At 42.3% G+C, this 135,457-nt stretch overlaps 3 protein-coding genes, 1 long non-coding RNA gene and 1 other non-coding gene across 12 annotated transcripts; 2 read left to right on the top strand and 3 right to left on the bottom strand.

Moving 5' to 3' along the window:
- Positions 1-19,154: 19,154 nt before the first annotated feature.
- On the top strand, positions 19,155-32,153 carry KLRG2 (killer cell lectin like receptor G2). Its single transcript, XM_043589700.1, has 5 exons — positions 19,155-20,614; positions 26,477-26,578; positions 26,997-27,142; positions 31,104-31,207; positions 31,710-32,153. The coding sequence occupies exons 1-5, from the start codon at positions 19,918-19,920 to the stop codon at positions 31,828-31,830; spliced, it is 1,170 nt and encodes a 389-aa protein (XP_043445635.1). The 5' UTR covers positions 19,155-19,917; the 3' UTR covers positions 31,831-32,153.
- A 20,662-nt stretch (positions 32,154-52,815) lies between these two features.
- LOC122488385 (putative RNA-binding protein Luc7-like 2) lies at positions 52,816-110,743 on the bottom strand. 8 transcript variants are annotated; one of them, XM_043589696.1, is made up of 12 exons: positions 110,212-110,318; positions 107,177-107,260; positions 97,344-97,414; positions 95,675-95,769; positions 77,225-77,323; positions 76,141-76,251; positions 72,084-72,227; positions 66,398-66,574; positions 64,050-64,141; positions 61,345-61,374; positions 57,611-57,802; positions 52,816-53,946 (listed from the first exon to the last, which is right to left on the bottom strand). In XM_043589696.1, exons 2-12 carry the CDS (start codon positions 107,212-107,214, stop codon positions 53,769-53,771), a joined length of 1,227 nt encoding a protein of 408 aa, XP_043445631.1. In that variant the 5' UTR covers positions 107,215-107,260; positions 110,212-110,318; the 3' UTR covers positions 52,816-53,768. The 8 variants fall into 8 exon arrangements, with proteins under 8 accessions (XP_043445631.1, XP_043445628.1, XP_043445626.1 ...); XM_043589693.1 differs by lacking the exon at positions 110,212-110,318 and adding an exon at positions 100,161-100,237 and having other exon boundaries at positions 107,177-107,240; XM_043589691.1 differs by lacking the exons at positions 107,177-107,260; positions 110,212-110,318 and adding exons at positions 100,161-100,237; positions 106,984-107,112.
- A 102-nt stretch (positions 110,744-110,845) lies between these two features.
- On the top strand, positions 110,846-112,263 carry LOC122488388. Its single transcript, XR_006298604.1, has 2 exons — positions 110,846-110,955; positions 112,103-112,263. It is a non-coding gene; the product is annotated as an uncharacterized LOC122488388 (long non-coding RNA).
- A 5,940-nt stretch (positions 112,264-118,203) lies between these two features.
- FMC1 (formation of mitochondrial complex V assembly factor 1 homolog) lies at positions 118,204-121,948 on the bottom strand. The gene is made up of 2 exons (XM_043589699.1): positions 121,724-121,948; positions 118,204-118,690 (listed from the first exon to the last, which is right to left on the bottom strand). The coding sequence occupies exons 1-2, from the start codon at positions 121,865-121,867 to the stop codon at positions 118,487-118,489; spliced, it is 348 nt and encodes a 115-aa protein (XP_043445634.1). The 5' UTR covers positions 121,868-121,948; the 3' UTR covers positions 118,204-118,486.
- Positions 121,949-122,474: 526 nt separating this feature from the next.
- Positions 122,475-122,547, bottom strand: TRNAR-CCU. The gene has a single exon. It is a non-coding gene; the product is annotated as a tRNA-Arg (tRNA).
- Between the last annotated feature and the right edge of the window lie 12,910 nt (positions 122,548-135,457).

Here is a 135,457-nt window from a genome sequence, read left to right as displayed (position 1 = left end):
CTCTGACTCCCAGGCCGGGCCTTCCTCCATGGCCTTCACTCAGCCTGTACCCCCTACCTGGCTGCCCCAGGGTCACCTGAGCCTCTAGCTCTGAACCTCCCTCTCCAATCCCAGTCCCGCATCTGTTTCCTATCTCATTAATGGTCCCTCACTCTCATTTCCTCCTGTATTTCCATGGGGATGAGGGCTTACCCTACATATAAGTTTGTAGGTTTCTCGGCTTATTCTTTTGGATTGGACTTGAGAAATCAGATTGCCTTCCCACCACACTACACCCAGAAGTCAACCAAATCACCTAAGATCTGCAATCAGAATGCACGTTACCGTGAGACACCAGGGAGGTCTTCCCTCTCGGCAGAAAGAAGGCTAGGAACACATCACTTACAATCATTTCACTTTACACAAGTGAATAAAGTGAAAAATTGTAAAACCACCCAAAAAGAAGGAAAACTAAGTATTGGTAGCAGAACATATTTTATTTCGTGGTTGCATTTTGGCAGAATCCCCTTCACAGAGTCTATTCTTGGCTGTCAACAATCAAATTCTCATTGCCAAGTGCATGTGAGTGTTGCTGTATGATTCACAACTCCGATTGCAGCCAAGGGTCTGCAAGGTCCTTCTTCCTTGGGTTCAGGAAAGCGAGAGGGATGGGGGCGGGGCCAGGCATCTTTCTGTTAAAGAAATGCTTCTCTGCTGGGGCAGAGCCTCCCCTCCATCAGGTGTTTCTCTCTGGACCATGGCTCATCTTGCTGGAACAAGTCTTCCCAGGAGGAAAGGACCACTCCTTCGTCCTGCCCTTTTTTTTACCAACAGGTTCCCAGTGATGTGTGTGATTCATCTTCTTCTATTAGCCCCTTCTCAGGCCAGGTGACAACCCGGAATCTTTTCCATCCTCAGCCTAGCCCAAATATGCAGCCCATGTTTGCAAACCCAACTAGAGCACACAAATAGAACGTTCGGAGTGGAAATAGAGGGGATCATCAAACGTCTTTGGCCAAGAGATGTTCCAGCCCCAGAGCCAGGTGTGAGACACGCTGTCAATGATACTGTGGCCCAGGAAATGAGCATGAGCTTGGTTAGTTCCCCGGCACAGGCACTTCAAAAGATGATCGTGGCGAAGGAATCTTTGAAGGAACAAATAATTTTGCACAGCCAGGGGGTTCCCTGAGCTGCTCCAAAGATTGTCCTCAGGAAGGGAGAGAGTCCATAAGAGTTAAAGAATGTGACAGTGACGATAAGTGTGGGCATGGTGGTAGCTTGTAAATCCCCACATTACCATTTCTGCACCTGGGATCAAGGCACAGCCTGCTTGTCATTGGTGCGGCAGGGCTAGAGATGTCCGTGTGGGTTAACCAACACCAGCCTTCGTGAGTCACACCCCAGTGTCTCTGATAACACAATTCCCTTAGGATTTCAGGGGCTTGTAGGCTGTTTGCTTCCCAGTGCACAGGAAGGGTCACAAAGCCATCTACTGCCCAAGTCACAGTCCTTTCCCTGTCCCTTACTGACTTCTCTTTCCTTAACGGTTTGAATAAAGTCCTGGCCATGACTGGCATTGCCCCGATGTGACATGTGACAAGTGGTATTGCCAGAGTCACATGTCCATCGCTGAATCAATCCTTGCAGTAGGGTCCAGGACATATGTCCAAGCCCGAAGATGGGGTCAGGGTCATCCCCCCCTCCCCACCCCTCACCACCGCGCATCGCAGGATTGCCGTGAGGAAGAAATGATTCCCCAAAGCAAATGCAGGTTACTATTCCCGGAAGAAAGAGGAAAGGCTGCTGGCAAGAAAAGACAACAAATATATGACATATATTTGGAATAATATGCAGCTGTTTAAAAAGAACAAGGTAAATCAGCATATATTGATTTGGAACAATCTCCAAGATAAATCAAGCTAGAAGAAAGCAGGGGCACCTGGATGGCTCAGTCAAGAGTCCAGCTGTTGATTTCAGCTCAGGTCATAATCTCACGGTTTGTGGGACGGAGGCCCCAGTTGGGCTCTGAGCTGACAGTGCGGAGCCTGCTTGGGATTCTCTCTCTTCCTTTCTCTCTCTCTGCCCCTCCCCTGCTTGCAAACTCATGCTCTTTCTCTCTCTCTCTCAAAATAAATAAGCTTTTAAAAAAAGTTAGAAGAAAGCAATATGCAGAAGGGTGTGTATGGTGTGAACTCATGTGTGTCTACTAAGATGTGTGTGTGTGCTTCTATGAAGATTCTTGCAAGAATACCCAAGAAACCAGGTTCATGGGTGTTTATCTCCACATAGTGAAACTGGATATGGAGGGCAGAAGTAAGACTCTTTTTGTTTGTTTTCTATCCTTCTGAATGTTTAACTGAGTACCTGTGCATTTTCCTTAAACATCACCTTTAAGTTGTAGTCAGAGCATCTATGTTAGAATGTTTGCCTCATAGCTACTGGGGAAGATTACTGGGTGCACATAATTGGTGACGTGGCTGAGATTTTGGTTGCGAGGCAATTGGCCTGGGATAGCAATCCTCAAGGCCACAGACCAGGAACTGGGCGAAACAGAGCTGTCATGTGCCTTGGTCAGGAGCAGAGGCTGGGGAGACCTTCAGGAGAGGGGGGCAGAGGGCTTGGCTCTCTGGGGCCTTGAGCCTTGGCTCAAGGCTGGGGACTTAACTCCTTTTCAGAAACAGAGTGGGCCTGCATTTGGGGTTCAAAGGGTCTTTGGGGGGATCTGAGGCCTACTGGGGCCCTTTTTTGGTACCCTGCCCCCAACGATGCCCAGAAGTGCTTGATTTTGCTGTGGCCATTTACGCCACTCGCCATATTAGGGTGATGAACGTTTACATGTAGCTAATACTAGAAACATTCTGCAAATCACCAAGACATGTCAGATCAACTCCGTGGTATTGTTTCTGAGTCCAGGGACAGTGTCTGCTCCTGGGTTAAATCTTCTTCAGGTGCCACACGGGCGGTCAGGCCCCCCTGCTCACAACTGTGCCAAATGAGGGATCTAAGAGACAACACTGACTCACCAGCCCGGAACTGCCGGCCATTTCACAGACACTCCTTTTCCCATGATACATGAAAATCAAGTCGACAAGAATCAAAAAATCCCCCCTTTAACAAATTCATTCAACAATTATCGAGTACCAACTACGTGCTGGGTTCCATGTCAGGTGCTGGGAATACGGAAGTTGACGGTGTATCCGGTGGACAGCATACCCAGTCCTGCACCAGTGGGTGGAAGCCGAGCCTCTCCACGGTCTGCCTTTCTCTTTAGAAGTTTCTGAGTGAGAGACCACCCGGCCTCATGCACCACAAGGGGGAGTGCCCCGTGCCCCGGGTACTCGCCCTGACGGCATGGAGACAGCTATGTTTAGCACTTCCTGATGGAACCAAAATCTGCAGTCAAGAAAAGCTGGTCCTGGCCAAAACATTGACTTTTGGATGAGAACGATGTCTTCAATAATAATCCTGCCAAAACCACTGCCTCATGCATTAGCCCTCTCCCTAGAGGGTGACAGGAACCAGTAAGTGACAGAAAACTCAACTTGTACAGACTGGGGAAAAAAATCAACTCTGATTTTGTTTTTGTTTTTGTTTTCTGTAAGCACAAAAATAAATGCATATTTTACTACCAAAGTAAGACCTAGGCTGTTCTCATGCAAACATATGCATTTTTAAAATAACTTTTCTCCCAGGGGGCACCTGGGTGGCTCAGTCAGTTGAACATCCGACTCTCAATTTCAGCTCAGGTCGTGATCTCACCATTCCTGAGTTTGAGCCTTGAGTCAGGCTCTGCACTGACAGCATGGAGTCTGCTTGGGATTTTCTCTCTCCCTATCTCTCTGCCCCTCCCCCACATGCACACACGTATCCCCTCCCCCCCCCCACCTTTTTAAAATAAATAAATAAATAAATAAATAAAGGGCACTTAGTCGGTTAAGCGTCCAACTTTGGGCTCAGGTCATGATCTCACCATTGGTGAGTTCAAGCCCCACGCTGCTGACAGCCCAGAGCCTGGAACCTGCTTGGGATTCTGTGTCCCTCTCTCTGGCCCTCCCCCGCTCACACTCTGTCTCCCTCTCTCTCTCAAAAATAAATAAACATTAAAAATAAACAAACATTTGGGGTGCCTGGGTGGCTCAGTTGGTTAAGCGGCCGACCTCAGCTCAGGTCATGATCTCGCGGTCCGTGAGTTCGAGCCCCGCGTCGGGCTCTGTGCTGACAGCTCAGAGCCTGGAGCCCATTTCAGATTCTGTGTCTCCCTCTCTCTGACCCTCCCCCGTTCATGCTCTGTCTCTTTCTTTCTCAAAAATAAATAAACGTTAAAATAAATAAATAAATAAACAAACAAACATTTAAAAAAAGATATTAAAAAGGAAATGTTCCAGTTTCCTCATTAGGACAAGAAATGAGCAGGGCAGGGTTCCTGAGTCAGCGTCTCCCTGATGCCACTGACATGAAGGTGAGAAAAATTTCAGTGTCAGCATCAGGATTAGTCATGAACTGCACGCATCGGTAAATCCCACGTGAGGCTGGATCACACAGAGCGAGATAAACTAGCACCCCCAAAACAAGTTTGGGTATCAGCCCCTGTGTTCACACAACGGGGACCAATCCCCTGCCTGTTTAGGCAATAAGCTGGGGGTCAGTTCCTCACTTATTCTTAAACTCACCCAGTAAATATTTGCTGTCTAAACTTCTTAAATAAACGTAATACAATCTAACACAGTAAGACTCTGGGTAAGTCTTAGTGAGTCTGAGTAAGTCTTCGTGTTTGCATTTTGTGAATAACCAAAGGCCCACGGTAACCAGTCATGTGCGGTTTTTCAGACAATGACGTGGAAGAATATTCAATCTAGTGAGCAGGCCTGGCCAGCTAGCCAGCTATCACTGCATTTTGCTGTTGTCCCTACATCGCTGAATATTCAGCAAAGTTCCAGAAGTGATAGGAAAGGAAAGAACACAACTGTTTGAAAGGGAAGAGCAGACAAGGAGGGGCGCCTGGGTGGCTCAGTCGGTTGAGTGTCTGACTTCAGCTCAGGTCATGATCTCACAGTTCATGGGTTCGAGCCCCATGTTGGGCTCTGTGCTGACAGCTCAGAACCTGGAGCCTGCTTCAGATTCTCTGCCCATGCTCTGTCTCTCTCTCCTTCGAAAATAAATAAACATTAAAAAAAATTTTTAAAAACAGACAAGGAAAAGGTAGTTAACTTATAGAATGAGAATAAGCACAGGACCAACTCTGTGTTCCTGGACTAAGATTTTTTTTTTTAAGGGGCAACACAGAAGCTAAATAAACATTCCCATATTCCAGGGTTTCTCAACTTCTGCACTGTTGACCTTTTGGTCTGGATGATTCTTTGTCCCCGCGGGCTGTCCTGTGCATTGTAGGATGTTCAGCACCATCCCTGGTGTCTATCCACTAGATGTCACGAGCAACCCCACGTAGTTATGACCATCGTTAATGTCTCTTGAACTATTGCCATTTAAAAAAAAATTTTTTAACGTTTATTTATTTTTGATCTGCCCCACCCCCAGAGTGCGAGTGGGGGAGGGGTAGAGAGAGAGGGAGTCACAGAATCTGAATCAGGCTCCAGGCTCTGAGCTGTCAGCACAGGGCCCAACGCAGGGCTCGAACTCACAAACCGTGAGATCATGACCTGAGCCGAAGTCGGACACTTAACCGACTGAGCCACCCAGGCGCCCCGAACTATTGCCATTTTTGAACTTTGGGAGATTCAAGAAGCTCTTGGGAAGTATCTCTCCTGAAAACCAAGCAGCCGCCATGGGCTCTGACCCCAGTCACAGGAACCAATTAATTGGGACTTTGGGTGGTTATTATTTGTTGTTTTCTCTCATCCAGACCGGCAGCCTGAATTCAGCTACCATGGGGCCGAGTGAGTGGTTAATATGGAAGGGAAGCGGACCAGAGGTCCTCAGAGGACCAGAAGCCCCGCAAACAAGTAAACCTATAACTTGGTTTCTGGAGCAGAAGGTTGTGGTTTCAGGGAACACTTCCAGAAAACTGGTAACTCTGGGGCTGTCCTGCCAGGAGGGAGATTAAGGGAGAAACCCCAGGTGAGGGGGCTAGTTTGGAAAATTGCAGGCAACGTCATGCACTGCCCAAGTGCACCTGCTCCTGGAGTGCATGCTACAGCGGCTGGAGAGGGAGAGAAGACAATAAGCTATCAAGGTGGGGAGCCACTCTGGTTTTTCAGGGAAACTGTTCTTGCAGTTGACGCTCAACTCCCACCCTGGGTGGTCTTGAGTCCGGGGTCGACGCCTCAGGGGCCCCTGCTCGGCCGGGTGCGGCTCTCACCCCCTCTAGGGCTCACGTCCCAGCCCCAGAGACACTGCCTCACCAAAATCCCGCAGGGATCGCTAAACGGGAGGGGAGGGGCAGGGGCAGGGGGCGGAGCACATAGGGGGCGCTGCGGGGCAGGAGGCGGAGCAGCGCTCCAGAGCCCCGCCTCCGAGCACGGGGCATGGGGGGCCGGCCACGCCCGCGCACTCCCCTGCAGCCTCGCGCCGGCCTAGTCCCACCGCGGACCCCGCCTCCGGGAAGGCGCCCCGCGTTCCCCCTTCCGCCTCGGGCAGCGGGGCGGGGTACGCGAAGTAGCGACTTTCTGCGGTACCTTTACGCAGGGTCGCCATCTAGTGACTGCAGGATATACTGCTGCGTTCGGCTGCGAAGCCGGCCGACGCTACAAGTTGGGAACGTTTCTGGTTAGTGCGAGAACGCTTTAGGGTGGGGAGTAGACCCAATCCTAGGCCCCGTTGAGGGGCTGGGGTGCGCAGATCGGTGGCCCTTCGCTCACCTGCACCCCGCGGCCCCGGGCCCACCTCCTAGAGGAAGGTGGGCCTTGGCCACATATGAGTAAGGCCTCGTGTTAACAGTGCCCTGGTCTTTGAAAGGGCAGGCCCGTGGCCCCAGTGAGGTTGGCTCTGAGAGCATTCTGCAGAACACCTGTCTGCAAGGGTGTCTGGCTTAGGAAAGCCCATTCTTTGTCGGGGGGGGGGGGGGGGGGGGGGGGAGGGAGCGGGGAAAGGCGTTCGGGGAGACAGGGGTCCCGGAGAGAGCTCTACCAGTGACTAAGAGCTCAGAACAGGCCTGTCCTCCCTGAGTGCCACCTCCGGAAGAGAGGGCAGGGGAGGACAGAACTCTCGGGTTCCTGAAACAGCCTCTGGGAGAGCCACCTCAGCCCCACCCCCACCCCCACTCCTGGGGTCTGCAGGCACAGACCCAGGGAAGAAGAGCCTTCGGCAGCACACATTCAGGTGGGGACAGGACTCCAGTCTCGTATTTTTAGACACCCCCCCCCACACACACAGTAAACTTTACTAGGGGTTTTCTTGCATCCCCCAGCTTGGCTTCATGGGGGGAACGTGTTACTGGACAGAGAACCGGTTCCTAGTCGGGGTTGGGCTTCTCATTGCTGGAAAATTCACTCCTCCGACAAAAGATCAGTACTCAGAGACAAGTGATGCTGGGAAAGGAAAGGTTGCTTTTTTCAGCAAGCCCGCAACTGGGATGATGGTGGACTAATGTGTCAAAGACCATCTTCTCCATCCTGGCGAAGCCCGAGGGTTTTAGAGAGGAAAGGAGAGGAGGGGAGAGAAGGGGGCGCTGGGTGCAGGTGAAGCAGGTGCCCAGGTGGTTAGTCCTATGTTGTCAGCATGATCCTGAACAGACTTGCTGGCGTCTGAGGCCCCTGTTTTTAAATGTAGTCAGGCCTTCTCTCCTGGAAAAGTCTGGCCCTTCACTCCTCAAGGCCAGGGGTCTGCAAATCTCAAAGTTAGTTCTGCTACAGACGAAGGGACTTAGGTCAGCTAGCGAGGAGTGCATAAGCTTGAAGCAAGGTAACTCTTAAGACCGGTTACCAAAGCTGTCACAAAAGCACCCACCCCCCTCAAGGGAATAGTTTCTCTCTATAGGCACTATACTCCCCACGGTTGATGACCTCTTTCCCTCTGTGATCTTATATTGGAAGGGAAAGAAAGTTCTCAGGACACCACTCAATAACCCTGCAGATAGGCTTAGTCTGACTGCAAGGGTTCCTTGGATTTAGGATATAGGGTATTTAGTACCTCCTGTCTACAACTTTGGACCTTCGCTGCCATTCTTGGGCAACAGGACAAAAGCCTCACCCATATGGGATGCGGTCATTAATAGAAGCAGATGCAGACTGGGGACGGAGAGAGCCGTCAGAACTGCCATGTATGTTTGTGCAGGTAGCTCGCTGCACAAGGCCACCTGGTTGAGGGTGGGACCCTGGGATCTGGAATTCAGCCCTTGCTCGAGCACAAAGCCATGCAACCTGGCGAGGGCTGTGTCTGCCAAGAGGAAGGGGAACAGTCTTCAAATTTACCTGCTCTCCATGAGCCTGCCCACAGGGGCCCCCTTTTCCTTCTCAGGCACAGATAGGAGCAGGCTGTAGCCCTTAGGGATTTAGGCGACTGTCTTTGGAGAAAAGGCTCCTGCATGAAGCCCCAGCCCGGGATTCTTTGGTTTGTGTGGGCCACAACTCCACTCTATTCTCCCATAAGTAGAAACTCCCCTGGAGGCGCACAGTGTATTAGCCGGAGGGGCAAACCTCTTCTGGTGTTTGTGGTCTCCATGGGGGCACTGCTGGGGAATAACGTCCGTGCCTGGTGTTTGATAAGGTTTTTCAGGCAGAAGACATGTATTTGCCCTCTTCTGTTCATTCTGGTTTCTTAAGCCCCGGCTTCCTCTCTCTTGTTCCCAGAATACTTCATGTGCAAAGACACATCTCCAGACTGAAAGGTCATTACAGTCCCAGTAGACAAAGATTAAGGTGAGTCCAAAGACAGATTTATGTTTCATCCATCTGGTCTATAAAATCTGAGCAGTTAAGCACTTTTTGATGTTTGAAATGGGTGAGCTGTTTCCTCATAGCCTACCGGAGAAGCAGGTAAATGTATTCATTTGCTGTAAGAAAGTACTACAAAATATGGGGGGTAGACAACGGAGTTCAGAGTTGAAAAATCCAAGAACAGTGAGTCAGCAGGATTGACCCCTTCCGAGGCCATCGGGGAGAACCTGCTCGCATCTCACAGCTTCTAGGGGTTCGCCGGTGATCTTTGGTGGGTTTTGGCTTGTGGACACATCACCGCAGTCTTTGTGTTCACACGGTATTCTCCCTGGATGCATGTCTGTGTCCAGATCTCCTCTTGTGAAATTACACAGTTATACTATATCAGGGCCACCCTAATGACCTTATCTTAACTAACTACATCTGCGGTGACCCTGTCTCCAAATAAGGTCACGTTCTGAGGTGCTGGGGGTTGGGGTTTCAACATAGGAACTTGGGAGGACACTATTCAACTGATAACATTAAGAACCTCAAACAAGATGGCACTAAAACCCTCATCTGCTACCCACTGCCACGGTGACAGGAAACGAGGTGTTGGAGGGAAGAGGAGACTCACCTCAGAAAAGCTACAAGAAAGGGGCGCCTGGGTGGCTCAGTCAGTTCAGCGTCTGACTTCAGCTTAAGTCATGATTCACGGCTCGTTGAGTTCAAGCCCCATGTTGGGCTCTGTGCTGACAGCTCAGAGCCTGGAGCCTGCTTCGGATTCTGTGTCTCCCTTTCTCTCTGCCCCTTCCCTGCTTGCTCTCTCTCTCTCTCTCTCTCAAAAATAAATATTTTTTAAAAATTTTTTAAAAAGCCACAAGAAAGTTTTTCTTTCTGCATCAGGTTTGTATCAGGATTGTATCTTATCCCCAGGTAACCAATGAAATCTCTAAGACAGACAGACGAGCCAGAGGGTCTCTTATGTGTTCCCAGACCACAAAGGAGAGGGAGGTTTCAGTAGCCGGAACAGACCATGAGCTGCCTCAGTAGCCAGAGAAACGTGGGCCTGTACAAGGCCTGGCAGACCTGGTCTGTGTGAGTGTCACAGACCTTGCAGGACTTGCCCCCCTCCTTTTTAAATGTTTTTATTTACTTTGGAGAGAGAGAAAGAGGGAGGCAGAGGATCCAAAGGGGGCTTTAGGCTGACAGTAGAGAGCCTGACCTGGGGCTCAAGCTCATGAACCTCGAGATCATGACCTGAGCCGAAGTTGAATGCTTAACCCACTGACCCACCAGGCGACCCTCATAACTTCTCTTAATCATCGTTGTGAAGGTCTCCTTCAGGTTCATAGTAACTGAAATGCCTGTTTTAGTTGATGCGTTTTGCTTGCAGAGATGTCATAATTCTGGTTGAAAATCAGTGTTTAATTCTCAAGCCGTGTGGCCACAGTGGCTCCCATGTTATCTGAGTCATGGTACTTGAGTTATTTAAATCTGTTGGCATCTGAAGTCATCCATAATCCCAGTTTGGGGCTCTGATGAGGCGGGTGGAGAACAGCACCCCCAGTGGCCTGTGAAAACTTCATGGGCAAAGATGTGGTGGAATCAATAAGCCACTGGTTAGAGCTTCATCCTGTAGAGCATTGCTGCTCATGGGTGGCCTTCAGGGAATCTGTGACCCTCCTAAAACTGAAAACTGCAAAATGTGTGTATTTTACTACATAGGGGAGAAGGTTCCCAGCTTTCGTTAGACTCTCAAAGGAATCTGCATACAAACCAAGTAAACCTCGCACATCTTTATGGTAAAATAGTAAATTCAATTTTCTTCTAAAGTGTAGAAGTTCTTCATGAAATTTAGAATTGTTAGCAAAGGGAGCAAGACCTTTAAACTTGATGATGGTCGATCTCCCAGTTTGGGCCTTGAGCGTCCTGTTAGGATTATATATATGAATTTATAATTTGGAATGTGCAGGGTCGGTTCCTGTGGCCATGAATTGGCATATAATGTGGCCCCCTGTGGCCTGGGGTCTCTGATGGGTCCCCACTAAGGAGGGGACCTTGATGGGGCCCGTGGACTTGGCTTCAAGATCGTTAGGGATGTAAGGCCCTTCCCCCAGAAGTTTGCTTCCGTGGAGGGTTTTTGTTCATATCAGCTGGAGTTGAGTGGCAGACAACTTCTACTTGGCCAAAGGATTCACATGTTTAGAATTAGGACAGAAACTGGTCCAATACTCTCTCTCTTTCTCAATCATACTCCCATTTGTCTGACCCTCCTCCACCACTCTACCCTATTACATATATAGAGATTTGATATGTATTATATATATGTAATGGATGATTTTCACGGTACACGGTAGGGAAAGTTCTGCCTGCATTATAAAAAGGATGACCAGATATCCAGTTTTACAGAAATAAAATAGGAAATTTTAGCAAACCGTTTTTTTTCTTTAATAGAGTTCCTTCACAGCCGGAGATCTTCAGTAACCTCCCCGTCAGACGTCACTTCTTCATAACTGATGAATTTGGCCTTTAGTTTGGGGAGAGAAGCTTCGTTTCCTCTACCTGCTTGCATTGTCACTGCAGTGTCACCTAGAAAGCTTGGGTCACTTTGACACACATGTCCGGCACCCCGGGAAGACCTCTACCTTGCTGTGTGCCATTACTATCTCTCTCTGGCCTTCCCTCTCCTTGTATTTGACAGGCTGGCAATCATCTTATGCTCATAACCGGGCAGGACCGAACAGCGTCTGCCCACATAGTCTTGCTTTTCGGAAAGCATTTGCGCCGTCCGCCAAGAGTATGGCCTAGTGACATCCCCTTCCCCAGCCAAACCTTAGGCAGCAGTGTTAGCATCGATGTGTCATATTGGTCGAGTGCTCCTGGTCTCCATTAAAGGACATGGGAATTACCTGCGTTGTTAACCTGGGCCATGGAAGGTCCCTAAAACTCCCACTTTGGGGGAAGGAAGGGGATTTTGGGCTCTTTCTGAGCCAGACTTGGTCAGACGTGGAGAGTCTCTACCTTGAGGGTGGTCCCAACAGGTGCAGGAGAGGTTGGCACAAATGTCTGTGGTCAAGCAACGTCCAGGGTCTGGGGCCTCCCCTGCCACTCAAGTGTTGGGTCACTGGGGACGCTGAGGTATGGCTGGATCTGTGGGTGAGAGTGGGGGATCAGACCCCTGAGCCTCTAGAGAGAAGGGACGCGGGGTTTGGTTTCAGGAAGCAGGCCCACCTACCTTGAGGTAAGCAGAGGGGACCAAGGGGACAGTTGGAGGCAGGTGAGAGGGAGCCATCACAGAAGCAGGACAGGATTGAGAAGGGCCGGGGCCTAGGAGGGCAGGGAACTCCAAGCTTCAGATAGGCAACCCACGCCTCAGACTGGTGACCCCATGCCTCGGACAGGCAAGCGCATACCTTGGACAGGCGACCTCGTGTCTTGCACAGGCAGGGGCAGCCGGGTCAGTTCCCAAAAGACCCAATTTCAGAGCCCAAGGCAGTCAGGGGAGACTGACCCCCAAGCTGGCTATGGGGTTGCCGAGGCCTGGTGTCTGATCTTTTTTTTTTTTTTTTTTTTTTTAATTTTTTTTCAACGTTTATTTATTTTTGGGACAGAGAGAGACAGAGCATGAACGGGCAAGGGGCAGAGAGAGAGGGAGACACAGAATTGGAAACAGGCTCCAGGCTCTGAGCCATCAGCCCAGAGCCCGACGCGGGGCTCGAACTCATGGACCGCGAGATCGTGACCTGGCTGAAGTCGGACGCTTAACCGACTGCGCCACCCAGGCGCCCCGGTGTCTGATCTTTTATCCTGAGCAGCCCAGAGCTGCCTGTTGGCTCCCACCCGCTGTCTAGTCTGGCATCCAGCCACGCTGGAGTAGCCCGACTTCCCTGAGACCCTTCGTTCAGATTCAGCTGGAAACAGAATCATGTAGGATTGAAATGAACTCTGGTTCTCTGTCCTCACTGAGCTCTGCACAGTCCAGACTGGAGTGGGAAGTGGGATCTTGCAGGAAGACCCCCCCCCCCCATCTTCTCTGTAGTGAGTCATCCCCTGGGGCCCCGGGCACAGGGTCCAGAAGAGGGACTCTTGAGCAGGCTGTACACCAGCAGCACAGGCTGTGAACCGCTTTAGCCCAGGGTTGCCGCTCACCTAGACTCTAACTCGAGTGAGGACCGAGCCCCCCGGAGCGGAGCATCTCGTCCCGTCTGCTCCTGACGGCAGAAAGGAAACAAAGCCGATGGGTAGGAAGAGCCTGATTCAGAGTTAGCCATCATCTTATTTTCCTACTGACTCGTTACCAAAAAACAGAGGGATTTTCTGCTTCTTCCTCTTCACAGGGCAATTGGACTTTTTGTCCTGAAAATGGACGTGTTCCTAGCCCCAGGGGAGAGCTGAGTGTTTTATTTTTAAAAGCTTAGACTTATAAAATAATCATAACACGGGAGATTTGGGATAGAGGACTCTGGATTGAGTCCAAAGAACAGCCCAGGGCTGGAGGATACGGGGTGGAGACAGGGGTTCCCACAGTGCCAGAGACCTGCTCCCAAAGGGCAGGGAGGGGATGGTTGTGTGTGGAGGCCAGCTCTGGGCGGTGTGGTTCTGTAAGGACAGCCAGGAAGAGGAGTCTGTGACACTCACACAAGGGCCGTGTTAGTCAGGGTTCTTTAGAGAAACAGAACCAGCAGGGCCTCTCCTGGGATTTCTCAGCCTCTATAATCGGGTGAGCCAGTTCCTTCCATATATGATAAGGAAATACATATGTTATGCAATATTATAAGGAGGTAACTCACCCAATTATAGAGGCTAAGAAATCCCAAGATCCATAGTTGGAAGGCCGGAGACCCACTAGGCCAAATTTGGGGCCTCCTCACCAAGGTGCTCGAGGGCATTTGCTGCTCTCTCCCAGCCTGGTGGAGTCTTTTACACACATGTGAGGTGAGGTGTCTCATGTCCCCTTGCCTTGTCCATTCTGTCTCCTGGGGCTCACACCTGCTCCATCCAGATTGTTTCAAGTGCTGAGCCCCAGACACAGATCAGCTAAGGTGGGGGCCGTTATCCACAAGAGAGCTAGGTCTGCCCCAGATGTGACGAACGTCAGGGCTGTTTCCACACACGCGTGCGTGTGCACACACACACACACACACACACACACTAGCTGCTCACCATCCAGCATGCATGGGCTGCTGTCTACAGGAACAGATTCCAGGGGTGGAGCTCCCAGCAAGAGAGGGCCTCTGTTTGGACTTGCAGAGAGCAAGCAGCTGATGACTCAGGGAGATGTTTTCCTGCTCTCCTGTGAGTCTCCTTCGACGAGCTTGCATGCACCCAGGTGGAATGTTTTCTCATCCCTGTTGCAGCTGTACCCACACGCCTGACTGGAAGCCACCTTATGTCCCCCGCCCCTCCCCCCAGAGCCGGGTTTGTCTCTCCTCGGCCCAGGTTAGCTGCAGGTGGATCCTCCACTAAATGAGGCAGAAACAGGACTGCCTGTCACTCCCAGCTGACGGCTAAGGTCTCAGGAACAGAGACAAAGCCAGGGGTGCAGCAGAGTGAGCGTGTGGCTGGAGGAGCCTGCCTGCTTCAGATTCTGTGTCTCCCTCTCTGTCCGCCCCTCCCTCGCTCATGCTCTGTCTCTCTCTCTCTCTCTCAAAAATAAAACATTCAAACAAATTTATAATATACCCTAAGCCAGTGGGGGTGACATCAGCCAAGAACCAGAGATGAACATGCCAGATACTCTTCTGGGGATATGGCAATGATTTCTAGAAGGCCAGAGACAAACATCGAACGACAAAACAAATACGTGAACTTGTTAACCAGAGATAACCCCGAAGTGCTGGGAAGACAGTTCCCAAGTGAGGGACAGGAGTGCCACTCACTGGCTTGGGCGCCCCTGAGCCTCTGAGCAGGTGGAATGTGGGCTGAAGGGGGACCGTGCCAGGGAGCCGGCCGTGCAGAAACCACACCTCCTGCTCTCATCTGGGTGTCCACACGCCCTGGAAGGGCTCAGGAAGCCAGAGGAGAGGACATCAGCCAAGAACCTGGCGTGGCCATGTTTGCTTCCTCCCCAGGAGAAGCCAGCCGTGCTTTGGTTTATGCTTTTATAACTCTTGGGCCTGTTCATGTGGGTCAGATACCATCACTCTTCCCGGGCCAGTGAACGCCATGGTGTGGGGGCAGGAAGGAGTGACAAGGGTGCCTGCTGAGCCACTCCCTGGAACCAGCCCCTGACCTGGAACTGGACTTAGAGGCCCTGTGCCCAGCCCCTGAGACTGGTAAAGACACTGCTCAGTAACGCAGTTAACAAATGAAGAGATGGTCAAGTTCACCCATAACTAAAGAAATGCAAGTTGAAGTTTCACATTTTTGCCCATCAGATTGATAAAGACTAAGAAAATTGATCATATCAAGTGCTGGGGAGGCTGTGGGGAACGACCCCTCATCCACTGTTTGTTCAGCTTCCTATGAAGAATTTGGGGACTTTCGACACTGTCCATCAAATACAAAACTGTGACCACCCTTTGGCTCAGCAGTTTCATTTTAACGAAGCTATCTGAAGATAACATCGGTTTGATGTTTAAAAACAGTGCACGAGGATGTCACTGAATTATAACTGTAGCTTTTGCATTGATTTCGCTCAAACAGGACTGCCTGTCCACATGGAAACAACTCGAATGTCCACCAGCAGGAGACTCCTTAAATAAATTATGTATGGGTATGTATTTAATAGCAATGTCTTGGAAATAAAATATATGCACATATAATAACAACGTAGGTAAGACAGGCATGGAAAAAAATCCAGAAAAGATATTGAAATGTTAATAACCGAGATGTCTTCTGGGGGGCATGACATTTCTTTCTATAGCATGTATTTCTGTAATATTTAAATTTCTGTAAAATTTAAATTTACATCACAAGCATGTATTGCTGTTATAAGCAGAAAAAGATTTTATTTATTTTTTAATGTTTATTTATTTTGAGAGAGAGAGAGAGCGTGAGGAGAGGCCAAGAGAGAGGGAGAGAGAGAATCCCAAGCAGGCTCCTCTCTGTCAGCGCAGAACCTGACACAGGGCTCAGTCTCGTGAACTGTGAGATCGTGACCTGAGCTGAAATCAAGAGTTGGACGACGCTTAACCCATGGGTCACCCAGGCGGCCCGTAAATGGCCTCCTGATGACAAAGCCCCCATGGCTCTACACTGAAGGCACAACGGAGACTGCTCCAAAGCCTGGGCCTCACCCTAAGGGAGCCCACAGGGCCTAACACAGCTGGTGGCTGAATTGGGGTTTTCTGCTACTTACAGTTAGAGTGGTGAATGCTACATGCTAACTCGCGATTTAAAAAAGGGAGGTAAGGGAAAGATACCCCAGGGTCATACGACATCCACAGATACGGACAAGCAAGCTTTAGGAAGGGCCGGGACCAGAGAAATTCCAGGGACCTGAAGAGGAGTTTGTGGGTCTTCCCTCCAGGGAGCTGCCCTCCTGGAGCTCTGATACCTCCCAGCCCTGGCTCTCTCAGATCCGTGCCAAATTCCTGCGAGGGAGAATCCGATTGGCCCAACTGTTAGCTGTGACGAAGGGGGGGGGGGGCACAGAGACCACCTGCATCCTGGAGAGCCATTGCCACGGAGCGGGCAGCCGCCTGGACAGTGACTTGTTTGCGGTGGCTGCCTGCGGTAAGAAAGTAATAAACTGAGAAGCTCGAAGGACAGAAACGTATTCTCTCACAGAAGGACAGAAATGTATTCTCTCATAGTCGTGGAGGCAAGAAGTTCAAGGTCGAGGCTTTGGCAGGGCTGGTTCCTTCTGAGGTCTGTGGGAAGAGAATCTGTTCTAGGCCAATCTTCTAGCTTTGGTGGTTTGCCAACAATCTTTGGCCTTCCCTGGCTGGTAGACACCCTGATCCCTGCTTCATGTTCACACGCTGTTCTCCCTGTGTGTGTGTTTGTGTCCAAATCTCCCTTTTTTATAGAAGGATACCAGTCATATGGGATTAGGGAACCAGCCTAATCCAGAATGACCTCATCACAGTAACCACCCTAATCCCAAATGAGGTCACGTTATGGGGCTCTGGGGACTAAGACTTTAACAAATGAATTTGGGGCGGGACATGCTGGAGAGACCAAATTCAACCCATAGCTTACCTGTGTGGTCAAGGTCCGGAGAAAGATCTGGGCTGGAGGGAGAGCTGCAGAGTCAGTGACCTAATGGAGTGTGAGGAGTCTCTGGAAGCAGATGGAAAACCAGCAGAGTGCAGTGTTAGGAAAGCCACAGATGTGCGGCTTCTGAGAGATAAAGCGAGCACTGACGAAACCTGCAGGAGTTGGTGATGTATGGTGCCCTTGGCAAGGAAAAATTTGGCAGACTCGTGGGAGAAGAAACACTGCAGTGGCTTAGGGAGGGCTTGGGATGTGATGGAATGAGAAAGTGAGTGATAAGGAAAGTTGGTCGTGCAAGGAGGAAATAGAGTGTTAGCTGGAGGAAGAGACAGGGTCCTAGGAGGCATTTACAACCTGCTCACGTTTACTGATGAGGGAAAGAACCAGTAGAAAGGAAGAGATTAAAGGGGAAGAGATCATCTCAGCACCAGCTCCCCTGAATGTGCCAAAGCCGTATACCCACAGGCTAGGGACCCTGCTCGGCGAGTGTTTGTGAAATGAAAGTGTGACTGCAGACAGCATCCAGAAAACAGGTGGGAGGGACTGGCCACGGCCACATCTTCAGTCCCTGCAGCTTCTGCTCATACTTCCTGCGGCCGGTGGTGGCTCCACCTGTGGCACTGTTGATGCCAGTGCCAACCCCGGTTCAAATCCAAGATGGAATTTAGATGCCCCTGGGTGCCTCTGAGTCAGGAGCCTAGCCCAGTTTAGTGGGCTGTGGCCAGAGGAGCCAGGCCTTGGGGTATCCCCGACAAGGTCACGGGAGCATGGCTAAATGGTAAGCACATTGTGTTTTCCTCACTGACATTGACTCTGAGCCCAAACACCTGGGACATTAGAGATGCTTGATGTTATAAACTATTTGATAATCATCATCCCAGGAAAAGATATGTAAATAGGAAAGCAAAGTCAGGTTGCTCCTCTCTTACCCCAGGTCACTCCAAAAATGGATAAGCAACTAATGTCAGCAGGGACAGTGGCTACCTCTGAGAGGGGAAAAAGAGGGGAGAGACCTTTCCTTTATATTTTATATACTTCTGGGGTGCCTGGGTGGCTCAGTCAGTTGAACACTGACTTCGGCTCAGGTCATGATCTCGAAGTTCACGAGTTCGAGCCCCGCATCGGGCTCCAAGCTCTGTGCTGACAGCTCAGAGCCTGGAGCCTTCTTCAGATTCTGTGTCTCCTTCTCTCTCCGTCTGTCCCCTGCTAGTACTCTGTCTGTCTGTCTCTCTCAAAAATAAATAAAAAACATTTACAAAAATAAAATAATATTTTACATACATCTGCATTATTTTAATTTTTATAGTAATCTCCATCGGCTCTAAAAGAACCTTACAATATGCCATCTTTGTAAAAATGGATTTTTATTTAAGAATGTGCATACATTCTCTTTCTAGAAAGTAGAAACATTACAGATAAGATTAAAGTCTCTTAGACTGTCTCCCCAAACTATCTATAGCAGCATCTACTATTATCACTTCCGTGCGTATCATTTCACATCTTTTAAAATGTATTTTCATGCATGGATATGTCCCCACATTACATATATGGTCTGGATTTTTGAAGGGATTAAACATAACATGTATTCTTTTTTTTTTTTTTTTTTTTAAGTTAATTTATTTTGAGAGATGGAGGTCGTGAGTGGGGGAGAGGCAGAGAGAGAGAGAGAAAGAGAGAGAGAAACCCAAGCAGGCTCTGTGCTGGGCCAAATCTCATGAACCATGGAATCATGACCTGAGCTAACATCAAGAGTTAGACACTTAACCTTCTGAGCCACCCAGGAGCCCCTAAACATAACTTTTTCATCTAGCACTTTCTTTCCACTGGACTTTTTCTCTCCATTACTTGTCTTCTGGGGTGGGTGGGTGGGGGGGACATCTCTTCCTAGAATCCCTCTTCCACATTCTCCTTCCTTCCCTCTCCCCTAGGAGTAACAAGTGTCTGGTCTTTCCAAATGTTGCTGCTAAAACCAATCCAGTAGAAGCCCTTGGGGTAAGGTTGCCGGATTTAACAAATAAAAATATAGGAGGCAGATTACATTTTAATTTCAGATAATGAATAATTTTTAAATAGAAGGACACACAGTGCTTGGGGTGCACTTATACTAAAAACCTAACTCTTATTTTTCTGAAATTCAGATTTAACAGAGTGGCTTCTATTTTACCTGTCATTGCTACCTTGGGGCACTTGTTAAAAGTGGCCTCATCACCTTAGGAGATTCAGTAAGTGTGGGTGGAGCCCAGCCCGGAATATGTGTATTTTTAAATGGTATTCAGATCACTAGCCAGGTTTGGGCACCCCATATTGCACCACACCAGGCTGACTGGGGACCAGGATTCTCTCCCCGTGGAAAATACACATTCATGCTTATACACCCCTCAGTTTTCAACGAGTTAAGCTAGTAGGAGTCAGGCCTTCAGAGTAGCTGTCCCGGGGACTTTTGCTGTGGCGGAGTCCTCTCAGGTGTGGTGCCCCTTCCCCCACTACACTGTCAGGACAACCAGCTCTGCTCCTTTTCCTCAAGCCGCCCAATTTCCTTTGCACCTGCTGACCTGAGTCCCAGGCTCTCTCACGGGTTTGGCCAACCGCTCTCAGCCCAAAGCTGTAACCCTCAAAATCAGCGCAATGGCAGAGGGCCGTGGGACTGGGTGCAAAGAAGAGGGAGGAGTCAGGCGTGGCTCTGGGTTTTTCCTTATGTCTCTGTTCCCAGCTCTGCCTTCTGGGTTACCCCTCCGCTAGGTCCACTGCCCCTCTCCATTCCTGGCGCCAGGTGAAGGAGGGTCTGGTAGTCTAAGGGGGCGTGGCCAATAGAATCCTAGCCACAGCCAATCCCAGCGGCGCCCTTGGGGTGGGCGGGGGCACGGGTGAGGGGCGTGGCCTGAAAACAATTGTCCAGGCTGGACCAATCCATACCGGGGAGGTGCCTACCTGGGCCCAGGTGCGCTCCGCTCTTCGTCTGTCGGTGATGAAGCGGGCCCAGGCGGCATCGGAAGGAGGCCAGGCCGAGTTCCCAATGGAGCCCCTGGGGAGCCAGGTCGCGGAGCCGGAGCAGCTGCAGGTCCCCGCCGACGAACTACGGCTTGAGGGTCTCGAGAGCAGCCCGAATCCGGTCCGAGCCGTAAAGAAGGCGGCGGGCGCGGGCCAGGACCTCGCCGGCGGGAAGCAGCAGCCCCCGGCCCGCCCGGCGCTCACGCGGCTGCCGCCATCCAGCCTGGGCTACGGCGCCTTCCGCCGCCAGACGTCCGCGGACTCCGAGCCGCCGTCGCCCGGCCCTTCCGTGGCCGAGCGGCCCCAGGCCGGCGAGGCGCCGGGGGCCGAGCTGGTGTCGGGGGAGCAGCTGCCTGGCGCCTGGGCCCCGGTGGAACTGCAGGTGGACGTGCGCGTGAAGTCCGTGGGCGCGGCCGGGAGCAGCCGCGCGCCCTCGCCGGCGCCCTCCACGCGCTTCCTCACCGTGCCGGTGCCCGAGTCCCCGGCCTCCTCCCGCCACGCCTTCCCCACCCACCCGCTCCTGCCGCGGACCCCAGCGCGGCCGGAGCGCGGCCTCGACGCCACCACGTGCGGCGGCCGCTGCAGGGAGCTGGGGCTGGAGAAGGAGGACGCGCTGCTGCCCCGCGCCGAGACGGACAGCGACGAGAAGCTGCCCCGGGCCATAGAGATCATGGGTAAGCGCGCGCCCGCCCCGGGGGCCCGCGCGGCCGGGGAGTGGGCGACGCAGCCGGAGCGCTCCCCTTTCCCGGCGCCCCGCCGACCACCCCGCTGCCCCGGCCCCGCCTGGCCTGTCCCTCCGAGCTGGGATCGGTAACGTTCGGGGCTAGTGGTTGTACTTGAGCTGTCTGCGATGAAAGAGTAAAACCACTATTTCCACTACCCCTCCGCCGTCCCACCGCAAGAACTTTCTCACTCCCTCTTAGTGTGGAAAAGTAGAGGAGGGAGGAATTCCGGGACAGGGGAGGTCTTCCAGGATCACGTGACGGTGGTGGCAACCCGGATGGGAACACAGGTCCCCGGACTCCCGACTCCTGGCTCCTCTCTCAGGCCCAGCCTCCCTTCTCTTGTCAGGGAACCAGAAGGAGCCTGGAAAAGATATAAACAACCCTGGACTGGGAACTGGGAGGGAGTGGTTGGTGAACCCTGGGGGCATGGGAAAGCTTCCTGGAACTAAGCGTTGAAAGATGAGTAGGGTTTGGGGGTGGCAGAGGCAACCTTCTAGCTGGAAAGCTCAGGAACAGAGGCCAGGAGGGCTAGCCACCTGCCCGGCAGGCAAAATGCCAAAACCTTAGCCAGGTGAGAGGAAGACCAGGCCAGCTAGACAGGCCGCAAAGCCCGAAGGTCTCTGCCATGTCTCAGTCGTGGGTAGACTTCAGGGACGCACATCGTTCCTGGCTTTTGCAGTTTGGTGTGAGCACATTGCCTGATGATGTGTTTTCTATCGCTGCTGTAACAAATTGCCACAAACTTAGTGGTTTGAAACAACACAAATTTATTATCTTACAGTTCTGTAGGTCAGAAGTCTGATGTGGGCTCACTGGTCTAAAGCCAAGGTGTCAGCAGCACCGTGTTCCTTCCTGGAGACTCTAGGGGAGATTCCGTTGCCTTGCCTTTTTGTAGCTAGAAGACTCTGCATTCCTTAGTTCATACCCCTCAGAATATTCAAAGCCAGCAATTTGTGGCTGATTCCTTCTCCTGCCGCCCTCTCGGACTCTCCTGCCCTTCTGCCTCCCTCTTCTGTTTCTAAGGATCCTTGTGATTACATTGGGCCTACCAAGAAAATCCAGGAGAGTCTCCTCATCTTAAAGCCAAAGGATGATCAGCCTTAATTCCATCTAAAGCCTTAATTCCCCTTTGCCATGTATCCTAACATATTCACAGGTTCTAGGGATTAAGAAGTGGGCATCTTTGGGGGGGAATATTATTCTATCTACCACAATGAGTCTTTTATTATTTTTTTTTAATTTTTTTTTAACGTTTATTTATCTTTGAGACAGAGAGAGACAGAGCATGAACAGGGGAGGGGCAGAGAGAGAGGGAGACACAGAATCGGAAACAGGCTCCAGGCTCCGAGCCATCAGCCCAGAGCCCGACGCGGGGCTCGAACTCCCGGACCACGAGATCGTGACCTGGCTGAAGTCGGACGCTTAACCGACTGCGCCACCCAGGCGCCCCACAATGAGTCTTTTAAAGTCAATAGCTTTTGATCAGATTAATAAGCGTCTAGGACTAAAGTTTAAGTGCAGGTCAGCCTGGGACGGAGCCAGGAGGGGTCTGGGCAGGAGCCTTCTGGAACGGAGAACCGGAGCAGAGGCTGGGGTAGAAGGTGTCTTTTGGAGATGGTGGGGCAGCTTAGGAACTCCAGAGGTGGTTATAATTTTGGTGGGACGGGCAGGAAGAATGTACTCACCAGTGCTGGGGGCATGGAGGAAATGGGGCCCAGAGAGGATGATGCCCCAGCATGGTCCTGCCCAGCAGGAGGAGCAGGGCAATTGTGATAGATTTTACCTGAAGGCGATGACACAAAAGCAGAGCCTCACTGGCAGGAGCCCTCTGAGTCCTATGCCAAACTTTGTATTTGGAGGTTTTTATTATATTTTAAGACCCCTTCCCTCACCCACCAAATTGAATAAATTTTTTTAATGTTTATATTTGAGAGGGAGAGAGAGAGAGAGAGAGAGAGAGACAGTGTGGGAGCAGGGGAGGGGCAGAGAGAGACGGAGACAGAATCCGAAGCAGGCTCCAAGCTCTGAGCTGTCAGCACAGAGCCTGACATGGGGCTGGAACCCATGAACCGCAAGATCATGACCTGAGCTGAAGTCGACGCTAACCAACTGAAGCACCCAGGCGCCCCTCTAAAAAAAAAATTTTTTTTAATGTTTATTTATAGTTGAGAGAGAGAGAAACAGTGTGCAAGCAGGGGAGAGCAAACGGAATAAACTTGAAGCCCCGCAAAACCTGGTTCCACCCCCTGATACCCGGATTTGGCTAGGAGGGCGGAAGCAGACAGTGTTTCAGTTGCCGGTAGGAAATATGGCAAGTTAAGATGGAGTTCGAAGTGAGAGAGTAAACAGAGGGTGTAACATCAGAGATGGTCAGTCCGAGATTTGGAAACAGAATTGGGTGGAAGCTGGAGAATGGGGCCAGAGGGAAGGACTGTGTGTAATTGCCATGTGGGACTGGGTAGGTTTGCAGACCCTGAGCGAATTCCATTTAAGGAGGTCCAGCATTGGAAATAGGGAGAAGACGAGTTTAGAGGGGACTTTAGCAGGCTGCCTGGGTGGCTCAGTCTGTTAAGTGTCAGGCTCTCGATTTCAGCTTAGGTCATGAGCTCATGGTTCATGAGTTTGAGCCCCGCCTGGAGCTCTAGTTTGGCTGAGTGCTGACGGTGTGGAACCTGCTTGGGATTCTCTCTCACTGTTTCTCTGCCCCTTCCTCCCTCCATCTCTCTCTCTCTCTCTCAAAGTAAATAAATTAAAAAAAAATAATAATTGTTTTTGTTTTTAACATTTATTTATTTTTGAGACAGAGAGAGACAGAGCATGAATGGGGGGAGGGTCAGAGAGAGAGGGAGACACAGAATCAGAAGCAGGTTCCAGGTTCTGAGCTGTCAGCACAGAGCCTGACACGGGGCTCGAACACACGGACTGCGAGATTACGACCTGAGCCGCAGTCGGACGCTTACCTGACTGAGCCACCCAGGCACCCCAAAGAATTGTTTTTGAAAGGGGGTAGGTGGGACTCTTGCCTGGAAATTTGGGGAGGACCCTGGCTCTGTGGGAGGCCATCCCCAAGGTCAGCACTGCAGCCCAGAGTGGAAGGTGTGTGAGACTATGTAACCTGCTGTATTTCTTTTCTGAAAGGTCAGAGCTGAATTTAGTATTCAGTCACAAGAGTTACATTGACGGAGGTGATTGGTAGATTTGTTCTCCTTTTCTTCTGCAGGCTTTTCTGCTTTTAAGACTATCAATGTATATGTATTTTTTATTCCAAGCATTTTCAAATCACTTCTTTTTTTTGGTAACAGCTTCATTGAGTCATAATTCATATACCATAAAACCCATCCATGTAAAGTGTACAATCCAGTGGTCTTCAGTATATTCACAGAGGTGCACAACCATTACAGTTGGTTTTAGAATATTTTCGGGATGCCTGGGTGACTCCGTCAGGTAAGCGTCCGACTCTTGATTTTGGCTTAGGTCATATCTCGCTGTTTGTGAGTTCGAGCCCCACATCTGGCTCCACACTGGCAGTGCAGAGCCTGCTTGGGATTCTCTCTCTCTCTCTCTCTCTCTCTCTCTCTCTCTGCGCCCCTCCCCCGCTCACTTGTTCTCTCTGTCCCTCTCTCAAAATAAATAAATAACCTTAAAAAATGTATTTTTTCAATACCCTAAAAGGAAACGCTGTATCTTTGAGCCATCACCCCCAGCCTCTCCCCAGCAACCACTGATCTACTTTCTGTCCCTGTGGGTTTTGCCTGTTCTGGACATTTCATAAATGGACTCATCATACGTGCCCTTATGCGACAAGCTTCTTTCACTGAGCATAAACTTTTCAGTGCTCAGCCACGTTGCAGCCTGTATCAGCACTTCCTACCTTTTCATGGCTGAATATTGCGCTGTATGGATATACCGCATTTTGTTTATCCACTTATCAGTTGATGGAAATTTGGGTCAAATCCCTTTAAGAAGCGGATTATGTGTTTAAAAAAAAAAAAAAGAACAGAGTCCTAAAAGGTCATAGATGGAATGTGACTCTTCACAGATCACCATAACATACTTCCCTTTCCAGTCTTTGAAGCAAGCGTTTTTCCTAATGGAAAAGGGAAGTCAAAGATTTCAAAAGTGCCTTTGTTTTTAAAGTTGAATTATGATTGCAAACATGTTTTCTTAAAAACCTTGGAAGTGTGTCCCAACTTTCTTTGTGTATAAGTTGTGTGTGCCATACACACATGTGTGCACCATACACACATGTGTGCATTCATATGGGGGGGTGTATCCTGTGCATATGGTTTTAAAAATGGCATTAGTCTTTTGAAAATAGTAAAATATTTGCTGGAGAATTACCTCTGCTGTTTCAGGCTTTGACAAATACGATGACTTGCGTTCTTAGGACCCTTACACTGAATATGTAGCTTCCCCAACCCTCATCCCCGAGATGTGGCTGGGTCCCATGGCCCCTTGCGGCCAAGTGCCTGGGAGAGGAGAGGCCTCTTCTTACATTAATTGATTTCATGCTTCTGTGTCCTGGCAGAGGTCAAATTCAAATTCAGGAGTACTCAGTCACTCGTTTATTTATTTATTTTAAAGTTTATTTGTTTATTTTGGTGGGGGAGGGGCAGAGAGAGAGGGGGAGAGAGAGAATCCCAAGCAGGCCACACTTTCAGCACAGAACCCAACGCGGGGCTTGAACTCACGAACCTTGAGATCATGACCTGAGCTGAAGTCAGACACTTAACCAACTGAGCCACCCAGGTGCCCCAGGAGTGCTCAGTTACTTTAGACGTTTCTGGGTAGAAAGCCTCCGTGAGCTGTCTGAGGCCGCGATTAACCATTTACTGTGTTTTATTCCCCATGTTTCCCCCCTGGCCTCCCTGGTTACTCCATCACCGGGGCGGGATGATTCAAATATGTTCTCTCTCTTCTGCCTGCCTATCTCTGGAGTTCCTTTCCCCTCTGCAGCCTCGTTCTAGTTATCTGGTCCCCTGGGTCCAGCTCACAGGAGCTGCTGACAACTCATGTCTGTCTCCTGCTCTATGGCCTGCAAAGCACACTCTGCACAATGCCTCACCAGTGGCCTCCAGTGGCCTGGAGAGATAGGAGAGGCAGGTGGGAAAACACCAAAAACACTTGGGGGACCCACAGAGCCAAGACTGGAAGCCAGGTCTGCCAACGTTTAAACTGAACCCCCATCCCTCCCGTTTGGAGCTTTATCTCCTGGTACCTTGAGCCCCATGAGTGCAGGGGTCTTGCCCTGTCCCTGGTGGTATTTGTGCCCTGTGTCTAATGCACGGTTTGTGCTCAGCAGATGGTTGTCAGCCAATCGTTTGTTCTCCTTCAATGGATTCTTATGTCTTCTATTTTTTAATTTAATTTTATTTTTTATTTTATTTATTATTATTATTATTATTATTATTATTATTATTTTTAGCGTTTATTTATTTTCGAGACAGGGAGAGACAGAGCACGAACAGGGGAGGGTCAGAGAGAGGGAGACACAGAATCTGAAACAGGCTCCAGGCTCTGAGCTGTCAGCACAGAGCCCGACGCGGGGCTCGAACTCACGGACCGCGAGATCATGACCTGAGCCGAAGTCAGCCGCTTAACCGACTGAGCCACCCAGGCTCCCCTGTCTTCTATTTTTTAAAGAAGCAGAACATCTTCTAGTGATTTCTCCTCAATAATAATTTTCTAACCTAAATTGAGTGGATTTCTGTGGTGTCTTGGGCCAAGGTGAGGGGGGTGCTAAGGCAGGCGTGACGCTGGTATACGAGTCTTGGGTTCTAACCTGTCTCTCCTGGTTGTCCCCTCCCCCAGGGCTGCCTCTGTACATGAAGTCCCTGCGCTGGGCCCTAGTGGTCATGGCTGTGTTTCTGGCAGTGTCCGCGGTCACCATTGTGGCCCTGGCTTCTAGAGTAGGTATGGTGCCTCCTCCTGCTCCCCTCTCCTCCTCTGGCCACCACTAGGGTGTGTAGTCCTGACAGCAGCTTTGTGAGAATTAGAAACACACACACACACACACACACACACCCCTGCCCCGGGCAGGTGCAGCATGAAGACATGGGGCTTGTTGAGCACAGAGAGGGAAAGGAGCTTCTTCCTCCCACTGGACACAGCCTGTGCTCTGACGAGCAGTGGGTTGACGCCCCCGCCTCGGGCGGCTTTGGCCATTGCACAAACTCTACAGCCTGCCCGGGTCCTTGCCCATCCCGCTTGCCCTTCCCAAGGCTTACCACCTCCATGCTCCGGATCTGTCCCATCAGTCAAGGCCATGGCCAGACTTTCATTTTTTACCGCGCATCCGTTCAGCTCTTTACAGTGGTCTCTGTGCTTGCAGGGGCCACTTGCCACCCGTGCCCCCCGGGCTGGATGTGGTGTGAGGAGCATTGCTACTACCTCTCTGCCGAGGCTCGGGCCTGGGAGGCCAGCCAGGCCTTCTGCTCGTCTCACCATGCCACCCTCCCCCTGCTGGGCCACATCCAGGTGAGAAGGGGGCGGGCGGCGGAAAGATGGACGTATCGTTACGGATCATCCATTCCTAGCGCTAGAAGGAATCTCAAAGATCTAGTCCAACTCTGCATTGCAGAAGAAGTCACCTAGGCGTGGGGAAATAAAGTTACATGTGGGAGGCCCAGACATCAGGGCTCCCAAGGTCGTCAATCTACTCTTCATTCTAAGACGCAGAGGTGGAGCTGGGAACATGGGCGCAGGCAGGCTCCCGTCCAGCCTGTGCCCAGCCCTTCACAGTGAGGGTTCCTTCGGTCAACGATTTAATAAGTATCTATTGACCACCTACGCTGTGTTTGGCCCTGGGGAGTCAATGATGAGCCAGAACAGCCCATTCCTTAAATGTTAGCGTTTAAGGAAGTTCTTTTCTAGTCCCATTTTTTGAAGAGTTCTAAACATGAATGAGTTTCATTTCATGGGATGCTTCTTTGTGTGTGTTTCGAGATGATACCGTTGTTTCCTCTTTAATCTCTGTGGTGGATTACGTTGGTCTGTTTTTATTTATTTATTTTACTTTTTGTTTTTTATTTTTTATTTTATTATTTAGAGAGAATCCCAAGCAGGCTCTTCACTTCAGTACAGGCCTCTTGTGCTAGTTGACTTAGCCGTGATGTTTTCTTCCTCAAATACTTCTGGATTTGACTTGTTAATATTTTACTTAAGATTCCACATACATAACATTCTGTTTTCTTGGACTGTTCCTGCCCAGTCTTGACACAGAGCTGTTCTGTGCTGCACAACAGGGAAGGTGGTTCCTGCCTTCTTTCTCTCAGAGAGTTCCCTGGAGATGGACAGAAAACCATGCTGGAGAAAATGTTTTACAGTGAACATGAGTTATTTCATTACCAGGAATAGCACTGACGTTTCAGAAAACATGGAGAAATGAGAAAGATACAATGTAGATTGAAAACCATCAAATCTCAGTATGGTAAAAATAAATATACAAAGGAAAAACAGAAAGGGAATATGTATAGTAATATCCTAATTGTGGTTACTGCTGGGGGCAAGATTACGAGTGATTTTTTTTTTCTTCTTTAAAGTTTTAATTTTTTCTAATCTTCTAAATGTTCTGTGAATAATGTGTGCTACGTAATTAGGAGGAAATGCTAGAGGGACAGTAGCCCTGTAAGCAGGAGGTCAGTATTTAAGCGTTTTTGTCGGGGGCCTGCGTCAGACCTGAGTTCTTATATTTGTCAGATGAGAACATTCTCAGGTCCTTGGTTGCGTCTGCAAAATGGAGGCCAGTGGGAATGGAGGTGGGTCCCTAGAGAGTGGCTGGAGCTGGGGAGGGGACCCAGCTGGGCAGTGACCCACTGAGCACAGCAAGTGTCCTCGGAAAGTCTGTCCCTGCCCTCCAGCTTCTAAGCAGACAGGTTGAGTTCAGAATGACCTCAGCCCTCTGAGCAAAAACTTCCCTGTGGCTGGTGGGTCCTCCAAGGGGGAGATGAACTTCACCAAATTGCAAGCTTCAGATAAAGAATTCTTTTAACTTTTTTTTAACTTTTTTTTTTAATTTTTTTAATTATTTTTTTTAATGTTTATTTCTGAGACAGAGAGAGACAGAGCATGAGTGGGGGAGGGGCAGGGAGAGAGGGAGACACAGAATCCGAAGCAGGCTCCAGGCTCTGAGCTGCCAGCACAGAGCCCGACACGGGACTCAAACTCATGGACCACGAGATCATGACCTGAGATGAAGTTGGACACTCAACTGACTGCGCCACCCAGGCACCCCAAGAATTCTTTTAAAACTAAGCGTACAAGATCAATTATTTGAAACATAAGTATATAGGAAACATATCATGAAGTCTGGATAAGCTCCTTGCAAGAAGACAAGGGTGAAGATTTGGGTCCCGGGCTGTTCAAATCTGGAACGTGATGACTGTGGAGCTCTCCACGAGGACAGAAGCTTCAGGAGGCACCGGGTGAGGAGGAGCAGCTGAGGGTTGGCAGGCAGAGGGAGCTGGCAAAGGCCAGGCTCCAGGAGCTGGGACACACACACCCGGGGACATTCCAAGGTGCCAGTGACACACACAGCCCTGGATCAGCAGGTCTCAGCCTCCCCAAGAGCTGATTTTGCTCGCAGTTACAGAAAAGGAGAAAGTTTAAGTGTCATCGGTCAGCAGACTCACTCGCCATTGGTTTAAGAAACGGCTGTGTTTGTGGGGTGGAGGGAGGAAGAAGCCACAGTTGACTACAGAAAGGTGAAAAAAAAACCATGAAAAAATCTCCATCGTAAGATTACGAAGATTAACTAATTGGAGCATTTGAACATGAAAGCTGAAATGTATGAAGGCAGGAAGTAGAGTGGTGCTCGTCAAGCAGGTGGGGGGATAGGAGGGTGTTTAATGGGCCTGGAGTTTCCATGGAGGAAGATGAGAAAGTTCTGGGGATGGACGGTGGTTGCACAACAGTGTGAATGGACATAATGCCAGCAGCTTGTACACTTAAAAATAGTTAAAATGCTAAAGTTCTTGGTATGTATTTTATTCACAATTTTTAAAAAAAGATGTTTGAAGACTAATTTAGCAGATAATTTAGCTCACTTTTAAGATGGAAAATATGGGATTTCAAGGAAATTCTGCTGAGGGTCATATTCCCCCATGTTCCCAAATTGGTGGCAAAGTTGGAGAAGCACCAGCTGAAAGCCATGGAGGCCCTGGGATTTCGGCGGCCTCATACACAGCAATTCTTTGGACCATAAGTGACTCAGAAGTTTCTGGAACTTAATCTATGGATGATGCTTTCCCCAGGCCATATTTTTGCTCTTCTGCTCTTCTTTGCTTTGCGTGTTTTCATATTTACATTTTCTGGCATTACATTTTCTACGTACTTGTCACTGTTACCAGCATTGTAATTTTCCATCGTGTTGATGTCCCATAACGTGCCTAGTTATTTCCTTATTACTAAGCAATTGGGTGGTTTCCATTTTTTCTTTACAAATAACACTGTGTTATCTTTGGAGAAGTTCATTTCCTCCCCCTTTATGTTCTTGGATTTTTCCTCCAAAGTGGAATCACTCACTCAAGTGGTCAGAAGGATGTCACTGCTCCTGTTAAGGTGGCACCGAAGCATGTTCTGGAAGATGCACCAGCATCGCTGCCCCACACCAGGACTTACAGCACTGAAACATCTTTTTCCGAGTTAAAAAAATTTTAATGCAATGTTTTCGTTCACTCTGTTGCCAAAAACAACATGACCTCAAGGACAAATACTCAAAAGAAAAAGAAAAACGGTCTCTAATAGCTCTCCAACGCACTCCCGGCTTTTATCGTTCCTTGTGTGTCTGTGTTTGTGTGCGTACGTGTTTTGTCATGACGGTGATCATGGCACAGCTGATTGACGTTCTGATTCACTGTAACCCTGTCTGATGACTTTCCTCATACCGCTCCGTGGCCTTCGTACTTGTCTTCTTTTTGTAAATGGTCGTGACATCGCGCCCAACTGGTGCAGGGTACATTATGCTCTCGCTGACAGGTGCGCTCTTGCTGCCTATCTGCTCCCAGGCCCCCTCCGCGGCCGCCTCAGCCCTGTCATCGCCTCCTGCACAGTCAGGCTGTTTGCTCCCCGGATATACTCTGGAGTCTCCCAGCTTTCTCCCCGCCTCTCTGGCCGCTCAGTATCCATCTCGCGTTGCTGGGTGGGGACTGGCATTTGCATCCTCTCTCCCCGCGAAGCGGAGATGGGATCACCCCCATTTCTGGTCCCCAGTCCTGAGCACAGTGTCTGCCAACCCACGAGCATCCAATACAGCTTTCCACTTCCTGATGTTCTGGGAGAGCCAGGTTGAGCCGAGTCACTTCTCTGGTCACTTCTCTGGCTCAGTAAGTTGGGAATCTGCAGGAGGTGGGACAGGGGTGGGGCAGGGTGGGGCACAGAATTCCTGGGGAGGAGCCTTACTAGGGTCGGAGAAGGGTGACCAGCTGCTTTTCTCCTTCAGGACTTCCTGAGCAGATACCCAGTCACCAAGTACTCCTGGGTGGGGGCCCAGCGAGGCCCCCAGGGCTGGCACTGGATTGATGGGGCTCCACTACCATCCCATTTGTAAGTGACCGTGGGCCTGGGTGGGTGGCCTCTCTGTCCCCAGTGTGACCAGAATGACATCACGGCAGGCACCGAAGAGGGGTCGAGGCCTTCCTTTCCGCTGACACCTCCCCCACTGTTGATCTGGATCCTCCTTCCGTTCCCAGTTTCAGCCCCCTGCTCCACCACCAGCCTGGGGTAGCTCTTGGGAGACACCCCTCCCCCACTGCCCCACTCAGGGCCTGGTTTCATTTAGCCCCAGTCACCCCATCCCTTATTGGGCCCCCTAGCGTACCCACCCGAGCAGGAGCGTCACCCTGTTCGGTAGATAAGGGGCACTGCACGGAGGGGGCGGGTGGTTCTCTCAAGCTATGGGGCATCCTCGTTCCAACCCCAGAGCCCTTTGCAGACTCTCCTGGCTCTGTGCAGTGGTCACGCAGTCCCCACACCAGCCCTGGCATCGGGCGCACTGGCCGGCAGAGCCCGTCATCCTGAGCCCGGCCCCTCTTCTCACCCTCCCCAGACTCCCAGAGGAAGATGAGGACCAGCCGGATCTCAAGTGCGGGGGCCTGGAGGAAGGCAAGATTGTGGCTTGGGACTGTGCCTCTCCAAGATCCTGGGTCTGTGCCAAGGGGACCAAGTGATTTGGCTTCTGCCCATCCAGAGACATGAGGGTCTGTGGCCCGTCAGTGGAGGCCAGGGTGCCGGCTGGGGTAGCCGCTCCCCTGGACCCAGGCTTCCAGGTGTCCCTGCCCTGTGCTTGAGGGGCCGTCCCTGAGCGAACCCGGGACTGGACTTCTGGTGCAAGCAGATCACGTCCAAGGGAAAGGAGGTTTCCTGTGGCCCCGGGCAGAGTGTATTTTAGTCTCCGGCTCCCGAAGCGGATTTGTTCGGTGACCTTGGGATGGCTTCTTAGCATCTTGGAGCCTGGGTTTCTCCCTCATTAAAATGGCCATTTCCCATCCTACCCTGTACCTGTTTGGTCACACGTGCACACCCTTTCGGTCTTAAGGACCAGGAGGACTTCACGATCACAGGTGCTGCCCGTCGGTTCTCGCCCGGGCCTGCAGAGCCCGGGGACTTGGCAGCCGCCGGAAGCGCCATCCCCGGGCACTTGGGGGCACACCACCCCCCAGCAGTGTCTGCAGGACAGGACATGTGAACTGTCCCCCCCCCCCCCCCCGCCCCGGAGGCGGGAAGAGGGTTTCCTCCCGGGCTGGCGAGGGTGGGCGCAGGGCTGGCGGGGCTCCCGAGGCAGGGAGGGTGCAGATCTCCTGCCTGGGGCCAGAGATGCCACGGGAGCCGCAGAGCGTAGGGTCCCAGTGAGAAAGGAAATCAGAATTGTGGGGACACCGGCCTGCAGAGGTCTGTGTTGGGGTTCAGTGAGGGGCCTTTGGGCCGAGGGAGTGGCCACAGGGTGAGCCGGAAGGACTGGTTCAGTGTCTCCAGCCCTGCACAGCCCTCTCTCCAAGTGACAGGAGGCTGTACCTGCGTCGCATCTTGGCGCTGAACATCCGACGCGACTGTCCCGTGCGGACTGGCCTTCCTCTCTGGAGGTAGGCCATGCCTTCGGGTTCCTGTCGGACAGAAGCCTTGAGGGGTCCGTTCAGACCAGAGGTTTGCGCGGCACGGATGGGCCGACCGGTGGAAAGGTGGGGGGGGGTCCTTAGAAACACTGGGGTTTCTCTTGGCTTGCTTATTCCAACTCCAGTTGAACCCCGCAGCCTGGTAACAGGTTCCGCTTTCACACCGCGGAGCCCTTCTCCGCAGACGTCCTGAGTCCGGCGTGTCGGGCCGGCTTAAGGCGGAGGGCCCGGCTCGCAGCTACCGAGGGCCTGCGGCTGCGGGGACACAGGTGCCCAGGGCGTGGCGGTTTGGTGGCGGGGCCTGGAAATTGGCAAGTGTTGTAGCTTCCCTTGGTGAGGCAGGGCAAGAAGAGTGAACGTGGGATCTAGCGTCCTAAGAAGCTGCTAGTTCCTGCCCAAAGCAGGCAGACCCGGAAATAGCAGTGTTAGTATATCATTTAGAAATACGGAAACAAATGCTAGAAGAAAGGACAAAAACAATTTTTTTAAAGTTCGTTCACTTACAGAACCAGCGGGGAAGGTGGGCAGAGAGAGACGGGGACAGAGGATCCAAAGCAGGCTCAGTGCTGACAGCACAGAGCCAGATGTGGGGCTCAAACCCATGAACCGTGAGATGGTGACCTGAGCTGAAGCCTGACGCTTAACTGAGCCACGCAGGCGCCCCATGACAAAAATAATTTAGAGTGGTTGCCTTGAAACTTCCCAGTGGTGACAGGAGTCAGAATAGTGGTTGTCTGGGGAAATATGAACCGAGAAGGGGCACCTAGCAAACATTCTAGGGTGCTGGAAACGGTCTGGGTCTTCGTCTAGGCGGGCTCGGGGGGACACACATGTAAATATTCATCAAGCTGCACACTTAAGAGTGAAAAGCTTCTCAGTGTCTCCAAGGAGCAGAAATAAGGTCATAGAGGGACCAATCTCTTGATTTTTAGTGTTACTAAAGCCATATTCACATGTTTGTTTTTTTAAGACCCTGTATTTATGTACTACTATGATTAAAAGAGGAGTTGGACGGGGCACCTGGGTGGCTCAGTCGGTTAAGCGGGTCACGATCTCATGGTTCGTGGGTTCGGGCCCCACGCCTCTGGGCTGACCACATGGAGCCTTCTTGGGATTCTCTCTCTCCCCGTCTCTCTGCCCCTCCCCTGCACTCTCTTTCTCTCAATAAATTAAAAAAAAAAAAAAAAGAGGAATTAGACTTTTTTAAAAAGGTCCCCAAGATTCTGAGGCACAGCCTGGATGGAGAGCGGCGGGCTTCGGAAGGGAGCCCCGTGGCCCCCCTTTCTCGCAGCCCCTAATTCCTTCCTTCGCCAGGGGCCCTTCTCACAAGTTCCAGCCTGGCCTTCAGAGCCTGTCTTTCCCTTTGTACAGAACAGAAGCTGGCAGGTTGGTCGGCCTGGGATTCCTCTCGAGTCATTTCTCTAGTCTCTTTCCCCACCGGGCACCACCAGCTGCTATTGCGTGAAATCCAGACGTGGCTTGTGTCGCCGAGCTGTGACACCGGCCTCTGGCACGGGTGGCTCCGGCAGCCTCTGGGGTGCCGGTGACTCCTCCTGGCCCAGTCCTGAGATTCTGACTCAGTGGGTCAGATTTCCTGGTGAGGCTGATGCACAAAGCCCAGAAATCATATTTTGGGAAACCCTGTCTGAAAGAGCCCATCTCACCACCGGAGCAGGGAAAAAAAGATGTGTAAATGTGTTTTAAGTCAGCTTTATGGAGACAGAATTTGCCCGAAAGAAAATGCACCTGTCTCGAGAGTGCTTTCGGACAAACGCAGGTTCCCACGTGACCACTGCCAGACAAGATGCAGAATTTGTTCCACAGGCCCCAGAAAGTTCTCTCGTGTCCCTTTGCCGCCAATCCTTCCTGACCTCCAGTCCCAGGCACATCTGTTCCGTCTCTATAGGTAGGTCCAGCTGGTTCTAGGAATTCATATAAAAAGAGAAGCGTGCAGCGCGTCCTCTCGTGGTTGCTTTCAGACACTCGCGTTCCTGCACATGTCCACGTGGGGCTGCCTCAGGGTTTATCTGCACTCGGGTTGGTGACACCCTGCACGGCTGTCTCCAGGGTCTACCCGTTGTCCATACAGCTGCCGTGAACACTGGGATACGAGTCTTTGGACGTAGGTTTTCATTCCTCTGGGGACCTGAGAGGAAGGTTGTATGGGCAGGTTACGCTGAATTTATTTATTTTTTTAATATCTATTAATTTTGAGAGAGACAGAAAGAGAGAGCGTGCACGTGAGCGGGAGAGAGGCAGAGAGAGAATCCCAAGCAGGCTCTGTGCTGCCAGCGCACAGCCCCACGTGGGGCCCGAACCCATGAACCGTGAGCTCCTGACCTGAGCCGAAATTGAGTCAGATGTTTAACCAAGTATATGCTGAATTATAACAAACTGCCACATCATTCTCCCGAGTAGCTGTACCATTTTACAACCCCCCCGTACCACAAAATACAGGCGTTCCTGACACTCCATATCTTCACCGACACTGATGTTGTGGCCTTTCTCTGTTCAGCCATTCTGGTGGGCGTGTGGTGCTATCTCAGCTTGGTTTCCCTTCGCATTTTTTTCCCATTGACATATAGTCGACACACAATGTTACATTAGTTTCAGGCGTGTGGCACTATAATTGCATTTGCATTTTCTTGACGACTGATGCAGAGTTTCTTTTCATGTGCTCGTTGACCATTCCTATATTTTCTCTTGCGGTTCTCATACTGATGGTGAGAGACCATACTTGGAGAAACCCTACCTGAAAGACCTACGTGCCTGCCAGGACAGAGCATTTTGAAAGTGATGATTTTTTTTTCTAAGTGTATTTATTTATTTTGAGAGAGAGAGAGAGAGAGAGAGAGAGCACGCGCCGTCAGCACGGAGCCCGACGCGGGGCTCTATCTCACAAACTGTGAGATCATGACTGAGCCAAAAGCAAGAGGCAGACCCTTAACCCACTGAGCCACCCAAGCACCCCTAAATGGAAAATCTAGGATATCCCTCCACTTTGTGAAATATTTCAAAATGGAGAGTTGGGGAAAAAAGATATGATAAACACCCGTATGCCCTCTCCCTAGATCTGATAACTTAACATTTTGCCACATTTACTCTCTATTTGTGTGTATGTGTTTGTATATAAATTGGTTGAACCATCTAAAAATAAATTGTAGGGGCACCTGGGTGGCGCAGTCGGTTAAGCGGCCGACCTTGGCTCAGGTCATGATCTCGCGGTCTGTGAGTTCGAGCCCCACGTCGGGCTCTGTGCTGACAGCTCAGAGCCTGGAGCCTGTTTCAGATTCTGTGTCTCCCTCTCGCTGACCCTCCCCTGTTCATGCTCTCTCTCTGTCTCAAAAATAAATAAAACGTTAAAAAAAAATTAACGTTAAGTTCACATTCAATCCATGTTCCAATACTTCTGGTTCTTCCACTAATGTGTTTTATTTTATGTCATTATTATTACTTTTTTAATGTATTTTAAACAAAGATCCAATTCGGGCCTAAGCACCGTTATTGGTCCCTTTAATCTCTTTAAACCTACAACTTTTTTTTTTTCTTTTTTAGTAGGCTTCTTCCTTCCTTCCTTCCTTCCTTCCTTCCTTCCTTCCTTTCTTTCTTTCTTGTAGGCTTCACAGCCAGTGTGGAGTTTGAACTCACAACCCTGAGATCAAGACCTGAGCTGAGATCAAAAGTCAGATGTCTAACTGATTGAGCCACCCAGATGCCCCAACAGTGACTCTTTGAATAGACAAGGCCAGCTGTCTCATAAAGTGACAAATATTCTGGGTTTGACTTGTTTCCCGTTGACTGTGGGAGTTAGGCTGAGATTCGGTTATAAACATTTTTGACAGGAATACGTTGTGACACAGGGTACTTCATGATTTATCACTGGATATATATATATATATATATATATATATATATATATATCACTCGATAGATTTTTAACACTGATTTCAAGTAATTTGTACCAAAATCTTCTCAAAAACTTCAGGGGACTAAAACAATTCATATATCCCAGTTTGGATACATACAGGCTTTTCGCCTGTTATTCTCAGCTTTAGGGTCAGTGTCAAAGTAAAATGAGACTAAAAGGTTTCAGAAATAATACTGTCCTCTACATAGGTTTTATTCTACTTTCATTTGTTTGGGCCTTTTTTGTTCCCTCTTGGGATGTTACTTGGTCCCTTCTTGCTTTTCCCAGCCCAGGACATACCTGTCTTAATGTTAGGATGGGAAGTGCCTTGGGGTCACCGACAAAAAGGCGTCCACTTTGTTGTGACTTTGGTCACTTGGCATGGCTGAGTTTCCTACCCTGTAAAGTGAGTGTGGTGATATGATACAGTGACCTATGGATCCATTGAGATCATGTTGGTAATGAGACATTCCATTCATTCCACATTTATTTGAACACTGGCTGGGGCTCTGTACCAGGCTCACGAGAGGATGCAGAAAACAAGGTCCATTCTGGGCCCCGGCACTTGGTCTGACTGCCAACACCACGCTGTGTGTTCAAGCGAAGGAATCACCGGGAACGTTGGGGTTTTCTCTGCCTCTTCGGCTCCACCCTTCCACCCCCTCCACTGTGGAGCGCCCGTGTGGTCTGGCAGTGACCCCAGTTTGGGAGTGGGGAGGGGTGGGGATAGTTTGGGAGGCACTTGACACACCTGAGTCAATCCTGCCAACCTCGCAATCCCAGCCCCCCCGGCTAACGTTTGGCTCAAGAGCCCAGGCCTAAGCCGGCCGGAGATGTCATTGCTCTGCTCACTTTGGTTAGTTCCCAGAGGGGAACACAACCCAATCTGGGCCCCAGAGATAGGAGGAAGTTTTCCAAAGGCTTCTGGGAAAAGATGCCTTGGTCTTTGGGACACAAAACTGGAATGTTTTCTCGTCATGTGGATAGAAGGCTCAAGTGTTAAACCTACAGATGGAGCTGTTAACGTGGAACTCAATCACATGAGCCAATAAGACCCCTGTTTAAGCCCATTTGAGTTTAATCTTCTGTTACAGGCAGTCAATAGCGTCCAGATTTGGGGGTACACACATTTGGCACCTGGGGGCCACTCTTCCAAAGCAGCATTCGAGCAGATTCTGGTGCTGGTGCCAGCTTTTGTCTCCTCCTATGTGGCCTTGTCTTGCTGGGTCCTTGACTGCGAGCCCAGTTCTGTGAGGCTGAGGGCCTTGCTTTCAGCCTAAGCCCTGTTACACTGGTCATGAGTTTGTTCTGGTCTCCATAAGTACTTGCACGCCAAGAACATCTGACTTCCTGGGTTTTGTGGGTGCCAGTACCCCCCGCCCCCAAGCCCTGCTGCACCACCCTACTGGTAGGCCCCGTCTGGTTATTTCCCCCAGGGGGGCCTCTGCTGTGAAAACCCTGTTCCCTCGGCTCTCTCCCGCCTTTCCTAACTCCCCTGAAGCTGGGATTTTTTTATTGAAAAAAAATTTTTTTTTCCAAATTAGAAAAAGCAATGGAGAAGAAAACAGGCCTTACTTATACTCTGGGAAAATTTAAATCTCCACAGTCAAGGTGTAATAAAATCATGATGTAAGCAGCTTTGTGTTTTTTTCGTTTTTGTTTTTTTTCCAGATGGGAAGAACAGACAAGAATGTTTTTCAAAATACTTGAGTCAGGATATAGCATGTTGTAGTGGACCAGTATGCCAGACATCAACCTTGAGAGATGTGGCATGGACTTGGGTGGGGGTAGGCATCGGGGAGGAAGGAGTTCAAGGCCAGGGCAGCAGCTAATTACCGGTTGGAAGGGCACGTTTGAGTGGTTTAACAGTCCTTACCAGTAAATTCCAGCTGAGTATCCATCTTGGATATGTATACATTTGTTAAACTCTATAACATTTACTTGGATTTTTTTTAATGTTATTTTTGAGAGAGAGGCAGAGCGTGAAGTGGGGAGGGCAGAGAGAGAGGGAGACACAGAATCCGAAGCAGGCTCCAGGCTCTGAGCGGTCAGCACAGAGCCCGATGTGGGGCTCAAACCCACGAACTGGTAGATCATGACCTGAGCCGAAGTCGGGCACTTAACTGACTGAGGCTCCCAGGCACCCCTTACTTGCATTTTTAATGTGGAAAATCCTATAAAGGTTTTTGATTTTTTTTTTCAACGTTTATTTATTTTTGGGACAGAGAGAGACAGAGCATGAACGGGGGAGGGGCAGAGAGAGAGGGAGACACAGAATCGGAAACAGGCTCCAGGCTCTGAGCCATCAGCCCAGAGCCTGACGCGGGGCTCGAACTCCCGGACCGCGAGATTGTGACCTGGCTGAAGTCGGACGCTTAACCGACCGCGCCACCCAGGTGCCCCTAAAGGTTTTTGATTTTTAAAACTGTCACCAACATTTATAACAACTTATGAAAAAGTAACTTTTGAAAAGTAAGTAGCTTATGAAATGGGCCATTGCCTAAAACTATCATTTTACTGGGTACCACACGGAATGACAAACTATCACACTAATTGTCAGAAGTATTCACACTGCGTCGCAGGCTTGGCTGTGACTCGATGGGATAATGGGATCGTGCAGAAAGCTACTGTTAAATAGTTTCTATAAAAGCAGACTCTTAAAATCAGACTTGGTGGGGGAAAAAAACAGGAAGTTGGAAATGATCAAGAAAAGTCCACCTTAGCTTTAGGGTTATCGGAGGAGCGAGCAAGTCTTTCTTGAAAATAAAAACAAGTCTACTTAGAAATGGAGGGTTTTTTTCCCTTGAGTTTCAGCTTTGGGGGAAATGCCTGGTTACAGCAAAACCCAGGCCCCCACGAAGGAAACGCGAAGCGTGATGTCCCCGGAGGACCAAATAAATGTTTTAGCAGCTGTGACTAAACTTCTCTCTGCTCCGGTCCCCATATAACACAACAGGGCTGAGAACTGTGCAGGAGAAAGGTCGTGTAGGAGTGCGGACAGCCTGACTCCGCCTTGGGCCCTCCCACCTTGTTCTCTGCTCTGCCACACAGGTGGGACCACGTTAGAGCGAGCCTCTGGCGCACAGGTGACACCACTCGAGGTAACTACCCTGGGTCCTCGCCAGCTCGCTTCTCGTTCCGTAAAAGCTAGGGATTAAGGTCTGGGTGGCTTCGGGGGATATGGCTCAGAGAGCAGCAGTGGAGGATCCCTGCACGGCGCCCTGGACCACCGCCCGTGTCAGTAAGTGGCCGTGAGGAAGAAAGTGCAGTGGTCTGTTTCGGTTTTCGCTGTAAAAAGGCCGTCTAAGGCTGGAGGATAGTGACCCTCCTCTACCTTTTAACAGTCGGTGTAGTCAACAGGATGCCCAAGACAAAACGAGCTTGGGTAAGGGGTCCATGCCGGGAGGGGGGAGAATGGGTTGTCTGGAGGAGGGGGGGGAAACACAGGGGGGTGGGGGGAGGAGCCAGACGCCGGGGTTCAAGCCCAAGCTGACCAGCCCTGGCCGCAGGGGGAGACTTGGCTCTTTGGAGCGTTTCAGACCAGTGCATGAGTATGGGGACGCCTCAAAGCGGCCCCAAGAGTTGTTAGGTATTCTGCCTGACGTGGCGGGGAAGCAAAAGGCCTGAGAAGGGGTGGCAGCTTGGGTGTTACAACTGTGGGATACTGGGGGAGATGGTGGTGGGTTAAATGGGTTAAGTGCGATATAAAAAATAGCCTCAGTCACTGCAACAAAGGTTACGTGCCTCAAGCATGGGTGAGAAATGCAGGCACTTAGCTCGGTTGATTGACTGGATAACTTAGAGCATTAAGATAACCTGGCCTCTATGGAAGGACTACAAGAAATTATACGTGAACTGGGAACGAAACATGCCATTTACATGCAGCGTAAATGAGAGGCCCAGATGAAGAATTCTTTTGCTCTGGTATGAAGAACTGTGGCCTACAGTCAGCCCCAAGGGCGTGGTATAGGACTTCGGCATCTGTCCTGGACCCTGTGGTAAATCAGCCCCTTTCTCCAGTAGCTTCATGTTGACTGACATAAATGAAACTGAAAGGATCCCTCAGAAGGGAAGTAGGTTGAAAATCAAAGGACCCTGACTACGACAAAATGGCAGAGAGGGGGGCCCATCAAGGTTGCTTATGAACAACTGTGGCAAGATCTAATATTATCCGGGACCCCAAGAGAAAATACACACAGCCCAGTTCAGTCTTGCTGGACCTACTGAAGGCATCACCTAAGGGAAAGTAGCTTATTGCCTTGAAGCCACTGCCCTACTGTCACCGACTGCCCCTCTGAGAACTGGGGGGTTAGGCCAACGTTGTCCTCTAGTGCTTTGCTCTCTAGTTCCTGCAATAGGTGGCGACCAGAGGATCCAGGTTGAATTCACCATTTGTTGGTGTCCCACTAACAGACTGTACTAGCTCTAACAGACAATGGGGCTGAATGTACACTGATCTACGGAAACCCCTCAAAATTTGGGGGAGAAATAAAGGATACTGATGGCAATGAGGGACAAATTATCAAGGTTAGACCAACTAGTCTCTATCTACAGATCAGCAGGCTTCCTCCCTGATGTTTTCTAGTGCATAGTTCCCCCCCCCCCCCTTTTCTGGAGTATATTTTGGGTATGGAGATCTACAGGATCCGGATCTAACTACAACAGGTGAATTCAGGTTGTGTAGCTGAGTTGCGAAACCTATCCTCGTGGGTCATGCAAAATGGGAACCTATACCATACAGCTGCTGGTCCCTGGAGAGCAATAAATAGGACGATTGCCTGAGGCTATGGTGCTCTCTCATTATGGAGATGATGTTAACCTGTGATGATTTATCCTCCGACTCAAGCAGCTGTGTACTTAGTCCTGAAGATGGGAGGGAAATAGCTACAAGATGCAAGGGCCAGGTTAATTAGTCAAGCTCCTGGGCATCATCTGGTTGTGTAAGACAAAAGGTGGTTACTGATAAAAAAACAAACCTTCCCAATCTCTGAAACGGGAAAGGGATTACAGGCTTGTTGGTTTTTTACTGAGTTACTGGAGACCTTTTATTTCCCATCTAATCCAGATATCAAGACCTTTAAGGGATGCCTGGCTGGCTTAGTACAGCATGTGACTCTTGATCTTGGGGTAGTGGGTTTGAGCTTCACGTTGGGTGTTGAGATCTTAAAAATAAAAAATCTTGAACACCCTTTATATGCCTTGGCTAAGAAGGGAAGCGGACTGGATTGAGTTGCTAACCAATAAGAAGCTTTCTTAAAGGAAAAATGATAGTAAAACAAGTACAGGACCTAGGGGTCTTAATGCTGGATGTGTTGTGAATTTGAGGGAATTTCATATCCAGAAGGGTTTGGCTGGGGTTTGCAGCAATGACAAAATGGGAAATCAATTAAAGTTACCCGAGAAAATCCAGTAAGAATCTGTTCTCCTTGTAACAGGACCCCACTGGAAACACTGGTCATATTGTCAAGGCTTTGACTGCAATGTCCTATTTGAGAGAGGTCTGCATTGGCTCAGATACGACCAGACAGCATTAAGGCACTAAGGTTGATTTTATGGAGCCTGTGAAGCACCTTGGAAACAACTGGCCTGGTACCTTGCTTGTGAGTGTTCCCAGGAACCCTACCAGGTGAGTAAGGAGGGTCACTTCCTGGAAGGCTCAAGAAGTTCAGGATATCTTGAGGACCTCGTGAAAGAAGTAACCCAAACCTACAGGTATTGTAGGCAAGTCTGGTGGCAAGTATTTGGTTTGGCTCTTAGCCTTGAAAAGCTGTTGCAGGCTCAATCTGAAATTCCTTATGAGAAGCTCTAGCAAAGCAGATATAAAAGGACCTAATCAATCACTATTCTTGCTGCAATTGGGTAAATAATTTGGCCAAGTTTGTTTAAACTGGATTTGCTTTACAAACAACTGACTCTTAATTTGGCTACATTTGACAGTGATTTTTAGAGAGGAAAAATGGAAATTGTTTTCATATGTTTTCATATGGGAGTTACATTCTAGTTCTGATTATCCTTGAATGATTGTTTACCTATAAAACTAGGCTGGATCCTGAATTCTTCTGGTTTCCTTGCATATCTGGCTAATTTTCTACTTGACTGCATGTGTTAGGCTTGACTTTGAAAGCTCACTGTCAGGACAGCCTCCTGAAAAGACACCACTGTTTCAATGAACTAACTTAACTGACCTCATTACAAAATGCAGAATAAGAGCTTAGGTCTATTACACCAGAGTTCCAAAATAATGGCTCTATGAAGGATGGGGATTCAACTTAGTACTAGGGAATGTCTGCAGTTAGATGCAAGGCAGTTTCATTTGTCAAAGCTATCTACATCCCTTTTCAGCAGCAAGTAGCTAGACTGTTCATAGCCCCTATTCCTCAAAAATGAAAAATGTTGAAAAGCCAGAGCTGCTATTAGCTCATGAGGACCAAACAGCTACTGCGTTACTGCTCAAGAAAAATTTGCCATGTCTATGGTCTGTAAAACCATGAGTCTTATCGCCCCTAGTCTTGCACTAATGTACCTTCCTCTTGCATCAGGAAATGTCTTCCTGTCCTGGACCATTACGTAAGCTAAAGTTCACAATCCCTCCAACTGTTGGGTGAGGAAAGGACCTCTTGACCAGGTGGCTAGGAATCTCCTGTTGGCTGTTTATATAGTTGCTGTAGCTTGGGGCTGCAACGGATTTCCCAATATCTAGCTCCAGGGTCATAGAGGAAGAATGGCACACAAATGTTATATGGGCCATAAAGATGTCAGGAGTAAAGTGTAGGAGTGTTGGCAACACCAACTCCATCTTTGGCCTTCCATCTTGTTCTACCCTCTGGTGCACAGGTGGTGACACTTGAAGTTTTTATTTAAATTCCAGTTAACATACAGTATAATGGTTTCAGGTGTACAATATAGTGATTCAACACTTCCATATATCACCCAGTGCTCATCACAGGTGTCCTCCTTAATCCCCCTCACCTATGTCACCCATCCCCCCACCCACTTCTCCTCTGGTAACCATCAGTTTGTTCTCTATACCTTAAAAGTCTGTTTCTTGGTCTGCCCCTCTCTCTCTTCCCTTTGTTTTGTTTCTTAAATTCCACATGGGTGAAATAATATGGTATGTGTTCCTCTCAATTCTCTTAGCATAATCATTTTTAGCTCCATCCCTGTTGTTGGCAATGGCAAGATTTCATTCTTATGGCTAAGTCTTACATCTATATCTATATCTATATCTATATCTATATCTATATCTATCTCACATATTCTTTATCCATCCATCAATCAATGGGCAGTTGGGCTGTGTCCATAATTTGGCCATTGTAAACAATGTTCTTATAAACATCAGATGCATGTATTCATTCCACATGCACTGGAATTAGTGTGTTTGTATTCTTTGGTTAAATACCCAGCAGTGTGATTGCTGGATGGTAGGGTAAGGGACCTCCGTACCGTTTTCCACAGTGCACCAGTATGCATTCTCACCAGCCATGCAAGAGCGTTTGTTTTTGTCCACATTTTTGCCAACACCTGTTTTTTGGATTTCTGAGTTTACTCATTCTGACAGGTGTGAGGTGATAGCTTGTTGTAGTTTTGATTTGCATTTCCCTGATGATGAGTGATGCTAAGCATCTTTTCATGTGTTTGCTGTCCATCTGGATGTCTTCTTTGGAGAAATGTCTATTCATGTTTTCTGCCCAGTTTTAATTGGATTATTAACATTTTGGGTGTTGAGTTGAATACGTTCTTTATAGATTTTGGACACTAACCCCTTATGGGATATACCATTGGTAATACCTTTTCCCACTTAGTATGTTCCCTTTTAGTTTGGTTGATTGTTTTCTTTGCTGTGCAAAAGCTTTTAATTTTGATATAGCCCCAAAGGTTTATTTTGGCTTTGGTTGCCTTTGCCTCAGGAGACCTATCTAGAAAGAAGTTGGTACAACTGATGTCAGAGATATTACTGCTTGTGTTTTCTTCAAGGATTTCACATTTAGGTGTTTGATCCATTTTAAGTTTACTTTTGTGTGTGCTGTAAGAAAGAGGTCCAGTTTTTCCAACATTTGTTGAAGAGATGGTCTTTTTCTTGTTGCATATTCTTGCCTCCTTTATTGAAGATTAATTGACCATATAAGGGTGGGCTTATTTCTGGGCTTTCTGTTCTGATCCATTGATCTCTGTATCTATTTTTATGCCAACACCATACTGTTGTGATTACTACAGCTTTGTAATATAACTTGAAGTCTGGAATTGTGATGCCTCCAGCTTTGCTTTTAGTTTTCAAGATTGCTTTGGCTATTCAGGGTCTTGTATGGTTCCATACACATTTACGCATTGCTCGTTCTAATTCTGTGAAAACGACTTGACAGGAGTTGCATTAAATCTGTAAATTGCTTTGTGTAGTATAGACACTTTAATACTATTTGTTCTTGAAACCCACAAGCATGGAATGTCTTTCCATTTCCCTTGTGTCATTGTCAATTTCTTTCATCGGTGTTTTAGTTTTCAGATTACAGGTCTTTCACCTCCTTGGTTAGAATTATTCCTAGGTATCTTATTATTTTTGGTGCAACTGTAAACAGGACTAATTCCTTAGTTTCTCTTTCTGCTGCTTCGTCATTGGTATATAGAAATGCAACAGATTTCTCTATAGTGATTTTTGTATCCTGCGACTTCACTGAATTTATAAATCCTAGCAGTTTTGGGGTGGAGTCTTTCAGGTTTTCTACCTATAGTATCATGTTATCTGCAAACAGTGAGTTTGATTTCTCCCTTACGGATTTTGATGTTTTTCTTTTTGTTGTCTGTGGCTAGGACTTCCAGTAGTATGCTGAATAAAAGTGGTGAGCTGACATCCCTGTCTTGTTCCTGACAGCAGAGAAAAAGTTGTTGCTTTTTCCCTGTTTAGGATGATATTAGCTGTGGGTTTTTCATATATGGCCTTTATTACATTGAGTTATGTCCCCTCTAAACCTACTTTGTACCCATTATCCTGAATGGGTATTGTACTTTGTCAAATGCTGCTTCTGCATCTATCAAAATGACTGTATGGTCCTTAATCTTTTATTAATAGAGTGTATCACGTTGATGGATTTGTGAATACGGAACCACTCTTACAACCCAAGAATAAATCACACTTGATTGTGGTGAATGATTTTTTTAATACACTGTTGGCTCCGGCTTGCTAGTATTTTGTTGAGGATTTTTGCATCCTTGTTCATCAGGGATACCGGCCTGTAGTTCGTTTTTTTGGTTGTTTTGGTTTTTTTTGTTAGCCGTGTCTTTATCTGGTTTTGGGATCAGGATAATGCTGGCCTCATAGAATGAATGTGGAAGTTTTCCTTCCTTGTCTATTTGCTTTGCTGGAGTAGTTTGAAAATAGGTATTCTTTTATTCTTTTAGAATTAATAATTCCTTTAATTCTTTTAAATTAATTTGGTAGAATTTGCCTGTAAAGCTATCTGGCCCTGGATTTCTGTTTATTGGGAGATTTTTGATTATTGATTGAATTTCTTTACTGGTCATCAACCTGTTTAAATTTTCTATTCCTTCTTGAGTGTTGGTAATTTATAGGTTACCTATAGGTAATTTATAGGAATTGATCCATTTCTTACAGCTTGTCCAATTTGTTGGCATGTAATTTTTCATAATCTTTTTAAATTGTTTGTATTTCTGTGGTGTTGGTTGTTACTTCTCTCTCATTTGTGATATTTATTTGGGGTCCTTTCTCTTAAGTCTGGCTAGAGGTTGGCCAATTTTAGTAATTTTTTCAAAGAACCAGCTCCTGGTTTTATTAAGGTGTTTTTTTTTTTTTTTTCCAGTTTCTTTATCATTTATTTCTGCTCGAATCTTCTTTCCTTCCTTCTACTGGCTTTAAACTTTGATCTTTTTTTAGCTCCTTTATGTGTAAGGTTACATTGTGAGATTTTTCTTGCTTCTTGAGGCAGACCTGGATTTCTACATATTTCCCTCTCAGGACCACTTGTGCTGCATCCCAAAGGTTTTAGACCATTGTTTTCATTTTCATGTTACCATAGATTTTTTTTCTTCCATTTCCTGGCTGACCCATTCATTGTTTTTGCCACCCCCATTTCATTGTTTAGTAGCATGCTATTTATTTAACCTTCATGTGTTTGTGGTCTTACCAGATTTTTTCTTGTGGTTGACTTGTAGTTTCATAGTGTGGTGGTCAAAAAAGGTACATGGTAGGACTTTGATCTTAAATTTGTTGAGGCTTGTTTTGTGGACTAATAGGTTATCTGTTCTGGAGAATGTTCCATGTGCACTTGAATGTGTATTTTTTTTTTTTTAGGATGCAATGTTCTAAATATATCTGTTAGGTCCATCTGGTCCAGTGTGTCATTCAAATCCATTGTTTCCTTGTTGATTTTCTGCTTAGATGATCTGTCCATTGATTTAAGTGCAGTGTTAACTACTAACATGGTATTGTTATCAATTAGTTCTTTTATATTCTTGTTTTATGTATCTGGGTGTTCCCATTTGGGTGCAGAAAGATTTACAATTGTTTTTTTTTTTTTTTTTTCTTCTTTTTAAGTTTATTGAGGGAGGGAGGGAGGGAGAGACAGAGAGAATGAATCCCAAACAGGCATGTGCGGACAATGTGGAGCCTGACATAAGGCTCAATCTTATGAATTGTGAGATCATGGCCTGAGCCGATCAAGAGCTGAAATCAAGAGTTGGACACTCAACCATCTGAGTTAGGTGCCTCTACGGTCTTTCTTGTAAAGTCTAGTTTGTCTGATGTAAGTACTGCTACTTCAGCTTTCCTTTGGTATTCACTTGAATTATTAATGGTTCTCCACACCCTCACTTTGAAATGTGCAAGTGTCTTTAACTCTAGAATCTCTTGGGGCACCTGGCTGGCTCAGTGAAGCATGAAACTCAATCTTGCTTGGGTTGTTAGAATCAAATGCTGGGTAATGATTACTTAAAAAAAATTTTTTTTTAATTAAAAAATAACAAAAACGTTGGGCGCCTGGGTGGCTCAGTCAGTTTGTGAGTTTGAGCCCCACGTCAGTCTCTGTGCTGATGCTTGGAGCCTGGAGCCTGCTTCAGATTCTGTCTTCCTCTCTCTCTGCCCCTCCCCTGCTTGTGCTCTCTCTCAAAAGATGAACATTTAAAAATTTATTTTTTTAATATACATCCAAGTTAGTTAGCATATAGTGCAACAATGATTTCAGGAGTAGATTCCTTAATGCCCCTAACCCATTTAGCTCATCCTCCCTCCCACAACCCTTCAGTAACCCTGTTTGTTCTCCATATTTAAGAGTTTATGTTTTGTCCTCCCTGTTTTTATATTATTTTTGCTTACCTTCCCTTGTGTTCCTCTATCTGTGTGTTAAAGTCACATGAGTGAAGTCCTATGATACTTGTCGTTCTCTAATTTCACTTAGCATAATACTCTCTAGTTCCATCCACGTAGTTGTAAATGGCAAGATTTCATTCTTTTTGATTGCTGAGTAATACTCCATTGTGTGTGTGTGTGTGTGTGTGTGTGTGTATCACATCTTTATCCATTCATTCATTGACGGACATTTGGGCTCTTTCCATACTTTGGCTATTGTTGATACTGCTGGTATAAACAATGGGGTGCACGTGCCCCTTGGAAACAGCATACCTGTATCTCCTGGATATATACCTAACAGTGCAATTGTTGGGTCATAGGGTAGTTCTACTTTTAATTTTTTGAGGAACCTCCATACTGTTTTCCAGTGTGGCTGTACCAGTTTGCATTCCCACCAGCAGTGCAAAAGAGATCCTCTTTCTCTGCCTCCTTACCAACATCTGTTGCTGCCACGAGTTATTAATGTTAGCCGTTCCAACAGGTGTGAGGTGGTATCTCATTGTGGTTTTGGTTTGTATTTCCCTGATGATGAGTGATGTTGAGCATTTTTTCATGTCGGTTGGCCATCTGGATGTCTTCTTTGGAAAAGTGTCTATTCATGTCTTCTGCCCCTTTCTTCACTGGATTGTTTTTTGGGAACATTTAAAAAATTTTTTTAAATTGAGTCTCTTGTAGGCTCATATAGATGAGTCTTGGTTTTTTTTCAATCTACTCTGTCACCCTATGTCTTTTTTGATTATAGAGCATTTACTCCATTTACACTGAAAGTAATTATTGGTAAAAATTTATTGCTATTTCATAACTTGTTCTCAGGTTGTAGAGAATTTTTCTGATCCTTTGTCTTCATTTCATGGTCTCTGGTTTTCTTCAGTGACTATGATTTCTATCTCTTTATTCTTCCCATCTTTATTAGTTTTTGTGGTTACCATTAGGTTTGCATGTAACACCTTCTGCATATTGTAGTCTATATTAACTTGATAGCTGCTTAAGTTTGACCCATTCTTGACTCCTGTCCTCACACAGTTCAGGTGTATGCTGTCATATTATGCATCCTTTTATCCTGTTGTTTTGTGAATTCCTCGACTGATTTTTCTCAAAAGTTTTTTTAAATTTCTAATTATTAAAGTTTATTTATTTTGAGAGAGAGCAAGTGTGGGAGGGTCAAAGACAGAGCCTAGCAGACTCCACACCATTGGTGCAGTGGGCTCATGACTTGAGACAAAATCAAGAACTGGATGCTCAACTGACTGAGCCACCCTTATTTTTATTTATTTTGAGAGCAAGAGCACAAGTGGAGGGAAGGGCAGACAGAATCCCAAGCAGGCTCTGTGCTGTCAGTGTGGAGCCTGACACAGGGCTTGATCCCACAAACTGAAATCATGACCTGAGCTGAAATCAAGTCAGATGTTCAACCAATTGAGCCACCCAGGGTCCTGACTTTTTTTTTTTTTTTTAAACTGAAAATCATTTTTACTGCATTTGTATTTCCTACCTTCATACTGTCACTTTGTGTCTTTTCTATGCAGAGTCCCCTTTAGTATTTCTTGCAAGGGTGGTTTAGTGGTCATGAATGTTAGTTTTTGTCTGTGAAATTCTTTCTCTTACTTTCAACGTTAGCCTTGCTGGATAGAGCATTGTTGGCTGCAGATTTTTACCACTCAGTATTTGCAATATACCATGCCAGTCCCTTCTGGCTTGCAATTTCTGATGAAAAAATCTGACAGCCCTAAGGGTTTTCCCATATAAGTAAGAGTCTTTTGTCTTGCTGCTTTTAAGATATTTTATCACTATATGTTGAAAATTTAATTACAGTATGTCTTCGTGTTGGCTTGCTTTTGATTTTTTTTTTTTTTTTTTAAATGGGAGTTCTCTATGCCTCCTGGATCTAGATGTCTGTTTACTTCCTCAGATTAGGGAAGTTTTCAGCTACAACTTGAGAGAAATTTTTTGCCCCCTTTTCTCGCTCTCTCTCTGCCCCTTCTGGGACTTCTATAATACAAATGCTATTTTGTTTGGAGTCACTTAATTCCTTAAGTCTATTCTTGTTTGGCAGAATTTTTTCTCTTTTGTTCAGCTTGATTACTTTCCATTAGTCTAAGTCATTAACTTGTTGCTGATTGTTTCAGCCTGCTGTTGACTGCATCACGTTTGTAATCTCCTTTATTACACTCATGTTCTTTTTAAATTTTTATCTCTGTCATAAGGGTCTCACTGATCTTTCATGCTTTTCTCAAGCCCAGTATCCTAATGATCATTGCTTTCAATTCTTGAACACGTATATTACTTTTATCTATGTGGCTTAAATCTCTGGCCATAGCCTTAACTTGTTCATTTGGGATAAATTTGCTCATTTTGTGTAAGTCACTGCCTGCTTCTGTGGGTTAGCCAGTTAGGTCTCTGGCTGCTGAAAGTATTGGTGTTACGAAGACGTCATGTGGTGTCCAGGGACTGGTGTTTCAGGGTGTGTCTCCCATAGGTGCTTTAAGTGTTCTGCTCCTGTTCTGGCTGCTCTGTCCTTCAGGCCCGTCATCTGCAGCAGCTCTCCTTGCCTCCTGTGAGCAGTGTTTGGTCCCTGGCCTGAATGTTCTAGCTGGCCAGTTTCAATTGTGTATTTTGGTCTGCTTATGAGATGAAACCTGTTACCACCTCCAGTGAAACTGAGGCCCTACAAAACTGTAGTTGGGAGACATGCAGGGGCAGGGCTTTGTGCTGGTCTTCTGGATAAGGGGGCCCACCAGCCTAGGACTGAAGCAAGCCTGGGAGGAGTTCTATTGGAGCGTAAGGGGGTAGGGCTGTGAGCAAGTTAGGTAGCCAGCGACTATACTTCACTGGTTCCTGCAGGTGGCTCTTGTGTGTATGCTGAGGGGCATGGGAGGGTAACAGCACCAGCCAGTTCCTTCGTTATTGGAGAGGTGTCTCCGTGAACACTGCCTTTGGGCACACTCTGAGAAGAGCAAATAATCTCCCCACTGGGTTCCACTGGCGCTCTGCTGTTTCCAAGCTCTATGTCCCCAGATTGTTTGCCTACCTTCTCCAAGGGCAGCCCTGATGCCTATGGAGTGGTCTCTCCAGGAGCCCAACCTGCTAACACTCAAAAACTTCAGGCTTTAAACCCCAAAGCAGTGCAACAACTCAAGAAATTAATCCCTTCTCACTTTCCAAACCAATGGCTATGAGGAAATGTTCTCCTTCTGTGTTCCCTTGTGCTCCTCTCCACAGCAGCCAGGATCCATTTCTCCCCAAACTAGATCTCTGTGCCTCCTACCTTCGATTTGGTATCTTCCTTACCTTTAGCTGTGGCGTTTCTTTTGCCAGTCTCAAAGTCGATTTCTGGGGGTATTTAAGATGATTTGCTAGTTACCTACTTGTATTGTGGGATGAGGCAAGCCCAGGGTCCTAGTGTTCTGCTGCCATCTACCACCACCAGGTGGTGCCACTGAGGATAACACTGTGACCTTACCATCATGTTCCTTGCTTTAAAAAATGTGGGGATTAAGGTCTATGCAGCTGTGAATCATATGGCTTAGAAATAGGGGTGGAGGACATCTGCACAGTAACCTGGATCATCCATGCACCCACCCAATTGCCTCTTGTCAGTAAGCTGCCCTGAATAAAACTGTATAAACAGTAAAGACAGGTTTGCTTTATCCGTCTTAAGTCCTTTTCAGTATGGAGCAAACCGTTTTCTGAAAGATACAGAGATTTATGGTTATTCTAATTCAGAGTGGCCACCCTGGCTTAAGGGTGATGATTGGGATTTAAAAAAAAAAAAAAAAATCTGCATTTCTTAAAGTCCAAATGCTAGAAGTACCTAAGCAACAGAATTGTTCTAAAAAGGATTTTTTAAATGGGATTGATCATTTAGAGAATCCTGCAACTGAAGTGACCCACCAATGTAGCCCAGCCTGGGATGAGGATATTCTTGATGGACTACCACTGACCTGTTGATGGTTGTGTAGCCTATATTGCCTATAAATGACAACTGTATTAACTAATAATTATACAGCAGGTATACAATTAGACAGCAGGTAGTAAATTCTAGCTACACAAACAATGGTAAGTAAAACCTATTTTCCAATGTTTTGTTGGGAGTTTGGTCACAATCTTCTTGCACCTACCAGTTTAACCTGTTTATCTTATTACAGATCCGAAGGTATTAAATCCACAGTACTTGTAAGGATTGAGAATAGAGCAGACCACTAGGAACAAAGTAGATACAAAACAGTTTCTCAGAAATCAAGAATAAAAGAGAATGGGCCACTGACGGAAGATGGGTCTCAGATAAACTCTGAATAAACTGGAATACATGGAACCAAATATGGTAGAAAACTTTCAGGTAAAGATGCACAGCTTGGTAAACCTGGTGAGTGTCCCTTTTAGATGCAAATTTGCCACTTAAAATTAGGTTCCCTTCCCCTCTATGGCCCACACACTTAGGGGACCGAAGACAGTTATTGGAAGGTGATGTTTGTTAACTGTAACACAGACACTAACTTCACTGAAGTATTTTTGTTCCTTGATTTTCTAGAATCACAAGTGATACCTGCCCACTACTGTTTAAAATCACTGGTAGGTACCTAGCTCTTCAGTGCAGAAATTGTTATGCTCATTACATTGATTACACCATGTTTTTATTTTGGTTGGCTGAATGAAAACAAAACCAGAAAGACCCAATTTCTTTTGCAGGTCTAGTCCCTCTCTATAGCATTTGTTGCAGACAGCCCTAAAACAGCTGGAATACAGTCAGCAGGGGCCCGGGCTGGACCAGGCGGAGCAACAGTTCATCTTGGCAAGTATGTGTTTATTTCCTTTGGTGCCTTGCACAGTAAGGCACTGATGATGATAGAACAGAAGAAATGCCCACATCAAATAGTTCTAGTGACAATTTACTAGACAAGTTACAGTTTAATGATGGTGGTGGTGATTGTTTCATTTTATTATTTTTTACAATAAGGTTGTAGCCTTTATACTCCACACACACACACACACACAAAATAAAACAAGTGCTTATGAAAGAGTCCCTGCCCCACCCCCCTTTTCAAAACATCCTGAACATAGCAATTCAATAGAACAGAAAAATCAAGACATGTTGGATTTCAAAATTTCAATAAAAAAGCAAAGTATGTGATGCAACAGGCTGTTCAACTTCCAACTCTAAATAGGCACTGTAAAACAAAACAAAAACTCCGGATATTGAAATTTCTCCAGCACACTTTCCAGTATAAATGCTCTGTAATCAGCTCATAATAATGGGAACAGAACCTTAGAACAGAAGTCATATTGCTTCCCTGCTCCCCCTTTCTCCTATAATTAGAGGGTGGAGGTATTAGGGGATACAAAAGTCAGAGGAAGAAGAATTAAAAAGAAAAATTCTGAAAGCTGTTGTTTGTGGACTAGAAAGGAAGACAGCATTTTACAAATGTTCAAAAATTCCCAAGGCAAGCAACACAATTCGTTCACTATCACTCCTACTAGAAAGAATAAAGATATCGGCATCTTAATATATAAAACTGTACTTTCAGAATCGCATTACAGGTTCACCAGAAACTATGGATGTAGTTTTAGGCTTCATCAGGGAAAACAAGTTCAGTTCAGATCGAGTTAGATACTGTGCATCTAGCCTATTTGGATTGGAGTCTGGAACTGCTCACTGTAACCCCCAATAGCTGTAAACTAAACAATAGTATGTAACTCCATAGGAAGCTTAAGGATTGAGGATATGTACACAGCTAATTATATCTCCCCTGCTTCGCGCTCTTCAGAGCTCCTCCTGTCTTCTGATCTGCCATTAGCGCTCTCATAGGACCGCTTCTTATCTTTTCGGTCTCTGTCACGAGGTGATCTGTCTCTTGAATTCCTGTCTCTGTCACGTGATGCTAAGTCTTGGTCTCTGAATCTTTCTTTTGAGGATCTGAAAAATATTAATTTGAGGAGCAAAATGTGTTGGGAAACCCAATATCCAAATCAAAGAATCGGATAAATATTAAGGTACTGATAGCTGAAGATATACAGACTACATCCAAGAAAGACAGAGGAGCCAGTTTTCGGGCTGAAAAGAGCACTACCCAAGGTGACAAGGGAGATGGGTGAAAACAAGCAGGTAAGGGTCAAAAACCGTAAGCTAAAATAATGACTTCTAGGATATTCTCATTATTTCAGAGGCAATCATAAAATGTTTCTAATTCATGGCAAATGTATTTAATATGAAAATAGTACATAGACAGTATCTTTAAAAATCAAAGTGTTAAACCGATTTTAAAAAAATCTATAAACAGAATACAGGTTCCAAACTGGATGGAAATTTAAAACTTACAACTGAGGTCAGCAAATCTTACTTTCTTTGCTGTTGGGCCAGAGAGTAAATATTTTAGGTAGATATTCTTCTTCCTTTTCTTTTTATCAACCCTTCAACAATTTAAAAACCACCCATAGCTCACTGGCTATTCAAAAACCGGCTATGGGGCCAGATTTGGCCTGCAGGCAATAGTTTGCCAACACTCAACTTAGATAAGGAAGTACTCAATTAATGATATGGCTTCAGATAACCATTTATTATTTTTAAAATCTTTACTCCTCCTGAGTGAGCTCATTCAACCAACAGAAAAAAATAAGAATGGAAGACAGAAAGATGATCACACTACATCTTGATTAACCATAATGGCTTCTTTACACCATCTCTCCATTCCCATACCCAATTTCAATGAGAAAGGTAAGTGATAACAAACTCTTATCAGAGATTCAATCAGAAGGAAAACCAAAGGCTATGATGGGATCAGAATATGAAATCTATACTTTCAATCTCTAGAATGAATTAATAATATATATTACATATATTTGGTTCTTTACAGGTGACATGGTACTTTTACATAATCATCTCTCTTAACCAGGCTTCAGATTCTAAGTGTGAACATGGGTTAGCTAATACTTTGAGCTTCTAATGCAGGAAAAAAAAAAGGACTGAACCAAAAAAGGTTGAAAGATTAAAATGTCAACTTTGCGCATTCTACTTAACGTTAGAATAAGCTTAATTTTTAAAAGATGTAGGAAAAAAAAAAAAATCACAGTGCATGTCTGGTTACACTGCTCCTCTCCAGAATCTTTCTAAGAATGTAACATGGACAGAAGATGCCTAAGAATTAGATACAACGGCAGGTAAGTCTCAAAGGTCAGTAATAACTGGAAAATAACCACGAGATGAGCATCCACTAGGATCTTGTGAGAGATTACAATGTCCCTTCCATAAGCATTTTATTTACACTCAACATTTCATTCAAATTACCAATACTAATAACCCAAGTACTTAAAAGATGGGAGATGACAGGATAATTAGATTATTTGGCCACAGCCACCGAACCCAACTAATCTGACTGTGAAGTCTGCACCATGTGTTTGAAAAGACCAGGATGTAGAAAAATGCAAGCCAAGTCCTCATTTATTAAGGTAACTGTTGCCAGGGAAATGTCACTAACAGAATTCAGACCAGTATTTCACAGTTGGGGTGGAGAAACAGTAAATCATTAAGACTCTGAATTAGGACTTTTACCTTGAAATTTAAACTGAAATATATAGCAGTAACTTGACGTTTTATGTACTAACATGTAGGTTTGAATAGCAATTGGCTGCTAATTTTTGGTAAAAACACAATGCTGCTTTGAAAGAGAATAAGTTGTCGAGATTAGAAGTGCTCTTGAGAAAAGCAAAAACTTTTAATAGTTTTACAAAAATAAACCTGTTTATGAACATGCTGAAAACACCAGGGGTGGCATGTAGGATAGTGGAAAAATGTCCTATACAACTTCATAAATGCAGGAACCATTTAGGACTAGGATAACACAATCCCAGGGGAGGAGACGTGCCCCTCCCTTCCATCCCCACCACCAACAGACATCAGAGTTCACAGATACCAGAAACAATGACAGGTGGGCAGGTTCACAAGACAAACTCTCTAGACCTTCCAACAACCAGTAGGGTGATTCCTTTTTTTAAATGCATTTATTGGGCACTGCACTGTGGGTCTACAGTTTTAAGAGTATGAGATGAATGGCCAGCAAGCAAATCACTTTAGGAACTATGTCCCTTATAAAGTCCCTCCTCATTCTCTGCGTCTATGATAATCCATCTGGAATATCTTTCTCCTACCTGGTTTTACCTACTATCTGAACCCATTTTTTTACTTCTCTGGTATTTCCCTCATCTAAACTCCTGTATTATTTTGATGTATACTTTAGCACTTTATATGTTAAGTATGAGATCAGTCTGTTTATTGTCAAAGATGTTAGTCTTGTGTTCTAACTTGAAAAAATTGCTCAACTGTTACCTTCTTTTTTTAGTAGGCCTAGTATAGAAGCAAGTATACGACTCTTACTGATTAAAAGTTAACTGAAGAACTACTTAATGTCCTAATAAGAGAACTTAAATCTTTTCACTGGAGAAAAAAAAAAAAAAAGGAAAAACAGCTGAGTTGAAGGATAGGTTAATTAACCCATGGTGGGACCCCTTTTATAATGTGTGTATATATATATATGTATATATATATATCTAATCACCACAATGTTCACCTTAAATATCTTATAATTTTGTCAATTATAACTCAATGAAGCTGGGGGTGGGGGGAGAGACCTACTTGGAACAAGGTAAGAATATAAGAAAATATTTAGTGAAATCGTATTAACCTATTAACTCTGCTTGTGAGTGATTTCAAACAAAGGCTTCCCTCCCTCCCACCCCACACCCAAACAAAAAATTTTTACCACCTTTATGTGGATTCTTTCATGGGCTTTATGCAGAGTAATTGATAGAAAATTTAAGACTAGTAGGTGCTAGGCACTCAAAAAAGATTTATCACATACATAGTTAAGAGTTCTCAAGAAAAAAAGCAATTTTAAGCATGGGTTATGTGCCATAGAAATGACCTGGCTTTTAAAGACCATCTTGTGACCTGAGAAGTTTTGGGAGCTTGGTCGATGTAGCCTGTGTGTACTTAAGGCTCCACCACCGAATACTAATCCTTTATCCTGAATATAGTTTCAGGTCCTTAAACACACCACATCCTTGCAACCTTTAAATTTCCATGCCAAGAAAGTCTACCCTCCTTAAGAGTCTAAGTCTGCCCCACCAAGCTAACTGTATATAGCAACGCATACCTAGAGTGCAGATTAAACAATATACCAGAATGTGTCTGCTCTGAAAAAGTGCACCAGCTCAAAAGAAGTTTGGAAAACAGAAGTCAAACAAAGATAAACTCTTTAAATGAAAGGACTTCTTAAAGCCCCTAATGCGCCAATACATACTGAAAAAATTGGTACTGGTACCTAAAATTGTCCACAAAGTACTTTTTTTTCCCCAAGACACACTAAGCAGAGAAAAAGCAATAACCTCTGCCCATATCGGTTCCAATTTCTTTACTCTGGCTCCTAAGTGTATTATTTAACTACCCATATAATCAGGGGAAAAAATGTTACAAACTCACACACAAATGTGTACATGTTACCAGATGCAAGTCTCAAACCAATAGTATTCCAAGTGTAAACCTTTAATAAAGGTAGTTCCATATCCTCTTATGGACACCTCAGTACCTCCTCCTGGATCGCTCTCTGCTCCTGTCTCTAGAACTGTGCCCACTTCGCTGGTGGCTACGGCTGCGGCTTCGGCTGCTAGAGCGGGATCTGTGGCGATGGCGTTTCTCCCGAGATTTGGAGCGAGTTCTCCTCTTCCGTTCCCGTGACATGGAGCGAGACCGGTGTCTGCGATGCTCTCTGGACCTGGACCTACAAAACCCGTTTGCTTTAGTTTTTAGCTTTCTCAGCAATGCACTTCTCATTTGCTAAAGCCTCGTCTTTAAAGAGAAACAATCGCTCAGTAAGCTTGATGCTAGTTCTATTTCAAGTTAAATAGATTTCAGCTAAATCTACACCAAAGTAAAATGCTGGTATGTTAAATAACTACATACTGCAATTTCAAAATGAAACATTAGTTCTTAAAGGTCAATAAATATCGTATAAATTTACATCAAGAATATCATAAAAATGAAATCTATACCACTACTATATGCCAGGGATTGTACTATCTAGATGATTTATTAGAGATTTGTAGTTCATTTAAGTAATTTCTAAAATTTTTTTGGTATACTTTGTTTCTAAAGTATGCATCTGATGGACATGGATAAAAAAGGGAGGAGAGGCATAAGAGAGATCAGTGTTTAGGATAATGTAACTCTGAATTTAAAAGGTTGTATCTTATGACCATCAAAATAAGTTTTAATGTCCGCAATATGCCTAGTCACAGTGTAATCAACACAGTAAGGCTGTTCTCTTGTAAGCAGTACTTAGCTTGGGAAGGAAAAAAAACATGTATAAATCATTTTAGAGAACTTTAATCATAAAAAAAAAAGTGTGAGTACATAGGACTATCGTCAAGGAAAAACGGTTTGAAATAGCTAGAAGGAAAAACACTTCTGGAGCCTCCAATGGGTCACAAAACTCACAACATGTGTGTGTGGTAAGTGACGGAAACCAAGCAGGAAGAAAGATATGAAACTTTGTTCTAACTGTCCCTTTTTAGAGTGATAGCAATGATCTAAACTTGACACTGACATTGCATAACTAATGGACTTATACACTTAAAATGGCTGAACTTACAGCATGTAAATTATACCTTAATAAAGCAGTTAAAAAATTGTTAAAGTCACTTTAAAAATGTAATGTTTTCTCATAATAAATTCAAAAGCATATTATTCAGGTGATACAATTTACAAGCCAAGCTCATTTTCAAGTGATTATTTTATTAAATCAAGTTTAAAAGCATTCAGCTTATGTCAACATTTATATTCAAAAGAAGGCATATAGAGTGGACCCAGCATCAACTACGGTTGAACGAATATTTCCACAACTGAATAAAATCTCTCTAAAAAGCAGCATAGGGAAAAGAACATAAAATTCATTCAATGCAAGTTTAATTAAATGGGATTTAGTCACTCACTTTGAGCTATAATGAATTGATGTCTTTCAATGCATAATTTCATTCCTCTTTTACAAAACTCTAGATAATTAGTCGTTCATTTAAAAAGTATTTACTGGGTGCATCTTGCACTAAGTACTAGGAAGACTGAGCAGCAAATAAAGCAAAGTCCTTAACCTCATGGAGGTTCTATTCCACACAGAATTCCACACAGATATGTAAGCAGTAAATACTGTAAGTCGGCTAGTAAAAAAAGGTTATATTAAAAAGGTAAAGATGGACAGAGAAATAAGATTGTAATCTTTTTACAGAATAGGAAAGGCTTTTCTGGTAAAATAGCATTTAAGCAAAGACAAAATAAGGTAATCAGCCATCTCAAAGAAGATTGCTTCAGGTAGAGGGAACACAGGGGCAAAAGCTCGGAGGTAGAAGAAAGTTCAGCATATTGAAGGACTAAAAGATCTGGCTGGAATGAAGTCAAGCAAGGGGAATAATTCAGGGTTTTAAGGGCAAAATGACCAAGTACCATATCATTCAAACTAGGGTGCTTTCAATGGTTAATTATATAAAAAGCAAGGGCGAGCTATTAATAAATATGCTGACAGAAGACACAAACTGGTACCTACTTACCCCAATCTCAGATCGATTACTTAAAAGCTATGGCAAGGATTTCCACTTCTCATTAAGTGAAATGGAATACCTTTTGGCTGACGTAATTTATTTCACTTTTTAAAGGGCATATTCTGATTGATGTATGAAAAACAGACTGAGGTAGAGAAGGGGATTGGCCAAGTATAGAAAAGTGCCTTGGAGTACAATGGTAGAAATTAACGTACTGGCCTCAATATCTGAAGACTTTCTATGTACAAACAGTTTAAGTATCTTTTCAACAAAGGGACTAATTTGCATTAATCAACTGGTAAACAAGAACACTATCAACATTTAATGTTTCTATTCATCCTAGATTTCAGAAACAACAATATAAACTGGCTGACACAACTGGTCCCTTTTATTAGTTTTTTAGTGTTTGGAGCAGAAACACATCACTGAAAGATCCTAAAAAGTACTATGGGGCATCTAAAAGAAATGCAGGTTTTTCTTTCATAACAGCAAATGCTCTAGTATACAGGGAAAAGTTCTTGAGAAATAATTAACTTTAGAGTTAAGAGTACTCCAAAGGTTTCAGAAAGTAGTTATCTGAGCAAGAAAAATTGTAAGATTTGACAAAGAATGACAAAGGGCATTCTAAGTGGGGATGGACTCACAAGAACGACTCAAGGATAGGAATGAAAATTGCACACAAAAAATTTAAAAAATGACATACACCATGCTTCCCCACCTTTCTCAGAAAAAAATCAGCAACTACTAAAACTTTTAAAGAATGTCTTCAAAAAGGTGTCAAATATTAATGTCAAAGCTTTAAAAAGAAAGTGTTCTCTTGTCCTCTTTAAAGATATAAGTGCCCCTCTGAAGTTTTTTGTGATCTTGGTACAAAGTTGTAAGTAATAAACATATAAAGTGAAGACCAGGGTATAAACTAATAAACATTTCAGTTTCCCTTCAATATCTCACTATGGATCCCTCTTTCAAAAAGGTATTCACTATTCAACCTGCTTATATTTTCAACAGGTACACCCTACACCCTCCCTCCTTACTTTGATCTGTTTCTTACATGCACCATGAAAATTATTGTCGCATATTTAGCCTGCACTTCTAAAGATTTCAAAGAAATATTCTTTTTTTTTTTTTTTTAATTTTTTTTTTCAACGTTTATTTATTTTTGGGACAGAGAGAGACAGAGCATGAACGGGGAAGGGGCAGAGAGAGAGGGAGACACAGAATCGGAAACAGGCTCCAGGCTCCGAGCCATCAGCCCAGAGCCCGACGCGGGGCTCGAACTCACGGACCGTGAGATCGTGACCTGGCTGAAGTCGGACGCTTAACCGACTGCGCCACCCAGGCGCCCCTCAAAGAAATATTCTAAAATATTTTTAGCTTTCCCTTTTTTTGTTGTCCAATAGGCTTTATGCCCAACGTAGGTCTTGAACTTACAACCCTGAGATCAATAGTTGCATGTTCTACCAACTGAGTCAGCCAGGCGCCCCAATGTTTTTAGTTTTCCCTTTAACTCCAGGGCACTGTATATATTACTCCAATAAAATTAGGCTGTAGTTCATGAGTACCTTCTGACCAATTTCATCTTAAAACAAAGTGCCCATACTTGAACTACAAAAGAAATTAAGAGTACTACTCTATTAATTCTCATTCATTTTTAAAAAATATTTAATCTATGAAAACAACATCTGGAAAAAACCCAACTTCAATACTTATGTACATTTTGTGTAAAACTTACCTTTTGGGATTCTTGCTATGTGATCGAGACCTGAAAAAAGAGTATCTATTTTTAGGAAAAAAAGACTAAGAAAAAGTACAATGCACTGTTAAAATTACATTCTTCCTGATTTCTAATCTTTTAAAATGTGTATTTATTTTGAGGGAAAGAGAGTGCAGGAGGGGCAGAGAGAGATGAAGAGATGGGAGAATCCCAAGCAGGCTCCATAATGTCAGTGCAGAGTCTGATGCGGGGCTTGATCCCACAAATCGAGAGATCATGACCTGAGTCAAACAAAACCGAAAGTCAGATGCTCAACCGAAGGAGCCCCCAAGGCACCCCCTGATTTCTCATCTTTTCATTCTATAAATATGAAACACATATGAACGTGTGCAAATTTTTCCAAAATACACCACAAACCGTACAGACTTCCCCACCTTGGCATATGAGATCCCCTATCTAGGATACCTAGCTCTCTAAGAGAATACACTCCTAGGAGGGGCACCTCAGTGGCTTAGTCAGTGAAGCATCCAACTTCAGCTGAGGTCATGATCTCATGGTTTGTGATTCAAGCCCTATGTCAGGATCTGTGCTGACAGCTCAGAGCCTGCAGTCTGCTTCAGATTCTGTGTCTTCCTCTCTCTGCCCCTCCCCGACCCATGCTTTGTCTCTCTCAAAAATAGACATTAAAAAAAAAATTTTTTTTAATTACAAAAAAAGAGAGAAAAAAACATGATCCTGGGAGTAAAAACCACAATAAATAACCATTCACTAATTCCCCAGGAAATACTTCCCAACCTGGAAAAAATTCGTTACTTATATCTCTGTCATCTTTTCTTTCCCTGTGGGAACAGGGTAAAATTTCTATTATCTGAGATATATTCACTTTTGAACTATAACCTTATAGCGTAATCGCTACAACACCCAACTCAATCTTACAATATCTTTCTTAACATGACACATGATACCCTTATTAAAGCACTCTTCACATTTCTTGGCATATAATTAACACTCAATAAATAGTAATGGCTAGTACTGTGGTTACTAGGAAACCATGGGTGTCTTGTGGGGAAGATACAGCACAACTGAAGGATGAGCTTTGGACTCATCCTGATTTAAGTTTTAACTCAGCTGCATCACTACCTGTGACCCAGACAGATAATATATATCTTCCCTCAGCTTTGTTTGCCATTTGCAAAAGCAGCACAGCAATGTAAATTTCACAGGCAACTGTAAGGATTAAATGAACGACTATAGGCCAATTCGTAGCACAGGCCTGGTACATAACAGGCACTCAGTAAGTAATAATAGTTTTTATCATTATCCTTTTCAATACCATAGCTGGAATCCCATCTTGTATAACTCCGTACTTGCTTGTAATTTCTTCATCTTTCATTCTTAGTTCTGATACTTCCTCAAGTTCACAGGTTAAAAAAAAGAAAACTTCAAACACATTTCTGAAATAGCGTCACATTTTACCATCGATGTTAAAAGAAATTTGCCAGTTGGCAACAAAGGAGTAAGATGTGGTACACTTTCTTGTCAGCCACAGATGTGAAAATGTAGTCATGGCAAAGAATTTTTGTTCTCATGCAACTATCATTTCAGTTGAATTATATAAATTAGTGGCACTATATTCAGAATTTTAAAATCAGATTTCTAATGCCATTTATACAGTCTTATAAAGCTAAGCAATATTCCCACAGAAAATCAGTGTACACAAAAGAGAACAGTGATAGAGCTATGAGGTAAAATTTATGGTAAATGAAGAACATATCTATCAATGGATATACGACAGCACTCCCCTTGAAAAGGGAAGTGTAGTTTTGTTTCATTTCTTCACTGCAGTGCAAAAATATTACCTGCTACAAGTCATGTAACACAAAGTTAGTTTAAACATCTTGAAAGAGACTACGGTAAAACATGCTCAAAGCCTGGGGGAAGTTGCCATGACCAAGTCACATATCATAAAGGGTTTTAATTAGGCACAAAATCTGCTGGGAAGTATTTAACTTCCAGAGATGTGTAATACAATTAAGGAAACACTATAAATGAGAACTACACATAACTCTTTTGTGGCATATCTGTCCATCCTGAAGTTGTTAAAGAAGTTATGTACGTGAGTTCAAAGAAGGTTCCCACCACGATGCCACACAATTTGCTGCCAATGGGTAAAAGTGGCTCAGAACATTAATGTGTAAATGTTTACTAAATATGAAGAATATGACTTTATCAACTAATGAATACCAATATAAAAATTGCATACATTTAGCTATTATTAAATTAATACAATCTTAAAAGTTTATAGCTCCTAGAACTGAAGAAATATAGAATCAAAGCACAATGTAAGATAACCAATGAAACAAACAAAACCCAAACTAAGAATAAAGCAGATCACAAAAATAAAAATAGTTTTATACCAATCTGGTACAAATGCAGCCATTATGAAAACCAGAGGGCTAGAAAGAGCTTTGTAGTAAATCTTACAAAAAATAAGGATGTGACTCTTTACTCACTCTTCCATATATGTTGAAGGAAATCACCCTGATTTAAATGGCTGCAAGTTAACATTTTTATAAACACTGTTTCACATAGTAATACTTTTAAGAGTAAACAGAAATTTCCCACATGCAGATTTAGTAACACCAAAAATCCTGTATTAATCACATCTCTTTTTAGAGCCAGGGACATCAGATAGTTGGACTATTCAGTTCATCACTCCATACCTCCTCAGCTTCTCCCTTTCTTCTCTCTCTCTTTCTTCTCTTCGTTTCAGGCGTTCCTGATTTCTTTTCTCCTGTTTCTCAGCTACAACTCTCTTAAAAGACAATGAGAATTCAAACAATAAAAAATGAGAAGCATTAGTTACTGAGTCCATTCTTAATAAGAATTATCCTACACTCTACGACATGTGGTACCCAATACAGCACAGGTAACATCAAAATCTGTTTAATAACAGTTCAATTAAAAGTTTTACTGGGTAAAATCATTATGCAAGTCTAGTTTCCAAAATGTTTCTTCCCCCCTTCTGGGGAACATTTATAAAATTTCATGTTTCTTCATGACTTAATATTTCAAAATCATTTCTACAAGACTTTACTCCTTTGAATATTTTCAAGCATTACTTTGTATATTTCAAGTCTTTTTTTTTTTTTTCCAGTAATCTCTACACCCACGACCCTGAGATCAAGAGGAATATGCCATGCCAACTGAGCCAGCGAGGTACACCTATTTTGTATTTTTTTTTTAATTTTTTTTTTCTTCAACGTTTATTTATTTTTGGGACAGAGAGAGACAGAGCATGAACAGGGGAGGGGCAGAGAGAGAGGGAAACACAGAATCGGAAACAGGCTCCAGGCTCTGAGCCATCAGCCCAGAGCCTGACGCGGGGCTCGAACTCACGGACCACGAGATCGTGACCTGGCTGAAGTCGGACGCTTAACCGACTGTGCCACCCAGGCGCCCCTATTTTGTATTTTTTAAAGAACATTAAGCACTATAAATCACTATAAGCTCCCATTCTCTATGATTTCCAAAATAAAAATGTCTTCTGTCACTTCCAATTACCACCTCAATTCTGCTGCTTCAAAAAGTACCAGTAAAAAGCTAAATAGTCCTGTTGCTAGCTCTGTATCTGCAAAGATTCCCAAACAGTACTATTTTTGAGTTTTAACTTAGACCCCAGTAACCATGTGAAATAGTGAAACTTAGTCATTTAAAAAAACTTACCCCAAATCATCCCAGTTACTCAGAATACTTAGAAGAGCTCACTGTTAATTACAAATACAGAGACGTCCCTAAGTGTTTCTGACTCCACATTATTTTAAATGTGAAACTATAGATCTTGGGTTAATTTCAGTAATAAAAGTCACTATCCAGTGATTGCCACCTTTGAGCCAGTCTCCTACTCATAACAAAACGCTACAGTGCCAAAATTTTTAAAAAACTAGCTGCATCAGGGGCATCTGAGTGGCTCAGTCAGTTAACTGTCTGACTTTGGCTCAGGTCATGATCTCACAGTTTGTGAGTTCAAGCCCTGCATCGGATTCTGTGCTGACAGCTCAGAGCCTGCAGCCTGATTCAGATTCTGTGTCTCCCTCTCTCTCTTGCCCCTCCCCCACTCGCATGCTTGTCTCTCTCAAAACTGAATAAATGTAAAAAAAGAAAAAAACAACAAATAAAACTAGCCACACCAGATTCTTGAAAAGTAAATTGACTGTATCCATTTATTCTGATCTTTAACCTCTTTAGAAATACCCTGTTTGTTGTTTTCGTGTCTTCTCAAAAGAATTCAGCACGAGTAGGAACTGTACTGCCTTTCTCACAATAGTGGTATATATATGTTAAGTGATAATAACTGTCCTTTTTTTAAAGATAGGTTTCATTCTAATTCCTTTCTGAAACAGGAGTAGGAGCATAAAATAAAACTAGAGGTCCTACACTACAAGCTTGTTATGAAGAACTGCAAAATATTTCAAAAAAATACTAGACTCATTTTCTCAATCTTCCTTTAAAGTAAATATTATAACGGGGCGCCTGGATGACTCAGTTGGTTAAGCGTCCGACTTCGGCTCAGTCATGATCTCACAGTTCGTGGGTTCGAGCCCTGCGTTGGGCTCTGTGCTGATAGCTCAGAGCCTGAAGCCTGTTTCGGATTCTGTGTCTCCCTTTCTCGCTGCCCCTCCCCTGTTCACACTCGGTCTCTGTCTCAAAAATAAACATTAAAAAAAATTAAAGTAAATATTATACTGTTTATTTTATAGAAAATAGAATAAAAATTTGGGGGGAATTTGTATGAAACAATTAGTTCAGAACTCAGTTTGCAAGATTCCTAATTCAATGTCCTATCCAACACAAAACACTATCCCCCAAAATAAGGGGATAGTATTTAAAGTCTGTTTTTCAGACATCATCCATTAAACCAGCTGTTATCTCCATTTATAATCCTACTCTATTTGGTATGAATTGTTAGCAGAATTTCAGCCAAGATATTACACAAAAAGATAACTAATACATATCAAAACAACGAGTGATTAAATTAGATAAAGTGAAGGATATTAATTTACCAATGTACCTTTAATTCTTCAAGTTTCTCTCTTATTTCAATAAATCCCAGGTGCAGTTTACCCCCAAAATGATCAGCCAGTCGTCTATCATTATCATGAAGACCTAAATAGGCAGAGCAGACTTCACAGACTCGAAGTTTCTGTTGTTGGAAACTGGAAGCCGGCATAGAATTCCTATAAACTTCCTGAACAAAAGTGAGAAAAACAATATTCATATAAACCTCACTGAGTCATACCACTACACAAAATACACTATGTACATATAAAGAAAAGTTTTCTGATGAATACGCAAAAGTATGGCTATTTTGTTATGAAAATCATGGGTTTTCCATTACCCTCATCCTCTGTCCTTGGGACCTATCCAATGGAAGTAAACTGTATTTTGCCAAGAACTACTGTAAGAATTCTACCATGACATAGAACACGACTTTCGGAAAGGCCTTCTCAGTGTTCTGGGTTTTCTTTTCTGCAATTTTTGTTAAAAATGAAACGAAGCAACCCCAAAACTATATACATCAGTGAAGGATCAAGAAAAAAGTCACCCACACTGGCAGAGATGGAATGAATGTCTTTGGTATTATTACAGTTTCCTTCCACTGCCTTCTTACCCACAGGTCATTTCTTTTCCCTTTGAAAATGTGGACAGGGCATACAAATGATAACTTTCCACCAAAAGCAATAGTTCTATAAGCAATGAGAGGAAGTGCCTTAAGAGTAAGATGTCTTACACTCAATCATTTTTCCTTACTGAAAATATTCTGGTTATCATCTGACACAGCCACCTCTCTACCTAAAAAACATTACATTTCCTGGGGCACCTAGGTGGCTCAGTTGGTTAAGCGTCCAACTCTTGATTCGTGAGATAGAGCCCCACATCAGGCTCTGCAATGATGGTGTGGAGCCTACTTAGGATTCTCTCTCCCTCTCTCTGCCCTCCACCTCTGCTTGAACATGTGCATGCACTCTCTCTCTCAAATTAAATAAATAAAAAAAAAACTTAAAAACAAAAAAATTCTATTTCCAAGCCTTTATGCAGCTTTGGCTTTAGAGATATTTAAGTGGACATTGCTGGAGGGAATATATAGAAAAGTTCTTTCAAAGGGAGTCAGTAAGCTGAGAAAAAAAATCACTAATGGCTGTTATCACCTGTGGATCAGAAGTGATGGGAAATAATATTTACAGTTTCAAAAATGTCAATACCAAGGGACGCCTGGGTGGTTCAGTTGGTTAAGCATCCAACTTCAGCTCAGGTCATGATCTCACCATTTGAGTTTGAGCCCTGTATCAGGCTCTGAGCCTGGAGCTGGCTTCAGATTCTGTGTCTCCCTCTCTCTCTTCCCCTTCCCTGTTTGCATGCTGTCTCTCTCTCTCTCAAAAATAAACATTAAAAAAAATAAAAAAGTGTCAATACCAAGACACTTATTACAAAAAGGAAAGCACTGTAACTTCAGTCGAAAAAGAGGCAATATCACCAGAAATGGGACAAATTACTAGCATGTGCCTTCTGATGCATATAACATTACTTAAATGGTACTCCTGTCAAAATTCTAATCAAGAAGAAAATCAGACAAACCCAAACTGAAAAACATTTTACAAAATAATTAGCCTATACTTTTCAAAACTGTCAAGATCATGCCAAAGACTAAAGTTCCACATTAAAGAGGCCTAGAGGAACATGAACAAATAAATGCAGCATATGATCTTGAACTGGACCTTAAACAAAGAAAAAAAATTTTTATGTTTATTCACTGATTTTGAGAGAGAGAGAGAGAAAGAGAGAATCCAAGCAAGATCCACACCATCAGCACAGAGCCCAATGCAGGGCTGGAACCCACAAACCATGAGATCATGACCTGAGCCAGAATCAGGAGTCAGACACTTAACAGACTAAAACCCCTAGGGGTCCCAAAGAAAAAAATTTTAATAAAAGAGAACATTATTGGGACAATTCAGAAGAATCTGAATAAAGTCTTCCAATTAATAGTATTGTATTAATCTTAATTTCTGATTCAAATCACTATACTGCATTTATGTAATAAAATATCCTTGTTTTTAGTAAATACACATTGGAGTATTTGGGGATAAAGAGGCTTCACATCTATAACTTAATGTCAAACATTACACATACAATACACATACAATAGGAGAAAAAAAAGGAAATGTGGTAAAAATGTTAATATTTGGAGCCCACGTGAAAGATATAGGGGCATTCCTTACACTATTTCTTTTGTATCTCTGGAAATATTTCAAAATAAAAGTTTTTAAAAAAGATAAACACAAACACATGATACACAGAGGCAAGTCAACTCAATTTTTGTGCCTTACTATTCCTTTTTCTAGTTATGCAGAAGAAAGGCTTTAGGCATAGTGGCCATATTACCACCAAAAAATGATAAACATAAAGATGAATCCATATAATAAAGATGGCTGAACATAAAGGTGTAAGTAACTTGTATACTAGATGGAATCATGGAGCTGCCATATCAGCCCTAGACTCCCTAACCACGAGTATTTACTAAAGGAGAACAACAAAACCCTTTTTTGGTTAACCCATTGTAAGTTAAGTTTTCTTTTATGTGCAGTTGAACACAATCTAAAATGGGCAAGCACATTTTTTAAAGTACTGTCCTTAGTAAAATTCAAATGCAGACAAAATATAACAGATTAAAGACGTTAAGCCACTGTGTGATACTAGAAAATCTTCAAATACATATGCATGAAATTTCATGAAAACAAAACATGCAAGTAATAACATCACTATGTTCACTACCAGGGTCTTTGGGGGAAATGAGCTATAAAATACTCTGCATTTAAAAATTGGGGCAACTGGGTGGCCCAGTCAGTTAAGCACCTGACTCTTGATTTTGGCTCAGGTCATGATCTCATGGTTCGTGAAATTAAGCCTACATCTGGCTCTGTGCTAGCAATGAGAAGTCTGCTTGGGATTTTCTCTCTCCCTCTCTTTCTGCTCCTTTGCTCGCGCGTGCACTCCCTCTCAAAATAAACATTTAAAATATAAAAATTCAGTGTTTATTTTCTGGATTGGTATTAATTACATTTTAAGAAATGCTAATTTGAGAAACTTAACAGAAGACCATGGGGGAAGGGAAGGGGAAAAAACAGTTTCAAACAGAGAGGGAGGCAAACCATAAGAGACTCTTAAATACAGAGAACAGAGGGTTGGGGGGGGGGTGGAGGAGAGGGGAAAATAGGTAATGGGCATTGAGGAGGGCACTTGTTGGGGCTGAGCACTGGGTGTTGTATGTAAGTGATGAATCATGGGAATCTACTCCCAAAGCCAAGAGCACACTATATACACTGTATGTTAACTAACTTGACAATCAATTCTATTTAAAAAAAAATAGGTAATAAAAATATAAAATCTAAGTTAAAAAAAATAATAAAGAAATCCTCAATATTAAGACTTCAAAAATACTAAGAAGGTTACACAGCATATTCTTTTCCATCCTATTACCTTTAATATATATTTATATTTAAAGTAGATTCCAGGGGAGACTAGGTGGCTCAGTGGGTGAAGCGTCCGACTCTTGATTTTGGTGCATTTGGTGCAGGTCATGATCTCATGCTTCATGGGACCAAGCCCCACGCTAGGCTTTGTGCTGACAGCACAGACTCCGCTTGGGATTTTCTCTCTCCCTCTTTGCCCCACCCCTGCTCATATGCATTCTCTCTCTCAAAATAAACACTTTAGTTTTTTTTTTTTTTTTTAAAGTTTATTTATTTTTGAGAGAGTGCAAGCAGGGGAGGGGCAGAGAGAGAGGGAGACACAGAATCTAAAGCAGGCTCCGGGCTCTGAGCTGTCAGCAGAGAGCCCAAAGTGGGACTTGAACTCACAAGCCGTGAGATCATGACCTTGAGACGAACTCGGACGCATAACTAACTGAGCCACCTACTGCCCCTAAAGTAGATTTATTATAGCTAGCTCTTGCTTTTTTAAAAAAAAATCCAGTCTCACAATCTTTGCCTTTTAGTTGGAATATTTAGACCATTTACATTTAATGTAATTATTGGTACACTGGGTTACATTTAACATAGTTATCGGTACACCACTATGCTATTTATTTTCTCTACGTCCAATCTGTTGTTTGTTCCTTTTTTCCTGCCTTCTTTTGGATTAAGTATTATTTAGGACTCCATTTTATTTCTACTATTAGTTATACTTTTTTCCCCTCCAGTGGTTTCTCTGGAGTTTACAGTATACAACTTTAACATCTAAAAAAAAGCTAAAAAGACCTTATTAATATCAGATCAAGATTTGAAAGCAAAAGACATTACTAGGACAGTTCAAAATAATAAAGGGCCCAATTATTCAAAAAGACACAACAAACCTAAAGGTGTATTAGCCTAATAATAGTTTCAAAATACATGAAGCAAAAACTGACAAAACTGAAAAGCATAGATAAATCCACAATTAGAGGTAGAGACTTGAATATTCCTCTCAGTAAATAAACAGAAAATCAATAGGATGTGTAAAGATTTGAACAATTAATCAACCATCCTGACTCAACTGACATTTACAGAACACTCCATTTCACAAGGGAGAATATCATTCTTTTAAAATGCAGATGGATGGGGCGCCTGGGTGGCACAGTCGGTTAAGCGTCCGACTTCAGCCAGGTCACGATCTCACGGTCCGGGAGTTCGAGCCCCGCATCAGGCTCTGGGCTGATGGCTCAGAGCCTGGAGCCTGTTTCTGATTCTGTGTCTCCCTCTCTCTCTGCCCCTCCCCCGTCCATGCTCTGTCTCTCTCTGTCCCAAAAATAAATAAACGTTGAAAAAAAAAAATTTTTTAAATGCAGATGGAACATTTACCAAGACTAAATTCAGGGCACAAAACAAGTACTGACATATCTAAGAGACCTAAAATGACACCAATGTTCTCTGACTGCAAGAGAACTAAATTAAAATCAGAAAAGAAAAATATTTAGAAAAAACAAATATATAATAACACACTCCTGTATAACCCATAGATCAAGGAAGAAATCACAAGCAATATTAGCAAATATTTGCATTGAATAAAAATAAAAATACAACATATGAATCTGTGGGATACAGCTACAATCGTGTGTAGAAGAAAATTTACAGCAGTAAATGGGCTAAAATCAGTTATCTAAAAGAGGACAGAATAAGAAAAATTAAACCATGGTGTGATACAATTAAGAGCAATGGGCACTGTGGTAAAATGGGAGAATACAACCTCATCTGAAGGTATCCAGCTTTCTAAAAAACATCAAGTGGGCAAAACAAAATAGAACTTTGTCTTCAGACATTAGATTTTGACCTGTGCTGTGAAGAAAGCATAAGAGGAGGCTGCCAAAGTACTATATTTGTACTGAAGTAGGAAGAGAAGAAATGCAATGGTTGCCATGGTGTTAAGCTGGGGGAGGGGAAGGTATCACTATGACATTTACCCACTCTGTGTGTTATGTGTGTGTGACTGTTCTGTATGACTACCTAGTTTAGTTCATTTCATTTACTAGTTACAAATTTCAACAGGTCAATGGCTCTAAAGTAAAACAAACCCACAACTTTTGATACATAATCCATTAGTATGATACCAGCTAATTAAAATAATTTTTAATTGGCTTTAACTTTTCAGTAATTTCCAATTAAATATATGTTAAGAAGTACAGACAGTAAGGCTCTAGATAATACTATAAAGAATTTCATTACCTCTGCTTCTCTTTTCTTTGCCCGTGCTTTCTCTACTTCATCCATTACTTTTTGGGATTCTTCCACATTTCCCTCAGCTCCTAGTTGTTCCACCTTGGCCAACAACTTACCAATTTCTTCATTTAATTCATGCACACGTTCTGCCTAGAAAGCAACAGAAAAGAAAATCGTGAATAAAAAGCACAATTATCAAAGTTCAAAATATTTCACAAATGCTCAGAAAAGACAAGTTCTCTAGAGCAAGAGGAGTACAAATAATGCTTTCTGAGCATATAATACATGAACTGGTGGGATATGAGGATGTTTTGAGCCTGCTTGCCCTCACTACAGTGAGGTCAGGAATACAAATAATCTCAATTTAAAACTATTACTTCCCAACCTCTGCTTTGGCAGTATATTCCAAGTATAAAATACCTTTTTTCACACAATCTGGCCCTATGTACCTTTCCAAACCATCTCTTGCTGTTCCCCCACTTCACAACACAATACAGTAGTTACACCCAGTTTCTCAAATTTACTCTTAATTTCTACCTCTGTGACTGCAGAGGGATGTCATCCCTCTTCCTGGGATATCATCCCTGATCTCCCCTTGCCTGAATTCACGTATGTCTATTCACTCAACAAGATCCAATTATTCTGTGAAGCATTGCTTTTTATTTCTTGTTTATGTCTATTTATTTATTTATTTTAAGAGACAGAGAAAACGCAACCAGGGAGGGGCAGAAAGAGAGGGAGGGAGAGAATCCCAAGCAGGCTCCACACTGTCAGTGCAGAGCCCGATGTGGGGCTCCAAATCATGAACCGTAAGATCATGAATGACCTGAGCTGAAATCAAGAGTCGGTCGCTTAACCGACTGAGCCACCCAGGTGCCCCTCCATGAAGCATTCTTTTTTTTCAACGTTTTTTTTTTTTTTTTTTTTTTTTTTTTTTTTATTTATTTTTGGGACAGAGAGAGACAGAGCATGAACGGGGGAGGGGCAGAGAGAGAGGGTGACACAGACTCGGAAACAGGCTCCAGGCTCCGAGCCATCAGCCCAGAGCCTGACGCGGGGCTCGAACTCACGGACCGTGAGATCGTGACCTGGCTGAAGTCGGACGCTTAACCGACTGCGCCACCCAGCCGCCCCATCCATGAAGCATTCTTGATCAATCAACACATTTCACCCTACTTAATCATAAGCAGAGAGAGCCAAAGCCGCCTTTGTACCATCTTTGTATCTTTTATAACAACTACTTTTATATACATTACCACACCACTTTTAAAATAGCTATTTATATTTCCCATCTTTGTATTTCCAATGCCCAAGAAACAGCATAGACTCAAAAAAAAAAAAAAAGGAGTTACAGGAATGAACTGGTGCATGCGCTTTAAGTCAAAGATATGACTTTAGAGTCCCAACAGTTTTAGCTTATTGCCCAACCAATTACCAGATGTGTAATTTTGACCATATTACTTAACCTGAATCAACTTCCTCATCTGAGAAGCAGGAATACTAGCATCTCACAAAGTTGTGAGAAATGAGAAAATGTGCGTTGCACATACACTACACAGCACATTACTGATTTGTCACTATACGACCACAGCACTCCTTCTCCCTTAGCCTTAGTGAATGTTTTTTCACTGGGATTAATTCTTGCCTTGGGATTCTGTCCTCCTCCTCCTCACCATCATCCTGAGAGTGTAGTTACTTCATTCCTACTGTTTTAATGGTATATGATACATACACCATCTTTATTTTGGCCACAAAGTTAAGTATTCAGGCTACATGGCCAATTATATTAGCTAAGATTTTAATTTGATGTGGACATCCAGTCCCAACAAACTAGTGTGCCAATAATCTTTACTTCTCAAATGTCTTTCAATCCAAAATATTCATCCCTCAAAGAAATTCTCAATGCTATTATCATTTTCGTACCTCTTTAACAAAAGTGGTATTTTTCTTTCAATATCCATCACAGAATAATTGGATTATGCCCCAAACTCTTTACCTTTCCTTGTATCCATTTCTTTGTTATGTAACTAGTAATATCATACACATTCTGATTCTGAATTTGGCCTCGTAACTGGCTTTAGCTAACGGGACAGTAGCAAACATGACAGAAGGAAAGGCATGAAAAGCACTAGTATGACAGAGCTATGACATTTTTTTTTTACACCTCTACCACTACCATGAGAACATGGCCAGGCTAGCCTTCTGGGTTCAGTAGCCTCTGGACAACTGTAAGACATGTGAGTAAGCCCAGCTGAGATATGAAGATCCTCCCAGTCAAGTTCAGCCTAAATCACTTCTTCAAAATTTATTTATTTTGAGAGGAAGAAAGAGTGTGAGCAGGGAGGAGCAGAGAGAGAGGGAGAGACAGAATCCCAAGCAGGCTCCATGCTATCAGTGGAAAGCTCAACGCAGGGCTCGATCTCATGAATCATGATGTGAACAGAAATCAAGAGTCAGATGCTTAACTGACTGAACCACCCAGGCACCCCCAGCCTGAATCATTGACTGAAGACTCAAAGGCTAAATACTACTGTTTCAAGTCACTGAGTTTTGAGGTAATTTGTTAAGTAGCATTTCTGTGGTGATCAATAATCAATACAAGGCCATATAAACCAGGATAGCACTGATGGGTGTTTTTCAACCATGAGATATCAGATCCTTGCACTTTAGGATCCCATCTTTAGAGAATTTTCAGAAGTTCTCAGGGTGCCTGGATGGCTTAGTCAGCAGAGCATGCAATGCTTGATCTCAAGGTCATGTATTTGAGCCCCAAGTTGGGTGCAGAGATTACTTAAAACAAAAGACCGTTCCTCAAAGAGGAGAATCCATTTCCCTTTGTACATACATTTCTTGAGAAGTGGATTTAATGCTGTCATCCAAACTATCTGAGTAACTCTGCCTCCATTCTACATTTTCATAAAACGTACCAACTCTCTTGAATGGCACAAAATGTTACTAAGTAGTAAGTCATCAAATCAACAAACTGTAATACAGGGAATTCTTTTGGATTCTCATTAGAACAAATCAACTCTATATATGAAAAATTAACACATTCTAGTTATTAGGGAATATTAAAAAATTATTGCTAGCTTTATGGATATGATTTTATGGTTATGTTTTAGAGGTGGTATCATGTGACATACTGAATTTGCTTTTAAAATAATGAAATGAGCAAAAAACTAATGACTACAAATCCACTGGGATTTACTGTACTTTTCTTTCTACATTTCTTATTTGCACTTTTAAAGTTTATTTATTTGTGTAATCTCTACACTCAATGTGGGGCTTGAACTCATGACCCCAAGATCAAGAGTTGCACTAAAAATGGACTTACCATATGACCCAGAAATTGCATTCTTGGGCATTTATCCCAGAGAAATGAAATGCTTATTGCAGTTTGATTGGTGTTAACCCAGTAAATGGAAACAACCCAAACATCTTTCAATGTGTGGTTGAACTGTAATATATCCATACCATAGAATACTACTCAGAAAAAAAAAGGAATAAACTACTGATATATGCAACAACTTGTATGAATCAAGGAAGCTGTGCTGAGTGAAAAGAACCATTCTCAAAAGGACACATGATTCCATTTATATAATATTCAGTAAAGTAACAATTATTGAGATGGAGGTCTCCAGAAGATAGGGGAAAAGGAGGAACAGGTATGGTTACAAAGAGGTAATATGAGGGAGTCTCAAGGTTGATGTTACAGGGAAGTAACATAATTATGATGGTAGTTACCCAAGTTACTTACACATGTGATAAAACTGCACAGAGCTATACACACATATATACATACACACACACACACACACAAGTGCACACATAACTGGTAAAATCTGAATAAAATGTTGTGATTGGAGTGGTATGAGTATCTTGGCTTTCATGGTGTACTACAGTTGTAGAAGATGTAAACATATAAGGGGAGGCTAGAGGAAGAGTTCAGAGAATTCCCTATATATGTCTCTGTAATTTGTGCAAGTAATTATTTCAAAATAAAAAGCTAAAATTAGTGAGATGAAACTATACTTTGTACTAATGAAATTATTGACATTCTTACCTTTGCGGCCACTTCAGCACTAATCTCTTCTTGAGTTTCTGCTAATCTTTTCTTGGCCACTTCTGTTCTTCGATCACAATCTGCAATGAATGACTGCAGATGATCCATAGCCTGCAAAGTTTAATTAAAAGACAATTAGATATTTCTTAAGAAGTATCTTTACTAAAAACTGTATTTTTTAAACGCTAAAATAAAAGTAAAAAAGTAACAAAAGCAGATTCAATAATAAAAATACTACTCATCATCTATTAAACTGGCAAGGAATAAACATAAATAATTCCCAGGAAAGGTAAAGCCCCTGATTTTGGCTCAGGACATGATCTCTGGTTAGTGAGACTGAGTCCCAGTGTCGGGCTCCATGCTGACTGCATGGAGCCTGCTTGGGATTCTCTCTCCTTGTCTCTGCCCCTTTCGCCTTCAAAATAAATAAACTTAAAAAAATCCACACTGCATTTAAGATCCTCCCTCTTTCTATATAAACATATTTACAGACACAAAAAACAAATATAAAAATTCTATAGATTATTAAAGGGCCTCATATACATTAAAAATGTGTTGGTTTTCATGTGCTTAAATTGATGTTTCTGTAATCATTATGGATTTACTGGAAAGATACTTTTCAAAAGAATATATGCATTGAATGAGTTTTACGCATTTTCTTAAAACACCCAGTTTCACCTTATATTTTTTAAAAATGTTGCTCATTGGGACATCTGGGTGGCTCTGTCATTTAAGCATCTGACTCTTGGTTTCAGCTCAGGTCATTATCTCATGGTTTTGTGAGTTTGAGCCCCACGTCGGGCCTGCACTAGCAGCACAGAGCCTGCTTGGGATTCTCTCTCTCCCTTTCTCTCTCTGTCCCTCCCCTACCTGTGCTCTCTTCCAAAATAATAAAGTTTAAAAAAATAAATAAAGTCTTAAAAAAAAATGTTGCTAGTCAACAAAGCACCTTAATTTAGTACTGTCCTTCATATAACCAAAAAGATTAATTCGCTAAGAGCCTTTGCCTGTAGGGATATTAATCCATATTCAAAATGTTTTACTGCAAAAAATAATCTAACCCATTAAAGCAAAAATCACATACATCAAGTTCAAAGAAAAAATCTTGTTCTTTGGATGCAATTTCATAATCTGCTCTTAAAGCCAGGTCATGGACTTTGAGACACTCTCCAAGATCCATTCTCTAGGGGAAAAAAAAAAGACATTATTGAAAGAGCAAACACATTTTGCAAAAATTCATTAACAATCACAGTTCTCTTCAAATTACATATTAAGTCTCACAGGTGCTTCTTTATTTACGGACTTCCAAATTACGAAATTTCATAGACAAGTATAAAACTTGGTGCCAGAAAAAAATAACATCAATTCTGACCAGCAGCAGATGGAAGGAGTGATCACTTTTGTACCTAAGAACACACGGACAAGGAAAACAGCCAGAATCTAAAACAAGCTTCTAGCAGCCCATTAACACAGAAAAGATAACATTAATTTAAAATCAAACTAAAAGAATATGTCAATCAGACCGCCGAATTATAGTCAGTATTCTTTGAAGAACATTCTGATTTTCAAATAAAGATGGAGTCCTCAAAACATGAGACCAGTAACCTCAATCTGGATTTCAGACAAGACTGTAGGTGAACTAGTAAAAAGAAATTTATTAAGACTCAACAGAAGTTCACAAAGAATCAGTACCTAACCCTATTAACAAGCATATGTAGGGGCGCCGGGGTGGCTCAATTGGTTAAGTATCTGACTCCTGGTTTTGGCTCAGGTCATGATCTCAGTTTGTGGGTCTGAGCTCCATATCAGGCTCTATTGTTGACAGCACGGAGACTGCTCGGGATTCTCGCTCTCCCCTTCCCCTGCTCGCTTGCGTGCCTGCTCGCTCTCTTGCGGTCTGTTAGAGCCCAATGTCTGGCTCTGTGCAAACAGCTCAGAGCCTGGAGCAAACAGCTCTGAGCAAACAGCTCAGAGCATGGAGCAGGCTCCATGAATTATGTGTTTCTCTCTCTGCCCCTCCCCTGCTTGCGTGCTCTCTCTCTCAAAAACATTAATAAAAAATTAAAAATAAACTTAAAAAAGGTAATATTCAAAAGAATAGACCAGATAAAATTTAAAATAAATATGAAGTCCTATAGTTATATCTAAGAAGACAAATTTACAAATAATTAGCTATGAACAGAAAATTAAGACAAATTTAAAAACACACTAGTCAGGGTGCCTGAGTGGCTCAGTCTGTTAAGTGTCTGACTTCCTGATTTCAGCTCAAGTCATAATCTCATGGTTTGTGGGTTCCAGGCCCTTGAAGGGCTCCAAGCTGACAGCACAGAGCCGGCCTGGAATCCTCCCTCTCTTCCTCAAGAGGCACCTGGGTGGCTCAGTTGGTTAAGCATCTCACTCTTGATTTTGGTTCAAGTGATGGATGGAGCATGGAGCCTACTTGGGATTTTTCTCTCTCTCTCTCTGCCCCTCTCCCGCTCATGCACGTACTTTCTCTCTCTCAAACATTAAAAAGAAAAAATCTTCCTCAAGAGTTAGTGAGTTCCCCGATAATGGAAAGATTCGAATATGGTTTAGACAAACAATTATCTAGGATACTGAGGAAAAGAATATCAGGTACTATCAGGTAGCTTCCTCTTTCCAAGTGAGACTTTATGACAAAAATAACAAGTTCCTCTGTAAAACTATTACCTCAATTTTTAATTACATAAAAGAATGAATGGGAAAATACAGACAATATCTTCAAAGCGATCCTTTGAGAAATAATAAGGAATATTCACTAGTATAATAAAGTCCTTATCACACTTGAAGACTAGCACGGATCACTGCACTGCCGAGGATGCTGAGATTTTTCCAAGCTCCACTCGTTACTCTCATTCATAAGTCTATGGGTTAGCTAAGAAGTCTTCTAATGACAATAAACAGCCAACTGAAACTTGTTGATGTGTGGAAATTCAAAGCTGCTTATCAAGGGGCATTTTTAAAAACCTATAGAAAAAAGTTTAACAGTCTTAAAATTGTAGGAAAGTAAGACAGAAATGAAAGAAGTTAACTGCAAAAGAAGGTTGTTACCATCTTTGCTACACCAGTGTGTTTCTTAATCAATATCTTAACATTAATCACTCCAACAACTCCTTTTATATGTGTATTTCTATAGCTATAGTGGTTAATGGGATGCTATACTTATTTCCTAAAATGTTATGATGTCACAGTTGGAAATGCCAATGATCCAATGCAGTGGTTCTTAACCTAGACCCAGGGTAATACAGATGCAAGAATTTGAAAATAGGTCCAAGCCCCACCATTCAAAGAGAGAATTATAAAAGCCTCTCCAGTGTTTTTAATGTACAGTGTTGGGAACCACTCACTGATCTAGTTTTACTCCCATTCTCCAGACAAAGAATTAAGGCCTAGAAAGATGGCTTTATTCCAGGTACTTACTAGAAAATCTGGTTAAACTGATTCCTAGTCTAAAACCATGCCAGTTCCAATTAAATCAGTACTAACTTACCTTTTAATATTTCTAGGTAACAATCACTCCCTACAACCTCTACATACTGTAGATACTCAAAGCAGTTATCTACACTGCCTTTCCTCTAGTTATCTTCCTATCTTTATCCTCTGCTTAACTATATTTCCAATCTGTTCTCACAAAGATCTAAAAGTAGTGTATAAATCTTGTCTCACTGTGTTTTACTTAAACATCTGTTACCCACCCATACTAAACATTGGCAGGAATTCCCCCACTCTTATCTTTAAATTTACATCATATAACCAACAAAAGGAAAAACCCCAACTATGTGGATCAAGACAAAATGAACACAAAAAGGACACAATTATACCACTGTAGTAAGGGTGGAATTTTGGTAAGAGGAGGAGAGTTGGATGCCTTGGAGGAGGATTTGTGGAAGGGGGAAATTTTTTAATACCTTACTAGAATGTGAGCTTCATAAAGACAAGGATTTTTTTTTTTAATCTATTTTATATACTATGTACCTGTGGCCTGGTATATAGGAATGTTTAATAATATCTTTTGAATGAATCAAACTGGTAAAAGAGGACAAAGAACAACATTTGGCACAGGGAGCCCTGAGCTTAACAAGCAAGGGTGGTCAAGATGCAACCCAGGACGTGGGGCTCCTGGGTGGTTGAGTCAATTAAGCATACAACTTCAGCATCAGGTCATGATCTCATGGTTCATGAGCTCAAGCCTGGCACTGGGTTCTCTGCTGTTACCTTGGAGCCTGGAGCCTGCTTTGGATTCTGTGTCTCCTGCTCTCTGCCCCTCCCCCACTTGCATTCTGTCTCTCAAAAATAAACAAACATTTAAAAAAGGGGGGGGGGGCACCTGGGTGACTTAGTTAGGTGGCCGACTTTGGTTCAGGTCATGATCTCATGCTTCATGGGTTTGAGCCCCGCGTCAGGCTCTGTGCTGACAGCTCGGAGCCTGGAGCCTGCTTCGGAATCTGTGACCCCCGCCCCGCATCCCCTTCCCAGCTCATGGCTCTCTTATAAATAAATAAATAAACGTTTAAAAAAAATTTTTTTTAAAAAAAGATGCAACCCAGGACAAAAGCTCCGGGTCTGAGCTCTCAAGGGGAAGGTCTTTGCCTCTCCATGGATTAACAACTTGGCTGGGACTCCTTTCCTTTCTAAGTATAAGTAGTTAAAGCTCTTCTCTCTTTTTTCCTATGTGCTACTGTCCTCCAGGAAGTAGACCACCTGGGCTTGATGCTATCCTCGACCATGAGCCCTACAGCTAGGCTTGCTTACAACAGCAGATTTGGGGGCCAAAACGTTAGGAAATGCGGTAGCTGTCTGTTTATTTATGTATGTATGTATGTATGTATGTATGTATGTATGTATATGGCCTCAGTGCTTATCCCTCAGGGATCTAGCAAGACAGTAGGTATAGGCAGAATTTTCAGAATTCTAGATACTAGTCATCTGTCTTCCTGTCTAGATCATGACTGAGTATGTACATGCATGCACAGAGTATTTAAAATGAAAAACAAGCAAGCCAAAATAAACACAAGTACCTGCTACTGTAAAAGAGAGTGAGGGGCAAGTATGCCCATGTTAATGCTCTCCAGGACACCAGTCATCAAATTAAAAAGCCACTACAAAGGGAACCATGGTAGAACCACACTATGACCAACTATGAACCAATCCTCAAAAGCCAAATCAATCCCAGGGCACCTGGGTGGCTCAGCTGGTTAATCATCCAACTTTGGCTCAGGCCATGATCTCACCGTTCCCAAGTTCAAGCCCCGAATGGGGCTCTGGGCTAACAGCTCAGAGCCTAGAGCCTACTTCAGATTCTGTGTCTCCCTCTCTGTCTCTACACCTCCCCCACTCATGCTCTGTCTCTCTAAGAATTAAACATTAAAAAAAAAGGGCAAGATAAATAAAAACCAAATCAATCCTGACTTCTTCACTGATGGTTCAAGAGTACTTTGAACACGAAGTGCATAGATATTTGCCCCTGCTTCTCTTCTGACATAATTAAGCTTCAAAGTGAACAAATAAAATGTTTGGTTATTTATTTTAACTTATAATGGCTCTATTTGTGATGAAAGCCATAGGAAGAGATTTGAGTTTTAAATTTAACAAGTAATTTACTTCATAATTAAATTCTTCCCACAAGTTTATTATTCTTGGTGTTTTAATTAAAAGGCATCTAAATTCTCAGATTGTAAATGGGAAAAATGCTTTTTAATTTTTTTTATTTTAGAGAAAGAGCACATGAGTGGTGGAGAGGGAAGGGGGAAAAGAGAGCAAATCCTAAACAGGCTCCACACTCAGCAGAGACTGATGCAGGGCTCAATCCCACAACTTTGATATCATGACTTGAGGAGAAATCAAAAGTCGGACACTCAACTACGCCACTTGGGTACCCCAAAATACTTAAACTTTTAATTGAATAAATTCAGTTCTGCATTTTGTCTTCTCCATCTTAAATCTACTTCCGCCATGAAGTCTTGACCAAATAACTATATATGATTCTGGCAACTTCTCTTACAACCTCCCAACACTTTGTACTACCTTTCACTGTTTAACAAACTTGATTCTGTTAAGTGCTTTTTTTTTAATGTATACATATATTCTTTAACGTTCATTTATTTTTGAGACAGAGAATGTGCGCAGTGGGGAGAGGCAGAGAGAAAGGGAGACACGGAATCAGAAGCAGGCTCCAGGCTCTGAGCTGTCAGCACAGAGCCCAATGCGAGGCTTATACTCACTACTCACGAACCACAAGATCATGACCTAAGCCGAAGTCAGATGTTTGACTGACTGAGCCATCCAGGCACCCCTGTTAAGTGCTTTTTTAAGTGTTGTTTTGAAATTTCAAAAATGAAGGTTATCTCCTTAAGTGGACTTTAAGCTTCATGAGGAAAATGGCTTCTCTTATTTTTCCCTTCCTACATAAAAGACCAGGTTTTACACAACCCATGACTACTAAATAAACTTGATGATTTAACATAAGGAATTCTAAGAACTTGGAAAAACAATGAAATAAGTACACAGAGGTTAAACAGACAGAAGTTTAACAATGACATTTTTGATGTAAAAAATTAGAAACATTTTAAGAGCCTAGGAACAGAAGTTTGATTAACTGAATTATGGAACAGCCATATAACACATTATATAGCGAAGAGAAATGATGATACTAAGTGGAGTAAAGAGATGGCAAAGAAAAATGCAATAAAAATGCCATTTTTGTAAATTCATGGAAGCACTGCTGTTTGATATTGGCTGAATTAAATGCAATGAACTAGTATTATTCTTAAAGTCAGAAGAAAAAAAAAATCAATGAAGTCACTTTAATTTTGGACCAAAAAAATCTACATAATAGGAACAGAAGCATGTGGAAATTATACATCAAAATCAACAAACATGGTATTATAGTTATACGTATATATTATATACATTTTAGTGTGCTGCCAGGTGTAAACGAACAGCAGTAATAGGTTAATGAATAAATCTGTGATAGATACTAGGCACAGTAACTACTTCAAGAATTGCAATATTCTTGCTTTGTTGTATTTAGTACATTTGCTCAGGCCCATGAGCTAGATCCTAAGGGGAATTATAAAACAGTATATCATTCCTTCTATCAAGGAATTTATACTCTCTAGACATCAAACTAAAGCAACAGTTGCAAAGATACACAAAGAAGTACAAAGATTTCATTGCCACACTGTGCACCAAAACAAAAAACTATTAACATATTAATAATCACTGAATAAATACTTTAGGAAACAGCCATTTTATGAAATATAGAGACATGTTTTAAAAACATAGACCACTGGGCGCCTGGGTGGCTCAGTTGGTTGAGTGTCCGACTTCGGCTCAGGTCATGATCTCACAGTCCGTGAGTTTGAGCCCTGCGTCGGGCTCTGTGCTGACAGCTCAGAACCTGGAGCCTGCTTCAGATTCTGTGTCTCCCTCTCTCTCCGCCCCTCCCCTGTTCATGCTCTCTGTCTCAAAAATAAATAAAAACATTAAAAAAAATTTTTTTTAATAAATAAAATATAGACCAGTAATTTGAAACTTCTCCAAGTTAAAAAAAAAAAACAAATCAAACAATATAATGCCATTTGTTAAAACACACTCACACATACTTGTAAATGTACAGAAAAGAGAGTGAAAAAGGTTTAGGTTTGGGATGGGGGATGACATCTAATAGTAAATATTCATATTTTATGTTTTCACTTATACTCGAAGACTATATTGTCTAAGTAATTAACAAAATAAGATACAATGGGTACTCAGCAACACACAAGACCTCCCTTTACATGTCATTATCCATTTAACACTGGTAAATTCCCGAAGTCTGTCCAAACTTGTCTTTTCTCAAACACTTCAGGATTGCTTTATCAATCCAATTACGAACTCTGACTAGATCGTGGGAAATTCTGAATACAAATCAACATGTGGAATTTGCTCTATTAGGCAAACAGGAATGCTTGACTACTTGGACAGAAATATGACGTGATAAAATCTGTATTTTAAAAGCATTAACACCACACTACTAGATGGACTGACCAGAAGAAAGAGATCAAGGGTGGGAAAGGCTAATATAAGCCAGAAATAAATCCTTAGTATCAAATCAGAAAAGAAAAGAGAAGGCAGGTAATGAAGGTAAAATAAGGGGCTAAAGAGGAGTAAAACCATTTTAAAGATGGGAAGGATCTCTGAAATCTATTGCACGACTACCTTCCTATAAAAATGGAAATCAAGGCTCAGAGAAATCTTAAGATCATAAGGCTAAGATTATCAGCTTAGCAGGAGTAAAAATTTAAGTCCAGTCCTTAATATCACTCAATATTCTTTCAATAACACAATGATTCTCAAACAACTAATTAAATGGAACTACCACCTAATCAATTAACTAACTGGAAATGAAGTGTGGAGAGGAGAAAGTCAGCAATCTTACCAAGGCTTCAAGTATTTCAAACATGAGCAAACAATGACGCCATCAAAAGAAAGAAACTAAATAAATCGTGAGAGCTGGTCTGTGATAGAAAACGTTTGTCTGGACATGTGTAATGTGATATAATAGGATATCTAAGTAGCAGTGTCCAGTATGGGCTTTCTTTATCCAATTAAGTTTTCCAAACAGACAGATTGACATATTTCTCCTTAGAATTACATCTCAATTATTCTTCTAGGAGACCCTCTTTAAAAAATTATATAGAAACCCCACATCTGACCTCCCTAAGTCAATTTATTAACAAAATTCTGAAAACTATTTCTAAAGAACAGTACCACCTGCAAGATAATAGTATACTGCCGCAGGAAAATTTAAGGAAGGTGAGGAAGAATGCTGGGGAAGAACAGTATAAATTTCTATTATCATACTTAAAATTTAAAAACAAACCACACTGCTTGGTAATTTTCTCCCCCACTGCTTGGTAATTGTTATTTAACTTTCTAAAAACCTGTGTTCATTAGAGCAATGGTTTCACTGTTATTTAACCTGGTTTTAATTCATTCACTTATTTATACTTAGTCTGTTTAAAATAATTCTTCCCACTTGTCTTTTTATGATGTTGTCTTACACTATTTTAAGAGTCTCAAAAGTGAAAGACATAGAAATATGATAAATAATTCACAGTAGAAAAATAGCAAGGAATCAAAGAATAGATAGCAACAATGGTAAAGTGCTAAAAGGAATATACACCAGCTAGAGAACACTGAAACAGTGACATGACAGCAGGACAGAGAGCACAGGAAATACAAACCTGTGGCCATCTGAACCCTTCCATATACCTTCCAATGCCAATGCTATTTTCTGAAACAAATTGCCTACATTTTGATTCTTCTTGCACCTTCACTTTCTCTCTTCACATTTGTAAAATCTCTCTGCCATACATGTTCAATGTTTGAGTTAAGCCCCAGCTCAAGAACAAGAGAAAGTCTAATATGGCAAACCCTTGAAATAACAAAACTTGGGTATGAGTTTAAGTTATGCCATATTATCTTAAAAAATAAAAATTAAGTAGGGCGCCTGGGTGGCTCAGCCAGTTAAGCCTCAGACTTCGGCTCAGGTTATGATTTCCCAGTTCGTGGGTTCAAGCCCTGCGTCAGGTCTGTGCTGATAGCTCAGAGCCTGGAGACTACTTCAGATTCTGTGTCTGCCTCTCTCTCTCTGCCCCTCCCCTGCTCACACTCTCTCTCTCAAAAATAAAGATTTAAAATAAATAAACACATAAATAAACACATAAATAAATTAAGCTTTTTCTTTCCTAATTCCAATCCTGGCATTCAAACTAACAAGTCCAACATGACTACTGGGTGAAGAGGAAAGGGGCACACTGTGCATGCAGAGTAGTTCCTGCTTTTTACCACTTCCTATTTAGTAACTACCTGTTCCCACTCGTATGTTCCACTTCCAAATCCATTTTTCCCTGAGTGGATAAAGAAAAATAAAGCTCCTCTTCTAGCTTTTCTTAATATTGGTGGTTGCTGGATTTATTTATTTAATTTTTTTTTGAGAGAGAGAATCTGCGTGTGCCCGCGGGGAAGGGGCAGAGAGGAGACTGAACCCCAAGTAGGCTCTGCACTTTCAGCACAATGAACTTGAACACAGCACTCAAATCACAAACTGTGAGATCATGACCTAAGCCCAAATCAAGAGTTAGCCATTTAACCAACTGAGCCACCCAGAAGCCCCTTGGTAATGTTTTTTGATGAACATAGCAGAGAATACTTTCTTATCCATTTCAAACCAACATATGCAAAGATATCTAGTAACATTAAAACAAAAATCCTTGCTTTACAAAGACTATACCGTCGCAGACAAAACAGAGAGAGAACACATATATAAACAAGATGAACTAACAAGTGCCTATTCAGCAGTATGGAGAGCAGGTGCTATATGAAGGGGTCAGAGGCTAAACAGCTACAGGCTTAGGCAATCACACGTACTAAGCCAAGCAGGATTCAAATGTGTAAAGGAGAAAAGTTATCCCAGGAAAAGAAAGAGATGCAAAAATAAGAAGCACACTGGGGAAGGAAAATAGACAACAATGAATAAATCAGTCTGGTAAATGGGGCGTGTGGGTGGCTCAGTTGGTTGAGCATCTGACGTTGGCTCAGGTCATGATAGCAGTTTGTGACTTTGAGCCCTGCGTCGGGCTCTGTGCTGACAGCTCAGAGGCAAGAGCCTGCTTCGGATTCTGTCTCCCCCTCTCTCTCTGCCCCTCCCGTCACACTCTGTCTCGCTCTCTCTCTCTCAAAAATAAATATTAAAAAAAAAAAATTTTTTTTTTTAATCAGTCTGGGAAAAAGAGAGGACCAAACTGATTTATCCATTCAAGCAAGAAGTAGATTGGTCTAAGGATTTTACATTGGGGGCCATATGTATAACAGGGAAACACCCAAAGTTTCTGTGGGGAAGCAACATACGCTAAGTTTATTTCCACTTAGAAATGACTGGCTTAAATTTCTTAACATTTAGATCTCTTTAAATGTCATTTCATCAAAAAAGTTTTCTCTAACCACCCTGAGTAGCTTCTGGACCACTGTGTCAGACTGTCTAAATTACCTAACCATGCGTTTTTTCCTCTGGCAACTTAAATCACTACCTGAAATCACATTATTTCTTTTCACTTAGTGTGTGTCTCCAACATCAGAATGCAAGCTCCTACCACTAAAGGAGAAACCCGTGTTCACTTCTGTATCCCCAACACCGCACATAGTATGTCCTCAATAAGTACTTGTTAGGGCGAATGAATGAATGTTGTTCACAGCAATCAGTACCACTCCCAAAGAGATGAAAAAATAAATCACCTTTTGGAGAAAATTTTTTTGTTAATCTTTACTGTAAATCCTTTACCTTCTCCATTCAGCCCTCACTGGCCTAGTAGCTCTTGCTTCCTTTTTTCTATTTCTTCCTCCTCTTAATTTCAATATTACTTAAATGCCATTACTCCAAACACTGTAATAAATATCATAAAAGGGAAAAAACAGAAAAACCTAAATTTGGAAATTTTACAAATAAAATTATCCAAATAAATTAATATTTATGCCTGTATTTTTTGATCCTGTAGACCAGCTATGTCTATGGGACAAAATACATTCAAGATATTTAACTCTATACAGGTCAAAAAACAAACAAAAATGCTTTTACAAGTTCCCTTAATGAGAATCGTCAAACTAAAAAGGATTTTTCTTAAGACATCTGTCTTTGCACATCAAGGTAGAATTCATCAATTTAAAAAATATTTCCAGGGGCACCTGGGTGGCTCAGTTAGTTAAGCGTCCAACGCATGATTTGGGCTCAGGTCATGATTGCACAGCTCAGTGAAATCAAGACGCATGTTGGGTTTCATGCTGACAGCACAGAGCCTGCTTGCCATTCTCTCTCCCTCTCTCTGCCCCTCCCTCGCATGTGCATGGGCTCTCTCTCAAAATAAACTAAAAAAGTATTTCCAGTGAGAGAATCTGTGAGTTTGCTTGATGTTTGTAGTTTAATCCCCGTACAACAAATATTTGCTTCGAGTTTTCATTTATTATCATGGGCTTGTTCCATTCTGTGTTCACTGTCTTCATTCTCCAAATGATGCATTTATAACTCCATCCTCTCTTTTTCATTAAATAGCTTCAGAGAGACACTAGTTTCCTCAGACTTGTTAAAACGCAGTTTACAAAACTGCACCTATCTCTAAAACAGATCTGAAGAATTCAAGGAATACCTGGAGGATGATTTGAGGTTCTCAGGTAATAAGCATTTATTGAGAATCATTGTACAGAGAAGTAAATGTGACACTGAAATGTTAATCATGTACCAAACTATGAAAAACAATCTGCTTTAAAAAAATTTATGTTTATTTATTTTGAGAGAGAGACAGAGAGACAGAGCATGAGTGAGGGAGGGCCAGAGGAGGGAGACACAGAATCCACAGCAGGCTCCAGGTTTTGAGCTGTCAGCACAGAGCCCAACACAGGGCTTGAACCCACAAACTGTGAGATCATGACCTCAGCCAAAGTCTGACGCTTAACTGAGCCACCTAGGCGCCCCCCAAAAAATTGATCTTTACTACTTTATACTGTTTCAAGACTCATCCTATCAGGTTAAGTCCAAGATTTAAAATTTGCTTCAAAAAAAACAAACCAAAGGACATAAGTGATTATAAATAAGGCAGCTATGTGGTAAAAGATTTATTGAAGTTGCTGTATGGGTACATGAAATTCATTACACAATTATATTTTTATTTATAGTTGAAATTTTCTATTATAGAAGTTAAAAAAAGGGTGCCTGGGTGGCTCAGTCGATTGAGCGCTGACCTTGGCTCAGGTCATGATCTCATGGTTTGTGGGTTCAAGCCCCACATCGGGTTCTGTGCTGACAGCTCAGAGGCTGAAGCCTGCTTTGGATTCTGTCTCTCCCTCTCTGTCCCTCCCCTGCTCACAAAATGTCTCTCTCTTCAAAAATAAACATTAAAAAAAAAAATTTTTAATGAACTGCTATGGATCCACTTATATGTAGATTTTTTTATAGTACCATACTGTAAATATATCTTCATGACTTTATTAATATTTTTTCTGGTTGATTGTAAGAATACAGTATATAATACATATATACAATACATGCAAAATATTGCCAATGGACTGTTAATGTTATTGGTAAGGTTTCCAGTCAACAACAGGGTATCAGTAGTTCAGTTCTGGGGAAGTCAAAAGTTACACAGGGATTTATGCCTGTGCAGGGCTCAGCACCCCTAGACCTGTGCTGGTCAGCAGTCAACTGTGTATTTGTATTTCTTTTTAATTTTTTTAATGTTTATTTATTTTTGACAGAGAGAGAGAGAGAGAGAGAGAGAGCGAGCGCGCGCGCGCGAGCATGAGTGGGGGAGGGGCAGAGAGAGAGGGAGACACAGAATCTGAAGCAGGCTCCAGGCTCTGAGCTGTCGGCACAGAGCCTGATGCGGGGCTCGAACTCGCAGACTGCAAGATCATGACCTGAGCCAAAGTCAGACGCTCAACCAACTGAGCCACCCAGGTGTCCCTGTATTTGTATTTAGCCATTAATCTAAGTAACAAATTTGCTGAGCAACCTCAACTAAAGTCATACTAAAACTATAACAAGATTCTAGAATACATGGTCTCTGGATCACCTTTAAAAAAAAAAATCACTTCAGGGGTGCCTGGGTGGCTCAGTCAAGTATCTGACCTCAGCTCAGGTCATGATCTCATGGTTTGTGAGTTCGAGCCCCACATTGGGCTCTGTGCTGATAGCTCAGAACCTGGAGCCTGCTTCGGATTCTGTGTCTCCCTCTCTCTGTCCCTCTCCTGCTCATGCTCTGTCTCGTAAAAATAAATAAAACATGTTAAAAAAAATTTAAAAAAAAAATCACTTCCACAAGCCTCGAGTGTATTATTTTAAGTATATAGAATGAATGACTGCAATATTATTCAGTATGAAAAAAAAAAAGGTTACTTCCCAAGGTTATATGTACCCCAAGTTGAATAGTTTAGGATATTCATGTGCTACTTTGCCAATAAAGCTATAAACAATATTGAGGGCTTGGTTTTTAAAGTTTTAATTATTCAGTGGGAAGTTTTTTTTTTTCTCAACGTTTATTTATTTTTGGGACAGAGAGAGACAGAGCATGAACGGGGGAGGGGCAGAGAGAGAGGGAGACACAGAATCGGAAACAGGCTCCAGGCTCTGAGCCATCAGCCCAGAGCCCGACGCGGGGCTCGAACTCACGGACCGCGAGATCGTGACCTGGCTGAAGTTGGACGCTTAACCGACTGCGCCACCCAGGCGCCCCTCAGTGGGAAGCTTTTAATGTGCCTCTGACTTCCTGGACACCAAAGGTGTTTTTGGTTTAGGCAGTTTCTCCAAGTGCTTGTTAAAGGAATGCATATTTTTATAATACTATGAGAAAAAAGAAACGCATAGTTTTTTTTAACAGGCTGAGAAGAAAATACAAACAGCAAACCTGCTTGATATGAAGACATTATATATAATATACTTCAAAAGCCAAAACTGGTAAAACCTAGGTTGCAAAAACTGGAATTTTCACAAAGTGGGAAGGCTCTAGAAATGTTATGTAAATTAAAAAAAAAAAAAAATCAAGTCAGTAATGTGGGCTAATGTTAAAAACAATTGTTTAAAAAAAATACCAAAGCAGGGGCGCCTGAGTGGCTGTGGGTTAGGCGTTTGACTTCAGCTCAAGTCATGATCTCAGTTTGTGGGTTTGGGTCCCACGTCGGGCTCTGTGCTGACAGCTCAGAGCCTGGAGCCTGCTTCAGATTCTGTGTCCCCCGCCCCTGTCCCCCCATGCACTCTCTCAAAAATAAACATTAAGAAAAGAAATTTAAAAAAATACCAAAGCAGCCCTAAACAAACCATTTGTTGATTTGCTTATCTACAAACCAATTTTTCACATCTGCATGTGAAACTACTGCTGTCATATTCTATCTAATCAGCAGCTCAAAGAACCCAAGATACTGCCCAGCTCCTCAGAAGTTGCAAGAAAACACATTTCCCACTAACAATCATTAATTCTTGAAACTTAAGTTAGTTCTGTAACAGATTTATTTAGTGTTCTACTTTGGGTAAATCAATTATTCATTCAACACAACGGAGGGACAGTGTTCTAGATGCTGGGGACACCGCGCTCAACAAAACATCCCTGTTCTTACTGTGAAACTTACATTCTAGTGGCTGGTTGAGAAAATTTTGTGGTTTTTCTTTCTTACCACCTATTCTTCTTCTCCACTCTTTCATGGGTCTCTTACATAGGTACTACCAAGACTGCAGCAGTTTTAAAGTTCAGGTTTGTATGTATCCAAGTAACTGATTTTAGACCAGCCCTTAAACAGAATAGTTTAGAGAAACAATAAAGGAGTTTCAATTAGTAAAAACTACACTTTAGATAGGGGCGCCTAGGTGGCTCAGGTGGTTAAGTGTCCAACTCCTGACTTCGACTCACGTCATGATCTCAGAACCTATTGGGGCACTATAAAATCAACTCAGAATTTTTGAAACTAATAATCCTACCTAATCACTTCAAAAAGACAGAGAAAATTTTTACTTTATCCCTGTCCCTTAATATTTCTCAATTTTAAACTTTAAATTCTATTTCTCAGCAGTAGAATCTCTTTACTTAAACAAACTTTCATGGAAAAGCTCTATACTTAAAATGTGTAAAATTCTAGTTGAAATAGTAAAGACTGGCCTGTCCCCATGTTCTTAGTGCATGAAATCCCTCCAAGGACATTTCAGAAGCATCTACAAGTCACTGCCTTAAGTAAATGTGCTATCTAAAAAATTAACAGAAACATTTTTTTTAAAGGAGATTTAAATGACTCTTAAGATTCATGTGTATTTCTATAATTCTGTCAGACATCTGACAAGCACACATTCTCTGAGCCTTAATTTTTCCCATCGATGAAATAACAACCTTCTACTATAATCATGACGCCTGTCAATCCTACAACTGTACTATGATGGCTATAATAAAATTAGTAGTGGCCATTTCTGATTTTAGGACAGGCACATCATGAAAGTGTACATTTTCTTTTTAAAAAAAAATTTTTTTAACGTTTATTTATTTTTGAGACAGACAGAGACAGAGCATGAACAGGGGAGGGGCAGAGAGAGAGGGAGACAGAATCTGAAACAGGCTCCAGGCTCTGAGCTGTCAGCACAGAGCCCGACGCGGGGCTCAACTCACGGACCGCGAGATTGTGACCTGAGCCAAAGTCGGCCGCTTAACCGACTGAGCCACCCAGGCGCCCCGAGAGTGTACATTTTCATCTCTGTAGATCTTAATTTCAAGCTTCTGTTACCATCTCTGCTTTAGATTTAATGCTTCTATAAATTATTACTACTACACATCTTTTTCCTAGATCACAAGGAACCAGACTGAAAGATATGTTTTTGAGCACTTCGATATACTTATTTTTCTTCAGGGAAGGTATGTACCAGAAATAATGTATTTAGGAGAAAAAAGGACAATTTTGTTTAGGTTTCTGTTTTGCCTGACCTGAAAGCAGATGCTGCCTACTGTTTGCATAGTGACTAGAACAGGAAGAAACCAAGCGTGTCTAAAGAAGGCAATGAATGAGACTAAAACAAGACACTATTATGGAGGAATATGAAAATAACCCAAGCCTTTAAAATAAAGCAGCTTCCTCAGTTATAAAGAAACAGTCGCACTTCTTTAAAAATCATAAGCCAAATAAACATATACACAATTATTTGCCTCTCTGTTGTACACCTGACCTCCTCTTATTAGTTTATGAATTAGTTATACCAGAGTATCAGACTACTGAAAGGTAAAATATTACAGAGCATTTTCACCAAACTAAATTCCAAAAATATTCCATACTAATAGCTGTGAGTACGTTTTTAGAAATCACCCTCTCCATCTCCAAAAATGCCAGAGAATACATTTCTGTGTATTCTGCTAAATAATCTAGAGTATTAGTGAGTCATATTCTGTTGGAAGTGACAAATCTGAGCAAAGGGTAAACTTTAGTTATGCAACAAAGAAAAAGCATTATAAAATTAAGAGTTACAACTCAGTTCTTTTCATCTAATTTGTTAAAACAACAACAACAACAAAAGAGAAGCAGGCATTTCAATGTAAAGGCAAAAGAAAACAGGCTAACAACGTATGAATAGTTAGACTATGCCACAAAAGGAGTTGTTCTACAGAGACTGGTTGCTAAAGAAGTCATAACTCTGTAATTACAAACCATCTGTACACAGGATGAACTGTTATAAATAGCTCTTTTTCCTAATAAGGGTCATGAGAAAGTCACACTATGGATAGTTTTGAGTTCTCAAGGAGACCACTCTATAACCCTGGATTCTCACAAAGTCCTGTAGCCAATCTATAAAGTTCTGATTAATTCTCAAAGAGGTTCACAACTACTTAATCTCATTCTTACATACGACAATCTCTTGCCTATTACACTGACAAAATGAGGTATTTTCATCCACAGTTTCCCTGACAAGTACATGTAGAAGGGCTTTTGTTAACTGTTTTTAATATAATCCAAGCACCATCAATTTTAAGCCTCAGCATTCAATTCTGTACCATAAGAAAAAGTAACCAATTCATACTTTTTCTATCATCAATTTAAAATGTGTATTTCTGGAGCACCTGGGTTGCTCAGTCGGTTAAGCATCCAACTTCGGCTCAGGTCATGATCTCAGGGTTCATGGGTTTGAGCTCCGTGTCAGGCTCTGTGCTGATAGCACAGAGCCTGGTGCCTGCTTTGAATTCTGTGTCTCCCTCTCTCTCTCTCTGCCCCTCCCCTGCTTGCACTGTCTCTCTCTCAAAAATAAAAATATACATTAAAAAAAATTTTTTTCATGTGCATTTCAGAGATGTTAACATTTGAGAAAATGTGCATCTTATAAATCTACCAGACAAGAACTTTACAAGAAGGAAAGTCCAAGACCAACCATTCATCTTTTTTTATTTAACATAATGAAAAATTAAGTACTCCCTAGAGTAGAAAACATGCTGAATAAAATTCAGTTTTGGTCCCAGTTTTACTTTAAATCAACAGAACTATGTGATTTTGAGCAACTCACCTACGAACATTAAGGCTGTGAATCATTTACCTCACAAAATAGTTTTAAGAAACGAGCGTAATTGCCTAAGTACATTATAAAATGTAAAGCACAACTGTGATTCTTAATAATAATGCCATATCTGAAGAATATAACACTGTGTCCAAGTCTTGCTATGGCTGGTTTTAAGTCTTAAAAAAAATAAAACTAAATTTGTCATTTTGGTAATTAATCCCATTCTCAAAATCTATTTGAAGTGATTAACTTAGCCATTAAATAAAATGACTTTGTTAAATTTACTACAATAGTAAGTAAGAAGAATCAAAGGATACTACAGATAATTGTCGATTTTTCACATTTCAAATGTTTTATATCACAGTAGAAAATACATTACCCAGTAGATACAAGGGCTAACTTATCTGTCATAGTTCTAATTCAAATGCTCAGAATCTAATTTCTTACCTTATGTTATTCTTAAAAAAAAAAATTCAAGTATTACATGTTTTTAAACGTAGGCTCTCTTTTTCCTTTTAACATAATACAGTTTCCACACAGTCTTTCCTACTGGAATAAGACAAAAGTGTTTCCTACTGCATATGCCTTGGTATCTATCTGTTAGAGGTATTTAATTCTTCCTATTAAGAAGAAACCATTCATTTAGACTAATTTAACTACAGGAACTCATCACTTCTGAAAATGGAAATCGGAAAGCTTTTCATCATTTCAGGCAAATGAGAAATAAAGCCAACTAGATGTTTAGCTGCCATCACAGCTACCCAGAGAAGGGAAGCTCTTACAGTGAGTAACCATTTCAACCACATCAAGTCAGGAAATCAGATCCTTTGTTCCATTTAAACAGGTCCATCATCATGTGGTTTATCTTTCAAATTAAAATGATGAAAAATAAAAAAATGATGATACTCCAAGGTCAACCAACATGACTAGATATAGCATCTAAATTAAACGAGCTTTTACATTAGAAGTCAGCAATATAAAATGAATTTAAGTGACAACATTACTAGCAAATTAAGCTCTGTGAATTTAAGTATTTACTAAAATGTTTTCTCCACTATGACTTCCACAATATAACGTGCACAAATCTTAATATATAATGCTTTGGATAAAAGTCTACTCTGCCCAACGGTAAAAAAAAAAAAAAAAAAAAAACTATTTTAAAAATCATTTATATTATTTTGGAACTAAAAGCACAACTATAGTGCAGTAATTGCCTCTATATTCCAAATAAGAAAGGCTTTTCCAAAAACTGCTCTGAAGAAGGAAAAAATGATAAAGCATAGCAATTACTTTTGGGAGGAATCCCATTTTTGCAGTTGGGAAACTCAAACAATATAAGGGATGCAAATACCTCCTCTAACAGTGTTTTAAAAAATCACCACATAATAACTTGACAAGAAATTAAGTCTATCAAGAAGTTCATTTTCGAAGGATACCAATAATCAAACAATAGATTTAATAAATACGTACAGTTCCAGAGAGGACATCATGGGGGCAACAGTTGAGAAGGTGACTCTTGCACACTCGGTCATCACTGAATTTGATTCGTTGGCGAGTAGTATCTCCTGTAATATAGGAAAGTTAATAACATTCAAGGTTAGACAACTGGAAAATACTTACTTTCTGAGAGCCCTACTATCACTAGCTTTTTCTGTGTGGCTATACACACATATATTTATAAATCAGCTCAAGAGGGATTAGTTTTTTATATAATATCCCATGAAAAAACTATTTTAGACATGCAGCTGCAGTATGTGTACTGTAAATATAATTCAAATAGTCAAAGTGGGAAAGCAATGCATTGTTAACAGAGTACTTCAGAAAAGCATAGGATACAGAGCAGGAATGGACTTTAAAGATTATTGAGTCCAACTCCTTCAAACTGCAGATGAGGAAATTGAGGCCCCAAGAGGTTAAGCGACTTGCAGCAGACCCACTAGGAGAGTTTCTACTGGTATACAATGTTCCCTACTTGACGCTAAGCATAGATTTATTTTGTAATTATTGACATTAATTGAAAAACATAAAAAGTAATCTTGCAAACATTGCATACACACTGCGAATCCCCACTGAACCCCAGACGCCATTTCTTCCACTATTTTGTTCCAGCTGAAGTGTCTCCCATTTGCTGCTGGGATGAGTTAGAGAGGGTAGAATAGCGTGTTTAAGAGTGTACAAACCTGGAAGAAGGACTTACACACCAGTCAAACAAAGGCACATTGCCTAAATGAAACGTTAACTTTAATGCCTCCAAAGGTACCATACCTTCACGTTTTAGGTGGTCTGTGCTATATATGGCCAAACTGGGTACATTTAAATTTATTGTCTTCATATAACACAATATACCTCCTAAGCAACAGAAGCATCCAACCTGCTAATCAAATAGGCCTATCTAACTCAAATTTTAAAGAGTCTAAGAAAAATAAAGGTAACTAGCTCTAATAACAAAATATAGATGTTAGTTACAATTTTTTTGCTTAGAATCTCTTTGGGGGGGAAAAATCTCTTAAGGATGTTTCCTCTATGTAGAATGATCAACCCTAAGAAATGTGTTTTATTTTAGCCTTAAATTGATACCATCATTGATGAATGAAAACCTACTGATGAATTACTGAAGCGAGAACTGTTGGTACCAAAAGAGATTATAAAAACCTCTGTACTTCATGTGATGCCTGGGGCACTCCAAAAACTCATCTAGGAAGTGATCCAATTATTTAATTTGTTTTTTACATGTGAGCAACAAAAAGGTTAAGCCTTTACCCCTTTCACATGGTCTTATTTGAAGAGCTTAATGCAGTCAACTAAATATGTCATTTTCAGGTGGGGTAAGATTTTGTTCAAATTGTTTTAACTCCGTTAAAAAGACTTAACACTCTAATTTGCAATCAGGGTATATTATATTTAAGAAAAATAATTTATAGCTAAAATGATAGCTTCAGAGCAGTTCAACAATAGGTTTTCTAGAGGCTAGTCTCTAGTTAAAGTAGGTTATTTTTGACACCACAATTTGGAATAAATCATTTAGTGTTCACGCCTGCTACTATAATAAAGGTTATTTTGATGGTCCTTTTTTCCTTTTAAACACAACTGCTTTTGTTCCACATTCATTAACACATCTGAAAAGTTAGTGATAACTCACGGCTCGGCGAATGCGGGGCCTTTCTGACACTCCCTTGCAGATTGAAGTAGGCAGGCATAGATACATTGAACCTTTACAAATAAAACAAGGGGCCAGATTGTTCAGTTTGTATAGAATAGACTCTGCCAGCAATTTCAATACAGCATCTAGAAGTACATGTTGACTGTAAAGATTCTTGTATATGAAAACAAAAGTGAACAAAATCAGGGTGTTTTATTTTTCAAAATATTGACTTAACAAGTGTAACCCTACAAAAGAATATGATTGACCACAGGAAAAAGTCCAATGCTGGAACTCTAGGAAATGCTCTGTGGGCCAACTGGGGTTTTTAAAAAATGCTTTTTAAAAAATTTTACCTCATTTTAGACTTTGGGGAGGGCCTAAGTTCACATTAGAATAAGTTAAGCTCGCACCAGAAAGGCAATGCTATATACTAGACATTTTTTGCTTACTGGCATGTAAGAAAAACTGTCTTATTTAAAATCTCTACCCAAATTATATTAAGAAACTTAAAGATCATGTAGGTTTTAAGTAGGAAAAAAAAAAAAACCCTTTCATATCTAGGACTCTCCCTGCTACAATATCTAAGCTTTTTAGTATGTAACAAGAGTACTGTTTCAATGCTATGTCAAACTAATGGCTCAAGATTATTATAAACCAGGCTTCAGAATAAAATCAAGGTTCTTAGGAATCTTACTAATCAAACATTTGTGAAGTAGGGCAACTGTTTTTGCTTCAGAAATCACAACATTAAATCTAATATTAAGATATATGTGCCCTGAAGACACAGCTATCAGGTGAAATATAAACAATTCCAAATATGAATTTAGCAAAGACTATCTCTGATGAGTTTTTACAAAAAGAATTTACTTCTATAAATGCCAAAAAGTGTTTTAAAGTAACTTCTCAGTGCCTCAAAATGCTTGCTCTAAAAACATTTGATAACTGCAAACACAATAAATACAGCTATCAAATATCAGCCTATGCATTACAGAAACCTTTAAGACAATGAAATAATAAAACCCCTAATAATTTAAGATACAGAAATATCCTGAGGAACTAGCAACTAAGTATCTGTTTATTTGTATTTTTAAAGCTTTACTTATGAGTCTTAAGGTTAACATTTTAAAATAATTTGTTTACACTACCAAGCAGTATTTCATTAATTTATTTGGGCATATATCATGGAAGTATAATCTGGCTAAATCAACAAAGAATTTTTAAAATAAAAATACTGGTAATTTTGGTTTCTGTCAAGGTATCTGGCCCAAACCATGTTTTTCAAAAGAAACTAGGTAAAACAGTGCCCATGGGGGGGGAGGGGGGGGGAGACTACAATTAATAAAAAACAATTATGAATCAAATCTTTGAATACAAAGAATTACTTTATGAATTCAATATACTTTATCTTTGGGTTTTCTGGGCCTATATTCATATAAAAATTACCTGAGTTATGAAAAAATAATTACCTTCTTACACTAACATTGGATCCAAATCACAGAATCAAACCTATTAGTGAAAGTATCTCCTCTGGGCTAGTCAATGGGGCTACAAATAGGCATATAATTAGAAGCTCTCTACCCTCAAGGAGTCCATGATTCTGAGAGAGAAAGAGGACATTTAACAAGTAATAAAGGTAGCATGACCCGAGTGCCAAATGGGTTTCACTAACAGTAGTACTTCAATACTTCTAAGACGCTGTAGAATGGCCACCAAGGATGGAGAGGTTAGAAAAAAGGCTTCATGCAAAAAGTAGAAGCCCAATTTTAAAGAAAAGATAGGACTTAAACCACAGGAAAGAAGAAGAACATTCCAAACTGGAGTATTATCTTTGACAAAGTTTATAGAGGCAGAAAGGCTTAGGAAATGGTAAACACGGCAAGTCTTATTTTACTTTGGCAAATGACTTCAATGTAAGGGAAGAGCAAAGTTGGGGTCAGAATATTGTGTGGGTAATACCTGATTTCTTAATTTTTTTCATTTTTTTCTTCAATCCAGATTTTTAGTAAACAAAGTAAAAAAAAAAAGTTTAAAAATTATGGGGCAGAGATTAGATCAAGTGATTTAATAGCAACACAATGTCCTAACCATAAAGTATGGAGGTTGCTCTGCCCTATAACCTCTACATTAATTAGGCTTTGTACGTACCTACAATGCCAAGTTTGTAGAATAAGAAACTTGACTGAGAACTTTGCTGGGCAAAGTGCCTTTCATCTGAATGCAAGCATCAAAATTTCTGTCAATATTTCCTACCAAGCAACTAACTTCAGAGTAACAACTTATTTTACCTCTCTCTTTGATTCAACCCCTTCATGAGCTTCACAAATTGTAATTTGTATTTGGGAATACCTGATTGCAGGGGTACAATAAAAACTGGAATGCCTAATATTCCTCTCAAAAGTTTTTCAGCAAGTTAACAGGGCCTAACATGGCAGTGAAGCAGTTTCACTTGGGGAATGCCAACAGGCCGCTCTAAAAAGAAGGCTCCTGTCCAAACTGTACTCAAATATTGCTATTCTCAAAATCCCCTCCGATCTGTTGGGAGGGAAAAATAAGCCCACTGCAAAATGCCAACACCACTATTTTATGGTCCTACCTTTTCTGAAACAGACTTAAGACCTAAATTGTACTAGTAACAATGAAAACCAGCCTATATCGTATCTGACATCGTTTTACATGGTGCATGCTATTTTACCAATGCCCACCCCCCACCCTCCCTCCAGGACCACCCACCCTCTCCCTCCCATACAAACAATAAATCAAATAAACTTTCATAGATTTAGGTGCTATTTTAAAAACATCAAAATTTTACTTTACCCATTCTCTCCGATGCTCCCTGTATTTTTTTAAGCTGTGAGTGGATGACCATGCTATGTGATCAACAACTGTGAAGGCTAAGCAAAAGTGAACTGAGTTTAGTATTGTAATTAAAAGAACCTTAAAGTCTGTAATATTTGACATATATAATGGTATGCAGAATCCTTATTTTACTGCATATTATCAGGCATTAATGGCAAGCAACTTATAAAAACAACTAATTAATATTTCTTTTGTATAGAATTAGCTTAGAGCTTAGCTTAGGGAAACCAGAGAGAATAAAACTCAACAGCACACAAAGCAAATGGAAGCAACCCCTGGCTTATAAATGGGGCCAGAAAAAGAAAAGCCCTCCCCGCAGGTACACTTATTATGGGCCAAGTGTCACCAATGGCTTAGGACAGAGTAGGCACATTCCCCCTGAAATAAAATGCACACCCCTTCAGTGAGAGGAAAGCAGAGCAAGAAAGACAGGCATCTAACCAAACGCTTAAAGCTTCTCATTTCCCTGTGCCCTCAAATCATCAAACACAGAGAAATGCTTCACCTTCTTACCACCATTTCTCGTATTAGCTACTGAGTCCATATAGTAACAAGGAAACTATATAAAGACCCATAGCCAATTTCTAGTCTAGGGCAGGGAGAAACTTGCCCGGGCTCAGTAAACCCTTGTGTTCGGAGGTAAAAGCAGGTGATTACTGCTGCATAGTGCCTACTACACTGAAGAACCGATTTACTTTTACACCCTCCTTGAAGTTTCTCATCAACTACTAACTTCTCCCACCTACCTTTGCTGTTCCTTTAGAATTCAGCCTTAAAACTCATCTGTAAGAACTCTTTTGTAATTATTCTTTTAAAAAATCTATTACTCCATGTAATTGTTAATAAATACACTCAGTTTAATTCACCGCATGTTTACATACTTCAAAGTATAGAATTTGTTTTATAAAAGGACTCACTACCATGTCTTAGCATACTATGATTACAGATGCTTTGAAAACAGTTAATGTGACTTGATACACATCAAACTTTTCAAGAATATATTTACTACATAAGGAAAGAAAATGTACTCAGCCGAAGGTGGCAGTGGGAAAAACCAATTATGGTATTCTCCCTCCCAAATGTAATATCAAGTCACTTCTATCTAACAGAACTTATAAAATCATCCTGAGTGAATAGGAGAAAATTTCCTTTACCCCGGAAAATGCAAAAGTAAGGGTACTATATGGTACAGAAAGGCTATCCCTCCTAATCTTTGCATATGATCCTATAGGTTTATAATTACAAATAGGTACTGTTACCCCCACCAGAAGCCCCAAGACAACCCCAACATTTAAAAAATGCAATGCCCATTGTAGAATAAATTTCTAGAACAAGTTCGTTCTTACCAAGTATGATCAAAGATCAATAATGCTAAAACAACTTTTTAAATCTACCAGCCTATTTGTCTATAAAAATCCCTGTAACAAATTATAAAGAATGAGACAGGGAAATAACCTTTGTATTAGGTGAAAAAGCCTGCATGATATTTAAGAGCTAACAGAATGGTGATGGAAATGTGAGAACAGAAATACTAAAGTAGCTACATTCCAAAGGCTCTATTCCACCCCTTGCCACAACTATATCTTCTCTCATTACACAAGCAGAGTCTTGGCCACTGGCTGGGGTAGTGGTGGAATACATACTTCACGAAATCTGTCAATAGATTTCTCCTTTTAGACTTAAGAAACACATCAGAAAAGTCTTATTAATAAATTGTTACCTAAAAATTAAGTTCTAGATTATACAGAATTTGTTATTATGATACATGTCATAAAGGAAAATTAGTCATTAAAAGGTTGCAGCCTGCTCAATTTTGTATTTTGATACTTACTTGCAGAGCTGCAATTCTGATACAGTAACACTTGTACTCTGGGTATCTGGTGCCTTCTATCATCCACAACTTTCTATACACAAAATTAGAAGTAACGAAAGCTATCTCTGGCTATGAAGAAATAGCTGAAAAGAACCAAAGAAAAAGTGATTGGCTAATTTACCAAAAAGACAAGTTCTCACTGGTTGGCTATAGCTATGAAAGCTAAGTAGGAGCCTCCCCAAATCAAAAAATAATGAAGAAATAAAAAAGGAAAAGAAATGAGAATATCAAAGGACAGAAGTGACAGACATCTCAATGATAAAGGAAGTTAAAATGAAAAACAGAGATTACCATGAAGGAGACTGAGCCTTCTAACTACTGAAACGACACAGGAGAAATACTGTGTCACATTGGATACACGCTAAATTCACAAGGATTGCCTCTGGGGAAAGGACTGTGACTCTGAAGCGAAGAGAAGGAACTTCATTTGTAATGCTTTGTTGTTTTTTTTTTTAATTTCAAGAAAACATACAAAATAACATCTGTTTACTCCTATAGGTGTTTGAGAGTCTTTTGTATTTTTAAACAGTATTTGCAAAATTAGGCCCCTATAATCAGCATCACAGAACTCATCACTTAAAATTAAACGTAACTGCTCATGAGTAAATCTTCATTCCCTACTAGACTTTCAGTCCCTCTAAGGTTAGTCTTGTATCACTCTTTACTGCAGAGACAAAAGATAAGAAAACAAAGATGTCCATAATCTCTAAGGAAAGGAATAGCTAAATCAACTCAGCAACTTGGAGATATTCAGGAAAGAAAGATTCTATTCTTATCAACAATTACTATACCCTAAAGCACATCAGCCAGTAAGTATACAGAACACCATGCCTAGGGGAAGTATCCCTCTAAATACTAGGAGGCAAATTAAATAACATGGGAATTTCTCAAAATACGAACGCATGGTTTCTAGAACCTGAGATGAATCCACTATTATCTTAACAAGCATGTCCCGCTGTTCTCCTGTCCACAATGTGAAACCACAGCCATTCCCCCCCACCCCGCCCCAGTTTCTAGTCCAGGGGTTATCTTTGATAAGCAACTTTTCCCACATCCAGGCACCTTTTCACATTCCCACAGGTTGGTGAAATCCTGCAAAACCACTGGTCACTGTAGACCAAAACACTATTGGAGAGGTGAGAATTAAAGCTAAATGAGGTAATGTCACCCTAGAAGTCTAGATGAACCTCTCTAGGGACTCCTAGAACTCTCCATCTCACAGGTATATATTTCTTCTGGTCAGTTATTTCCACTTCCGGTCTTGGGTACGTACAGTTCAAGCAGCTTTTTCTTTCATATGAACAACTACAATTTTCATTCCAGAGTATGAGATTTGTACAAAAGATGATTTTAGGTGTTGTATGATTTTACCAACAGGATTTCACCAACATTTTAAGCACTACTCATTTAGTGGTGATTCTTTATCACGATTAAGTTTAAAAGTACACGAAGTCCATCTAGTGCTTAACACCTAACAAGTTCTAATGTTTAGCACAAAGTGACAACACAGTCTAGGTTATCTCTCTTTTTTTGTGAGTCTAAGTTACCTCCTAAAATACCATGTTGTTCTCACTGTATTTTTCTGCTGACATAAATTTTCATTTTAAAATTAAATTTTAGAAAGTGAGTTGAAATAAAGAAAATATTAAAAAACAGAAAACAGAGTAAAAAATAGTCAATGTGGTAGTGTGACTAATATTCAGAAAACATTTACCTAGAGAAGAGGGTTTCTCAAACTTTAATGTGCATCAGGGTCATGTAGAAGGCTTCTTAAATCATACATTACTGCTCCCAATCCCCAGAATTTCTGGAGTCAGTTGATCTGGGGTGGACCCAAGAATCTGCATTTCTAACAAGTTCCCAGGTATTACTAAAGTTGCTGGTCTAAGGATCACACTTTGAGAATTACTCATCTAGAATAGTGACCAATAAGCTTTTTCTTACAGGGCCAGATAGCAAACATTTTAAGCTTGCAGCCATATGTCTCTTGCTACTCAACTCTGTTTTAAGGCAAAACGGCCATAGACAGTATGTACACAAATAGGCACGGCTGTGCTCCTATAAAACTTTATTTACAAAAAGCCAAGTGGGCCACAGTGCCAATCCTGACCTAAAATATAACTGAAAATGGTCTACTGTGTAATCTAATAGCAGGACAGAATAAAGAAGCAGTGAGCAACTAAGTATAATGAAGATACTATCCAAAAATTATCCAACCTATCTAACTGAAGGGCAAAACTTTGGAAAGTTTAACTCTGAAAGAAAAAACTGAGGTCTCAAGAAGATAAAACAAAACAATTTACCATGCATTCAGGAGACATGACAAAACACTCAGCAAAGGCAGCTTGTTAAATTCTTTTCGTGTTGAATCACACAGGTCAAACATCACTGCACATGGTTCACAACTAAATTAGAACATATGGATCAATATCTAGTGAGAGTTTTTTTTAGAAAAAAATTCTGAAGACTCCTTTCTCTAGCCCATGTTAAACAGCAAAATATGACATTTATTCAGTGTTTACAAACTACTTTTCTCTATTACCTCAATAACCTTACAAAAATTGATTAACTGATGTATTTTGGCCTTGCCTTCCAATTTGTACCCTAGCAGCTACTAGTGTATGAGAATTTAAATCAAAAGGAACAGAATGACTTTTCTGTAGGTGCTGAATTTGTAAGAGTCCCATCAGAAATGTACCCTCTCTCACTCCCTCATTCTTTCTCCAGCAAAATGTTCCAACTTTCTTCATCTTCTTAGTCGACTTCTTATTAAGAATGATTAAGGTGGACAAGTACAATCACTTATACTTTCTGATAGATTATACTAACATAACAGCCCTAGGCTCTTAGGATTCAACCTATTTCATTTCTAGAATTTCATTCTTGAGGAGCATCTGCCTCATTTATCACAGTTTTGCCTACACTTAGTGACCTTCAGTTCAAAGCCATCTATCTTTGTAACCCCACCACTTGCCTGAACTCAGCAACTTCAAGCTTTAAGGTCTGTATGAAATCACCTGGTAATGAACACAATCTGACTCACTGAATGACCATGATCCATGACTTCAATTTGCCCTTGAGTTCCTGCTACCTATCTTGAACATGCAGCTTACCATTTCTCCTTGTAGGACATCTTATCCAAACCAAATCATTTACTTACTGCTTACAGAGCTTATGCAGTGATAGACAAAATGATTTTTCTTCGGTTCCAACTTATTTACCTAAGTAAAAGAGAGCATAGGCTCTCTTGCATAGGCTTCCTTGAAGACAGCTAAACAGCTACAGACAACCCAAGGACAATACAAGATTATATGAAATGATACTATTCTTATTTTCTGGACCGTCTTGCAGACAGAAATATTCACAGTTCAAAATGCAAAATGAGTTAAAGTTTGTTTACAACAGATTTACTATATGGATGTTAGCAGAGCTTTCAATGTTTTGATATGCCTGGACCTCTGATGGAAGTCAAATATTTACTAAAACTCTTACTAGGCTTATGTTTAACTACTGTTTAGCCTTTGTTTTTTGCTAAAATTTCTTACGTTAAAAGAATTTACAAGCTCTGGAGTAAGATACACCCCATTATTTTTTAAAATGTGTGCTTGTACATCAAAGGCTATGCCTCCTTCACTTTAAATGAACAATCCAAGTAGAATAGAAGAATGGCTTACAACTGACCAAGAAATAAATATGGTTCATTATGCTAATGAGAAAAATTAAAAAAAAAATGCTCTCAATGTTGATGACAAGTCAAGGAACACAGATTACAGTAAAGATGATTTTATGAAGAAAATCCACTGAAGAAAACACTACTTCAATCTTGGATTCAATTATTCATTTCGCAGAAAGGCAGCAATGTCATACTGTCCCACAGGTTCAACACTTACATACCATTAAACTTACATTAAGAACAAGTAAATTATTTTCTGAACTCTATTTTCCTGGCTATCTCCTAGGATGAGTAGTATCCTTTTAATTTTAGATTCCAGAAAACTATTGTATAATATAACTGATTAGCAGAAATATTAAATTATGATGAAATGTACTCTATTAACTGAGGAAGTACATCATTGTATGGTTAGAAAGATTACCCTGAAAAACAGGTAAAATTATCTGAGAGCTTTAACTTGCCCTCAACATTTCCTAGCCATAATGGGCAACTAATGATGCTATAAAATTCTATTCCATATTCTATATTCTATTAGTCTACTGGTTGTTTGGGGTAGGGGATGTGGGGGTGGGGAGAGGGGTGGTGCCATTCCTGGCCTGTTTTAACCTTTCAGAAATGATCTCTATTTAAAGGTTGTTAAGTAATTAAAATGTACAGAGTCCTCAAAACTGCTTACTGTAAATTCCCTAGTTTCCAAACTTAGGATGTAATCTAAATTCATATCCTCAATTTTGTTTAATTCCTATCCCTTGCACCTTGCCAGGCCTTTTTGGGGTCGGGAGCAGAGACTTATAACCAAATTGTATGTGTTGGCAATAGGGCTTTAGCTAAGGGACATCCCTGCAATTAACCTAACTCCGAAGAAATGACTACAGCCTGTGAAAGGACACAACAGTTCCTCCAACTGTCACAAAGAGTTCTCAAACTGCTGCTCGAATTTTCCTTTGCTACTCCTCCTTACTTTCAAATGGACTACGTTCAGGGAAAATAAATTATCCCTCTCCCTTCTATTAACGCTAACAACTGAAACAGAAAAGTATTTATAAAGTTTAATGTATCTCAAACTTCAGATAAAATAATATACTAATTTATACCTACTTATGGTTCCTCTCTTCTAAAAAGCTTACAATATACTTATTTTTCAATACTTTCTGAGTGTAACATAGGAAATTGTTTGGTTTCCCATTTAACAAATTACTGATTTAACTTGAGGCAAAAAAGGTTAAGCGACTTACCCAAGGTTATAATTAGAGGTACAGCTGGGGCTAGAAACCAGGTCTCCTGAGTCTCAGCCCAGGGCTCTTTTCCTTAGCCCATGATGCCTTATCAGAAAAATCCAAATACAGTCAGACCCCCAGTTACATGGGTATGAGTTACACTGATTCACATATACAAACTTTATATAGTGTGACCAATGTTTCAACTCACGCGGTACCCTGCTTCCATTTATGCAGTATGCCAGGCATCGGCACGATTTTCAGTGGCACACAGGCGGTTGCCACCACCAGGGCCCTAGGCAAAATTGCAAAGAAGGCAAAGTTTGTCTTTGGCCCTCCCACCACCCTTATGCATTCCTCTCCCACCTCCTGGTCATCCCCCTGCCCAGCCTCCCAGCACCATCATGCTGCCCTCTGGTTGTCCAAAGCCCCCCACTTCCACCACTCACCCAGGACTGACCTTCCTGGGAGTGCCCAGTGTTCCAAAATTACCTCTCCATTTCCCTGACACTAAAATTCCTATTTCTAAGAATTTCAATGAAGTTTAGGTAATCTAAATGATTAACTGATTTAAGTAACTCAGAGTAAGGTCTACTTTTAATAGATTTACATCTCCAAGGAGTTTTAAAAAGAATTAAACACTGATTTGGGGGGAGGGGAAGAAGGAAGAAATATTTTTATTGGTGGAGGAGATGGGGAGGTGAGAGGGAAAGGTTTTCCCAGCGCCCTAGGCCTCTTGTGCCACTTCAGATTCCCTGAGACAGGACACTAGGGGTTGAGGGGCATTATTGCAACTTTGAGTCCCACTATCCCAGAAGACTGTAGTTGTCTTATAGTCTCTGGAGTGATTTAAAAAAAGAGAGAGAGAGAGAGAAAGAGAGAGAGAGAGAGACAAAGCTGCCTTAAATACCTTCCCCTACCTACCTTTTCCATCTCTCTCCCACCTCTTGGATCCCCATTTCCACCTCTTAGTGCCAAAGACACCCAACAGCATTCCCTGTAAGCTGTTCCTTTGTCCAATACAAAGCTTTCCATTATGTGGTTTCAAATTATATGGTGTTATTCAGAAACGTATCCATGTCCCCCTACCCCTGGATAACTTGAAGTTGACTGTATGCTAAAAAAGAACAATCCTAATTATTTAAAGGTCCTGAATCATAAGATGAAATATGTAAACTCATTATCTAGTAAGAAGGAAAAGAATGTTCTGATTCTTATCTTGTATACATAAAAGAATTAATCTGGATATCTAAAAAAACATTCAATTCTTTTCCTTGAAAGTAGTAGGTTTCTTACTTCTGGCCCAACACAGCAGTGAAAATCCAGTCATTTCAGCTAAATAATATCGTGGACTTGTTTACATGAGTTCATTGGTAAATCCTCTTAGTCTGGAGGCAAAAAAAATCCAGTAACAGACACATAAAAATGTAAATTTGTATACAAAGCAGAATGGATTTTAAGAAACCCATGTTTCTGCTGTCTACACACACAGGAATAGAAAGAAAGGTATTTTTTTATGTAGCTTTGCAATACTAGATTGGCTACCTAGTTTGGAAATTTATCAGGCAACTGATTAACAGTTACTTTGCTCCAACTACCCTCCCAGTAAAATTAGAAAATTCAATCCATGCAGAAGGTACCAAAAATGGTATCCATCTAGGATTAAAAGTTTCATGTAAAATCTTAAATGATTTCCGAATTGCTATTCCAAAAATCAGTTATTCTATCAACTAAAATCCTGAATTAGGTCTCTTCCCAATACCGTCTTCATTATGGAAAAGGAGCAATGTCAAGACATGCTGCAGTTATAAAATAGCCATTCTTATCTAAAGTGGAAAATGAGCAGGTTAAGAGTCTCTCCAGGGGCATTTTTAATTAATGTTAACTTTCAAGGGTTTACTACACAAAATTCATTTCCTTCCCAATCTTCCCCTCCTCTCTACACAACCACAAATAGGTCTGCCACCTCCACCTATTTGTTTATATGTCCCATGAAGACAAGTTCCCAATGTGGGTTTCTATTAAAACTCAAATGTGAACACTGAAAAGCCACTCTTAATATGCATTGCGAAAAGTATATGAATTCAGTACATATTTTTTAATCTACTCACATATTTTGCTGCAAAGTACTCAAGAAAATCAGAAGAGCAACTGTTAAAAATATAAGTGTGCCTTTTCTCTTACGTCAAGCAATTTAAGTAACTTTTCAAGAAAAAAGCATTTCTTTAATGGCTAAGAAACAATCTACCTAAACAAGCAACATATAAAAATGAGCCAGTGTTTTGCTGTTATAAGAGAAAGTACTAAACTAGATCTTTCCTCGCAAATAGCATGGATTTGAGCTCAATTTGAGAATACAGTTATTATCATCACCAAAAAAGCAACAGCATTTCATCTTTTTATTAGAAATTCTTTATGACAAGATATCCAGCAATTAGTGATTTTCTACACAAACTCTAACCTAAGTGCTTCAAAGGATTGTTTCCCTCAATTCTATTTCACTGGGCACCACATTTTCAAAATGGCTCTATTTGGGGCACATGCAAGATTTGTCAATATTTACTGAACAAAGCTTCTATTAAATTCTCTAACAAGATGGAGGTCTCTCGGAAAAAACAGGCCATAACATTTTTTCTTTTCACAAAATGGGGCCAAACACACCCACTTCAAGAAACCATGGTTTGGGTCAGATTTTTTCCATAAGAATGGTTGTTTCTGTGGGGATCGAGAGTGCACTTCTGGGGCTGGAATCACTGTGAAGGTTTCCTCCGGACCCAGGTAAGGGGCGGGGGGGTGGGGGGAGGGGGCGGCCAGTTGTCTCTGGATGCTCAGGAGGGCGGCGGCGAGGGATGATCCCAAAAGCTCTGGGTGAAGGAATTAATTCAGGGGCGGAGGCTTTAGCGGTCCACCGGTACCTCATCAGCCACAAGACGGGATGCCCCACTACGCCAACAGAGACGTGGGCTCCCCCATCCCAGACAAGTCAACATTGAATCTCAAACTCTCCTTTCTGCCTCCAGGCCCCGTCTGACCCCATTGGCAGCAGTTCCCGCCAATCCGCTCGGTCACCGCCCCCCAAGCCCGCCTGCCCAACCCTGATTGGATGGGACGGGAGCCGGGACCTCGTGTTACCAATCTGGGAGCCCCTTACTCAGCCATACACGCAAGCCCAGGTACGCCCGCGGAGCCCCTTCCCCTCGCTTTCCCTTCCCCTCCCCCACCCCCAGGGCACTGGCAGACACTTACCGTCCCGGGAGGTGCCCATCAACTGGTCCAGCATCGCGCGCATCTGGGCCTGCGCCGACATGGCGGCGGCGTAGCAAGCGGGCGGGCGGGGGTGGGGCGCAGACCGGGCCCTTTCGGGCGGGGGGGACAGGGGAAGGGGTGGGGGAAGGTGAGACGCTGTCTCAGTTGCCGCCGCCGCCGCCTCGAGGCGTGTGGAAAGGGAGCTGGAGGGCTTGTAGTAGGAGAGTCCGGGCTGCGCTCCTCACGACGATGCGTAAGTGGAAAGCAGCAGCCCCCGAAAGCAACCCTCGTTCCCTCACTCTCCGTCTGGTCCTGGGACAGAAGCGTTACGGGCTAAGCAAGCTCTCGCCTCCAACACCGCCACCCGCCAGAAGCCGTCAGCCCCCCCTTCAAGCTCTGACGCCGCTCGCCGCCACCGTCGCCGGGACGTGAGCGCGCACGCTCCTCGCGCTTAGTTGTTTCCCGCGGGGGCTCCACCAACTGGCGTCCAACTGTATTTGCTCCACCCGCCCCGCCCGGGAGAGGTTCCGCCCTAACGGCTTTCGGGCGCGTGCACGCGGGCATTGCCCGCCCCTTTCCCCCAGATCTCGCGAGAGTGCTTATCAAACGACCCTCGAGCTAGATCCGCCCGAGGCGCCAAACTGCACGCACCCTTCTGCAAGTGGAATAGGGTCGCGCGGCACGCTGTGCTGGCGAACCGGACTCAAATTAGCAAATGTGCCAGAGGGTTACCCCGAGTCGAAAGTAAATGGAGACCATGCGGATCGGTTCTACTGAGGTTAGCAATCTCAATAGTTAATGCAGGCGTGTTTCTAACGACTATTCACTGACCGATTAACTCGCTTTCAGGGGCCCGCCCAGAATCTCGTACACTCAACCTTTTCCCCACTGCTGCCTTGACCTTCTATAAAAGGAGCCCTGGAGAACTGACGTCTGGGTAGTTTCCCTTCATGAAATAACACCTGAACTTAATACACTAGCAAACAGATGATCTAACCCATTCAGATTATCATTATTTATAACAGGAAGCTGTTAGTCTAAATTTGGAACTATAAAAATTGAGCAGTATCTTCAGAAAGGAAAGGAGGTGATCTTTTTTTTTTTTTTAAGAGAATTTCTTTTTTTTCCTGCTTAAGAGGTAAATTTGAAGAATTAGGCCTTTTCAGTGTATCAGCAGCATTGCCAACGGGAAAGAAAGCCTGTGCGTTCATAGCTTGCCATCACCTTGGATTCAAAATCTTAGTCGACTAATTGCTAACTGGAACCTTCAGCAGTTTATTTCGTAATCTCATGTTTGTGGATATAAATACATACAGCATTGTTGTGAGGGTTAAATGAGCTAGCAGAAAATGCTTAGCCTGGCATTTTCACTTTTTTTGTAAAATACTGATTCTTTAAAACGAGACCTAGGTACTTCCTAGATACTTGGGAAGGAGATAACTAAAATTTTTTCATTAAAAATTTATATGCATCAGCCTGGAACTTACAATTTATTTGCAAGATTAGTAAAAAACATAAAATAGTAGCCCTAGGCCCAGTATCACTTTGAATCTATATTGGGCCAATAAAAAATTTTAAATTATGCTGTCTATTGTAACTGACAAAATAGTTTCCCTCCAATTATTCAAAGAATTCAAAATTCCAGCAACTCCAAATACTAAGAATATTACTGAACACAATTCGCAATAAAAGTGTACAAATTATCATGTCTTAGTGGGAAGCATATATATATATATTTATATATATATAATCTTCTGAAAAACTTAGGAGGGAAGTAAACTAACATGTTGAAATATCTATGTGTTAATGAGAATTTAGTTTTTATCTTTTACCGTCTACTTTTCTGGTTGCTTACATTTTATTTATTATTATTATTTTTTTTTTTTTACAGTTCAACTTCTTTATATTACAAGATGAGGACCTGAGACACAACTGGAGGAACTATCCAGTGTCCCAGCATTCAGTGGTTGTTTACATTTTAAATGTATCATAAACATCATATAGTTGGCTTTTTTTTAATTTAATAATCATATTTTCTTTTCATTGAAGCAATTATTCATTTATATTTGTGTAATTACTCCTTTGGTCTTAAAGCTCTTCTATTTTGCCTATTTGTCTCATCTAGTTAATTTTCTCTCCTTTCTTGCCTGCTTTTTAATCATCCATTCTAGTAATTTGGAAGTTTCATTTTATTTTTATTCTTTTAGTAGTTACCCTAAAAGTTAAAATAGGCATTCTTAATACCTTTTCACTTCCTCCAGATAACACAAAGAAGATTCCTTTTAACCTCTCCTGAAGTTTTATGCCCGTTATCATATGTGTTTTAGTTCTGTGTTTTTTGAAGCTAAACTTCACGGAATGCTCATCTATTTACCACTTTCTTTTTTTTTCATTACTTCTGGAATCTCTGCCTTTCCATCTGGAATCATTTCCCTTTTGTCTGAAGTTTAAACTTTAGGACAGGAGTCAGCAATCTACAGCCCACAGGCCAAATCCAGCCCACTGCCCATTTTTCTGAATAGTTCATTGGAATGCTGCCAGGCTCATTCATTTACTATTGTCTATGGTTGCTGTTGCACTACGACAGCATTGTTGAGTAGTTGTGACAGAGAACATACTGTATGGCCAGCAAGACTGAAATATTTACTATCTAGCATTTTACTGGAGTTTGCCTAACCTCTTCAGAGTTTGCTTTTGTGTTGGTCTGCTCGTGGGGAACTGTCCCATTTTTTGCCTTAAAAGCTTGCTCTTTTGCTTTTCTTAATTCTAGATGGGTATTTTTATTGGGTATAGAATTCTAGGTTTGAAGTTTCTTCAACATGTGCACACCATCTTTCTGCTTAACTTTGCTCCTGTGAAGTCAGTTTTCAGCCTGTTACTCCTTTGCAGATAGTTGGCTGCTTTAAAATTTTGTTCTTTTTGCTCTTGGTTTTCTGCAATTTTACCATAATGTCTCTGGGTGTGTATATATATATATACATATTTTTTTTTTCTGCTTTTAGGATTCATTGAGCTTTTAGAATCTGTAAACTTGTCTTTTGTCAATTCCAAGAAGTGTTTAGCTGTTCTTAAATACTGTTTCTCACTCATCAATTTCTAGACTTCCAAATAAGTGTTTATTAGACAATTTTCAATGTATTGTCTAGATTTCTTTACTCTGCATTTTCTACCTTGTCTTGACAAGCTGCCTTCTGGTACTTTTGTTTTCTGACAAATTTTATACTTCACTAGTCTCCTTTCAGCTGAATCTAGCCTGCTGCTAAATCCATAAATTGAATTATTTTTTTCAGTTCTATAGTTTTTATTGAGTTCTTTCTCAAGTCTTCTGTGTCTTTTTTTTTTTTTTAATTTTTTTTTTTCAACGTTTATTTATTTTTGGGACAGAGAGAGACAGAGCATGAACGGGGGAGGGGCAGAGAGAGAGGGAGACACAGAATCAGAAACAGGCTCCAGGCTCTGAGCCATCAGCCCAGAGCCTGACGCGGGGCTCGAACTCACGGACCGCGAGATCGTGACCTGAGCCGAGGTCGGACGCTTAACTGACTGCGCCACCCAGGCGCCCCCTTTTTTTTTTTTTTTTTAATAGTTTCTGGTTCCTTGATAAAATTTTCAAGCCTGGCTATTCTTTGAACTTAGTGAACATAATTGTTTTGTAATCTGAGTTTACTAAATCTAATTATCAAGTTTTTTGTAGTTTTGTTTCTGTTTATTATTTCTGCTGTTTTTCACTTTTGGAGTCTTGTTTTCTTGTGTGTCTGGTTATCTTTATGTGCTGAACATGTATCTGAAAAAATATGTATGGGAATAGTATAAGCCTAAGTAAGATCTAAAAAAAAAATTTTTTAACGTTTATTTTCTTGAGACAGAGCATGAACAGGGGAGGGTCAGAGAGCCAGGGAGACACAGAATCCTAAGCAGGTTCCAGGCTCTGAGCTGTCAGCACAGACCCTGACACAGGGCTCGAACTCATGGACTGTGAGATCATGACCCTAGCTGAAGTCAGACACTTAACCGACTGAGCCACCCAGGGGCCCCTTGCCTAAGATCTAATATCTTCTTCCAAAGAAGATTTTTATTTTTCTCTGTCGGTCACTGAAAACCCTACTAGTCAAGGACCACCATAATACAAGTTCAAGGTCTCAATTCCTCTTGACCACCAAAATGACAATCTGGGCTGAAAACCTAGCAAGGACTTTTTGCTTACAGTTCATCCTTTAGGGTGAACTTGAGGATTCTAGATGCAAGTGGATGTGGATTTTTAGAGTGCCTACCTTGAGGGGCCCTAGACTTTGCCTTTTGCATCCCTAACCCTACAAACCCACCCAAACTACAGCTCAGTTTTAATACTGAAGCTGTTACTACAAAACTGGCAAATGCCCTGAAGCCAAATATGTGTCTTTATGTGCTACATTTATAAGGGACAAAAGTGGTTCTGGAAAGAGATACAAGAGGTACGAAGTCTGGACCTAGAGTATTAGAGATTCAAGAGATTCTTAGGAGGTAGAATCTAATTAATTCAGTGGTGATTTAACTGAGGGTATGAAGGAGCAGAAGCAATCAAGAATGACTCCCATTTTCTGGCTTGAGCAACTGGCACAAGTGGCAGTGGCAGAGAGATTTATAGGGGAAGATGATGAAGTTCTATTTTGAATGCATTGAATTTAAGATGCCTTTGAATCATCTAAGTAGTGTTGTCTGTGAAGCAGCTGGACATACAGGTTTACAGCAGGGCTTGGCTGGAGTTAGCCTGTTGATGATAATTGAAGCCAGGGAAAACATACCAAGTTTGAGGTAACAACCTAGATTTGAACCTGAGGAACATCAACATATATAAGGGATATGCAGAAGACGAAACTGAAGACAAATGGCTAGAGCAAGAGAAGAAAACAAGAATGTGAGGTCCTCGAAGCCATGAGAAAATAATGGTGAATAGTGTCAAATGCTTCCTAGAGGGGCACATGGCTGGCTCAGTCCATAGAACATGGGAATCTTCGTCTTAGGGTCATGAATTCATGACCCCTGTTGAGAGTTTACTTAAGAAAAAAATGCTCCCTAGAGATCAAACAAGATAAGGAATGATCCACTGAGTTTAGTGACCTGAAGGTCATTTGTAAGCTTGCAAGGCAGTTCTGGTAGAGGGGCAGAAACCAGACTACAGTGGATTGAGGATAATTGGGCAGTGAAAAATGCAGAAAATGGACACATGCAACATGGATTATTAACCTCAAAATCAGTATGCTACTGAAAAGACTGCATTTGGATTAAATCCCTGAGCAGGCCAAACTAATTTCTGCTGACAGCAAGCAAGTCAGTGGTTGCCTGGGAGGTGTGGGGAAAGGGAACTGGATTGACTTCAGAGGGGCACAGGGCAACTTTTGGGGGTTACAGAAAGGTTCTTTAAATTTCATGGGGTGGTTCTTACACAGATGTATTCACTTGTCATTATTCATTGGCCTGCACACTTAAAATGGATATATTTATTATATTATACTTCAATACAGCTTATTTCATATTTTAAATGAAGAGGTAGTAACTTAAAAGGCATTTGTGTAAGAGGTTGAGTATGTTTTTAGATGAAAGAGCCTGGAACATATTTAAATGCTACTATATAATTCAGTGAGAGGAAGCAGTTGAAAATAAAGGAGCGAGGGTAAAAGAGACAGCAAAGTAAAGGAATGTGACAAAGCATGTAGCACATCAAACACTAGAGCAGCAAATTAACACAGTGCAAAAACCTCAGTTCTTGGAACTCCCAAGATAGAAAGTTGAATAGCTTGTGGTCCAAAATCATTTCCTTCTATTTCTAAAACTGAGTTCAACTAATTCTTGTTGGTAAGACCATTAGTAAAAGGTACAGGTTTGAACATACATGGATAGAAATGGCCTGAGCAGGGGCACCTGGCTGGCTCAGTCAGAAGAGCGTGCAGCTCTTGATCTCAGGGTTGTGAGTTTGAGTCCCGTGTTGGACATGGAGAATACTTAAAAATAAAATCTTAAAAATCTATTTAAAAAAGATTTGCCTGAGCAAATCAAAGTAAAAAAAACCCTGTCTATAATCCAGAAGATAGGTGGCAATGGGGTTTAGAGAAGGGTTCATGATAAAAGAAGGAAAGTATAGTAAAATGATTAAAATAGTAAGATTTTCTTTTTGTCAAGTACTCCTTATTTACTGTGCAAGTATTTTATGTATTTATTACATACAACCACCTTGTTGGCATTCCCATTTTACAAAAGAGGGAACAAACTCAGGTCAACTAATCTGCCCAAGATAACACAGCTGGTGAATTACAAAAGTGGGTTAAAACCTAGGTCTCTATCACTTCAAACCCATAATAAATATCTTACCCTGGTTAGGCAATTCTGCCTCAAACTTTATTTTTTTTTATAACTTTAATGTTTATTTATTTAGAGAGAACACAAGCAGGAGAGGGGCAGAGAAAGAGGGAGACACAGAATCCAAAGCAGACTCCAGGCTCTGAGCTGTCAGCAGAGAGCCTGACGTGGGGCTCGAACTCAATAGCTGTGAGATCATGACCTGAGCCGAAGTCGGATGCTCAACTGAGCCACCCAGGCACCCCAAACTTTATTGTATATATGATATTGTAACAACAAAGGAAATCAAAACATCAACATACCCTAGTCCTTTTGCTTTCTTTATTTTATAAAAGTAAGACATCTTCAGATAATGTGCTCATACCTGGTGCGCCTGGGCGGCTCAGTAGTTGAGACTCTGACTTCAGCTCTGGTCATGATCTTGCGGTTTGTGGGTTTAAGCCCCGCTTCGGACATTGGGCTGACAGCATGGAGCCTGCTGCAGATTCTCTCCCTCCCTCTCTCTCTCTGCCCCTCCCCCACTCATACTTTCTACCTCAAAAATAAACATTAAAATAATACACTCATGCTCATGAAATAAAATGGGAAACAAAGTGTGTTAAATTTTTCCAGTCTTTTGATCTGTTAATTGAATAAATGCTTGTTTGACCTCTTAATACTATTGTTTTTATGTTGATCTCTTAGAAGAGATGGTGTTTGGAATGCTTTATGAATAGTTCTGTTCAGATTGTACTCCTAGCGAGTAGTACTGAGCTATGTATTCAGAATATGGAATAATGCTACGTGTAAGTCACCATGGATGGTGCTTTGGAGCCTACAAAGATGCATGAGACTGGCCCTTACTCTTCAGGAGCTTGAGTCCAGGGAAAAAGAAGCTGTAAGACGTGTGTACAAGAAACCAACCTAGGCCACAAAGTGGTCACAGATAACCACTGGTAGTTCACAGAAAGAGTAATTTCTATTCAAGAATGTTAGAAGCAAAAAGACCATTTAGGAGACTAGTTTAGTAGTTCAGACAAAAGACTGTTAGTGCTTGAACAAGAAGAGAGGCAATGAAGAGACGGGGGCGGCCGGGGGGGGGGGGGGGGGGAGGGGGTGGGATGTCAGAGCCATTGCAGAAGCAAAAACTGATTGACTAGATATGGAGACTAAGAAGAGTCAGGAATACAGAATGAAGCCCAAGTAGTTTACTCGGTCAGCCAAGTGTGTGGTTGGGAGCCCTTTACCCTGATAGAGAATTCAAGATGAATAACAATTTGACAGATTAGAAGGCATAAGTCACTATGCTCATTCCATCTCCCTCTCCCTGGACTTCCTCTCTGCAGCCTGCAGTTGAGTGGTGGTCATATTCCTACACCTAAGGGTCAACTCAGCCTATGTTGCTAGCCTCTAGGAGCATCGCATCTTTATCTACCCCTTCATTAACTCTCCTCAGCAACCCTATTTAATTGAGTATGCCACCTGTTTCCTGTCACTAACTTAAAACACATCATATTTTTGTGTTTTGTACTAAAGTGTGCGTGTGTGTGCACGTGTGCGGGCATGCATAAATATAATTGTATGCGTGTATAAGGACAGGAAATAGCTGGAAAGACACACACCAAACTGTTAGCAACATTTCTCACCAGTTAACAGGGATGGGAGAAGGGAGGGACAAGGGAAAAGAAAAGGAAGCTTTTATTTTATATTCTATACCATTTGAATTACTTAACACAATAGGTTTGTATACTTTAAAAATAAAAATAATAAAGTTTTAAAAAAATGAAGAGCATCAATCAGCCTAATGTAAGAAGTTCAGTAAATTCACTAAGAATAAAACCTAAGAAACACTCAGTTGACAAAATTAGAGAAAAACCCTAAACTTAGAAACAAATTTAATGATAAATACATAGAAATGATTAAGTTCTTGTATGAAGGCAGCATCCAAGGAATCTCTCCATTCTCATGGCTCCCAGCCCTTCCCTCCAGGTTGCTGGGGCAACTTGAGACCCACCAAGCCAGCAGACTCCTCCACTGAGCGCTCACCCTTGCCATGAAATTCCTGATGAAGGGTCACATGTTCTCGAATGCTGCGTAGGAGGCAGAGATAGGTGGCAGCTTGGAAATGAAGCTCATGTTGGGCTCTGCACAACTTCTCACTGGTAACCTGGAGAAGCAGCAAGGTCACATACTTTATTAACAGCCCAGCTACAGATACAGAGCCAGAGAGATCTAATAAGCATTCTCTAGAATGGAAGTAAACTGCACAGAGGAAATATAAACATGCATATGTATATACTAATTACATATGTAGAGACACTCCGTTGATTAGGGAACCTGACCTCTAATTGAAGAGGAAGTTTACAAGGAGTTTCACAGAGGAGTTTCATTGAGTGTCCTCATATTTTAATAACTGAAAAAGTCATTTCAACACTCTTGTTTTACAAATGAGGAAACTAAAGCCCAGAGGGGCTCAATAGTTGGTTACTGGCAGAGATAGGAAACTATAATCATTAATGTCACCTAAGGTGTATAGAACTTTCTCCCCTTCAAACAAATGAGTCTGATTTTTATATTTCTGACTTTGGTCAAGGTGGTATATGATTATCATTTCAATGAAAAGTAAAACCATTTTGTCTGAAAAATAATAGCTTTGTCCTCAACATAACAAAATGAAGCCTTTATATATAAAATTAATATGCATCTATTCATTATAATTTACTCATCCATCTGAAAAACCCATATTCTGATAACTGTTAAGTAGCTAGAAATGATATCCATTCACAAGTCGCCAATAATTCCAAACTTGTTTTTTCTTCATCATAATTAATTCCCAGATTTAGTACACTGTCCTTTATTTAACTTTGCGTTCTGAAGTTGTGAGAAAAGGAAGAAAAGGTGAGACCGAGATGTGTACATAGCTTAAAATACTTAAGGAGCCCTGTGTTTCTCTAAATGTAGATTAACCTCTGTGTACCACTGCCTATGTAAACCCGTTTGACCTTTCTTTACTTGAATATGTAGAGTTGGAATCTGAAAACCAGAAAGTGTGGTTTAAGATCTGCACATCACACATACAAAAAAAGATCTGCAGATCACATATGCGAAAATAACACTCATAAGCTGCTCAAAAAAAGAACTATCTGCTTTAATCAGTTAACTTTTTATAAGTAAAAATCTGTGAATGAACAAAAAGGTTAACATCCATTTCTATAATAAACACCAAAACTGATAAAGATTGGAAACAAGAATTCTGTTAGTGTAGGCCATGATTCAGCTAAGCCTGAATCATGAGTCAGGACAGAAGGGTCAGCAATATATAAACAGTATATGAATCACAAGAGACCAAATGAAATCAAATGAAAAAAAAAAATTTTTTTTTTTCTCTAAGGAGAAGGCAGAGGCTCCTCCCTAACTGAACCCCTTCAGTTAAGGGAAAGGATGGAGAAAATGGGCATAAATGGTTATTGAGCTAGCTCTGAGCCAGCAGGAAACAAACCATTCTTCATATCCTTGCTGTGTTTCTGAAACTTGTAACATGAATTTACACAAAATTTGAGAGCCTCTCAAGAGCAATAATGCCCCCATAAGGTGGTACAGCTATAATCATGTCATCTTAAAAATCTTAGAATGACCTTCCATTACATTTACAATGAAGTTTAATAAGTTCCTGCCTACCACAACTTCTACTTCACCTACCACACCTTAAGCTTCAACCAGTCTCAAATGTCTGTTCTCACCTCTGGGCTTTTCAGTTGTGCAGCTTCTCGACCTGGACCTCATCTTCCCCAACCCCCATTTGCTTGCAAACTCCAAGTTACACATCAGGTCCCTGCTTAGTTTCCTCCTGAAATCCTTCTTTATACAAGGACCTCCTGTTGTTTATGCTCTTAGCACTTTCTTATTCCAAGTGCTTTCCTGTAGAGTTCTTCGTAAGAAGACAGGACCCGTGTGCATCTGATTCATCATTTTAGCCAAGTTCCTAGAAGTCCCTAACACTGTGGCCTTTAAAAAGTTTTTGAATTTTAGCCCCACGTTGGGTATAGAGCTTACTTTGATAAAATTATATATATATATATATCTTGATATATATATCTTGATATATACATATATATATCTTGATATATACATCTTGATATATATATATATCTTGATATATATATCTTGATATATATATATATATCTTGATATATATAGATCTTGATAAAAAGGTAAAAATGTTTGAATTTTAGTTCTAACATAATGCATTCTAACTTCCATAGCTTAAAGATTCAACAGGATCCTGGTTCTCCTTTTTCCCACATTGCTCAAAAGACAGTTTCCTACCCTAAAGCCCAAGATGACTCTCCAACGTACTATTTTGGAGATAGCTTGCAACTTCCTTCAAAGCCCAATCCGTAATTCTAAAGACAGCTATTAAATGGAAGACCGGTTATTTGGGAATTTAACTTCTAGTTGTTCCTATACAAGTCCTTGCACGGGGTCCCTGAGCCTCAGTTGCCCCATTTGAAAAATAAAACATCTTCCACCCGATCTTGCCTAACGGGAATATGGAGTGTGGAGTTCACAAAGGAATTTCCCAAGGATGGCTTCCCATATGTTCATATTTATCTGCTACAGAAGGAAAAAATATATCTGGTCAGATATCACATTAATGTTGTGATAGCGCAATGTCATTACAGATCTCTAGTTCAGCTCCACAGGCACCATTTCCTTTAAATGGGGAATGAAATACAACATAAGTGAAACACGGTTCCTGCCAAATTCTTAATATTCCTCATCTTATTACAGTTATTTTCCGCCTCAAAAAATGGTTTTTAGAATAACTACCATGGGAAGGATGAGGAGAGTGGTTGATCTAGCTGCAGCTGGTGACCCTACACTTTCCATCAAGTGCATCTCTCTTTTACCAACCCCCGCCCCATCCCCTCCACTTCCATGGCTCTGACTTTGTCCTCTGCACCTGCAAAAGACCAGCCAATGAAATCCCCGCTCCTTGGTTAGTCCCCGGGCTTAGGCCATAGACCAAGGACTAGGGCCTGGGTAAGCTTGGCCAGAACCAGGGCTGGGTGGGAGGGTCAGTTTCAGAAATGCAGGGGCTGAGGCCAGACGCTCCCTACCCCCCAGCTAGATCTCACCCCCTTCCCCCTTCCTTCCTCAGGGAACGGCCGCTGGAGCACCCGGACACGGGCTTCCGTACCCGATGCGCACGGAAAGCCTTCACGAGGTACCTATAGGCTGCAGTGTCGCGATAGGGTCGGCCAGTGGCCGCGTTCATGTAGCGCAACTCCCGTAGAAGGCCTCGTAAAGTGCGTGCCGGCGACCCTAAGGCCGCCATTTTCATGTCCTCGGAGCGTGGTGCCCAATGGCGCCCTACGCCCCTCTAACTCCCTCACCCCCGCCCAGCTGCTTAATGGTACGGTCGGACCGACACTGCCGGGTCCCCCCTTCGATCGCCGAGTAGTGGAATGTCTCACTTCCCTTCTCCGCACAGCTTTACTAATCAAACGTCGAGAGGCGCCCTCAGGAGTTAAGACAGAAGCAAACGAAAGCCGAGTGTAACTGACTCAAAGTTCCTTAAGAAACACCGAGAAAGGCCGGGCTAGAGGAAAGGAGGGTCTTTGGTGACTGCGTCATTTAAGACGTCATTAACTGACCGCGGAGTCTCGAGAATAAGTGGGCCTGGTGGGAATGGATGTTGATTTGAACTAGAACACGGAAGATACCCAGAGGGGATATCAGAATTCAGAGCACTGACTTTCCAGAAATCTTACGGCACTGTGGTGGCTCAGAAGAAGGAAATGGAATATGCTTATTCTCTCAAGCAGTAGCCCAACACTTAGGAAAACGACACGTATACTTCCCATTTTTAAAAGGTAAAATTAAGTTAGCATATTTCGGTATAGTTCTTTAAGAGTAGCAAAAATCCTTTCACACGACAAAAGTCTCACCACCCCAGATGGGACTCGAACCCACAATCCCTGGCTTAGGAGGCCAATGCCTTATCCATTAGGCCACTGGGGCTTCTGTGAGCGAGGCGCTCCAACAACATATTCAATTTTTTTTTCCTCTTTGGTACGTCATCGTCACTTAGGTCTCCTTTTAACCTATCCTGAGAAACCACACCTAGTACCACTATGAGGGGTGAGGCATGCTGGGAGTTGTAGTTCAGAGAACAAGAGTCCGCGTTCCAGCTCCAAAGGCTTTACCCTCGAATCAGCACCGATGCGCCGGACGGAGGACGGGCGCGCGCACGGTTTTGCGTACGCGTTTGCTTGCCCGGTAACCCCGCGCCTGCGCAAAAGCGGGCATACGATGTCGCGGAGCCGAGCGCTCGGGGCACATTGGCCGAATCTCGGAGACTCGCCCTCTGAGTTGCGGCTGGGTCGGATTTTTACCGGAAACAGCCGGCCCCTTCCGGTGGTGCGGCTTTCCCACTTAGCTTGGCTCCAACACGCCGTTAGGTGGCGTCCGCAGCGGTCACTTTCTGTTTCCGGTTGTAGGGGTGAGGCCGTTTCCGCAGAGGCATTGGCGAATTGTGAATGTGTAGCTTACCTTCTGAATTGCCCCGTCAGAGATGAACGTAGGACAGCGGGAATTTATTATTTAATTCGCTAGGAATTAGTTAATTAGAAATAATTAGTAGTTCTTTTTCTGATTCTGTGTCTAATTGTATAACTTGGGTTTCTTGAGTTATCAGCGACCTTAATTCCTCGTTTAAAATCTCGCAGTGGCTCTCCATTGCCCCGGAGACTTGCCTGTATCGTAACCGTCATCTCTCACTAGTCGTTTCCTCACACTCTTTCTGCGCCAGGTATCTCAACTTCTCTGTCTTCCTCGCCTCCCTTTGTCTTATTTTCTCCTCCTGAAGTTTAGCCATTTGTGTTAATATTTACCTTTCGGGCTTCCAGTTTCCTTGAGAAGTCTAGGTCAGACACTGCTTTAGGCCTTTGTGGTCAGTATGGTAAAGCGAAAATGATTTATTTCACCTGTGCATTCCTCTAGATTCTCTAGATGACATGTTAATCTTTCCTTTTACGTGTGGATTACCTGTGTCTCCGTTTCATTATCTTTCCCGTGAATCAGGATGCAACCGCGCAGACTCCTACTTCCCTCTCTTAATAGGTCCCTCCTCCTAGGTCCCTGTCTGGAGAACAGTGGCCAACTTTAAGGTAACTTTAAGGTTCATACTCTGGCTGGAATCCTGACACCTCCAGAATCGACCTTAGAGGAAACCAGACTAGAATGACTTCATATGAGTGAATTAATTTCTCCCTGTGGCATTCATAAAATATTTATCAACTTATAATTCACAAGTATCTTATTTTAAAAGGCACATCTGATGGGGGATGGGAGAGAGGGGAGGGTGGGTGATGGGTATTGAAGAGGGCATTTTTTGGGATGAGCACTGGGTGTTGTATGGAAACCAATTTGACAATAAATTTCATTTAAATAAATAAATAAAAATAAAAGGCACATCTCATCTGCAGTAGGGGCTGGGGAGAATGCTATCAGTTATTCTTCTCTGAACATTGTTAAAGAGAAAAACCACAGGCCAAAAATGGTGTCGTTTAGATAAGCCCGAAAGTCACTAAACCAAGAATTAACACCTAGCCCCCCCCCCCCCAATGGAACCTATAACCAGTCAATGCAGAAATTTCCTGGTCAGCATTGAGACATTTACTGATAGACCCCATCCGTTCCCCTTAGGAGGGCAACCTTGCCTAAAACAATGGATTCTTAGCTAATAATTTCCTTTTTTCAACTCTCTACCTTTAAAAACCTTTCCTTTTCTGTAGCCCTTTGGAACTCCCCTATACTTGCTAGAGGGGATGCTGCCTGATTCCTAAGTTGATTAGATCTTTCAAATTCACTCGGCTGAATTTTTGTTATTTACCAATATAAATTTGTTTAACCAGCTTTCTAAAATGTAGCGAATTTAAACCAGCTCTGAGGAATTGGGAGAATGTTTTGGAAGTAGGTCTTCAATAACTTGATATGTTGTGATACGGGAAATAACTAATTGTGAATTCCTTTTTACTGCATGGCCAAGAGACTCTTCTTCTCTAGGCCATTCTTACACTAGGAAAGGGTGAATACTCATGAAATGTTTATGTATATGTATATGTAGCCATTAGTCTCCAAAGATGGCCCTCCAGCAGTCTTCTCTTTTTATACATATGTTGCTCCCTACATCAAGAGGTGAAGCTTATTTCCTGTCCCACGTACCCTTCCCTCTCTTGAATCTGAGCTGGCTTTGTGACTACCTTTGACCAATAGAATGTAGCAGAAGTGACATTCTGGAACTTCTGTAGAACACCAGGTCTTAAAACCGGCAACTTTCACTTCCTGCTTCTTGTCTAGCTACCATGCTATGAAAACCCCATGGCACAAGGAGGGCTACTGGGATAGACCGAGGTGAGCTCTCGTCTGATAGCACCGATTGCCGACTATGTGAATAAACCATCTCGGATGTCCAGATGTCCACAGTTTCTGCCGGTGTCAGCTGAAGCAGAGATTTGCCCTGCTAAACCCAGTTAACCCGAAGAATCATTGAAGATGATAAGATGGCTATTGTGTGGGAATAATTCCACTAAGTTTTGGAATTACTGCGCAGCAACAAAACACCGAATCAGTCTGGAAAAGTTTGTAGAGACGATTTAGCCAAATTTCTCGGTTTTGCAGCTTTAGAAAATCTTTCTATTCCTAGTTACAGGAATAGAAACCCCGAAACCCTACAGCAGAGACCAGGCAGGTAACACAAGAATAAATCAGGCCAGGTGGGCGGCTACTTCCCGCAAAGGAGCTGGACGCTTTGGGCTCAGTCTCATTGGTGTGAAGTCGGCACATGGACCTAGTGTTGCCAGAGCTTCTGATTTGTCAATGGTTGTAAATCCAGCATTTGTATGCAGTGCCCTGACTTTTCAACGTTAGCAATCCAGTTAAAAACAATAAATTACCGGGGTGCCTGGGTGGCGCAGTCGGTTAAGCGTCCGACTTCAGCCAGGTCATGATCTCGCGGTCCGTGAGTTCGAGCCCCGCGTCAGGCTCTGGGCTGATGGCTCAGAGCCTGGAGCCTGTTTCCGATTCTGTGTCTCCCTCTCTCTCTGCCCCTCCCCCGTTCATGCTCTGTCTCTCTCTGTCCCAAAAATAAATAAACGTTGAAAAAAAAAATTAAAAAAAAAAAAATGAAATATACAATATTTGGAAAATATTTTTATTTTATTTATTAACAGTAAAAAACGTCCTAACTTCTCTCAGTAAAGAAAGATTATTGTTTCCTTTATTGAAAACAATGCAATTCAATATGTTTCAATATTTTGAAAATGTTGGTTTAACACATTATTTGGGGCCACAGAATCACATAGTGATAAATATTTCTCAAGATCAATTCTTAAATTTCTCTCTTCATAGCATGAATTTCTTTTAAAGAGGCAGTCAGGGCCTCATTCGTCACTTTAAAAACTTACTTTTAACTCAACGAGACCCATTAGGCATGTTCGTTTCTCTCACAATATCAGCTAGGTAGGCGCTGTGACCATCAGGGGTCAGTCACCAAGAGAGAACCCACTGCAGGCTGTTCAAGCAAACAGGAACTGAGTGCAGGGCACTGGGATGCTTGCGGCACTATGGGAAGGACTGCCGGAGTTTGGGGAAGTTGCCACTAACGTTCAGCAGTTCTAAGCAGTCACTAGAAGGTCGCTGCCGTCACCCAGGTCAGAAGAATGCAAGGCGCCCCCTTTGCTCATCAGAGCTGAGCCGAGTACTGACGCGCCGGCTGACAGGTCACCTAGAGGCTGGGGCGGAGCTTCAGGTCTCCCGGGACCTACCCACTTTGCAAGGTGCTGCCAGAGAAAAAAATAACACCACTTTCTCCTCCCACCTACAAAAATCTCACATGAATACCCTGGCAGAGAGAAATGACATCCAGAACCTGGAAGGCAAAGGAGTTTGGGAGATGTAGTTCCCGTAAGTCCAGTCCCTGTGACACAGAGAGAGCATGACACAGAGGGATATGGGAATGAGTGCGGGCTGTCAAAAAACAGACTGCAGACCTCACGGGCAGCACACTCCTGATAGCCTCCTGTCGCCACAGAAAAGGAGAGCAATTGAGAAACACTTCCGTAAACGAAAAAGAGCCATTTTTAAGTTTGGCCACTCTGGTAGATACTTTGCAGCAAGCGAATCACTCGGTCTCTTTGTGGTGTACGGGATTTTCATGACTACTTTGCATTACGTAATAGTTTCTTCCATGTAAAGGTATTACTTTTCATCCAATTAACCTAACTGATGACATCCTGTAGCATATCAGCTCAGTACGTTATAATACTCAGGAGCAAATGTGACTGTTAACAGGCGAGCTGACCCGTAGATGCAGGCAGAGAGAGCCGCGATGTATCCCTCTCAACCCCTGCTGCTTGCGGACCTCCTGGCTGAAGGCTTCCTTTCCAGCATGAGATCGGCGGCAGTTCACGCAGCTCTTCCAAGAGATAACAGGACAATTGGCGGTTTTTCTTTGGTTTGGAAAAAAAAAAAAAAAGTCCAGTCTGTAAAACATTAAAACCCCAGACTTTACCCAATAAGACTCCTCACTGACAAGGTGAGACTGCCGTCGGCTGGAAAATGAGCCACGAGGGCTGGAGGACCTGGCCAACATCTCGTCTCCATCCCCCTGATCGGCTGGTCACCTCTTCAAAGGCAACCTGTTCCTGGAACAAGCCAGACTTGTGTAAAAAGAAAGTAACTTTGTTTTCTCGTGAATGCCCCGACAAACCTGAGGTCACGGTTTGGTCTCCCGTGAGCCTGGATGAAATTTACAGCTTTTCCAGTCTCTGCAAAGTAACAAACAGGCCGAAGAGTTGTCATCATCATCATTTCAGAAATAGTCTCTTGTTCTGGCTATCAACAAGTCTCATCGAGTGATCGATCCAAACTTCAAATGTCAGTTAATTTTAAAACTTCTTCCCTTCCCCGGCCCGGAAATCTGAGGGAGAAGGGGGGTCACGGTCAGCGTCATTTTGATTTCTCACACAGGACCTCTTCCCGCTCGTGGCTGTTCCGGGCCTGCTCTCGTGTGGCCGCAGGGGAAGGAGAGGGGGTAAGTCTCACGTGAGTGGCTGAGTTGTAAGCTGGCGCCGGTGTCCCCTGGGAGTAGGAGAAGCCATGGCTGCTTGTCCCACAGGCGCTTCCTCACGGGTTCTCGAGTCTCCGTCCATCACTGGGGATCTCGCACCTGTCGTCCCCCTGTGGGCCATGCCGTCTCTAGTTCCTTAGGGTGCCTGCCCCTGCCCCTCGGTCTCCAGCAGCCTCCCTGCCACTGATGTCATCTCCTCCCTCCAGGTGTTCCCTTTGGCTGGACTCCTTCTTGAAATGGCCAAACCCGCCTGCCTCTCTCAAGAAGCACAGCAAGCCTTCGGGAACCCAGGAACTTGGGGCGTGCAAGCCATTTGGAGCGCAGTCTTCTCTCCTCTTCTGTCTTCTCAAGGAGCTAGCCACCGACAGTTTGTCTTCAGACTTTAGGAAGAAGTCAGACACCAGTCCCTTTGTCCCTGAAACTCCGCAGGCTGTATCAAACTCCCCAGGTGGTCCTCTTGAAGCGCCCCCTCATTTGGCATGAAGCAAAGAGGGAGCACCCGCCACCCTCCCCTGCTTGGGGAGAAGGGGAAACGTCCAGCATACAGACAGCTACTTCCAAAGAAATCCTCTCACATTCTCTTCCATAGCCTGCGGTGGATGCCGAGCTAATCCTTCCCAGTATTGAGCTAGTGCTTCCCGGGGTCCATTTCACAACCTCTTAGGGTGGGTGCATAGGTGATCTGGCTCCTCCTCCCTTTAGAATGTGGACAGATTGGCGCCTATGGTTTTGTTCTCAGCCTTTGGGGTTTCTGGTGAAACTGACACAGAAAGAGTCCCGTTTTAGTAAATGAAGTCACCATTGTCAACCCCTCCTCCTTATGGAACTCCTGTTCTTACATCAGGACACCTGATGCGCTGTAGGTGATCTGCAAGAGTCTGACTTATGAAATGGACTGTGAATGTACAGTTCATATAGAATTAAGTACTAAGTAGCATATATATTATAATTTCATATTCAATATTAATGTTTGCATACTATATATTTACATAGATAATTAGCTTATGTGAATGTACAGTTCATATAGAATTAAATACTACGTAGCATATATATTATAATTTCATATTCAATACTAATGTTTGCGTATTATATATTTACATAGAGAGATAATGAGCTTATACAAAATACATACAGGACTTTTGTTTTTGACATTATGAAAGATTAGGCGTGCAGAGAAATCTCTCAATATAAAACGCCTTAAGCACTGAGTGAAATTTTAACAAACACATAAAAACACTTTTTCAGAGCATGACAGAGCTGACAGCAAAGGGAGCCAGAGTAGCCAGAGGTGAGGAAGGAGGAGGACTAGGAAAATGAGCACTGATTTGCCCTGAGGATATCTATCTGTTGATCCCTGGTGGCCTGTAGTCAGGATTTCAATTTACTGTAGACAGTCAGAAGGGAAAAAATGCCTCAGACTAGCATGGTGGGAGTCAGATCAAAAAGTCTTACAAAATGATGGAACCCCTAACATTGGCCTCATTTGTGGGAATGAAAAAAATATCCCTGACTTCACCAAGAAGAGACTTTTCTGCATGTGTGTGTGTGTGTGTGTTTAAGATTTTATTGTTTAAATAATCTCTACATCCAATGTGGGACTCAAACTCACAACCCTAAGTCAGAGAGTAACTGGGCCAGCCAGGAGCCCTGAGACCCTTCTGTTTTAATCTCAGCTCAGGGTAGGGTAGCAGGGTGGAGAGCCTTCTAAAGTTCCTCACTACTAGCAATAACCATTCACATGCATTTGTGGCTGAAATTCATCCTATCTCTGAGGCCCTGAAATCCCTAAGCTAACATTTAGTTTGAAGTGGTCCTGGGTTGGTAATGTTCCTAGGAGCTTGGAAGAAGCAAACTCAAATGCCCTTTAGAGGAACATACTTTATAAAAATCTAGGCCTCGAAGAATGCCCATAGCTGAAGTTATAAAGTGCAGGGATATATACTAAAAAAAAAAACACCAAATATACAGAAATAAGCCACTGTGAGCAAGTTTGCAGAAAATAATGACCCATGTGACTGGACCCACAGTGTGGGTCAAAATCTGACTCTGGTACCTGGGACTTTGCTCTGGGAAATGCTCCTGAGGCTCCCAACCCACTTCTTAAAAGCACATGCTAGGGTGCTTGGCCCCTCCCCTTGGTATATACATCACCAGCTAAAAAAGCTGTTTATAAGCCCAGGACAAAACAAGCTCCCAAGTGAAAATCATCAGATATTTGAGGAGTAGAGTCACCACAAAAGAGACAATAACTGGGACGAATCGTGCTAGACAAGCCAGAATGGAACAAGACAAAACAAGAACTTAAAAGAAGCACGGTAAAGATCCTTACTAAGATAGGAGAGCAATAATAACAAACAAGCAGCTATAAGAACCAAATGGAAATAGTGGGTATGAAATACGTGATAGGTGAATAAAGCCAAAAGATTGGCTAAAAACAAGAATGACTACATAGCTGAAAAATGAATAATGATCCAGATCAGCTCAAGGAATTTTCTCAGAAGGTACTGGAAGGAGATGGAAAATATGAGAGAACATTAAAGAGATGATGATGATGATGATGATGATGGTGATATGATGTAAATATATGTATGATATGTGTCCCAGAAAGAGAGGAAATAGATTTAGGAAAGGGAATATTTACAGAAATCCTAAGAACTTTTTAAAAAAAATTTTAAAGTCTATTTATTTTGAGAGAGAGAGAGCACAGATCACAAGTGGGGGAGGAACAGAGAGAGGGGGAGAGAGAGAGAATCCCAAGCAGGCTCCACACTGTCAGCACAGAGCCCGATGTAGGGCTCAAGCTCACAAACCATGAGATCACGACCTGAGCTGAAATCAAGAGTCGGTCACTCAACCGACTGAGCCACCCAGGCGCCCCAGAACTTTCAAAAATTAAAGATAAAAAAGATTCCAATACAAAGATCTCATGGTGCACCACACAGGGTAAATATGGAAAAACTAAAACTTTGACACATTCTAGTGAAATGTAAGACCATTCAAGACAAAAATGAAATTCTAAAAGCTAGAGAGAAGGAGCAGCTAGTCCACAAAAAAATAAGAATTAGATTGACATCGATGTTTCTAAGAAACACTGGAGACAAAACGCAATCAAGTTATGTTTTCTAAGTGATGAAGGAAAATAACCTGGAATATTATATCCAGCTAAACTCTCATTGAAATGTGAGAATGCAAAGATAATATGTTCAGACATGCAAGGCCTCAGAGACTTTACAGCACACAGTCTCTTTGGGAACTCGCCTCGAAAAAGTACTTCTATATTTAATGTACTAAGCTATATACTATAATTATACTAATATACTAACCACTTAATAAGCACATGAAAAGATACTCAACACCATGAGTCATTAGGGAGATGCAAATCAAAAGAATGAGGTACCACTTCATACCTCCCAGGATGGCTATCATCAAACAAACGGAAAATATCAAGTGCTGGCAAGGATGCAGAGAAATTTAAGCTCTCACATATTGCTAGTCGGAGTGCAAAATGTTTCAGCTACTGTGGGAAACAGTTTTGTGGTTCCTCAAAAAGTTACGCAGAGTTACCATATGGCCTCTTAGGTACACACCTGAGAGAATTGAACACATACATCCACTCAAAAACCTGTCCAGTGGTCCCCCTTCTCCGCAATTTCAGTCACCCACGGTCAACCATGGGCTGGAAGCAGGTGATCTGCCTTCGGACACAGAGTCAGAAGGTGAGGGGTAGTCTAATGCTATGCTACACTGCCTACGTCATTCACCTCACTTCCTCTCATCATGCAGGCATTTGGTCATCTCCCGTCACCACAAGAAGGGTGAGGGCAGTGCAATAAGATATTTTGAGAGAGAGCATCTTCACATAACTTTTATTACAGTATATTGTTATAATTGTTCTATTTTTAGTTATTATTGACAATCTCTTACTGTGCCTAATTTACAAATTAAACTATCATCAGTACGTATGCATAGGAAAAGACATAGGATCTAGAGGGTTCAGTAGTATCCACAGTTTCAGGCATCCCCTGGGGGTCTCGGAACGTATGCCACTTGGATCAGGGGTGGGGTGGGGGAGTATGGTACCTAAATGTTCACAGCAGCATTATTCGCAATATCCAAAATGTACAAACAGCCTACGTGTCTATCAACTGATAAATGGATAAATTAAAAATGTGATATATTCATACAATGGGATATTATTCAGAATATAGATAACTGCGATATCAGGGCAAAACACATCATAAAGAAAAATGAGGGACATTATATATTGGTGGAAAAAATAGATTAAAGAGATATCACCGTAACGAACATATATGCACCCAATAAAATTCATGATTCCTTGAAAAATTAGTAAGACTGAAGAAAACTGGCAAGACTGAAGGAGGACAAGGGAGAAGATGCGTATAAATGAAACAGAATGCAAGAGGAAAACAAAGAAAATGAAGATTATAAGAATGAAAATATTATGAATACATTTCTCAGAAATTTTCTGGAAGTGCTGATCATGTATCAGGGTTAGGGGGAATGTACTTGCTATAATCCAGTTCACACTTATGATCAGCATTCCCAGAAAATTAGGACTAGAACTTTCTTAACTTCTTAAAATCTATATACCAACAACCTAGAATAAACACCACACTTGAGAAAATTGAGACAAGGAACAAAGGAACAAAGATGTCACTTTCACACTACTGTTTAAATAGTATTAAAGGACCAGTCTAATGCTCTAAGATAAGACGAAAGTGAAAGAATTGGGAAGGGAGATTAAACTGTCATTTTGAAAAGGTTATGTATTGATTTCAGTAATTTCGACACCTGACATGGGGCTTGAATTCACAACCCCAAGATCAAGGGTCGCATGCTCTTCAAGTGAACCAGCCAGGCGCCCTGTCATTTTTTGTAGATGATATGATCATCTTCATTGAAAAGCTAATAAAATAATCAGATGAGTTACTGGAATAGGAGAGTTCAGCAAAGTTGCTGGACACAAACTCAACTTTCAGAAATCAACAGCGTTCCTCGTTACCCACAAAAACCATGAGAGTATCGAATGGAGAAGAATATACCACTCATAAAAGCGACAACTATAAAGTACCTAGAAATCAATACATGAACAATACCTTTACGGAGAAAATTTAAAACTATAAAGTTAATAGAAGAAAGAGCAGGAAGATATATTTGTGACACGGGGATAGGGAAATATCTCCTAACAAGCGCCTCAACATACATGTAGACAAATAGATCAATTTGACTATTAAAAGTCAACATTTTCTGTTCAATTCAGGATGTCCTCCACAAAGTTGAAAGGGGGGTCACAGACTAAAATATCAAGCACACCTACAACTGGTAAGAGAGTATTATCTATAACAAAAGGATACAACGCAATCGAATAATAAGCGGAGATGAACAGGCAATCGGCAGGAGACGGCCTATAGCCTTTCCTGCAATAACAGGGAATTAGAGGCAGCCTAGGCATCCACCTCCAGAGGAACGGGTATGTAGAACGTGGTGGATACATAGTATGGAATACTACGCGGTGATAAGCAGCAGCACACAGGATGTACACATAGCAACATGGACAAATTTAAGAAAAGTGAGAAAAGTAGGAAAGAGCAAAATGTATAGGCCCAGACCGTTCGTACAAATGAAATTTGTACACGCACTAAATAGCACTATTTTATTTTTTTCAACGTTTATTTATTTTTGGGACAGAGAGAGACAGAGCATGAACGGGGGAGGGGCAGAGAGAGAGGGAGACACAGAATCGGAAACAGGCTCCAGGCTCCGAGCCATCAGCCCAGAGCCTGACGCGGGGCTCGAACTCCCGGACCGCGAGATGGTGACCTGGCTGAAGTCGGACGCTTAACCGACTGCGCCACCCAGGCGCCCCAAAATAGCACTATTTTAGAAGTGAACATGCATAACAAGGGGCACATATCAAGAGGGCACCTATGAGACACAGGGCGCTGGGGACTAAGGAAGGAAGGAGAAGCTGAATGTATAATAAAATGAGGGAATGAGTTGCTGTACTGAGTGATGGTGAACCATGTACTATGATTGGAGGCACGTGATTAACGCACTGCTTTGCACGTGAGGTACCATAAGGCAAAAATAAACTAACACACGACACACACATGGAGTTTGGAAGTGCAGCGGCCACTTGGCCACGAAGGGAGAGCCTGAGGCTGTCAGAGGGCTATCTGTGAAATCTTGGCACTTCGAATGCCAGGGCAGAGACACGGCTAGACGGTGAGGACGCCGAATCACTGGATAAAGCTTCCCCTACTCCAGGCTCACCTCTACACAACTCAGTTCTACGAACCAAAAGATTCTCTTTACTGTTGTGTTTAACAGACTTTACTTTTTAGACAAGTTTCTGGTTACTTTTTAAGCCAGGGGTTTGACATCTGCAATCAAAGAATTCTGATATTTATCCACTCCTGTACTGTAAGCTTTTTTTTTTTTTTTTTTTAAGAAAGATTAAAAAAAAAAAAAACCACTATGGTTCACCTCTATAGTTTGGGAAGTTAGGAGAGCAAGAGGAAGTATGAATTTAAGAAGAAAAAAGGCAGAAGAGAGAGAGAGAATAATGTAGCCACCATTAATTAGCTCTTATGTGCTAGGCACTATGCTAGGTGCTTTCCACAGCCAGTTTCTTAATTCAACCACACACCCCATCGTTGCTATCATCACTGTAGAAATAAGTTAACAGGCTACAAGGTAAGCATCTTGTCTAAATTAGCGTCACAGCTTCAGAGCGGGGACCCGTGAACCCATCTAATGTCAGCCTGTTTTCCTTCATGCTATGCCACCTACTAGAAAAAAGATAGTGGGGAAATGGTAAAGGGACAGACACAGGGCACAGAAGAGGTAAATATACAGACAGAAAAAAACAAGCCATGTCAAGGCACACACTGACGAGGAAGGGCCACCGTTTTTGAGGCAAGGACACGCGTGACACATCAGAGGGGGCTGTCCTTTGAAGAAACTCATGATCTCCCTCGCGTGTGACCCCACCCTTGGTGTACCCAGAGTCACCTCTTCTGCTTTTATTTCCAATTTTCCAAGTTGCTTTAAACAAGAGCTCGATTTTCCCAGGCATTTCTCAAAGCTTTACTTGGATGAGAAGCAACGTCAGAGATTCCAGACCCTGACTTTCAAATCTAGGATGTTAGGTCATTACTGCCCACGCCAAAACGAACTTCCGTGTGATGTACATACACAGGATGTTACCGTTTGCCTTGTGATAGTAATCTAAGTGCTCATCAATAAAAATAAATACAATAAACCGTGATGATACCGTAAGTATGGAAGACTGAGCTGTCAAAAAGAACAGAACAGACCCCTATGTACTGATGTGGAATGATCTCTGAGACAACTGGAAAAAATGCTAGGTACTGTGCAGCAAAGTGCGTATGCTGAATTTATGTTAAAAGAGTCAGGTACATATTTATACTTATAGCTGGAGAAATTCGTAGCAGTGGTTGCTCTGAGGAAAGAAAACAGGGACTATAGCCAGGAAAGACACGCTTTGCACTCTGTATTCCCATGTACTTGGTACTTTTTTTTTTTTTTTTAACCAAGTACAAGGATAATCTTTTCCAAAGAAAATTTTTATTTTAAATCAAGCAGTTCATTGTGCCTTCCCTCCAAAACAGAGCCAATTTGGGGCTCTAGCAGGATCTGAGTAGAAGAAATAAGGTCTTTTCCCTTTTCCCAGTGATGAGACAGGGAAGAGCCTCTTTCCCATTTCTTTCTTTCTTCAACCAAGCCCACCTGTTTGTTTCTTAAAAACAAACCAAC

This window comes from Prionailurus bengalensis, chromosome A2 (assembly GCF_016509475.1).
Source record: "Prionailurus bengalensis isolate Pbe53 chromosome A2, Fcat_Pben_1.1_paternal_pri, whole genome shotgun sequence".
NCBI classification, from domain to species: domain Eukaryota; kingdom Metazoa; phylum Chordata; class Mammalia; order Carnivora; family Felidae; genus Prionailurus; species Prionailurus bengalensis.
The sequence above is the reverse complement of the archived record's forward strand: the minus strand, read 5'-3'. Positions and strand labels throughout refer to the sequence as shown.

Excerpts from the sequence above, each read along its gene's own strand:
- KLRG2 (XM_043589700.1), top strand. The coding sequence starts at position 19,918 with ATGAAGCGGGCCCAGGCGGCATCGGAAGGAGGCCAGGCCGAGTTCCCA. Across the intron at positions 26,579-26,996 it reads GGCCCTGGCTTCTAGAGTAG|GGGCCACTTGCCACCCGTGC; the intron begins GTATGGTGCCTC and ends CTGTGCTTGCAG. Across the intron at positions 27,143-31,103 it reads CCCTGCTGGGCCACATCCAG|GACTTCCTGAGCAGATACCC; the intron begins GTGAGAAGGGGG and ends TTTCTCCTTCAG.
- FMC1 (XM_043589699.1), bottom strand. The coding sequence starts at position 121,867 with ATGAAAATGGCGGCCTTAGGGTCGCCGGCACGCACTTTACGAGGCCTT. Across the intron at positions 118,691-121,723 it reads AGGCTTTCCGTGCGCATCGG|GTTACCAGTGAGAAGTTGTG; the intron begins GTACGGAAGCCC and ends CTGCTTCTCCAG.
- LOC122488385 (XM_043589696.1), bottom strand. The coding sequence starts at position 107,214 with ATGCCTGGCATACTGCATAAATGGAAGCAGGGTACCGC. Across the intron at positions 57,803-61,344 it reads CATAGCAAGAATCCCAAAAG|GTCCAGGTCCAGAGAGCATC; the intron begins GTAAGTTTTACA and ends CGGGTTTTGTAG. Across the intron at positions 53,947-57,610 it reads AGAGAGCGATCCAGGAGGAG|ATCCTCAAAAGAAAGATTCA; the intron begins GTACTGAGGTGT and ends AATATTTTTCAG.